General features: G+C 41.5%; 5 protein-coding genes across 9 annotated transcripts in view; 3 read left to right on the forward strand and 2 right to left on the reverse strand.

Moving 5' to 3' along the window:
• Nucleotides 1-3,211, forward strand: part of uevld (UEV and lactate/malate dehyrogenase domains) — a 4,458-nt gene extending 1,247 nt beyond the window's left edge. Inside the window, exons 4-12 of the mRNA XM_063912788.1 lie at nt 1-130; nt 228-369; nt 448-539; nt 635-740; nt 1,346-1,516; nt 1,620-1,784; nt 1,928-2,015; nt 2,201-2,324; nt 2,490-3,211. The exon at nt 1-130 is cut by the window's left edge and continues 34 nt beyond it. Of these exons, the coding sequence (XP_063768858.1) occupies nt 1-130; nt 228-369; nt 448-539; nt 635-740; nt 1,346-1,516; nt 1,620-1,784; nt 1,928-2,015; nt 2,201-2,324; nt 2,490-2,654 (1,183 nt within the window). The 3' untranslated portion in view covers nt 2,655-3,211. The remainder of the gene's footprint in view (nt 131-227; nt 370-447; nt 540-634; nt 741-1,345; nt 1,517-1,619; nt 1,785-1,927; nt 2,016-2,200; nt 2,325-2,489) is intronic.
• A 40-nt stretch (nt 3,212-3,251) lies between these two features.
• si:dkeyp-19e1.3 (USP6 N-terminal-like protein) lies at nt 3,252-26,280 on the reverse strand. Its single transcript, XM_063912764.1, has 14 exons — nt 26,043-26,280; nt 15,761-15,834; nt 15,399-15,484; nt 15,171-15,210; nt 14,974-15,054; nt 14,542-14,649; nt 14,321-14,430; nt 11,783-11,831; nt 10,062-10,182; nt 9,476-9,570; nt 7,522-7,587; nt 7,257-7,356; nt 6,393-6,545; nt 3,252-6,300 (listed from the first exon to the last, which is right to left on the reverse strand). The coding sequence occupies exons 2-14, from the start codon at nt 15,824-15,826 to the stop codon at nt 4,970-4,972; spliced, it is 2,406 nt and encodes an 801-aa protein (XP_063768834.1). The 5' UTR covers nt 15,827-15,834; nt 26,043-26,280; the 3' UTR covers nt 3,252-4,969.
• A 1,884-nt stretch (nt 26,281-28,164) lies between these two features.
• cpt1ab (carnitine palmitoyltransferase 1Ab (liver)) lies at nt 28,165-50,674 on the forward strand. Of its 3 annotated transcripts, none has more exons than XM_063912149.1 (19): nt 28,165-28,304; nt 32,826-32,990; nt 33,775-33,917; nt 35,243-35,414; nt 35,987-36,088; nt 36,427-36,564; nt 36,708-36,785; nt 37,481-37,588; nt 38,271-38,358; nt 40,494-40,689; nt 41,300-41,488; nt 41,583-41,688; nt 41,951-42,067; nt 45,264-45,428; nt 45,877-46,008; nt 46,138-46,290; nt 48,509-48,622; nt 48,813-48,905; nt 48,991-50,674. In XM_063912149.1, exons 2-19 carry the CDS (start codon nt 32,850-32,852, stop codon nt 49,072-49,074), a joined length of 2,319 nt encoding a protein of 772 aa, XP_063768219.1. In that variant the 5' UTR covers nt 28,165-28,304; nt 32,826-32,849; the 3' UTR covers nt 49,075-50,674. The 3 variants fall into 3 exon arrangements, with proteins under 3 accessions (XP_063768219.1, XP_063768214.1, XP_063768227.1); XM_063912144.1 differs by having other exon boundaries at nt 28,172-28,308; XM_063912157.1 differs by lacking the exon at nt 38,271-38,358 and adding an exon at nt 38,853-38,937 and having other exon boundaries at nt 28,172-28,308.
• A 3,826-nt stretch (nt 50,675-54,500) lies between these two features.
• si:ch211-236l14.4 (SITS-binding protein) lies at nt 54,501-77,247 on the reverse strand. Of its 3 annotated transcripts, none has more exons than XM_063899704.1 (11): nt 77,092-77,247; nt 76,351-77,014; nt 74,744-74,915; nt 64,776-64,983; nt 64,426-64,576; nt 61,374-61,571; nt 60,672-60,940; nt 60,430-60,566; nt 59,499-59,620; nt 56,965-57,144; nt 54,501-56,829 (listed from the first exon to the last, which is right to left on the reverse strand). In XM_063899704.1, exons 2-11 carry the CDS (start codon nt 76,819-76,821, stop codon nt 56,656-56,658), a joined length of 2,082 nt encoding a protein of 693 aa, XP_063755774.1. In that variant the 5' UTR covers nt 76,822-77,014; nt 77,092-77,247; the 3' UTR covers nt 54,501-56,655. The 3 variants fall into 3 exon arrangements, with proteins under 3 accessions (XP_063755774.1, XP_063755781.1, XP_063755767.1); XM_063899711.1 differs by having other exon boundaries at nt 76,351-76,801; nt 77,092-77,246; XM_063899697.1 differs by having other exon boundaries at nt 76,351-77,206.
• A 7,747-nt stretch (nt 77,248-84,994) lies between these two features.
• mrpl23 (mitochondrial ribosomal protein L23) lies at nt 84,995-117,514 on the forward strand. The gene is made up of 5 exons (XM_063903816.1): nt 84,995-85,128; nt 86,106-86,228; nt 96,575-96,657; nt 100,795-100,868; nt 116,523-117,514. The coding sequence occupies exons 1-5, from the start codon at nt 85,109-85,111 to the stop codon at nt 116,685-116,687; spliced, it is 465 nt and encodes a 154-aa protein (XP_063759886.1). The 5' UTR covers nt 84,995-85,108; the 3' UTR covers nt 116,688-117,514.
• The last annotated feature ends 26,665 nt before the right edge of the window (nt 117,515-144,179 follow it).

A 144,179-nucleotide genomic window follows, 5' to 3' on the forward strand; every position in this document is an offset into this window, starting at 1 on the left:
GATGAACTCCTTCCCCTTCACTCCTCCCATATGCCTCCTTAGACCCACCTCTAACATGGTCATCAGAGAGGGCAAGCATGTTGACAAAGAAGGGCGGCTCCACCTGCCGGGCCTGCACAACTGGGATTATGTAAGATTTGATCCTTTCTGGGTCAAGTTTGAAATTTCATAAAGGTTCAACAACCTTTTCATCACTCATGCTGCCTTGTTTTGTTTCTCTGTAACAGCCCAAGTCCACTGTGGTGGCTCTTCTGACTGAGATGATTTCAAAGTTTGAGGAGGATCCTCCCCTGTCCTCAAAGACAACAGCAGACAATAAAGACCCCCATGAGCTCCTGGCGTTTGTTTCTAATCTCAAGATCAATGATGGTACTTCATTTGACATGCATCATACAAAACAACCAGATGATTGTGGGCAAACTTTAGCCTAACTTCTGTCTATTTCAGGTGGGAGAAAACATGATCAACAGAATATCAAAGTCTCTGTTATCGGGGGAGGAGATTTAGGAATGTCATCAGTGATGAGCATTTTATCAAAGGTACACGTCAGAATTGTTACCATGTTGGATTGAAATGTGACGTTCTGAAATTGAAATGCTGACATCATTTTTCTCTTCTTCTAATATTCACCCAGTGTAAAGTGGACAAACTTGTTTTCATTGACGTCGCTGAGAGTTCCACAAAGGGTGGCAGTACAGATCTAGAGATTTTCAGTCTGCCGAAGGTGGAGGTTTCCAAAGGTATGTCACTTTGTGCACTGTCACACTCTAATGGTCAAAGTGTTTTTCTGCTGAGTCATCACTGATGTCAGGTTGTTTTTTGCTTAGAGAAGCTATCCCTGATGACTTGGACACAGTCACTGAACCCCGACCTCTTTGACCTTAGACCTGCCAGAGGGATAACAGAAAACAATGTATCTATATGTGATAAATTGAAAGAAAGCACAGTGTTTGCAACTTAGCTTTTAAGATTTATTTTCAAAGTTTGCTGATAGATGTGTGCACGGGTTCACTAATGATAAGATATACATTTTCTTTGGCAATATGGCTACACACGGCTGCAATTAACTTAAAACAATACATACCAAACAAGGCAGTACAGAGGTGCACCAAAGACAGTAAAACATATTCTAATATTGCAGATGTATGCCTTTCAAGATGTAACATATACATGCATAGAAAAAAACTTCTTGCAATATTTATTTGTATTCAAAATAATACAAAAGGTATGATGATTGTCACTGGATGTGTGTCATACATCATCATCTCTGATCCCTCAGTCTAAAACAAAGAAAAATTGAGTCTCTAAGCCGGCCTAGCACACACTGATGACACTCCTTTTTCAGATTTTTCAGCCTCAGCGGGCTCCAGGGTCATTGTGGTGACCGCCAACTCATGGAGCAGCGAGCAATCGTATGCGAGCGTGGTTCAGACCAATGTGGACATGTTCAGAGGGATCATCCCAAGTCTAGCACAGCTCAGCCCCAACGCAGTAATGATCATCGCCTCACAACCAGGTGAGTGTCAGGGATACAGTCCCTCTTAAAAGAATAACCCTCTGATTTTCATCGACTGGTTTCTAATATGTTCACTTCTGTTGTCTTTCTCATCCAATTCCAGTTGACATCATGACACATGTTGCCTGGAGGCAGAGTTGCCTGCCTCCGACACATGTGATCGGAGCGGGGTGTAACCTGGATTCAGTGCGTCTTAGTCACATCCTGGATATTAACCTGAACACTCACAAACCTGCCTGGGTCATAGGAGAACTTTCAGACAACAAAGGTGAACCAGAAAGGAGCAATTTAACAGTTACCTTAAAGCTATTACAACCTGCTGATCTTAAATGTCCTCCCATTCTTGATGTGTGTAAGGGCCCTTTAATAATCGGAGCACGTGATCGAGCTTGTCAGTGTTTACTTTTGCAGTTGCAGTGATGAGTAAGACTGGGCTGAGCTCCAATGTGCCACCAGAGATCGCAGCAGGATCCAGCTCAACCAAACCATTGTTAGACAGGTACTGGCATGAATCAGTATGACCTCGAGTAAAATATTTGGGGAGTCTCTAGATGAGTCAACATAGTTGGAATTTGTTGATGCAGTTATAGGAAGTTTGAGGGATGTAGAAGTAAAAGGGATTTAAAAAGGGTGCAATAATTTTCCTGGATTTTTTGTTTGAAAAGTAGTATTTCTTGTTTTTAGAGCGTTCGAGATGATGAAGAATCATGGTCAGCGGTCGTGGTCTGTCGGCCTGTCCATTGCTGACATCACTAACACTATCCTGACAAATAAAATGAAGACACACTCTGTCTCCACGCTGGCTCAGGTAAAACACTGTGCATTTCCTATCTATCTTATTTCATGTTCTGTGTCCGTTTTACTACATTTAATTACGTAGTCCAACTTAACATCAGTACAGGAAATTAGTTTAGCTAACATTAAATGAAATCTGCCTTTGACGTGTTAATGCAAATGTGATTGTTCGCTTTAGGGCTGGGGTGGCATAGGTGCAGAGGTGTTTCTCAGCTTGCCCTGCATCATGGGAACAAACGGTTCCACGCGCCTGGCCGGGGTGTCTCTGGGACAGGAGGAAGACTCCAAACTGAGGGAAAGTGTCACTTCGCTTTCTAACCTCATGAGCCAGATTAGGATATGAAGGATGTGATCCTAGTCTCAGTTTGGGAGAGAGCTAACCAGTTAGCCACTTACACAAAGGATTTTGAGGTTATTGACAAAACTGCTAAAATATGTATGGGGTGTCGTAATGTCTTTGTATTTTACGGTGGGTTAATATCAATGGACAAATTTAGTATTTAAATTAAACACTCCAGAGGTTACTCATTCTCCCAAAGTCCGCAATAACAAGCTACATGACTGCACTATTACATTTTAGGAAGGCAATGAATTTCTATGTAATTCATTATAAGAATAGTAATGCTTTTATTTTTGTTGTCACGCATTCCTTAAATAATTGCTTCGAAAATCAGGGTGTCGGCAGATAAAATGTGAGGCATGTTTATTACAGTACAGTTCATATTTTAATATCCTTACTATCTGTGTTAGTGCTGTTTCTGTATTTAATACAATGAGCTCAAGTGATGTTATATATTTAAATCTTTGTTCTGTTTCCTTTGTGTTAAACATGTTGAATCTAAAACATGTACAGGAAGACTACTCAATTTTGTGGGTGTGCATTAAATGTCTTAAACCAGATGTGGATTTTCTGTAGAGGAAGAGAAGACCGACAGACAACTAAGGTTTATCTCTTTATAAAACTCAAATAAGAAGTTGCATAAATGTACATAAGCTTTGGTCTGAGCCCTTGCCATCACTGATGTTAACCAGGTCTATAAAAGTAGCAGTGATGTTGCAAACGGTGGTCAGGTGACATGACTGAGAAACGTAGAAGTGAGACCAAAGCTAATGAACAAACTGTAAAACATGTGGTAACAGCACAAGATGGAAATTATTGTTTAGCAGTAACCTGGAACTCCATTATAAATCATCGCAATACTTACAGAGAATTACTACACCTCTTGGTAAAGGTCAGTGCAAAAAAACACAACAGACGACATAGAATATAATATATAACTGCATGAAACTATATAAACATTTTGAATATTAGGTCCTTGTAAAGTATGATATGGCTCAACTTCCATTCCTCAATAACTTTTTCCGTAGAAAACAAATTGACAGCACAGTTTCTACAAATATGGCTCTAAAATATGGCTGTGCAACTGAATGAAATCAGCTTTGAATCATGTGCTTCTTTCCCTGGCCCTTGGCAGAATAGAACAGTGTAAAATGGTCTCTGTCCTTTTGTTCTTAAATCTACCTTACCATGTGCACATTCATAAATAAGCCTTTAGGTAGCACTATGTCATTATCAGAATTAATTTTAAGTCTCTCATCACTTGCAAGGACTTCATTGTAAAGCCAGTTACTGTAACACTTCCGACCACTAGATGGAGCTACTCTTAATAAATATTGTGACATGGATTTTTACTGTTTGTGCTGATAATGATGCATTCATAACATCCTCCCGTTAAGTCTCATATTTCCCTCTTCTTTAGCTTTGCATGTATAATCACATGAAACAGTACATTGTTGCTGTGAAATCAGACGGAGAGATATAGCACTGAAACCACTTCTTTAAATTGGTCATCCTACTATTTTAAAATAAAAAAAGCAGCAGAGAAGCCACTGCATCATGTGTAGGGAAAAAAAAGACCCAATCAGTTTTCTTGAGAATGAAACTAGCTTCTGTATTTACACCAGTGACATATTGCACCTTGTCTTCCCTGTTGCTGGTGGTTACAACTTTATCTTTGATGTAAGAAGTCCTTTTTTATCAAGTATCGAAGCAACTGTAAAGAAACTGGTATTTACAATTACTCATTACAGTTGTGAGCCTGCTCACAGTTGACCAAACAATGCAGTAAAAATGTATAGGATTTGGGTGCTTCAGCAAAGATGACATTACTCTGCAGCCTCAGAAGCCCTTGTGTTAGAGTTGCTCTGCAGTCAGGTTAAGACACTTATGTTGGAACAAAATGAAACTAACTGCAGATGAAGCACCGGTGGTATTTCAAAGCTGGTATAACAGTAGATCCCCTTATATCTGCGTACATTTTTTATAATCACCCATCAAATTGAAGACTGAATCTGGTCTCACACACTGGCAAGAGCAGGCGAGAAAACAGTCGCTTTTTGTGCAGCAAACAGTAACATGGACAGCAGTTTTAAATAGAGGTTTGAAACTCAGCAAAAGTTACCTGCCCTTACAAAAAAAGGTGACAGTATTACATAAATCTGTACAAATCGATGAAAAAAAAGTCCTTTCACACAAACACACACAAATCTTTGACACACTCAATAGTTACTGGCCTTTTAACCGCTTTAAAAACAAATCAAGCATTGACAGACAGTCTGAATCCTATCAGCATGCATCAGAAACACTTAAAGGAGACTTCAAAAGGTCACTGATTTGGGCAGTTGCTGTCCACCTGGAGGCATCCTGCAAAAGTCTGGGCTGGATCGGACCAGGTCCCCCCCTACGGCAGACTGTCCTGAGGCTCTGGAGTGGCCTGGTGGGGACCCTGTGTACAACAGTGGTGCTGGAAAAGCAGAATGGTCCCTGGGGCCCCGAGAGAAAGGCTTAGAGTAACTGGGTGAGGCGGCTCTGTGTGTGTCTGAGCAGCTGGCAGCGCCACACTGGAAGGGAGTGAGCCGGTCAGCAAAACTAGCAGGGGGAGGGGGGATGATGGAGTCCTGCACCCAGCTGTCCTCCCCTTCGTACTCTGGCTCCTGAGGCAAACTGGGGAGGGCGCACAGCGGGGGAGGAACAAGAGAAGGTGAGGGAGGGATGAACGCAGGAGGTGGAGAGTAGAGAGTGGGGTCATAGTCTCTGTTTGTGGTGTGGGGGGGAATGCCTTGACCTTCCTCAGGTGTTGAGCCCAGCAGCCTCTCCAGGTAGCGGTCGTCCTCGTCGGCCTCAGAAAGGTTGTCGTACTGGGAGGTGTTGGAGGGGCGCCGGTCCCCTGCTGGCACCGGGACGTAGAGAGAGACAGGGAACTTGGTTGGCTTTGGGGGAGGTCTGGGAGAGGAAGTGGAGGATGTGGTGAAGGCACGGGTAGTGGAAGGCTTCGAGGGAGGGGGTTTTCTCTGTGTGAGGTCAAGAGAGGTGGGTGGCTTCGGGCATGGTTTTGGCTTCGTCTGAGTGACCAGTGGTGAGCGGGGGGAAGGGCAGCGCCTTGCAGTCTCTGCAACAGCCGGGCAGGGAGATCCACCATCATTCTGCTCGGTGTAGAAGAAAGGTGGAGGTGGCAGGTCTGGGAGGTCCAGGATCTCATCACCAGTCTGCACAGCTTCAAAAGCAGGGGGCTCATAGGGTGGAGGCCAGTCCACAGGCTCCTCCTGGGTCCGGGAGTCTCCAGGCTGGCTCTGAACATTTCCAACATGTTTGGTCTGTCTTACCCCCGGAAGCGTGTCCGGCTCAACCTCAGCACAGTGTTTGTCTGCTTTTGGAGGTAGCGGAGGTTTCCGGCAAGGCCTTATCGGAGAAGGCGTTCGTTGTGTGTGGACTACAACAGGGTCAGGTGAAGGCAGAGGAGTTGTCGTCAAGTCTGCAGGAGACGGGGTCTGCTGGCGGGTGATGCTGTCAATCTGCTGGGCCTCTTTGGTTGGGGGGGTCTGAGGTTGCAGATTTATTTTGACCTCCAGAGGAGAGTCAGGCTGTAGAGGCAGGAGGACGACCGGTCTCTCTTGACCCAGAGGTTTCTTTGGCAGCTCCTCTGATTTGGCTTAAATAAAAAATAAAAAACATAAATAAACAAACCTTAGGATGTTTTAGACAAAGTGTAGCACTGAGAGGGAATAAGAATACAAACTGCACCTGGAGGAGGTTGGTCCAGCTTTTTACTGCGAAGTTCAGACATAGAAGCCTGGAGCTGTTCAATCACAACATCATCAGGCAGGAAGAAGGAAACCTCCAGCTGCTCCTGGATAAACTCCCTCAGGTCCTCCATCGGAAGCTTCTGCAGGCGCTCTGATTGGTCACACAGACACACAATACAGTCAGAAAACAACTCGTAAAAAGGTGACCCTTTTATTTTTTGGCTGCCTTTTATAACTAAAAGAAGAACCATTCATATCTAACACTGTCGCTTGTTATTCTTGTATTTTATACCTGTCTCAGTCTATTTCAGCTTGTATTATTTTGTCTTCTCTTGGCTTTTCTAAGACTTCTTAAACTTTTATAAATGTCATTTCATTGCGTTTTTCTTTTAAATTACTCGCCCTGTCTAAATGCTTTTAATATTTTCTTGTGAAGCACTTTAAATTGCCTGGTTATTGATATTCGCTATATAAATCGACTTGCCTGGCTAATCAGTGAGGTAACTAGTCAGCCTCTGTGAAATAAACCATGCGCAGAAATCCTGCAATGCTTTAACCCAGGCCTAACTTGAAGACAGAGTAAAGAAGTGGTCCATCAAAAGAGCTGCTTTGCAAGAGTTCGACTGTGCTGAGGCTGAGCTTGTGCAGGCGTCCAATGAAAAGTCAGCTTTCCCTTCTTCTCCTCAGCAACCGGCCACTTGCATTATGTAAGCCATCCAGTTAGGAGGCAGCCAAGCGCGAGGCAGCGTGCGACGCTAAACTCATTGGTATAGCAACAGCAGCTGGGGCTGTATCTGGGCATAAAGCTGGTTTGATGCGTTCAGCGCTGCACGGGAGATATTGTTATTTTCTTCTTACTTACTCTTGTGTAACTTGAGGGTTGTGTAACCCATGGCGCTCAGCGTCTTCTCTCCCTCCATTATGTAGATATCCCATAAACGCAGGGTGAGGGTGAACGGGGTCTGTTATGTAAGACACGCAGCAGCGGATTAAAAAAATAATACATAAAAAACACACAGATGGAATGCGCTATGACGTTCTGATTTATGATTTAAAATGCAGAGAATGTCTGGTACTAGGTACAAACAGGGAAGAGCATTTAAGGGGTATTTGTGTCAAATACTCACTCTGTCAATGAAGCACTGCAGAAACCATTTGGTGGTGTAAATCCCTGTTGTCATCTGCTCCTTGTCCTGTTTGGGAGAATTAATGAGGAATATGGGAGCTCACGCCTCATAAACTGTTCAGTAATACAGTGGTATGCAAAAGTTTGGGCACCCCTCTGAGATTTCATGACAATTTGCTTTTCCTTTATAATAGAAGATCACAGCAACAACATTTGTTTTCCTACAAAGATGTAGACGTTTTAGTGTTTTCCAGACCAAAATTCTTAGGGTAGCATTACATAGTTTTATTATAATAAAATAAAATGCAAAAAATGGGATGTGCAAAAGTTTGGGCACCCTTATAAATAGCATTCATTTCAACACCTGTACGGATTTATAGCTGACAGGTTGCTGCACAAAATTGCTTTGATTAGCTCATTAGACCTTCAATTACAAAGACAGGTGGAACCAATCATGAAAAAGGCTATTTAACATAGGTAATAGCTGGCTGTGCCTGGCCTAGGTTCTTTCTTAGGGAGTGGCAAGATGGGGACCTCAAAACAACTCTCCACTGACCTGAAAGCTAAGATAATCCAACATTATAAATTAGGAGAAGGGTACAAAAAATTATCTGACAGGTTTAAACTGTCTGTCTCCACAGTCAGAAACGTAGTTGTGAAATGGAAGGCCACAGGAACAGTCCGTGTGAAGGAAAGATGTGGTAGGCCGACAAAAATAGGGGAAAGGCACAGGCGAAGGATGGTGAAAATGGTCACAGAGAAGCCACAGACCACCTCCAGAGAACTACAACAACATCTGGCTGCTGATGGTGTAGTTGTTCACCGTTCCACAATCCAGCGTACTTTGCACCAGGAAGAGCTCATTGGAAGGGTGATGTGCAAAAAGCCTTTCCTGAGTGTTAATCACAAGAAGAGTCGCATGAGGTATGCAAAAGCACATCTGGACAAGCCAGAAGCATTTTGGAACAAAATACTGTGGTCAGATGAGACCAAGATTGAGTTATTTGGTCATAACATGAACAGGTATGCATGGCGAAAAAAACACACTGCATTCAATGAAAAGAACTTGTTGCCCACTGTAAAATTTGGTGGAGGATCTATCATGTTATGGGGCTGTGTGGCTAGCACAGGTACTGGAAAACTTGTTAAAGTTGAGGGCCACATGAATTCCTTACAGTACCAGGAGATTCTTGACAAGAATGTTCTAGAGTCAGTCACAAAGTTGAAGCTACGCCGGGGTTGGATTTTTCAGCAGGACAATGATCCTAAGCACCGATCAAAATCCACCAAGGAATTCATGCAGAAGCACAGGTACAATGTTCTGGAATGGCCATCCCAGTCCCCAGACCTTAACATCATTGAAAATGTATGGATTTATTTGAAGAAGGCTGTCCATGCACGGAGGCCAAGAAACCTGACTGAACTGGAGACGTTTTGTGTGGAAGAATGGGCCAAAATACCACCTGCCAGGCTTAAGGGACTTGTCTGTGGCTACAGGAGGCGTCTACAGGCCGTTATTGCAGCAAAAGGAGGCAATACTAAATATTAATGGAATTATTTCTTAGGGGTGCCCAAATTTATGCACATGCCTATTTTTGTTTGAATGCACATAAACATGTTTCTGTTTGACCAATAAAAGTTATTTTCACTACTGAGATGTTTCTGTTACCATAAGGTATAACATATGTTAAAATGAAGTTGCTGCTTCAAAAGCTCAGCAAGTGACAAACTGATGCAGTGGTTTTCCTAAGGGGTGCCCAAACTTTTGCATACCACTGTAAATCTAACTTTCAAAATGACTCTTGCACCAACAGTCCTAACATGTGGCCTTTTGCAACATAAACTCATCAGATAATGAGAAATTAACCATACTAATCGACCGCAGACCTTCTTATCTCTATTGTTTCACCTGCATTGTCAGAAAGCAACAGTCATATTTTTTACTTTTTACTTACCAGGTGTTTCTTCAGCTTCGGGAGCATTTTGGAGAGGATCAGCTCATGGTGGGCCTGGAAACGGTGCAGCTTAGGAAATCCCGGGATAAAAAACCCTAGCATGGTGAGAAAAACACAAATCAGTAGGCCATAAGGGTGCAAGTAAATAGTAGATAGTTAATATTTAAAAGCGAAAAAGTAATTCAAGGGCACTGAGAAAACATGACGATAGTATTTAGGTCCTTTGATTATTCGGAAAATGTTGTTGATTTTATTTGACTTGCATTAAAGCTTTGGTTTAAAGAAATACGGTATACTATTCCTATGAGGCTAATATTGTAGCAACATAACATGAACATGTGTGGAGAGTTTAAAAAATCATACCTAGAATAAATAAAGAAATTGAGAGGCTTATAGAAATGGGAAACTTTTTTTTGGCTCCTAAACCTCTAAATCTTCCACTCCTTTATAAGAGACCGTTTACAATACATTGAGTATGGATTGAGTTACTTTTTCAAAACTGACACACACTTTTGTCCTTATCACTAGGTGTTATGACAGTTGATATGTCGCAACATTAATCCGCTCTTCCCTCCCTCTGTCTCACCGTGCATGGCATGCTTGCTGTTGGTGAGGAGCTGCGACAGAGCCCAGAAGGCTTCTTCCTCATTCAGGTACATGAGCAAGATGGCAGCTATCTGACTCATCCCCTGGCAGTAGCTCACTTCCTGGGGGGTGAACACAGCAGAGACAGGTTCAGTTAAACAGAATGGGCCAATTCATAATTTAATAGAGCACACACACACACACACACACACACACACACACACACACACACACACACACACACACACACACACACACACACACACACACACACACACACACACACACACACACACACACACACACACACACACACACACACACACACACACACACACACACACACACACACACACACACACACACACACACACACACACACACACACACACACACACACACACACACACACACACACACACACACACACACACATGCGGTCAGACTGTGGCTGTGTGGTAAAACATTAGATGCTGCATCTACATTATAAACCCTTTACCGAAGATTGTTCAAATATTTACTGTAGCTAGATATACATTCTGAGTAATGGCGTGTCCTTAACTGGGCTTGCTGCCAATTTGACCCCACAATGATCCACTGATTTATGCTAAACATCACCCTTGGCAAGCTCAGATAAACCAGACACACATTTGGTATTTGTCCATATTAAGGCAGATTGATCGTGCAGCCGGAGATGGACTCCGGAGTATCCTCTCAAGGAAATACAGTAAATATAATCAGGGTTACGTTGAGGTTTAACGACACATTCTCCACATTCTTCACTATCATCACATAGGCAAAAGGGCAAACACACTCCCCCCCTCCCTCCCCTTTTCTCTCGCTCACTCTCTCCCACTGACCCAGATTCTTCTGAGCAGTGTGTGAAGAGGGAAAAAGAGAACAGCACATGCTCATTTCCTCTGGCTCACCTCTACTGCACAGTGACAGACTCCAGAGCTGAATCAGAAAAAACTGACTATGACTGTTCGTGTGGGGGGAGATGTGATGTACTGTCTTTGAATGGTAATACCAAACAGACGCAATCTGTGCTTACACGCAAATTAATATATACAGATTAATCCACAAGCGTATGTTGAGATACAGATAGATGCATATTCTGTATTTTAGTAAAGACTTGTTGACACAGAACATTCCTACTTAGTTATGAAAGTCAGAAAGTAAAAGGGGGACATAATCATCATTACGTCTAACCTCAGCATCTGCATTTTAAATGCAATATTATAAAGCAAAAGACTGTTAAGAATAGAAATAATTGTTGTATTAAATCTTAAAACAAAGGATGAAATTGCCTGGTTATGAGAAATAAGTACTTGGTGGAAAACAAACGTGGCATTTTTTGTTGACGAAGTATCTTAAATCAAGGAAAGCGTTTATTTTTTGTTTCCTTAAGCGTTAAACAACACATAATAAAAGAGGAACTGGGTTTAATGATGTAAATGCTCACTATGGGTTCGCTGGTGGTCTGACAGTCACACTGTGTTGCTGAACATCAGGCAGCACCACACTCATAAATAAGAAATCTCACCCTGGGCTCTAAACAACAGAACAGATGGACTTAGAGTGCTTGGACTGCTCTTCGCTGTATGGAAACCAGCACACTGTTGCTCCACTGACGTGCTGCGCAACCCGTGTACAAAAGACTCCTCCGTATAATGTAACGCACACCTTTGAATGCACACATATACACACAAACACACTTACCGTGTTGTAGACAGAGTAGGCTGCTAGTACGTGAAACAGGGCCTGCTGCCTAGAGAAGGAACAGAGAAACCACAAGTTTAAATTAGGATGTGGTTCCTTAGCAACAATCGAGCAAGCTGAAATAATGTTTTGAGTAAATTAGATTTCATTCCATGAAAACTCCCAGAGGCCTCATAGCTGATGATTTCTCAACCGCCTTATCCTCAAATTAACTCCATCCATCAACACGGACAGACTTTAAACAGCTGCGAATATTTCTGTTGAGGCTCACTATTTTACCATACTACTGTTGCATAAATCTGTGTGCGTGTCTGTGTGTGTGCTGACCCTCTACCCAGTGGAAGTACACCTGAGCTTTGCTTTTAGGTATTAATGAAGGGTGTTTATGAAAGGTCGTTCTGAGATCTATTTGTGCTGCAGTGTCAAAATGAACCACATTTTGCCGAATATATGGTTAAATAATTTCCATCAAAGAACTTATATCAAAGTGCCAAGGCTGCAACTATTGATTACTTCCAATTAGGGCTGCACGATTATGGCCAAAATGATAATCACGATTATTTTAATCAATATTGAGATCACGATTAATTATCACGATTATTTGTTAAATTTGAACCAAAACATTTTTTATTGACACATAGGCTCATTATTACTGCTTTCACATCCAGGTGCTACATTCCTGCTAATGTACACATTTGTGCATCAAAATAAAATGGGTCTATATCTCGTCCACACTACTGCGTTTTCGTTTTAATCCGGAGTTTTAAAACGAAAACGTGACCATTCACGCATACTGGGCATGTGCGTGCCGGTTGCAGTTGCAGCATTATAAAATGCAGAATTTACCTGCACAACAACTGCTACCACAGACAACAAGGTAAACAGTGCTTTTACTTCGTTATCCATGTTTACCACTGGTAGTCAAGGCTGATCCGACCCGATACCCAGCTGATCTGACCCGATACCCAGCTGATTTGAATTTTTCCGGGTAAGGAAGGGTCACATGGTAGGAGTGTGAAGAATCAGAGAAGGATACTTGTGATCGATAAGACCCAATCAGAAAGCGCTCATGGGTGCCTACGTTAGCGTTTCCAAAAGTCTGCGTTTCTGCCTGTCCACACTAATCAGCAGCCCCGGGGCCAGCAGCGTTTCCAAAAGCCTCCGTTTTAAAACGAAAACCCAGTATTGTGTATTGTATTGTATACGAGGTTTGTTTTCTCCATCACTCGCTAGAAGCGCTAGATTGGCTTTGGAAAAAAACGTTGATACTGAGCGTTCTATGAACCGAAGGACACATTTAAAATATCGCTCGATCACGCGATTTTGATCGTGGGAAGCCAAAATCGTGATCGTGATTAAAATTCCATTAATTGTGCAGCCCTACTTCCAATATCAAATCAGCAGATTATCTTCTAGATTCATTGTTCAAATCATTTGATCAATAAAATGTCAGAAAAGTGTCAAAAACTCCATCCCAGTTCCAGTAAAGTCTTGTTTGTCTTTAGAAAACAAAGATATTCTGCTGAATTTTTAGAATTTTTCTGCCATCTTTGCATGAAACATCTCTTAACGAAAATCAGAATAGTGGGTGATTATTTTTCTCGATAAATTGACTAATTGTCGCAGCTCTACAAAACATGCAGTTCTATGTCCACAGGGTAGCGTGCTGCTCGGCTGATTACATCTGGAGTCTCTACTGTTTCACACAGAGAACACAAGGTTGCTGTTGTGTGTATGAATGTGTATCCGCATGGAGAAGAGGCATTAACAAATAGAAATGCAGAAGAGAGAGGATGTCTCCCCTCCAGGCCTCCATAGTAAATACATGTCTTATAGACAGAGACAGGAAAAGCAGCTTTAAATAGCTGTCAGTGTCTCAGTGCGAGTGAGACAGCTGTTGAACTGCAGGGAAGGAGTGGGCAGCGAAGCAGGATGGAGCGGTGTTTTGGTCTGTTTGGATTCTATGGCTTTGAGTTAGAGAGGGAAACACGTTACAAAGAGCAGGAGGGGAACACTCAGCCAGAGTTTACACCGACAAACTGTACAGATGTTCAAACTCACAGCTGTTCCACAACTGTGTTCGGATGCTGATTTAAGTAATGTTCAATCTTTCTTTTTTAAATGCTTTTGCGTTCTAAAAGATGTTGGCTTTGACATTCTGCGCACTTGATGTTGGTGCACATTTCTGTATAAATGCCATTTCCTGTGGGGCTTTGCACATTGACAGGAAGGCTAATAAAACGCAGAGAGGAGGAAACCACGACTTCGCTTTTGTGTCTGTGGCTGTGACCGAGTGTGTGTGTGTGTGTGTGTGTGTGCGTGTGTGTGTGCGTGTGAGGGGATGCCTCAAGTCACAGGTCATACTCTGCTTACTTAGCAAGGGCAAACCTGAACATGTGATGACAAAGAAAATAAGAAGAAAAAAAAAAGTTTGAAGACATTTGTTATGACAGTAACAAGTTACTCAGGGTTTCTGATGTGACTAAAAAAATGCAGGACACAGACCCATATTTTTGCTGAGCCAAACTAGGAACTTACTTGACTCCAAAGCGGTCCATGAACATGATGTGGTTCCTGAAGGTTCGGTTGACGTCCAAGTCGATCTGTTTGATCTCAGTGGAGAAGCTACGAGCCTGCAACTTCATTCTCTGGGGAAAAGACACAGAGGAAAATGTAATAGAGGCTAGATGGCTAACAGAATTTGTCCTCTAATTCTATCCTATTTGAAGAGAAACTGTCATCCGTTTTAAGATTCATACCTCATATTTTCCAACATTTTCTTCTTTGACTTTCTCTATGTCAAGAAGCAAGGCCCAGGCCTGGCCTCTCAGCTGCAGAGGGATGCCTTTATACACACGCTTCATCAACTGAAACACATGTGGGCAGACATGAATGGGGTCTCTCTAAACATAAAGAGATGGTCTTCACCACAACAACTTGAAGAGAGACGCAGAGGGTCTCTTATAAATGCTGCTTTATGGGATGTTAGCTCTATTAAATGACAAGAAGTCATCAGAGGCACTTATGCTTTGACTGTCTACACTGTAGAGAAAAAAGAAGTTGTGGCTAAAAGGGGAATGGAAAACAGATTATTAAAAGATACATCAATTCCTCGAAGTAGGAAAAAAAGGGAAGAGAGGGCGAAAATCAGACATCGTGTTGGGTTTGTCCACCACTACTGAGTAACGCACTTTTTCACTGTTCTTGTACTTGTCCCACTTCTTCACCATTTTGAGCCATTTCTCCACTCGCTCTATCTCCTGCTGCTTATGCTGAGGAGAGAATGTAGAAACATATATGTAATCCACTAAATGTGTCAAAGGATGCAGATTAATATATTGAAAAGTCAAAATCTGGATTTTCTACACATGTTAGAAGTGGATAATACCTTCTCTTCAAGCGCACTGGGTGTTGGCAGTTCCTCCTCACTGGAGTAGGAAAAGCAGAACATGTATAAGTAATAGGCACACAGAGGATCATCTAAGTTTAGCACTAATATAAGACACCATAATATGGGGAAGAGAAAAGAAGAAGAGGGAATCTAGACACGAATGAAGGTGTTCTGCTAGAATTCAAACTGCGACAAGGAACCTGTCAGAGCTTTAAGGTAACTTACTGCAGGAAGCCGAAGCGGTCAGTGACCTTGTAGATGCTGTAGTCAGCATCCTCCCAAGGGTCAATGTTGACCCCCTCCTGCCTGCCCTGAAACAATCAAACATACCACAACTCCTATTAGAAAGTATTTGCAAAAACAGTTTAAAAAGTGACTTTTGGTGATGCGTTTGTGGGCTACAATGTGATATGGATGTAAAAAGCACATGAATTGAATATGCTAGTCTAGAAAAAATGTACACTAAACAGATCTTAATGCTTCACTTTAACATATGAGCCATAAACCTCAACTCTGTTATTTGTGTTCATCATAGATGTTCTGAGTATTGAAAGAGTGAGGTGATGGTTTCCTGTTCACACACGTACCTTGTCATATTTAGAGATGATTTCAGCTCGTTCCTCTGCTATCAATGTGTCTATGTCTTTCTTCATGTCAACAGCTGGAAGAAAGCAGACACAAATTGCTTTTCAAAATCAACAACATTAGCATAACTGATTAATGTGGCCTAATATTTGCATTATTACAATATAATGTAGCATGGTGATTTACAGCTGGTTGTTGGTGTAGAATATTCAGAGGGCATGGGGAGATTATAGCATACATTAATCTATTGCTAAGTATAAAAAAGGACGTGTTTTTCTTTATGGTAACACTTGACTGTTAACAGTAGTCAAACCTTTTTTTGGTGGACATTTTCTGACTATAGCTTCAAGCTAGATTGATAAGTTTGTTAACATGTAAATAACATATGACCCATTCAAGTTGAGGTCAGAGTGCAGGTCAACAACAGGACCGTGCTAAGCTGGAAGGAACACAGAACAGCCATCATAGATAATAAAAGATTATAAATTCTTCTCACCATTATTATAAACTTTACTAAACTGATCCATCACCAAAACCCAAAAGGAACAAATTGTACAAATAGTGTTTCTTCAAAAGTAGACGGAGTATGCTGAAGTCTATAAGGAGTGTGTGAAGAGAGAAGGCCATCAGCAACTTCCTGTGGGTGTGCCCATAGCTTCAACAGAAGTCAGCCATGATTGGACAATATTTTGAGGCCAAAGATTCTCAGTGTGACGTTAAATTAGCGGTATACTCAAAATTATAGTCACATAGTCACAGCTCATCAAGGCAAATTGAAATCCAACTAATGTGTCTGATAAGGCCAGCTCAGGTCAGACTGTGAGCGGATCAGAACGGTTAAGACAGAACCGCTTAACCTCTGCAAAATCTGTGCAGTGAAACGGTTCCAAGGAATCCTTCCAAACTTTTTCTCTCCTCAATGTCGGACCAACAAACAATCCAGCGGTGTATTTCCAGACTCAGACAGGTTTCTTTTTCTGTGACCAAGAATCATTTTTAACCTTTAACCACTGGAAAAAGTATATAAAGAGGGAAATAGCATACAGCCACGGAAAAAATTGAGAGACCACTTCAGCATTATCTCTTGTTTTATTATTTATAGGTATGTCATTGAGTTAAATGATTTTTTAAAATGATTATTGTATTCTATAAACTGCTGAAAACATTTTTCTCTGTGTTTGAATTCAACAGACACTGGAATGGCTACCATACATGTAGAGATCAAGATTTAAGAAACATTTGGAGTGGTATATGACACAGAGGGACAGTCATGGACCTTAATGTTGTATAATATGTGTGTACATGATGCCGGAAGTCATTTGCCTCTCTAACTGTGAGCCCACGGCTGCATTGGTGCCCACACTCATGAAGCAAGAAAGCAGGAACAGAGAAGGAGACAACTAAGGCCAGAGCTGCTGTCAAAACCAGTACTCTGATGCTGCTGGAGCCTCACCCCCTCCCTTTTTTCTCACAGTACAACAACTTTTACTGACCCTAGTCTGCCCCTCTTCCCAGGGCTCATGAGCACTGGCAGCCGCTCAGCTGTTTAGCAGTTGTCAGGGCTGAATCATTTGCTTGAGAGAGAACAGCCTCACCTCTCGTTTGCCAGACCAGCATCAGAGTGATGTATGGATTTGAAGAATATTCCAGTTATGCCTAGCAGGCACAGTGAATAATAGGAGATAAAAGAAACCAGACCCAAAACACGGGCCGGGACCACCTACTATCTGGTGTTTACTATAAGCAACAAGGTAGACCAAAAAGCCTTTGTTTAGCGTCATCCACAAATGTTGTCATAGAAAACGTTTAATGTTGGTGGTTGAAAAGACATAGACTCGGAAGATGAGTTACAGCATTTTAAAAGAACACAATTATCAATTGTAACCAAAATGACTCACTTTAGGAGCATTAATTCAGAGTATTTTGCTTGATAAGATCACAAACAATAATAAAAACTCTAAGAGAGAGGCCATTGCAACAAATGCCAGGCCAAAGGAGTACTTTCGCTGACGTTTGACAACATGCGAAGCCAGCTGAGGCCTCAGGCAGTATGTGTCTGTCATGCCGGGCAGCAACAGGTGTGAAGGCACCTGCCCCCCGTCACAAACACGCTTTAACATTTCACTACAGACCCTTGTGCCATGGGACATTTCACTCGTCATCATTTACCTCTCCAGGCCAGAACAGTGGGCACAGACAACATTTAAAGGGGAAGTTCACTGGGCCTCAAATTACAAGACACAGTTTGTACAAAATTCCCAAATGTGATTTCTCTCTCTTTACATATCTTCCTTATCAAAACTGTCTTATCATCAGGTCCCAAACCCTTTAATCATATAAACCTGAACCCCCAAAACCCCAGCAGCATTTAGCCCTCTATCCAAACAACAGCTGAGTCTTGTCTAACAGGTGGGCAGTGAAACCCACTACTGAACAAATGGCTTCTGCTGTTCCGTGCTTTCCTTTTTTAAATTTCCTCTTTTCTCGTCCATCTCAGGTCAAACCATTCCAGGATTTTCCAGGTATCAGCATATTTTTCTGAACCCACTGAGTAAGCAGTCTGTGAGATGGTGCCATTAGCATTACTGTAACCTTGCCTTAAAGAAGCTGAGACGGGCGTATGCGGTATGTTGTTGCCCTGCCAACGGGTGTGAGGTACTAACATGATGTCTCAACTACAGAAACATTTCCAATCAGAATGACCAGAGATGTGAAAAGTTGTGATGAAATCCTATTTAATTTAAATGCTGAAAAGGGGATATAAAAATGTTGAAGTGTCACCTTTTAAACACTGAACTTTGCAAATGGATACCAGGCTAAGTTAATAATGAAGGCTGTGTTAACACAACCATAAGATAAAATATTTTATACATTGTCTCTACAATTTGTCCTTTTACAGATGAATCATTTGACTAAATCTGGACATGGCAACATATGACTGCTTTAGGTTGTGAGACTGGTTTAGATATTCCAAGTGACACATGACTCATTAAACATAACGTTAAGGAAGGGCATTAAAGTGAGTGTGAAGAAATACTGGGATGTTTTTCATTCAAGCTGCACATGGGTAATTGTGAGCTATTTTCAATTCTCTGTGTACTTGGTAAGTTGGTTTAAGCAGCTGGTTATGCTTCATCTTTAGGTTTCAACAGCTCACTTCCTGTGTTGAGTCTCCAGACTGCTGATAGTATTGTGTTGGGGTCAGGAAGAAAAGGAAACTAGTGACCGCCACTCCTACAACAACAGGTTCAATGAGAACTGAAAGAAACACTATGACAACAAAATGGGTTTTACTCCAGCTAAGGAAAACCCTTTTACTGACAGAGCTTCAAATGATCCAGACTTGGTGTTTGGAGTCACTAAAGAGACATGATTAATACCTAAAAGTGGTCAGTTTGAGTTGACCCTGGTGGTATTTTGCTAGTGAGTCACCAACCCAGCTGAGGCCCTCCACAGTGGGCGATATGTCAAAGGCATACCATCTTGCTGTGGGTTCAAAGAAATGTGCTTTAAGTGGCTCCTTTAAAGTGGTGGCTCGAAGGGTGGCTAGTTGTGGTTGGGACCAGACAGATGCAAGTTGGAGAAAAGGGGTGACTAATCAGTAGAAGGTCACTGGGTAAGTAGGGGAGTGCGTCCCATGAGTGTGAACAAATATAGAGAAAGGAGATTTATTCATATGTAGATTATTTTCAGCTTTTAAGTAGATTACAAGTGGAATATTTAAAGTAAAGAGAGGACAGGGGGGTGAGAAACTGGTATGTGGGCTAGTTTAGACAGTGGGCAGACTGTAGGCCAGATTTGCATAGCTAAAATGACTCAATATGCATTGGAAAATAAACTTTTATTGTTTGTCTACATTTTGTTAATCTACATGCATACAGGATACAACATTTCGACTCTGCATGACATCATTTCCTGTTATGACATAGATCTCTAAATCTGGCCTGCCTATATAAATTCCCTCTGTGCTGGTGTGACCACAAACAGCTTGCTCATCTCTCCGAATCACATCCAGCTAATAACATAGTTTCAAGCAGAGAAGCAGCAGTCAAAACCTCCTTTTGCTGATTTATCACCGAAATGTCCCATCTCTTCTTTTATATTTCCCTGATCCATATTCGTGTCTATTTTGGCGTACAATCAATCTTAATCTCAGCAGCAGAGTTTAGGCCGAGGATTAAACAAGAGCAAAATAAGAATGACAGCCTGAGATTACAAGGAGTCTGGCAACAGTCAAAGTGTAGGAGGTGGAAACTCTGAGTGCAGCGAGCCTCACTGGACTGATAGCAAGGGGTGTGTATCTACTGTATGTATGTAAACTATGTGTGTATTAGTGGGCAGATATCTTAAAAACTGCATCCGGGTGCGGGAAGTTTATATTGACAGGATGAAGGACAGCATTAAATCCTGTTTCATCCTACTTACAGAAACGGCTTTGCGGCCCCAAGAGTCAGATTTATCTAATTCTAACATTTGATCACATTTTTTTGAAAGAGCTTCTTAATTGCGGCTGGCACTCAAACCCCGCTCCCCAGACCCCTGATGGCCTAACGTAGGAGAATACGACAGATGTTTGGATCGTTTCACCAATGAATGTTTCGTAAATGCTGCGTGGTCAGCCAAGGGACGCTCTGGCTCTGAGATCAGACGGGGCCTCGGCCATGCACTCATTCAACCCGGGTAACCTCACAGAGCCTACTCCCATACCCTGCCTCTCCTATCATAAAACTGTATCATTTATTACCAGTGTGCATTACTTTCCTGCATACGTTCAGATGAAATTACTACCCACAAAATATCAAAGGAAACTACAAAAATATCATCTCTTTTTTGGTGAAGATCCTTCAAACTTTTGTGGTTGTATTCACATTTTATGGAATATCTAACATTGAACAATCTAAACACCTCCATCAAGGGGTTACTCCTTTTCTAACAGACAACCAACAAGAAGCCTTGTTACATGCCTCATTTGTGAGATTGATTCCTCTTCTTCCTGTATGCAGTATTTAAAAATCACATGACATCCATGTTTCTGAACACTTGGACAATGTTATGATGTATACAAGAGCTTCTGAAGATATCATAACACCCAATTAATGTATTACTTTTGCAACTCCGCTGGCGGCTTATCATGTCAGTAATTACTAGGCTAATAGAATTCACGGAAACAAACTTCAAAGAATGAATTGTAATGCACTGCATGTCATCATCCCTGTCATTACATTAGCTGAATGCTGTAGGCCCGTGGTGATTGCGGAGAACAAGCATATCATTCCAGTTCAGAAAAAGGAAGGAGGCTAACAAGCGACCACATGGCTCTAATTTCCACATGAAGAAGTCTGAAGTCCCAGATGGCTTCAGAGCTCCAGTTTTTAAATGGGTGTGAGATACAATGTGTGTGTGTGTGTGTGTGTGTGTGTGTGTGTGTGTGTGTGTGTGTGTGTGTGTGTGTGTGTGTGTGTGTGTGTGTGTGTGTGTGTGTGTGTGTGTGTGTGTGTGTGTGTGTGTGTGTGTGTGTGTAAACATACACATTCAAAAAGAAGCAGAAAATAGGAGAACAAGAGGGAAACAGGGACTGAGGTGGCATGTGTTTTGCAGGTGCGACGATGCAAGGACAATGGCCAATTGTTCACCCTTACACTAAGAGGTTCCTCTCTGGAATTGTACAGAGTGGTATTGACTCGCAGCACAAGCATGACAAAAAATGTGCTAACTTAATCTACTCTGGACTGGGTTAAGGCAACCACTGAAACCTTTTAAAGTAGAAATGAATTCACTTAGGTACAGAGAGGATAATGATACCAAATTAGGCCAATGAGGGAAAACTCCTGGCACGTAGTCTCCTTAACAAGAGAGTCCTTGTCTTATTTGCTGTCTGAGCCTCTCTTTCCTGCGTCTCCCTCCGATTCCTTTGTACGCTTTAGGGCTTGTGTTTATGCATAGAAAATAGCAGCGACACAGAGACTGTGTGACCCAAAGACGAAACATCTTGAGCACAGGGACTGGGGAAAAAAAGCTCAGAATAGTTTGTTTTTCCCAAGGGGCTTCTCTGTCCTTCTCCGCTCTGTAATACCACTGTCGCTCTGAATTTTCCAAAGCCGAGCACATAGATTCACCAACAACACTCACCAACCCGAACTACCCAACGTTTCCCTGTCTTAAAGGAAATAACAAGTCTGTGTCTGAGGGAGGGGGAGCTCTCTATTGCCTCACACTCCATTACAGAACCATCCTTGGCCTTTGCTTCGGCATCGGCCGTTACCTGGAGGGGGAGGAGGGTGTCTAAATATAACAATGACCACACAAAGTTGTAGATGTTGGAGTTGCAGGCCAGCCAGAGAGGCCTTGTTTCCCAGAGTGGCAGCACTTTTTCAGGGGGTTGAAATGAGGAGGACAGGAATGTCAAGGGAACAGAATTCATAAACATAAACCCACAGGACCCTGCTGAGAAAGCCACATTCTCATAAAGGGATGACATAATACAAGCAGTGAATCCAGAGGGAAACTTTCCAGTTCCATTACATTTAAACCTAGGAATACAACATTTTAAAATATCTGATAAGTCATATTTGAATATGAAGTTGAACATTACATAGTACATGATAAAGCAATTCAAAAGGAAAATACATTGTTAAGGGATCTACAGTAAATGATATCTATTACCTATCCTTTTTCAGAATCATCATGACAAACGTGACCAACGTCATTTTTTTTTACTGTACTTACTGCAAATGCCCACGTGATCAATACTCTCATGACAAAATGAGACCTATAAACCCTAATGTTTGTAAAGCTTACTACTACAAACACTGCGCCACAGCACAGTTTTTTACAATGCCAACCTGATTCAATTATTCAAAAAGGTGAACACGTGTTACCCAAAGAAAAAATCTCAACCAAGGTCCAAAGGCAACTGATCTCTAGTCAAGAGCGAAGCAGAAATGATGCTAGGTTCACTGATGCACACTCCTCTGGTGATTTGGTTATCATAGTTCTCATGTTGTAATTGTGTCTTACAAGCTCTGAAACCGAGGATTATGGTACACAGAAGAGGAGCAGCCATACAGCCTGGAACTGTAATTTCGCCGCAAGGAGGTTAAGCATTTGGAGCAAAAACAAATCTGAAGAGGCATCGAACAAAAAGACACAAACTAGAGACAATAATAGAGGGGGAAATTCCAAGTCAGCCCAATTTAGCCTTTGCCAAATGCCAAAAGACAAACAACTATCTCTGCCATTATCCCAGAGAGCCATCACTCATCTCCTCAGTGGTGTCGCCTGTTTTTGCAGTGACAATCTACAATCTCAACAGCTCTGTGACCTCAATTTTACTAACGATAGTGTGGGGAATAGATTTGGCTAATTTATAGACAAACTAGGCTCATGCTTAATTTTCTCTAGCTCCTGGCAGAGGCAGCGCAAATAAAATGGACCAACAGATGGTGGTGCAGTATGATGGTTTTTTAGCAAAGTATGATTGCACCTATTTATTTGACTCTGTGGTATTTTTTTCTTGCTAAATTACTTAAATAATAAATCAATTATCCAAGTTTTCACAGTTCTAAATTTTCTTTTTATTGGGTAAACAGTAATTCATCTAATCACTATAGCCTGCACGGCAATTACAGACAGCTTTATGGAAACAATACTTATTTATATCCACACACAAACAGAGATAAAGCATTCATACATTATTCTACTATAATGTGTCATGAAATGAAACAAGACTATTTAGGATTTTGGCTTGTGATATAACGAAAACATTGCCTTTATGCCTTAATGATTGTATTTCTGTAATGTGACACAGTTTTCAGTGAGTATTACTCTACCATGGTCAAATTTATGACCGTTATTTGGTCAGAAATATCATGAGCAATGTCATCGGTTCAAATCCAGCAGCTTTGTGTCAGATGTTTCCTCCCACAGTCCACAAACATGCAGGTTTTTGAACTGGAAATAGCGTGTATGTGTGAATGTGAGTGTGACAACCTGTCAAGGTTGTGGCCCTGACTATCGCCCAGTGTGTGCCAAGATAGGCTCCAGAAACTTGTGACCCTGAACAAGAAATGCACGGATATGGCTGTATTTCCAATACATTTTTGATCATTTCATGAGTCACACAGCAGGCCTGAAGCCTCTCTGTCTTCTTTATGGTTGGCTAAAGGCTTCCCTCTCTGGTGCAATTTGTGACACCCAGCATTGGGTCTTTGATGTCTATCACAAAGCCGCCATTGAGGAAGACAAAAAGGCCATTGATGCCTCTCCACTGAAATAATATTATCACAATAGAATACAATCAAGGCTGCTGATTGAAGAAGGTAACAAGAGAACCATAGATTACCATTAAATTAGCTCTGATAGATTTTGTTAACCATATACAGTTAACACATCACTCATCCAAAGAGTGATACGTCAATGCTTTTTGATGCCTCGTGCAGTGAGATAGGGGATGGATTACAGTAGAAAAATGAATAAGACTCTTAATCAGAGAGCACTAAAAAAAGGCAGCTGACTGAGGCCCATTCACGGGCATAACATCAAAATAACGGCTGACATGCTCTGCCTCACACGTGGCTCATATCCTGTTGGTATTCAAGAGGGCAGTCAGATCATTGTTCAAGAGTACATTCAAGTCCCTGAAAGCTTTTTCTACAGAAAGCTTCATCTGGCACCCAAGTCAAACTTTACCAATGGAATAGTTTGTTGAAAGACTTACACTGCCATGCAAAAAGTTATGGTTTGTCTTTGATTTGGCGATGAGGCTGATACATCTAGAAGATTATATTATAAACATATGGGTCAAATAAGAATTTATGGGATCCAATCTTATATAATGTTCAAATCTTATAGTTGTAAATGGGCCTCACAGGTAAAAAGATGATAAGAAATCAAACAATTTGATGCAGAACACAGAGCCAAGGAAGGGACACAATGAACAAGAACATGCTGTGCGATTGGTGGAAGGGGGGCCCTCACATGCTTCTCATCACACAAAAGTACACCAATGGTGCTGTCACCCTTCCGGTGTGGGCTTCCTCTTTAAACCACAAGCATAGTGTCACACAATGTGAAACACTAAAGGCATAACATAGCAACTAGGATACATAAACACTCCATGCTGTAACTGTGCTTGTATACTGATTGCATGTAAAACAAAGTGAAAATACCACATCATGGAGATAATTAGATTATGTGCACCCTTAAGCATACAACTGCAAACACACAACATATTAATCTGTTTCCTTCACAAACAATGATGCACACCAATGAATGACAGGGCATATTTAAATGTGGGAAATAGATTTTTAAAAAATTAAAAAATAACAAGCACTTGCCATTAGCAACATGCACATCTGCTACACTGAAAACAAAAACACAATGAGTGGGGCAGTGACAGTAGCCTACAACAATGACCAGCAGACATCTGGTAGAGGATGAGAGCTAAATCCTGCTGGAGATCTTTCACTCAGACTGTCTGAAACCTCCCCCACTGCATGAACCAGTGAGACTCCAGTCAGCCTTCAGAAGGGGACCACGCATGGCATGACACAGACCTGTAACTGGCCTACTTCTGTAGCTGGGGCATCCGTGTTCTGCTTAGGATAAATTCCTGCTTCTTCAATGACAAGAACCATGTCTATATCTCGATCACTCGTATATTTCCTGATTCATACCTGTTTTTATGCATTAAAATGCGGAATTTAAGGATATCAAGATTAAAACAAAGAGAATTCCCCCCATACCAATATAACTCAACAGTAAACAGATACTGTTTGTTGGAATGGGATCCCATCATAGACATATGTCTTGCCTTCCTAGCATGGGTTTACATGGCATTATAGAGCTGGAAACCCCGTGAAGAGTGACCAAAAATATGAAATTCCCCTAGAGAAGCGCTAGGTCACTGTTCTTACCACAGATATGTTATGTTAAGCAAGCCATCTCCTCTTACAGTAAAAGGTATCTGTTCCCAGAAACAAAACCACCATAAACCTGCATTTATATTCTATCAATCAAGTGCACATGGGAGCACAGTCCAACGCTCCACAGCTGTATGGATACGCCTGAGTATTCGATACAATTAGTGCTTCTTTAACTGGTGTTTAGTGGATATGCAAATCATGGCAAGTTGTAAAAACACAAAAGGACCAGATAAAGATACGCAGGCCAGATGTATTTCATGGCCACCCACGTACGAGCATTTCCAGCGCCAATAATTGTAAAGTGAGTGAGGAGTAAACAGTTAAGGGAGACGCTATCTTAACAGCCGTATTCGCTGCTTACCTTTTGGGTGACTTCCCTTCTTCTACTTCGCGGTGCCTACAAACAATATCCACTGTTCTCATTTCACCCTTCGCTGTCCAAGGGGGCCGTGTCACCTAAATACTGCCACTGTGCTGAATGCTTGTCCCCGACTGTCGACTCGAAATCGATGCTGGTCAAACGGACGCACCCCCTAGCCCTGGTCCACATGCCGCGGCGGTCTGCAGCTGTCTGTCTCTCCGCGGCGGACACAGTGACAGCACCGCGCACGCGTACGAGCAGAGGCGGGAGGAGAGTCTCACTGAAGGAAAGTTTGACACAGAGGTATTGACATAACACACGGTAAACGACAATTTAACTGTGTTTTTTGTAATTATACGGTACTAACATTTTAACAAGAGGTAGTTACATCTTTTCCTCCCTATTTTGAATGTCCTGCAGTTTTGCTAGCTGATAAATTCCTCCAACACGAGGATTCATCTTTAGTTGAATGAAGTTAGCTTACGTTACAATGCTCATTGTCACGTAATATGTTATTTGTGCACTTGGTAAATACCTTACTAGTTTTAAACGTTAAAATATGTAGTTGTGAGGAAAAATAAACGGTTAATCGAACACTTTCACAATTGTAGTGACTCTGCGCCCTCTGTTGGACAAACACTAGACACACATGTGAGACTGGGACGTTGCCTGGTGTGATATCTAGATCCAGATATGTTTGGCTTTTAACATTCTTGAAATAAAAGGTTTACTTAGTACCTTCCTCACAAATGTCTTTAATGTGGGCATACATTCATAATATTTAGCTGAAACCATTGCCTCAGAGAGGTCAGTGCAACTGTGAGTTCTATCTTCATCTAGTGGTCTCTGCGATACATCCCATTGAATTCAAATGATGCAGTGGTTTTAGGGTAACAGAGAACAGAAACAACGCTTTGTTTTAAGTGCTATTGCTCTTAATCGCTACAGGATACTGTACATTTCAATACAAATCTAATTCTGTAAGCTGAGCATGGCCTTTGCTTTGTTTGCCCTTCATGTGCAACAGTGCCCCCCTGTGTGGAATGCATTCCTTCTCATGGAAAGACTGAGAACAGCAGTGCTGGGAGTTGGCTGTGGTTACAAAACGTATTTCACGTCCCAAGGGTATAGGTTTCCCGTCCTCAAAGGCACAGTAAAACAGAAACATTAAAAAAAAAAACTTCTTTCAAGCAACTCAGTAGCTCGGGTGCCAATGGGCCACAATTGCAGGTTACTGAGAGAATTCCGGTTCAGGTCCACAAAGCAATATTTCCAGCTATTGTGCATTATCGAGTCATTTTTGGTTGGCAGTGGTACTTGTGACTCGCTCTGTGTAACTCACTAGTGGTTTGAAAAGAAGGGAAGGATGCAAGAAGTCTACTCTGATGGCAGTATCAGAGAAAACACATGAATGTTTATTAGATAGCGCACATGTAAGTTCTCACAATTACAGTAAGTTATTACAAATGCGTCCAACTGAATTGTTGTATATTTTTGATGTAATGTAATTATTAATATTGTTACAAATCTACATCTTACATTTAGGGTTCAAACACAATGTAAAAAAACATTGCCAGACACCAAGAAGATATTTTATTGGTAAGATTATGTCAATATCATAAATAGGAGTACACAACATTTGATATGAACACTGCTTTAATATAATGCTATATATTAAAAGTACCTTGATGTTTTATAGATGTGTTAATCAATTGGCAAGACTGTTTTGTGCCACTGTTTGATGTTTATAAGATTTTTCTGATATTACATCAACCAGAAACCCATTCCTATTTGTTTATGTTATCCATACACTCAATATAAATTCCACAAATGTTACTATCAAACTGAGATTTAACATAGAGGATCTTAAACATGCTGCCCCTCTTATAGGACTGTATTTGATTTTCTAGATATCCTTAATATCGTGCCAATCATACAATTTAACAAACTTGCTACATGGAGTAGCCTACTGGGTACAGTGAAATGACCATGGTTTATGTGACGTCATTCTCAGCATGACGTATTTCCAATGCTCGCCTGCTGCTGTCCTCATACAACCCATACATTGTATCACAATAGGCCTCAAGGGGGCGCTGTTTCAAATGGGACGTGTTCTGTTGGCCACTTGACTAAGAAAGGGGGCAGGCTGTATTCAACTGTGCTCCCATTCATGCAGAGTGTAACGCAGTAACCGCCGACAGCCAGGCCGTGTCACATCCTCGTCAAAACAGAAAGCTCTGCTCTCTCTGACTGACAGAAAGGGTCGGTGAGTAATAATGCTCCCTTTTCTGTATGCCTCTTGACTCTCTCTCTCTCCCTCGACTGTTTTGGAAGTAGCTGTACAAATATGGCTGCTGGGTTTTTAGGGGAAAAAAAGGAATCATGGCAAGCTAGGCAAACGTATTTAAACGCTGTCTTTATCTCTGCGCAGTTAATGTCAGTTTGTTGTATTTCCGTGTCGGCGCAATGCTTTAAAGATGCGCGGTGTTTACAACGGCGTACAGTAGATTTTCTACATTCGCATTGACGTTAACCGGGCGGCGCTGTGCTCATGTTGGCCTGTGGCAGAAATGAAGTTGACAGAATCATCTCTACTTATGAAAGTGGAAACTATATTTCGAGAGTAACTGAGTATTGTTCTCACAGCTATGCAATTGTGTTTTTAACAGCAGAAACATGCTGAAAAGGCCTCAGGAGAATATCTGCATTAAACATTTAGCCGGACTTCGTTACAGTGCTAGCTTACGTTAAACGGTCCCTTAGCACCCCTGTGTTGTTCATAACATAGATGTAGGCAAAAGTCCAAGTAAAGGTCATTCATTGACAGTTACCTGGCTGCTCTATTACACTAAATATGCAGTTGTATTAGTTTAATAATAATACTGTTGGAGTATATCCTGTCTGCAGTTATAAGGTGTGGTAATAGCAAAAGATACGGTTTAAAAAGGTGTGTAAAAGTCACCTGCAAGTGAAGGTCAGTAGAAGCTGATTCGTCATGGTGTCCTTGTAAGAGCATCATAAAAGTACAGATAGTACACTTGGTTTATTAACATGTGACTGAAAACGCTGATTATTTTAATTCATAAATACAATATAGTTTATTGACAACGGGGGGTGCACACTGGTGACCCCCTTTCTCCCAGACCACGTGGAAAAGATACTTAAAATAGGCTAATGAAAGAAATGTATGCATTAGTGTGTGGGGGATTGTTTTGGTGTTACGAAAGTAACATCAACAGGCTTAAGGCTTTATGGAGTTGTTGATGTGGCTTTTTGGTCAGAATCATAATGCAGATAACGTTGACATAACGTCAAGTGCTTCAAGACTTGGGGGGTAGTTCACATAAGTCATTAACGCTAGAAACGGCTTTGTAACTGCTGTATAATACAGACAATGAACAAACGCCTTTTAAACGATATCCAAAACAAACAATCTGTTTATGGGTGGCTTTATTATGACCACAGTGGGATATACCTGCTGGAATGGGAGGATTTGTGAGTACTATGTTGCCAGTTTTACCCGGTTTCTAAGCGGCGCAGCGCTGCGACCTTTCCCCTAGTTTCTGCAGCACAGGGTGGATCATGTGATGTTGGAAAGTAGCTGGGGGAGGGGACTGACGCCTCAAGCTCTGTGGATGGTGCTCCTTCCGCGGACTGAAAACGTAGATACGTGTCCTGCTTTCAGAGTGCTCTGATTGAATAACATCAAAATGGACTGTGTAAAGAAAAAACAAAGCTTTCTAGAAACGAAGAAGAGGCTGCAGGGAAATGCTGCTGCTTACTGAAAAGGAAAACCCAATACAGCAGAACCATTCCATAGGATGCAAAACATTTACCTCACCTCAGTTTGACGATTCATGTAATCAATGGCCAGTTTGAACTTGCCCACTCGTTTTAGTCAGGTACTTGTTTTTGCTTATGTGGCTATTGTTTTTCCTATAGCAACTGAAGGCAGCTGGAAACAGCAGGTCTCTCACAATGCCACAATAATTCAGGTGGTATTTACTTCACACATTCTGCTGGTCTCCTATGCCAACGATGGTCAAATAAAGGCATTGTAATTTGAAGCCAAGACATGGGCTCTGAGTCTATGGTGGCCATATTGTAGGTTTTAAATGTCGGTCATGTATTTAATATAAATATTACTAAGTAAAGCATCACTTCTATCAGTTAACATTTTATTTCACACGAAAGCAAAACATGCTTCCTAACATTATTCAAACATCTTATAGTTTAATTGAGGTTTGCAAATTTTAAATAAAATGAGCTTCAGGGTTCTAATAGCTCTCTCCTAGTAAAAGAAGAGAAGCTACACCTGTCTAACCGGTTCAGTGATGAGTACCAGTAACACAACACAGTCACCTTCCAGTGCATCTCCTCTGGTGTCAGCTTGCAGGGTCCAGTTCAGATGATAGAGTAGCCAAATACAAAAACATGCACATCAAACTGATTTTATGAAAGACATAGCTGTGTTCCCAATACATCACTTCCTCATAAAGGATGCCACTTTGCCATTTAATGCTAATGAACAATAATCACTGGTTTTGAAGCATTTTGTTGCAGTTAAAGAGCACCAATAATCCAGTACCAAGTATCTGATGTTTTTATAAATGCCCTTAAGTTCCCTTGCTTTCTCACATGACAAACTTTAGGAAGCACACATGGTGTTATGTCTGGGGCACAATAAAACGATAAAACCCAAATGCACGACTCGACACAAAAAGAGTTCACATCAGAACAGGAACAGGCGAAACTTGAGTCAACTGGACAGGTGAGACCGGAGTCAAGAGGAAAGGCGAGGCTGGTGTCGGCATGGCCGGAGAGGCCGGAGCCGACAGGACAGCAGGGGCTGGAGCGACACTGGGTAGAGAGGAGGGCATAATATACAAGGTGAACACAGGTGTAAACAATAAGGGCGGGGAAGTTAATCAGGTGAAGGGGAGGGACAACCAAGGAGGGGAAATCAAGCTACCGAGACACAACAGTACCCCCCCCTCTAGGTACGGATTCCAGACGTCCCAACAAAGTCTCAAAAAATCCAACAGGGTGGGTGGAGGGGGTCTGGAGGAGGGACGCATGACCAAGGCCAAAAGGGTGGGCGGAGGGGGTCCGGAGGCGGGATTTGGGCGGACGACCCGGGGGCACGGCAGAGATCGAGAAGGGTGTCTCGGGCCGACGGCCCACGGGCAAGGCAGAGCACGAGACAAAGCACGGACAGGCCTTGTGGCAAGGGAACTCTGGAGGACGACCTGGAGGACAGTGGAATAGCTCCGGAGGGCGGCGAGAAACTTCCGGAGGACGGCCTGGAAGGCGGCGAGACAGCTGTGGAGGACGGTCTGGAAGGCGACGAGACAGCTCCGGGGGACAGCGAGACGCCTCTGGACGACGGGCTGTAGGACGGCGAGATGCCTCTGGAGGAACAGGTGACGGCAGGACCCCCATCGGAACAGGTGACGGCAGGACCCCCAACGGAGCAGGTGTTGGCGGGACCCCCATCAGAACAGGTGACGACGGGACCCCCATCAGAACAGGAACAGGCGAAACTTGAGTCAACTGGACAGGTGAGACCGGAGTCAAGAGGAAAGGTGAGGCTGGTGTCGGCATGGCCGGAGAGGCCGGAGTCGACAGGACAGGCCAGGCCGGAGTCGGCTGGGCCGCCGACAGGACAGCAGGGGCTGGAGCGACACTGGGTAGAGAGGAGGGCATACTCTCCAAACGTGTGAGCACACGTTGGACCCGTTCGGCAAGGAGGTTGATCTGTGACGAAAAAGCTTCCCGGAGCTCCCTCTGGCTTTCAGTCAAGGCCTTCACTCCCTGGTGTATGGCCGTCATACTCTCCTCATGCTGCCGCAGGCGTGTCCCTTGAGAGCAGAGCGCTGCTCTCAAGCTTTCTGAGTCGGCTGGGTTCATTTCTGGCCATATCGTGATGTTACGTCTGGGGCACAATAAAACGATAAAACCCAAATGCACGACTCGACACAAAAAGAGTTTCCAAAAAAGGTTTTTTACTAGAGGTAATATTCCATAGTCACAAAAGTCAAAGCATAACGCACACTAGCGTGGTGGCAACTCAAAACGATCTGGCACTGCGCACAGAGACAAACACAGCTTATTTCAGTTGTGTTTGTCTATTTATACAAGGTGAACACAGGTGTAAACAATAAGGGCGGGGCAGTTAATCAGGTCAAGGGGAGGGACAACCAAGGAGGGGAAATCAAGCTACCGAGACACAACACATGGTCCAAATGAATCTTCTTAAAAAAAGCTTCCCGCAGAATCAAAACCAGATAAAGTTGCAGGCAAGACCAATATCATACTGCAGATATTTAAATAAAAAGTGGTCTCAAGAATACACTATTGTCTCTATAACTCGAGACTTCATGGACACTGAACAGTTTTGCCTCTAAACCCTTTCCTGCTTCTTAGTAACCTTGCAGTTATCCTATCGCTCAGTGGTCTACTGGCCAGTTCTCTACAAAGAGCCTAAACTGAATAAACCTTGGAAATGAGGCAACCTGCAGTGCCTTCGAGGAATAACAACCACTGATTTCAGAGAACTGAGACAGTCAGGAGCATCTGAATAGCAGAGTTGTTCCGATATTGTCCTGAATACAGTTATGCACAGCCTTATTCCAGCTTGTGGTGGTTTTACATTGTTAGGATCTCCTCATTGTTGTTGTTATTATGCATATTTATTATGTGATTTACCTTTTATGATTGCTATAAACCTTTGTGAAACTGCCTCTTAACTTACTTTATTGTCTGCTCTTCTTTTGCCCTCAGTGACCCTGTGCAGTAAAAGCCACCATGGCAGAAGCTCACCAGGCGGTGGCCTTCCAGTTCAGCGTTTCTCCGGATGGCATCGACGTACAGCTGTGCCACGAGGCTCTGCGCCAGATCTACCTCTCTGGCCTCCACTCCTGGAAGAAAAGATTCATTCGCTTCAAGGTGAGTGGTGTTAGACATATGAGAAAATAAAGTCTAGAAGATTTCTGTACAATATGTGTTGATGATCTTTGACTTTGACATTCCATTTTATTTGTGTTAATCACCTGATCAAGAAGGGAACTTTGGAGTGCCTTAAGATACAGATATGTTTTGGAATATGTTGTTCAATGCTTGATATATATATATATATATGTACAAACATACCATCACTTTGAGTGTTTTCAGCATATATATATATATATATATATTATCTGTATTATACTGGTTTACTAAAATTGTTAAAGGTTAAAGTATTTGGTTATATAGAACTTATTTATGTCCTTAGAAAATAAAACCGTTTTATACTTATTTTTACCAAATGTTTATTATAACATATGCTTTTAATTTTAAATGGCTTCACATTTGTGTGGGGGCAATAAACATCATCTGAGGGCCGCAGTAATGCTTACAGTAATTGATCGATTTTCACTGGAAAGTCACTCCCTCACACACAAACAGCTAGCAGTGACGGTAACCTTCCTGTGTATTCTCAGTGTCACAGCCTTTGGCCTAGTTGTGTGTTTACACCATAGACTGTGTAAGTTTACACAGTCACACAGGGCCGCTCTAACCCAAACACTTCCAGGCATTTTCACACATTCCTTTTTGTTAGCTTTGATTTATGATATCTCACATAGGTCAGCAGGATCCAAAACATGGTGATATGAAAGCACTAGTTGTATTAACAACATCCTTGTAGAGGATTTGCCCTCTGTAACCTTCCCTTTGGTTTACCTCTCCACAGAATGGGGTAATGACTGGTGTGTACCCGGGCAGCCCTGGTGGGTTCATGGTGGTGGTTGGGTCCTACATGTCCTATAATAAATATCATCAGCTTGATCCCTCTCTGGGCTTGATTGGCAAGCTGGGTCAACACATACCCATCAGGTAAGACCTGCCTCATATGACATGGTGTTTTTTCTATACAAGTAGAAAAAAAAAGACACAAAGTTTCATTATACACACCAAACCAACATCAGAGAAGTAGTTGCGATTCAGCCAACTATTGTGTCGCCGCATGTTGCGTATGTTCTGTCTAAAAATTCTAACTTAACCACACCACAAAGACTACAGCCAACTCTCCAGCACCTTCTGGATCTTTGTGAGAGAAAATAACTCTGCATAACAGCAGGGGTCTGGAAACCGGAAAACACAGGACTGTAAATAAACACGTAGATATCCGTGTATTGATCAGAATAGCTTAAGATAAAAAATGAAAAGTTACACTGTGTGTGGCCTCTGGACTTTAGTTTTGGTTTGTTTCCATCCGTTTATCTTCCCGTGCGCTAATTCCCATAAGCTTAACAGCCAATCAGAGTGATTCAATTTGCTGACACCCTCCGCGGACGGTGAAAGACATACCGCGGAAACTAGGCCAACAGACGTTCACCCACAGCCCCGACATGACTGTCTGCCGAATAATAGGCTTGCTGTTCGGGTCTTAAACAATAAGGATCACCAAGGAGATTTATTCAGGTCTAGACATTACCACCATGCTAGTTTGTTCACAATTTGGCTCAGCGTTCAAGAGGAAGTCCATACACAAATAAAGTGATTATTCTGTAGTAGGAATTGAGCTTGAAAAAATGATGGGCGTGAAGGAAGTTATGATTTATGATTAAAAATCCAACATGTGCAAATGAATCATGTGCACTTGCATAGCGATGGAATGCGTCTTTAAGCTTTTATCACATTTATGCAGATGGAAACATGCCTGTGGTATTTACCAGGTGTAGTTGCAGATCGTAAAATACATCGTAAAAAACACTGAATTACATACAAGCCATGCCTCTCTATTTATGTTTATAAAATATATTATCATGTCACTGGCTACACTAAGTAGTACTGTTAAGGACTTGACCATTGACAGTTAATCAAACATAATGTGTAAGATTTTTAATCCTGTCCAAGATAAATGTAATACTTTGTTTCCCATGATTTAATGTGACTTTAAACTCAAGTCTGTACGCTTCTATGAGTCGTTATTGTATAATCTGTCCGTTGAGTTGTGGTCGTGGACACTCATGTATTTATAAGTAAATGAAATGGCCTGTGTTATGTCCTTGAATGACATATCAGTACATTATCCTTGTTTTTGCTTTAGTCAGTTTTTGTAATATTTCCTATTAAAAACAATTTCCCATACCTTGAAAAAGTGTTGCTTTGCCACTCTCATATTGACCCCCTCTGTGTCTCCCCTTCTCCGCCCACAGTCAATACATTTCCGAAGACAACCAGAAGATAGTCGGCGGGGTTCTGGTGGGCACGGGCCTGTGGGTCAGCATAATCATGGTTATGAGGAATGTCCTGAAGAGCCTGTTGTCGTGGCACGGCTGGATGCACGCTCGCCACGGTGCCGTGTCCTGGTCTACTCGTCTGTGGATGGTGAGACAATCAATGTCCTCCTCTGTTCAATTCCCTGTAGAGCAAACACAAACAGGAATGTCTGCTGCGATTATTTATAACAAAGAAGGACATATTTGCTCCGGTCACAACTTTTGAGAGACGAGAGTAGACACATTTATTTAATTCCTGCTATCAAGGGTGAACTGTTCTTGACTTTATTGGATATTATGAACCAGTTTAAACTGTACAGTGTTTAACAACTCATTACTTTAAAATGTGTGCTCTTTTTTCACTTGTTAATCTAATTTGATGTAAATTAATTGGAGCCCACTATGCATTGCTGTAGGAGTTATGTCTTTAAAGATCACACAAGAGTTAAGACTGTTAGGTCCTAGTGACTATACTGAGAGACACACTTTGTTTTTGGCTGATAGGACTGAGTTATTGTGTAAAGTGCATGTCAGAGACCATGTGCTATTTCAGTCTTTGTTATATTAACCCACTTGTTACGTTGTTGGACTTTGCTCCAGACCCCAGCGTATCCCAGGTGAAACACAAAGTGTAACCTTCACTCCTCTTTGTCCTCTCCCTTATCTCTTGTTCTTGTCCAGTTATTAGTGAAGGTGTTCTCTGGCAGGAAGCCAATGCTCTACAGTTTCCAGAACTCCCTGCCCCGGCTTCCTGTGCCCAGTGTCAAGGACACCTGCAGACGGGTAATTTCCACCTGCCGTGTGACTTTCTGTGCAGTGTGCACATTCCTTCATCAAAATAACGATCCTAGCTAATGGACCAGAACCCATTTTTAAGTTATAAGAACATTTGAGAAGGCTCAGCATTCATAAATGTTTTACTTGAAAGAAATGATTTAATACTGCTGAACTGCATGTGAATCCTTTATCCTTTTCCATCATGTAGCATAGATTAGTCTCACATCTTTCGGGGGAGAAAGGGGAGATGACCCATTTCTTTCTGGCTCATCTGCTCTCTCCTTGTTTGAATAGTGATTCCACTTTGCATCCCTCTTTATGACTTCCCTGTTTTATCTCAATAGTACCTGGACTCAGTGCGCCCGCTGATGGAGGATGAGCAGTATGAGCGCATGGAGGGCTTGGCTAATGACTTTGAGAAGAACCTGGGACCCCGATTGCAGTGGTACCTCAAACTCAAGTCCTGGTGGGCCTCCAACTATGTGAGTTAAAAATAAATTCTTCTCTTAATCTCGTCTTCAGCCTTTTCTCACTGTTTCGGAGACCATCCCAGGTCAGATTCACCTTCTAACTTTTAAAGAAAAGCAGCCTGTCTAATGATGTCTCCCTCTCTTTGTGTTGTCAGGTCAGTGACTGGTGGGAGGAGTATATTTACCTGAGAGGCCGTGGGCCCATCATGGTCAACAGTAACTATTATGCAATGGTAAGACATCTCTAACTGAGTATATGTTAGCAACAATGGCTTAGCCTTTTTCTTCTCAGATTAAACAGGAAACGTATCCATATATGTTGTGATTTATTCTCTGAACATGTGTTTGTTGTTTTTTTCAATTCATTCAAAAATTATACATTACATTATATATATATATATAATACTTTCAGTATTTTGTTGTGCATTTTGCAGCTCTGTGACCTTACACATCACTGTTTTTAGAGCAGCAACTGAGATTTGATTGATGTACTCTATATACAATAATACCTTTAGATAAGAGCCTGACAGCAATGCTGCAGGCCAGAACAAAGGGTCTATAACAGTGAGTCAAAGGGCTGTTCCTGCCTTAAAGAGTGAGAGAGTAGACTTGTTAGTGTCTCTTCATGCCAAAACAATTGAAATGTCAACAAAAATGCGATCTCTCATGCTTTCTAAGGAGGTAGGTATAGATCAGTGGAACAAGACTCGGCATGCTTCACATAGCCGGTCATGATAGCTACTGTATGTGCACATACAGTCCTTGACCAAAATAACAACAAAGACTATATCGCTGCTTTGCACAGTGATATTGTTCACAGTGCTCGTCGTGGTCACTTCTTATGCCCTTGTCTTTTCAGGACATTGTGACATGTTAGAGATAATGTAGGCAATTATTAATGGATAACTAATAACCTCCTTTTTCCCAGGACTTCCTGTATGTGTTCCCCACCTCCATCCAGGCTGCCAGGGCAGGTAACGCCATCCACGCTATCATGCTGTACCGGAGGAAGCTGGACCGAGCCCAGATCAAACCTGTGAGTGTAGAGCTGCTGTGTTTCCTCACCGTTACATTCCTTACATGGTTTTGTTATGCTCTGGTAATCCACAGACATTGTGAAAGCTGAGATATAAATAGCATTAGCACATGTTTGAGCATATCAACCCAATGTAAATGTTTAACTCCTGCCTTTATTGATTAACAGCTGTTATCTCAGTTTGTCTTTTAAGTTTACAATGAGAGCGGCTTATCTATCAGTCTTCTTGTGTATTTTATCAGCAACGATTATGTAAATATTTGATATTATCCTCAGCTCACTGTAACTCTAGCTCTGACTTGAGAAAGAGCCTTTTACTGGGCTTGTTGTTTGTCTGGACGCAAGAAAAGCTGTGATTAACACCGAAAGCGAAATCACACGCATCATCTGAAGCCTTAAGTCTTGATGGATGCGGTGCGATTTTACCGACACATCAGTGTCTTCTTTCCCCGCTCCTGTGTCAGTCTTTTTCCTTTAGAAACCTGCATGACGCTTGAGTGCAAACTCTTTATTTTCATTCACACAATCCTGACACACATTGAACAACATGTTGCAGAAATACAGACTGATCCCCGTTAAAAGACATTTATACAAACTAATGCATGAGCTTGCTGTGTCACACACTCACATTCAGTCTCTGTTTTACTGTTTTGTCCCTTCGCTGTGTCGGACGCTGCGTTAGATTTACTTGCTGGCAAACAAGGTTCCTCTGTGTTCGGCTCAGTGGGAGGCGATGTTTAACACCACACGCGTCCCAGGTTTGGAGACAGGTAAGAGGAGGGCACATATCCGCCCGTGCCCTCTACATCTCTTCCCTGTGACCTTAGCTATTCCTGCCGCACCAGCCGTTGGAAACCCTTACTGCCAAACTCATTCTCAACAGCGCAGCCCTGAAACAATCCCATTTCTTACTGGCTTTTATTAGTTTTTCTTTGAGGAATCTGTTTGGGTTGTATTTCAATGTATAAAATGTAAACCCAACTATATTTTAGTACAAATCTTACTGCAAATACCAGAGCTATGTTGTTGAGAATAAGTTAGCGGACAACTGGTTTCTGGACCCTGCTCATGTCTTTTCCCTGGCAGTCTTCTCAGGTCCCTATTCCTCCTTAAGGCTGCTTATCAAACCAATCCTCATCACTCCCTCTCCACCTCATCCATGCTCCTGTCCCTGTAGGTGTTTGTCCGCTGCTGCTCTCGGGGGATTTTAGTGAAATAGTCTGTCATCTCTGTGTGTTTGACTCTCCCCTTTTGCTTTTTTCAGCTCATGCTCCTACAAACTATTCCCATGTGCTCAGCCCAATACGAGCTCATGTTCAACAGCAGTCGTGTCCCAGGTGTAGACACAGGTAGAGTCCTTAGCAGTGCCGCCTCTTCCACTCTACTCCTACTGTACTGTCCGTGTGTTTGAACTACAAGTAATCTGACCACCATGAATAAATAACGCATGTGTGAAGTTCTATGCACATCCAAGGACTAATGTGCATGTATGAAGTTTGAGCAGGCTAAACAGCGATAGTGTTAAGGTAAGACCTGGAAATGTCAGACACTGCTACACAGGGCTGAAAACACATCAACGTTCAAAGAGAGAGAGAAAGATATGCAACATCGTAGTATCATATTAGCACCTGCGTGGTGCTCATAGTTACTTTAGTGTTGCTTTATTATTGTCTCAAATGAATCAATCTGGAGGTGTTCGAAGCAATTCTACTTCAAGGATGTCATGCATTTTATAGCAACTTAAATGAGAAACTGTTCTTTTCCACTCATAGAAGAACTATAAATGATATATAACGTATGATCAGTGTAGAGAGGACCTCCAATGCGTGATATAACCGAGATGAAGACCAGTTAAGTATGGTAGCCAATAGCAAGAAACCTCAGGACTAAAACTTTGAGCTGTCATCTTAATGCATGAGAAAACATAAACATACATTAGAAATTAAACATTTAAGGCCCTGAAAGACTCATTTATCTCTCTGGCTGTAAAGAATAGATTATGGATAAACGATTAGGTCTAAAATAATTTAAATGTGAAAGAAAAATGGGAGATTCAGCATTGAAAAATATTACTGCTTTTGAATCAAAAATGTGAAACGTTTACAGATTTTTATAAAATAAAATGTACGTTCCCTTGTCAAGCTGTTATAGGTAAGTGAAGAAACATAAATATATACATTACTAATCCTATGGATATCGATGTTATTTTTGTTTTGTAAGCCAGGCTCACAGTATTAACATTGCTTGAGGTGCAGGCCAGTTCAACCTGGGTGTGAGGTTGTTAATGGGGTTTGTTCCTAGCTTATGTATCCCCTCTCTTGTCTTGCCTATAATAAGGGCAATGTTTGTTTGAACACCATGAGCGTGACCATAACAATATAATAACTGAATCAAAGATGCAGCTGGTGTTTTTCAATTGGTTTCTCTGTAGGAGGCACAGTGCTGTTCAAACAAACTTTGCCCCAATTCGTTGTATTCCAAACCACCACCCTGTTCCCAAATTACTTTCCCTCTTCATCTCACTTCCCCCACTTCTCATTTCAAGCTGCTTTAGTTTTTGAACTGGATAGCAGTCCTTCCCATCATGTAGTTTCATTCTCAGTTCAGTTCATTTCCACCCTATCAAATTTGTCTGCATGTTTACAAAAATGTAAAGGTCAAGCCCTCGAAAAGTATTTTGCCCTCCACAGAAATATGTGGATGTTGTGGATGTCACACCGTTGATTCTGTGGGACCAGGATCTGGTTGCCAACAATTCCACTGTTCCCAGGATGGAACTGTGTGACATCCACACTCCATCTACACTGCTGCCTTCCTTTTTGAGATGTAATCCCCCCCCCCCAACACTCCACTTGTCTCTGTTTTCCCTTTTTTTTTCGACTCACCGTTGGTCCCTCTCTCCCAGACATCCTTCAGCACATGAACGACAGCAAACACATAGCTGTGTACCATAAGGGCCGTTTCTTCAAGGTGTGGATGTTTTATGACGGGCGGCTGTTGTTGCCGCGGGAGATAGAGCAGCAGATGGAAAGGATCTTGGCCGACACATCTGAGCCGCTGCCAGGAGAGGAGCAGCTCGCCGCGCTGACCGCAGGGGACAGGTGGGTGCATTACAGAGGCAGCTGCAGCCAGTATTGATAAAGCCAAACACTATGCGTTGTACTACGACAGGAAGTAAAGAAATATAGTGCGGAAATGAACTTTTATTGCAGTGAGAAGTTACAAGGTTGATTAAGCTCTGTAATCATTTGCATCCTGTAGTTATACTGTTTTATTAGACTAAATAAATACAGTCATAGATCAAATTAATTGGAACAGAGCAATATTTGCTTGAAAAAAAATATGGATAACAATGTCGCCTGGTCCTTTTTTTCATTTAAGTTTTACCGGAATTCGACAACTTGATATGAAAGCCGAACATTTTGCTAAAATGAACTCAAACAGCAATGTATATGTACTGATGTCTAATAACACAAAAATCTGCTCCTACTATTGCCCAGAGGATGTTCTGTCTTAATATATGAAGGTAGGGAAATATATGTGCCCACAAAAATGCAAGAAAAGTACCTCCAACCCAAAAATGGCAGTTTCTTTCACTGAGGAGAAACTTGTATTGAATAGTTAAAAGAACAGAAGGTGTGACCTCTAAGGTGTTGCCTGAGATCTACCTGGAGAAACATTTTTTATTATTTGTTATTTGACCTTCTGCAGGACCCCGTGGGCCAAGGCTCGTGAAACCTACTTCGGTCGTGGTAAGAACAAGCAATCTCTGGATGTCATCGAGAAGGCAGCTTTCTTCGTAACCCTCGATGACACCGAGCAGCGCTACGATGAAGCCAACCCCGTCAAGTCTCTGGACAGCTACGCCAAGTCCCTGCTCCACGGGAAGTGCTACGACAGGTGGGACCAATAACTTGCTATGTTTCAGTTTTAGATTATTGAAAAGTTTGCAGGGTTCTATTAATAAACTGAAAATGTTTTTGTTGTCATTCAGGTGGTTTGATAAATCCTTCAACCTGATAGTTTACAAGAACGGCACCATGGGACTGAACGCAGAGCACTCCTGGGCTGATGCTCCCATCATCGGCCATCTGTGGGAGGTACATCCGTGAAGTTTTTATCTAATGACTTTAATGTTTGCATTGTGTCGCGAAGAATAAAAAATGTGTCCATTAGTTTTGAGTCCTGACAAAAAACTCCTATTGAACATATTGAACTAGCTCAACAAGCTGAACTAGAACAAAGTTCTGAAGGGGAAAATGTTGGCATGATGGTTACTAGTCTAAGCTTTTAAGACAGAAATGTAAACAAAACATGCATGTCCTCCATTTAGCCATGTTAAAACATGCCTCTGCTTTGCAGCATGTTCTCTCCATGGACCCTGTGAAGCTGGGATATACTGAGGAGGGTCACTGCTGCGGGGAGCCCCACCCCAACCTGCCAGGTCCTCTGAGGCTGTCATGGGACATCCCTGCTGAGGTAAGGGTCTGGTTATGCTAAAGAACCAACAACATGTTGTCAGACCACATTGGAGGCTTTAATGTTTAAAACAGCTGTTCCCAATGTCCACATTTGAGGATTGGGAGAAAATCTACTGACGATAAAGAGGAGGGAACACCTCAATAGGATGCGCAATGACGCGTTGAAATGTGTGAATAACTGCGCAGACTCTCAGAAAGTCTCCTGGAAGACAATTATAGTGACGCACATCAAAAGTGACAGATATGGTTGTGTAAATTATGAAAAGCAAAGTGAATTGTTTAAGCAAAGCTAGTAGATGTTGCCCCCAAATTCAGTTGCTGCAAATGTGTGGTTAGAGGGTGTTAAATAAAGCTCATCGACCATCTGAGGAGCACTTTAAATGAAGCATACTAAAAGCTTAACACCTCATGGTCTAATACAGCGGTCCCCAACCACCGGGTTGCGACCCGGTACCGGGCCGCACAAAACATTTGAATTTTTCTTTTTTTTATTGATTATCAGTCTAAATATGTTTTATTTTGAAAAGTGACTTCTGGCGGAATGGCGCTTGCGTCTGTGCCTCTTGACAGGTCTCGGTCACGTGATACGTCACCAGCCGTTACCGCGAAAATTAAACCGACAAGATAGCAACAATTAGTAAAAAACAAACATCTTTGGCGAGCTTCTTTGGAAAGGGGAAAAGGCCCAATGAAGAGACAGCAGAAGAGCCTACGACTTCCAAGAAAAGTAAATCTGCATTTAAAAGACAATATCAGGAGTCTTAAAATACGGGTTTATCCCTACAGGTGATTCTCATGCGCCGAGCCCGCTCTGTGTAATATGTGGCGACAAGCTGGCAAATGAGTCAATGAAGCCTTCAAAACTGCTTCGGCACCTGGAGACCAAGCACCCTGCATTAAACGACAAGCCTTTGGAGTTTTTTGAAAGAAAAAAACGTGAACAAGAAGGGCAGAAGCAATTACGGATGGCCACCACATCAACAAATGTGAGTGCACTGAGAGCATCATACTTAGTGGCTAATCGTATTGCTAAGGCGAAGAAACCTTTTACTATTGGTGAAGAATTGATCCTGCCCACCGCTAAAGACATTTGCCGTGAACTTCTAGGAGAGGCTGCAGTTAAAAAGATAGCACAGGTTCCTCTTTCAGCCAGTACCGTCACTAGTCGAATTGAGAATATCGCAGAGGATATTGAGGAGCAGTTGTTGGAGAGGATTAATAAGTCACCTTGGTACGCAATCCAGGTTGACGAGTCAACTGATGTTGATAACAAGGCGACACTACTTGTTTATGTGCGATATATATATATCAGGAGGATATGTTATGTGCACTATTGTTGCCAACCAACACCACAGCCGCAGAACTATTCAAGTCTCTGGATGATTACATATCAGGAAAACTAAATTGGTCCTTTTGTGTGGGCACATGCACGGACGGAGCTGCTGCTATGACCGGACAGCTTTCTGGTTTAACTTCTCCGGTAAAGGAGGTTGCACCTGAATGTCATTCACAGGGAAATGCTGGCTAGCCGAAAAATGTCACCTGAACTCAACAGCGTGTTGAATGATGTCATTAAAATGATTAACCACATCAAAGCGCATGCCCTTAACTCGCGTCTGTTTGAGCAACTTTGTGAGGAGATGGACGCGGAGTACAAACGCCTTCTCTTACACACTGAAGTAAGGTGGCTATCTAAAGGCAGATCATTGGTAAGAGTGTTTGAATTACGAGAGCCGCTGCAGAGGTTTTTTTCAGAAAAAAAGTCACCACTGGCAGCACATTTCAGTGACAAGGAATGGGTCACAAAACTCGCTTATTTGTGCGACATATTCAATCTGCTCAATGAACTTAATCTGTCACTTCAGGGGGAAATGACAACTGTCTTCAAGTTGGCAGATGAAGTAGCTGCATTCAAAGGCAAACTGGATTTGTGGGGACGGTGAGTGAACCGAGGGATATTTGACATGTTTCAAACATTGTGGGGGATTTTGGAAGAGACTGAGCCTGATCGATCATTCTCCCAGCTGGTGCACGATCACCTGTCTTTGCTTTTGAAAGAGTTTGAGCAGTACTTCCCGACCACAAAAGACCCACGGACTGCGAAAGAATGGATCCGCGACCCATTTGTGAACAAACCTGGTGAATCGAGCCTGTCCGTGCAAGAAGAAGATCAACTGCTGGACATTGCAAATGACGGTGGCCTTAAAAGTACGTTTCAGACCACAACTGTGCCGGAGTTCTGGATTAAAGTCAAGGCAGAATATCCAGAGATAGCCCAAAAGGCATTGAAAACCCTGCTTCCATTCCCAACCTCCTATCTTTGTGAAGTGGGATTTTCTGCAGTGACGGCAACGAAAACAAGACTACGCAGCAGACTGGATGTACGGAACAGACTTCGGGTGTCATTGTCTCCCATTACCCCAAGATGGGACCGGCTCGTTGCAGAGAAACAAGCTCAGGGCTCCCACTAATTGTCATTATTATTATTATTATTATTTTATTGACTTGTTCACCTTGTTATATAGAAGTTATTAGTAGGCCTATTTCTCCTACGTTGAATGCACTGATAAGTCGCTGTATTTCTAAATAAAGCTCATCAGCGCAGTCACTTGAATCGAGTTTTTATTATAATTATTTCTTATTAGAAAGGATTTTCGTTGTAAAATAAATAATTTCGTTCACAGAGATGTTGTTGATTATTAATTTATTAACAAAAAGGTTGTTTATTGTCTGTTGATGTTTGCATTTGACATAAAACCACTGCGGATGATTTATTATTAGACTACAGCCGTCCTGGCGATGCGTCATTAACGATTATCGAGCAAATGTAGGCCGGAGAAAATGAAGGTCGGTCTGTGAAATTATTGTCTTAGATGAAACCGGTCCATGGCGCAAAAAAGTTTGGGGACCGCTGGTCTAATACACCTGGCTGATATTTGACTGTCAAATGCATTGGGGTCCCTCTACTGGTAGCTTGAAATATGTGCACCACCAGGGTCGGTATTGAAAGACTCAAAGATATAGAGAATGGGCTTCTGGGTATTGTTTATTTTAAATTCCACATTTTCTATACTCATGTTATGCCTAAGAAGTGTCATTGCCACTGATAAAGCCTGTTTTATTGTTTAGTACATGTTGCCAGCTATGCTATGCTGCATCTGCTCAGTCTAACGTATGGCTGTGTGTTCCTGCAGTGCCAGGAGGTGGTGCAGAGCTCTCTGGCGGTCGCCAGGACTCTGGCTGACGATGTGGACTCTCACATTTTCCCCTTCAACAACTTTGGGAAGGGTCTGATTAAGAAGTGCCGCACCAGCCCTGATGCCTTCATCCAGATCGCTCTACAGCTGGCCCATTTCAGGGTAAGTACAAACGTCTCACAGGTTTCTACAAAGTAAAATGTAACATAATTACAGTTGTATGCATTCATCTATTTGTCTTTTAGAATTATCCTTATAATAAGTGACTCAGTTTGGGGAAATTCCTCTTTAATCCAGCAGAGGGCAGTCTCAACATATCATTGAAGGCTGCCAAACATTGTCATGCAGTGATTGAATTTAAACTTAGTTGAGCTTTAGTCTGAGGCTGTATTTCGCTGTTTGTTTGGAAGTTTTTGAAAATGCAAACCGTAGCAAAGGCACATATCAAGGGGTCAATAATCTTTGTAAAGTTTACTTTTATTGCTAATGAGGATTTAGCTTCAGAAAATGACCTTGGATATCAGCCTTTGTAATGTAATGGTGAAGTATTCCTCTTATTTATTCCAGAAAGGATTAATGTCACACTCTCATCCATACTCTCTCTCAACAGGACAAGAAGAAGTTCTGCCTGACATACGAAGCCTCCATGACCCGTTTGTTCCGTGAGGGCCGAACAGAAACGGTGCGCTCCTGCACCATGGAAACTTGTGCCTTTGTTCGTGCCATGGTCAGAGATGAGACGGTGAGGCTTAATCGCAGCAACACACCACACCTCTGATTACAGATCTGCTGTCAGCCACTGACTGTTAATACAGCATCCAGAGTGTGTTCTTCATATGTTTGACCTGGATCTCTCTCCTGTCCATTTCAGAGAGAAGAGTGTCTGAATTTGCTTAAACTGGCAGCAGAGAAGCATCAAAACCTGTACCGTCTGGCAATGACAGGAGGGGGAATCGATCGCCACCTGTTCTGTCTCTATGTGGTGTCCAAGTACCTGGGAGAAGAGTCAGCCTTCCTCAAGGAGGTACGATGTGTGAAACAATGGCTGTTGTATATTGCCCCGAGCAATGTGCAAATACAGTATGAATTATGGCAGACCAGGTACTGAGTTCTTACAAATTTAGAACAACAACAAAAAAGTAGCTGGGGTTGAGTGCATCTGCTCAATTATTCTTACTATGAGGACATTTTTTAACTGAGTGACCTCTAGAGCATGCTACAATTTTGCACGTAACAATTTCCAAGATATGGTTCTCAGCCTAGGTCTAGAAATAAGTAGCGTTATTGAAAGAATTCAAGCTGATTTCCTTTCATTTTTTCTAGTTGTGTTAAATTGACTGAAATTGTATTTGAATAAGTCTCAAAGAATTGGTAGCTACTTGAAATAAATATTGCCCAGAACTTCATAAATGAAGAAATAAACAATACACATTTCTAAAGAGAAGACTTAACTATAGTATAGTTATCATTTTAACCTGGCCTTCTACTTAATTTTCTCTGGTAAAAGCAGATTAATTGAACATATACAGTGGGGCAAAAAAGTATTTAGTCAGCCACCAATTGTGCAAGTTCTCCCATTTAAAAAGATGAGAGAGGCCTGTAATTTTTATCATAGGTATACCTCAACTATGAGAGACAGAATGAGAAAAAGAAATCCAGGAAATTACATTGTAGGATTTTTAATGAATTAATTGGTAAATTCCTCGGTAAAATAAGTATTTGGTCACCTACAAACAAGCAAGGTTTCTGGCTCTCACAGACCTGTAACTTCTTCTTTAAGAGGCTCCTCTGTCCTCCACTCGTTATCTGTATTAATGGCACCTTTTTGAAGTCGTTATCAGTATGAAAGACACCTGTCCACAACCTCAAACAGTCATACTCCAAACTCCACTATGGCCAAGATCAAAGAGCTGTCAAAGGAGACCAGAGACAAAATTGTAGACCTGCACCAGGCTGGGAAAACTGAATCTGCAATAGGTAAGCAGCTTGGTGTGAAGAAATCAACTGTGGGAGCAATTATTAGAAAATGGAAGACATACAAGACCACTGCTAATCTCCCTCCATCTGGGGCTCCACGCAAGATCTCACCCCGTGGGGTCTAAATGATCACAAGAACGGTGAGCAAAATCCCAGAACCACACGGGGGCACCTAGTGAATGACCTGCAGAGAGCTGGGACCAAAGTAACAGAGGCTACCATCAGTAACACACTACGCCGCCAGGGACTTAAATCCTGCAGTTCCAGACGTGTCCCCCTGCTTAAGCCAGTACATGTCCAGGCCCGTCTGAAGTTTGCTAGAGGGCATTTGGATGATCCAGAAGAGGATTGGGAGAATGTCATATGGTCAGATGAAACCAAAATAGAACTTTTTGGTAACTCAACTGGTCGTGTTTGGAGGAGAAAGAATGCAGAGTTGCATCCAAAGAACACCATACCTACTGTGAAGCATGGGGGTGGAAACATCATGCTTTGGGGCTGTTTTTCTGCAAAGGGACCAGGACGACTGATCCGTGTAAAGGAAAGAATGAATGGGGCCATGTATCGTGAGATTTTGAGTGAAAACCTCCTTCCATCAGCAAGGGCACTGAAGATGAAGCGTGGCTGGGTCTTTCAGCATGACAATGATCCCAAACACACCGCCAGGGCAACGAAGGAGTGGCTTCGTAAGAAGCATTTCAAGGTCCTGGAGTGGCCTAGCCAGTCTCCAGATCTCAACCCCATAGAAAATCTTTGGAGGGAGTTGAAAGTCCGTGTTGCCCAGCGACAGCCCCAAAATATCACTGCTTTAGAGGAGATCTGCATGGAGGAATGGGCCAAAATACCAGCAACAGTGTGGAAACCTTGTGAAGACTTACAGAAAACGTTTGACCTCTGTCATTGTCAACAAAGGGTATATAACAAAGTATTGAGATGAACTTTTGTTATTGACCAAATACTTATTTTCCACAATCATTTGAAATAAATTCATTAAAAATCCTACAATGTGATTTCCTGGATTTTTTTTCCCATTTTGTCTCTCATAGTTGAAGTATACATATGATGAAAATTACAGGACTCTCTCATCTTTTTAAATGGGAGAACTTGCACAATTGGTGGCTGACTAAATACTTTTTTGCCCCACTGTATCTTATGGAGTAAAAATGCTTCAGCATCAGACTAGAAACCCTGTGGCTTGTCTTGAGAACACAGCGTGAGTTTGGTCTGCCCAGGTTAAATGAAAACTGTGTGTCCTTCCTGTTCAGGTCCTGTCTGAGCCCTGGAGGCTGTCCACCAGTCAGACGCCTCTGCAGCAGCTGGAGCTGTTCGATCTGGTCAGACACCCCGAGTATGTGTCCTCCGGAGGGGGATTCGGTCCAGTAAGTTATCCCATTGTTTTTGGCAGTCATTTTAAAGCCTGTTGAGCTGTCTTCTGCCCTTTATGGATGGATCAATATTTGTTTCATCTTCAATTAAGGGATAGCATGTCACAGTTTCCATCTGCCTGTTTTTTTAAAAGGGGTCTGTATTTCCATCTCAGAAGTTATAACTTATTTTCTCTTCCTAAAGGTGGCTGATGATGGTTATGGTGTGTCCTACATCATCGTTGGTGAGAACCTCATCAACTTCCACATCTCCAGCAAACACTCAAGCCCAGAAACAGTAAGAGTTTTACATTTTTAAGGACAATTTTGATTCTTTCATTTTGATTACTTGAAGAGACATTTCTTCTTCCATCTTATTTCAGGACTCCCACCGTTTCGGCGGCAACATCAAACAGGCCATGCTTGACATTCTGGACCTCTTCCAGCTCGACAAGAAAACCAAGTGATTGTCCTCTCCATGGGTGGAAGTAACATTGTTTAGCAACAAATGTATTCTTCACGAAGATTGTATATAATAAAATATTGGATTTTGGGTTATTTTTAAGTTAATTGATGTTACAGAAATACGGATGATTGAGAGGTATTTGTGGATATGTCTCCGAGGCATTTATGTGTACTGTATGTAAAGGCAAGGTGAGATTGTGGTGATATTTGGTACAGGTAGTGCACAGATCAAAGTTTTTATTCACAGGACTGTTCGCACGGGTGCCTTAGAAACCCACTAATGTAAAAAGGGCAGAAAGGGAGGGGCAAGTTAGAGCTCTAATCTGATTATCACATGAAGACACATTTAAGTTATATGATTGTTCAGGGGCATCATCCAATATTTAAATCTGGTTTTAAGTTGACGGATAGTGCAATAGTTTTTGTTCCAATTTGGAAAATATTTTAATTGTTTTAGTTTTTTTGGCTTCTTCTGATCTTTTCAATCGCAGCACCTGAGTCATGTGTAAACGGCCAAAACTTGACTTTGAAATATCACCAACAAAATGCATGCTGCATGGTGTCCGTTAATTTCACACACCCTAGATTAGAATGTCTGATTTGCTAGGGCGAAAACTATTTTTCGATATTTACGGAGACCAGAAGGAGTTAAACAGTTGATCTATGGTTAGCTTTCATGGGGAGAGTGACTTTCTGATCAATGGATCAACGTTGCCTTTCGGACAATGTGTTTGTCCTTTTCAGCTGCTGTGATTTTATTATGTAGCGCAAAGGCAGATCATATTTGTGTGTGCTTGTTTTGTCATTTTCATTCTCAGGTTTTTCTAACTTGGCCTAGCGTTCTTGGGTGCTGGCTGCATCATTGGATGACTCTTTTATTATGTGCAACACTAGAAGAAATTGAGATTTAGTAACATTGTCATGTGAGCCAGAGGATCTGGTGTTTTAACGTGAAGGTTAAGCAGGATGATGACTGATGGGCTCTGTGTGTGGCCGACATTTATATTTTCTGTTGCTCGTGTTTAAAAAAGAGCGGGTTGACTGTACTTTTCACTCTGCACTTCATGACTGGTCCTATTATCAGCAAAAAAAGTTGTCCATTACAGCATAGTGGTATTTCAACCATCAATAGGAGGCTTAGATTTGCTCAACAGAATGTGTCTCCTGTGCAGTAGAACATCTTTATTTTAAGTAATTGTTAGAAAATGCCGATGTAAATGGGTTGTCTCATAGAAATGCTTTTCTGTTATTATGTATATGTTGTCAGTTTGTCACATTATTTATTTTTTTCCCTGTTTTAACCCATTTATTCACAATACAAACATGAATATTTGCCAGGTGTATGTGGCAAACGGTGAGCACTAAGTTAAAGCTTTTCTGATTTAGGAAGTGGAAAAGACACACTGCTTCACATGACTCTTTGCCAGTATGTTGTAGTTGTATGAATTTATATCTCAGTAGACCTCATGTTTACACTGCTGCATGGTTTTTGAAGAAGAAGCTGTATATGTTTGCCTTTTAATGAGATATGGCGTAAAAAACAAGCAGCTGATATACCAAAACAAGTTTTAACAATAAAGTGAATGTCAGACAGCTGCATCACCTCAGAGTATGTTGTCTGTTCATTACATCTGTTGTTTACGGAAGCCCCGAGAGGCAAGTGTTGTGCAAAAAAGGGGATCCTTTTCCTAAGTCTGATGTTACTTGTTTATCTCTTGTGTTTTTAATATTAAGAACAGGTGAAAAAAGCTTTTGACATGATTTTTCGTCTGTGAAAGAAGAAGAAGAACACTTTTTGCCAGGGCAATTGTTTTGTCAGGAATCCTTCTTGTTGTGTTTGCAGGTGTTTGTAGTTGTAATAACGTTCCATACCTTAACCTTACTCACGAACAACATGTGTACTCTTTAGGAATGCATGGAGAAAGTATAGCAAAATGGGGTAGTGGTGCACAGCCTCTTGGAGCCCAAATTAGTTTTAAACCAACAAACAAGCAAAAAATACAAACCTTTTTCAAACAAACTGTAAGAGATTATCCTGGCAAAAAGTTTCCTTTTCACCTAAAGTTATAAACACAGAAAATGAGTTGGATTACTTGCCTCACAAGTAACTTTTCCTTTTTATCTGTTTAAATGATTAGGGGAAAACACTGCATGGGCCTCCATTAAAACAACATTCTATTGCTCATCATTGTCAGTTCCATTGCTCCCAGGAGACGTGAATATACTTTATGGCACTAAGTTGAATTTAAGGGTTTTATGGTTTTTTCTAGTCATTTCCTCTGTAGGCTTTGCTTGCACCACATAGGGACTGGAGCTCATAGCAGTTTCATTGCATCTGCCATATAGTGCAAACATTTAACTGAAAACCAAATATGGTACACTCATGGTCACACAAAAGGAAAGGTCTCAAATCTCCCTCTCGGAAACATGAATGTCTGTGCAAAATTTCATAGCAATCCCTGTTAGCGGCCATGTCACTATGTCGCTTCTCCCTCCTTGAGAACTAGTAACTCTTCAGGTGAGTTGAAATGGCCTCTCAAGCTCAAAGTGCCAGCACTTTGCACCATGACGGTGGTTTAGCCCTTGTTTATTTTAGATGTGAAACCTCATTGGCATCAGAGGGTTGGCTCGTGGTCATGTGTTAATCAGTTTTTCTTAGCTCGACAATTTGTAAACCTCCTGAAACTGGTCTAGTGTGAAAATGAGATCTTTCCTTACTTAGCTCAGTGTTTACTTAATTTAAGAGTAGCTGTGGCAGGCCATCTGGCGAGGTGGCTGAGCTCAAGTGGACGGCACCAACAACCAGTTCCATCACTGAAGATATTAATAAGTCCTGTACTGAGACTGCTCAGCGTATTCTGCTATTAACGTGAATTAAACGGAAGACGTTTAAGGGCATTGCGAGGTGACAGATTTCAAAGGAGGGTGTAGGCAGGAAGTGATTACATGTGACAGTTTCCCTCTAGCTCCCGTTCACCACTTGCACACAGTCTCTTTTTCTCACACGTCTCCACAATGGTACACCCACACACACATCACTCTGCCCTGGGCTTCCGATAGCATGCTAACATTTCATGACTGCATTCCTGAGGTCTGCTTACTCCTCATCTACTCTGGGAACCTGCAGTTTGGCTACTTGTGCTTTTTAATCAAAAGCATGACGTGTGTCCTGTCTTTCTCTGCATTTAGCAAGTTTTTATTCATATTAACTCAAAGGAGAAAGGCATCTCTTCTTTATTTAAGACCCGTGGCGTGCAGGTTACCTATGACAAATCAATACAGCATAATCAACAGACTACAAGCGTCTGGCCTTCGGACAACAAGCTTTTAAATTGTACACCTAATTGGCAAGATGGAAAACCCATTCACTGAAGAGCACACAGTGAAACCTAAAACCTTGACTTGCACTTTCTAAAAGTAGACTTTGGGAGAGATCTGTGGCCTCTGCTTGTCACCAGTTTAATTCATGAGCTACTTGCTCCACAACACCCTCAAAGACAAGAGGGAAGCCAATATTACTGCTCCTGTTTTATAAGCTTATCGTTCATGCAGGAGCTTGGATGATCCCAGTTTGTATGGTGGTAATCACTGGTAGCTGTGAAAAGTGGAGAATTGCATTGTTTTCTTTGCAGCTACTGTTTGTAGATAATTCCAGTCATTCTTGTTTCGGGTTGTCCTGACAGGACAACTTTCCTGCTGTTTATTGTTTTTGTAAGGTGAATGTCTTTCACTGCACAATTTCTGGAAGTAATTGTGTTATTGTGCTGTGTTCTGACATTAAAATGGACCTTACAGAACATGGGTTCACTGTTGAGAATAAAGAACCAATACCATTAAATGCAAATCTTCAAATTCAAATGAAATTCAACATTTTTATTGTCATATGCACAGTCACTACAGTGTAGACATGGCAATGAAAAACTCCCAGGCTCCTCCAACAATACAACATGAATATATATAGAACATAAAACAAATAAAACCAATAAAAATAGTGAAAGAAATAACAGAATAGAAATATATTTTTCAACACTTCAGGACCTTAACCTGCTCAGAGGTCATCCTTAACAAAATGTTATTTTAGAAGCAATGAAATTCATTGGACTGGCATTATTGTAGTTTTAAAAGTGTTTCAGAGAACTAAGGATCTTGGAATAATGTAAAAATGTGAAAGGTCCTCTCTAGAGCTTGTGTTTGTCATGATTTATCCATGTATTGGTCTATTCTGCCCTACTGTTGTAACATGGCAGTGCAACTTTGCGGGCTCAGTGAATATGAACCAACCCTAATTAGGGCTGGGCGATATAAAGACATTCCTGAAGGATCATATTTTTGACAAAATACCTCAATATTGATGTTGTGACAGTATTGTAGGGTTGACTTTCAATCTTTTATTAAGTACTTAACCCATAAGAACCCTGCTCATTTATCCCCCTATATGCTACACACTGAACCTTTAATCTTAACCAAAAAGTAATTTACAACACAAAAGGTTTTACTCACAAAGTTACCCAGCTCAAGCTCTCTAACCTCTGCTGTCCTCTGAAGCAGATTCCCCCCTAAGCCTCCAACACCGTAACTTCATCACCTCACAAACCATGGTGCCACACGAGTATGTCTTGTGAATTAATCTGGCTGAGAACCGGGCGTCCAGTTTTTCAAAAAAGTGCCATATGAATCTAAGTGATTAAGATGAGGGTGTAAACGGAGAGGGTGAGCTTGGTGCCTGGCGTGAAGGGACCGTGCATGTCTGCGGCCAGCTGCACCTGTCTAACTGCCCTAAAGGAGCAGTGCCTGGGGCCCTGAGGTGGAGCCCAGCCAAAGGGGCAGCAGGAGAGGAAGGTAAGGAGGAGAAGCTTAGTGGGAGGTTGAGCTGAATGTGATTCCCCTGAGAATCTCTCTCACTGCGTGCTCACCAAATCTATGAATAACTTTTATTGTGGTAAAGTGGAATTAGTGGAAATATTATTCGTCAGCATGTTCACAGATATATAAAAACTCTGACATGAGGGATTTTCTGACGAGAAGGCGGAAGAGCAAGAGGTGTTGATTATGAGAGCCACGTACACTGACACATATAGGCCTACACTCACACAGGGGCATGTGTGCCAGCTGATATAGATGCAACAAATACCACAAGTAAAGCAATTCATTTCCAAGATCCTCATTTATTAATTTCCCATACTTGCATGTATATCTTAAGGGTCATTCTGGTTGTTGAAGCCTATCCCAGCATCTTTTTGTTGCAGGTAGACCAGTTGCCAGACAGTAAAACACACAGAGGCACAGACCTCAGGCCAGATGTTATCTGATATAAAAAACCTTGTCTTATCCACTTTCTCTCCCTCTTTATTTGTCCACTGTGCTCCCCCTTTGTGTTCACTGCTAACACATGAAGATGTCTTGAAATAATCATGGACTGAATTCAAAGTGAAGTAAGAAAATGTAAACTTTATTGCAACTTTGTCATTCTAATTTCTCTGATTTACAGAACAGAAAAAACACTTGTAATGGCACAGTCATCGTAATATGTACATTGCTGATACTGCAATAATCCAGACACTGGTGTCGTCGAGATTTAAGAGTAGCATATTAAGGCCCAATGATACACACAGTCTGTAGAGAGAAGGAATAAACACATCAAAGCTTTTTCCTGCAACTTAAACATGAACATACCACGGCATTCCATAAATGCATTAGAACGGGAACTAGAAAAGCTCTCGCACAAAGGTCTTGGTTGGGGAAATCACAGTTTGTCCATTGTACATTCAGCTCTGGGAGAGATTAAGACGTTGATGTGTTCACAACATACTGAGTTGCACTAAGACATTTGGTGATTTGATAAGCTTCAGTAGACCTGAGTGTTCGAGTTGATACAGTAAACGTTTTGGATCAAAATTACACAATCAGTTTAGTGGTAAAGCATTCACTAAAAGTGATACGTTTTCGGACTCTGTATCGTCACTGCTGGCCAGTTAAGATTGTCTTGTGAAGAACAAATCAATAAAGAATAGCAAAGTAACTAACTGCACATTGAGCAATGCATCATGGTGCAAAAGGCCAGGGCTATTGTTGAATATAGTCCTAAAAGAAAATCAGTTGTCTCATTTACACAGTATTAGCTTAAAGCATATAGTTTGGTTAAACCCCACTTAAAAAAACATTTCACATGAGAAATACTACTAAATTAAGGCAAACAATAGATGTTGATGTGATTACAATGACCAAATGGTAAGATACTCACTCATCAGCTTTTATGTGAAGTGGCCACTGCATGTCTGTGACTTTTTGTATTGGCAAGTGTCTGCCATAGAAAGATGTGTTATGAATGAAAGCATTGTAGCCTATTTATTGGGATCAGAAGAGCTGCTTTCCCCATGTTGCCCAATTAGAGATATAGTTTGACATCTCTGGAAATGCACTTATTTGCTTTCTTGTCGAGTCTTAAATTCAGATTGAGAGCCCTCTCATATTTATATGGTAAAAGGTGCAGGTAGTCAGATTTTGGGGGTGATGAGTATGTACTTGATTTAAACTTACATTGCTAAAAATCGTACAAAAAACAAAGGGTCAATTATGTTTTAAATGCAGTGTGAATGTTAAAACTCTGTCTTCTCATCTAACTCTCAGCACAAAAGCAAACAAGTGTATTTCCTAACATGTTTAACTCTGTTAATATGTCGACCTCTGCACTGCCGTCAACAAGGATTTCTTCAGAAGAGCCTATCAACATAACACAGACTAAAAAAATAGCAGCCCATTTGAAATACCTTACTACAGTAGGTTAGTAAGAAGGCAATATATAAACTAAATTCAAATATAGCCAGAGTTACAATTACAGTGGCTTGGCCTCAAGTTTATCTGGCCTACAGTACTAAGGGACATTTATATATGTCCAACAAAGTGGTATGTTGATAAATTGGGTTGAAATACTGAATAAGTACTAAGGGGTAAGATTGTTGCGTCTAATGACTCTGTAAAGCACTGAAAAACCATAACTTGAGGTACATTCATTAAACATCAGCCCCTTGGACTGAATAGTTCAAGTAAAAGCCTCTTTGATGAGTTAGCAAGACATATGGTACCACGGTGCTTCGGCCTCTGTACGAAACTTTCTGTGAGCTAGTTTCCTCCCAATAAGCCTTTTCCTCTGTCCTTCTCTATCTTCATTTGGTATTCTTGAGAGATTCAGATTCTTTGTTCCTCCTTATCGGGAGAGCCAGCAGTGATTTAAAGACTGTAGAAATGTGATATGTAAACGCACAGATTTCTCCGGAACTTACATACAAAAAAAAGCAGAACAGATCAAAAAGTCCGGAAACAAATCAGCCAAGAGGTAAAACCGATTAACATTTTTCAAAAGTAAGAAAAAGATTGTGACAAATGAAAAAAAATCATTATGAACTGTAAAGTGCAAGTATAAAAAAAATTCTTTCTACATATCATCTCAAGCCCTGAGACAGGGTCAATAGTCTTCAGTGGAAAAGTGCAAGTTAAGAACAGCACGAGTAATAAAAAAAAAAAAAAGATTTGATTCAAAACAGTAACAGGATAAGTCGGGTGACTCGGTGGACCAGTCATGTGACTCAGCTTCTCCGTAAGAAAACAGCCACATCTTCCAAGGGCACAGGGTAATCCTGTAGGAAGGTCCCCCCGTCGAACACCTGCGCATCGCGGATGTCCGTCCACTGGAAGCCCCCATCAGGTAAATAAATATCCCTCTGCACTGCCCCCTTCTCCAGCACTGGTGCCACTAGAACCTGGACACGCAAATTGGTAAAAACAAATTCAGATGTCAGAGAAGATTGTACACTTAATTAGCAAGACGTCAGGTTACATTCATACACCATCGCATGCCAAGTACATCGTAACCCAATCCCATCCCATCAGGTCACCTCGTCTCCGATGAGGAACTGGTCATCGATGGTGAAAGTCATAGGGTCACTTGGACTGAGCCACCACATCGGCCGGTAGATGGGGTTTCCCGTCATCTGCCACTCATCTGCATACTTTTCTATCAGTGGGACCACATCCCTCTGGTGTTTCGCTATGTAGGCCCGTGTGAGGTTTAACACCTATGGGTCAATAGAGAGTAGAGCATAAAGGAGATGAACATTGGAGTAAAAAATAATTAGGGGTAGCATAGTGCGGTATAAATATATGTCACATTTATACTGGTTATTTTTATACCAGTCTCTGTTGTTTTTACCTTTGCCACCATTTTGTTTTAAAGTCCCTTATGAGAAGATACTATCCCCATATTAGAAATTCACATCAATCAATTTGTCCTACGTTTTTTATCGCAATCCCCAATTAAATCCTACATCAACTCTTCCCTACTTAAAAGTTTAACATTTAATTTATTATTTTGTATGATAATGTTTTTCCATATTGAGTAGAGTCTCAAAGTATGTGCCCACCAATGAGATGACATTTCTGAAGATTTAAATGTAATCATTGTCAGCCAATATGTGGGTCTCTTTTAGCATACCAAGCCACTTGGCACTGAGAAACTGAAACCAATTATGAAAAATCTTCAAGAAGAAATCCTTTTATTCAAAAACATGTGGAGAGATTCCAAAAATTTCAGGAAAAGTTTTCTCTTATTTTTCTCATCCATTTATATAACATTTGAAAATCAACTGATCAGATCTTGTGGGTTGTGCAACCATTAACCAATAACCAACCAAGCTAACACCCACCCAACCAAACACTTCACAAAGGGGCGTGGCAATCAGCAGTCCATTTGCATTTAAAGCTACAGATACAAAATCAGCACTTTTGAAACAGAGGGGTTTATGATTGCTACAATCCCTGATCTTTTTGGTATTTTGAGCCAAAACTTCAGAGACATGTTTTGTATATATCTGAAACCTGTAATAAATTGTTGAAAAATAGTATAATAGGGGACCTTTAAATAAATCATTGGACTTAAGGATTTCAGGACATGAATAATATTAATATTATATATAATATTATATAACAATGAGCTCTGCGAAATCCATTTGTGCCATCTCTATATCCAGACATGCAGAGAAAACTTAAGAGCTGCTAAATGTTGACTTAGTGATTTTAACACTGTCCACGTCTCCCTCTGTCCAAACTACTTCAGCATTCCTGGAAGGGTCACATCCTCTTCAGTGTCCCATGACAAAAACCGCATCTATAAAAAATGTCTTTTTATGAGTTGGGATTGGGAACATTTGTAGGAATGAGCTTGAAGTCACAGGAGCTTGAAGTCACTGGATGTTTCTCTAAATGAGAAGCCAGGCATGTGTGTGGGTTTGAGGTTTTATTGCTATTTGATTCCAATGTGGCCGCTGCTGTGACCTGTCTACGACTGAACAATCCCCTATTCTTGAAATAAAAGTGTTCCAGTTTAAACTTAAAAAGACAAATTAATCATGTGCATGCAGCAGTCAGGTCTCCTCCAAAGTTTCTTCTTAGTCTCACTTCATCCGAGTTTATAAGTTGAAGGCCACGCATGAGACCAAAATGGAAAACATTGCTGCTGTCAAACGTCTAGCTGTCCAAAAGGCCTATTTTTATCTTTGTCACGCAACACAAGTCACAACCAATATATTTTGCTGCCTCAGTCCTCTCCTAGTGGAAAAAAAATAAGTTGATCACTCCCACTCTGTCACACTTGTCAATTACTCATGGAAATCTTAATTGCCACAATAAAGTATTTTTCCAAGACTTGTCCTCAAATTCATTATCATTCCTGCTGAAGTGGCTCTTGAGAGTGAGAGTGAGCCATAAATCTAGAGAAGGGATTGTAATTCAGAACAGATGTACTCCTAACCACAGGTGATGTCGGGAGGGGGCCAGGCCGTTCGCTCTCATTGAGGGAAGGACAAGGGAGGGGGTAAAAAAATAGACCTAACCCTCCTGATGGAAACCTGAGCCATGAAAAGTATCTATGTCTGTCACCGTACTCTCTGAGTAAGTAGGCTTTGTTTTCCTGCCGAGCAAGGTGAACTGTACACTCCTGATTTCCAGCGGAGAGGGACATGGTTTAGTCCTGAATCTGACGTTTGGATAGGCCAGGTTTCAGCAGACCCTCATGCCTCCTGCAAGCACACCGGTGGGAACTTCTCAGTCCTGACCCTCAAAACTGAGCAGAGGCTGCTGGGTTAATAAACTTGTCCTCTCTTGCCTTTAATTCGTCAAGGAAATATCAACTTGCTTGATAACAAATCCTTTAAAAAAACACAAACCTGCTTTTTTGATGCTATTGTAATCTTTTTTAATGTCAATGAGGAGAATGTAAAGACTACTCTTTAGCCTGGCTCTGCGGTGGGGTTCAAAGTTCATTGTGTAGGAGAGAATGCCAGGGTTAGAGTGTGTTAGGGTGACTACTTGAGATGCTCTGCTTTGTAATCTATTTTTGGTTGTGTTTTTACAAAACAATATTCTAGATGTTTACCCGGTCCTCTCCGCAGACCCAGGGTGGCGTGTGGAAGCTGATAACAGGAAGGAAAGCTGTGATCTCCAGCCAACGGATGAACAACTCTTCATCTGTAACCAAGTCCCCAGACAGAGAACCACCTGCAAGGAGAGAGAGAGAAAAATAGCAAACATTGAGATTGGTAGATTCAAAAATATCCCAGAGGAAACATGTACGCTAGGTGATTTTGGAGATGTGGTCAAGTTGTCTTTTTAGCTGGACATTAGCTACTGAAGCACGGGACAAACATAGAGGGAGTTGGAAGTGAGTGAACCTTTAAACATAGCTAATATCAGGTAAAGCTCCCTCAGCCGATACAGAAGAGATGTCATTGGTTGTTAATGTCAGTCATTTATATCAAAAATGTTTATAAGCCAGGGTCCTCTGGTAAAGACCCTGCCAAGTTTGGTCTTTGTGGTGTTTGAAATGTAAATATCGCATTCTAGATATATGAATGGTATTTTGTAAGCCCACATGATAAAGTGTATGGCTTAAATTACATGAGTATAAAATAATAAATTCAATAATTGATTGATAGGAGGAAATAGTGATTTAAGGAAATTATAAAGTCGCATTATCCCTGCACAATTTTCACGCCTACCAAAACTGACATATGGGGCATGTGAGCATGCCATGTTTTACGAAGGTCAGAGAGCAATTACAGTATATCAGGTCATCTATTCTGTCTGTAGCACTGACACTTCTGTCTATCTTCCTGATAGCCATCAGCTGTTTGACTGGCTATTGCAGGAATTTGCAATAAACCTACTTTATGTCCAAAACCAGAACATCTGAGATCTATTTTGTGTCTGTTTCTTTGTGAAATAGTAAAAAAATTTGCTATATTTAGGACATATGACGTACTGACCTATTAGAGGTGAGAAAATTGACCAATAGGCTGTGGTATTACCTACTGCATCAGGAATGAGGAAGTTGTATCCCAGCAGAGTGTGGTGCAGCAGGGAGGGAATGATGCCCTTCAGGCCCATTGGGCTCCAGTCGGACTGCAAGGGGGTCATCCTCACAAACAGAGGCCTGTGGCTTGACCTGAGACACAAATAGCATTATAAGAAGTAGAAGAAGCAATCTCAACATGTAAAACATCTCTTTCTATAAACAGTGGCAGTTGGTACTGATGCTTGAGGGAGTTACCGTGTGCCCGCAGTCACTATGGTGGAGTCTCCTATCCGTGTGGCCATGTCGGCCAGCAGGCTGATGTACTTGTCTCCTCCGAGAGCCTGCGGAGGCCGCAGAGCTTGCTCCTCAAACAGATTTCCCTCGGCCCCCTCCAGCACGACATATTCCATTCCTAGGTGTGCCTGCAGGGATCCCACCCTGTCAAGAAACCAGCTCACCGCTCCAGGGTTGGTGATGTTTAGCTTTACACAGAACTTTCCTCGCCACTGACTCATCACAGGGATCTAAAAGGGAAATTTAGAGTTTACACAATGATAATTTTCTATTTTTGAAATTAATAACTAACTGCAGCTCTGCTGCTAATGCAGTGATAGATTTACTGTTTTAGGCCATGCTCAAACTGCTCTGCTTTTTATTAATCGGCAACTTGTGAGAAGAAACGGGTTGCAAGGCAGTTGGAAATTGTTTACTTTGGAAAGAGGTGCTGTGTCTGGTTTCATTTTTTAATAAAGAGAAAGAGAAAATTAGTGTTCTCATAAATTGAGGAAAATTCTACACTTTAGACATGGATTATGTTTTCTGTGAATGGACTGATCACAAGGTGACTCTTTACTGCATCAACAACTAGAATGAAATTAGAGAAACCTCGGGTAAAAGTTAACATGCAGACGGGTCAAGTGCTTCTCAGGATGATGATGAAGTCCACTCAGGTCTCACCAGCTGTCCCTGAGGGGCTGAGGGGAGACTGAGCCAGAAGGCCTCGGTGCCGTCCATGAGGGAGGTGTGGAACTGCGTGGTGTCCACGCCCAGGAAAGGGGACAGGGTGATGGAAATGTTAAGAAGCTTGACAAGTGGGAGGTCCCTGGTCAGTCTCTTGGACATCCCCCTTTTCCTGCTGTTGAGGTAGTCATGGTCCTGCAGAGAGACAGAGGCATGGTCATGATTATAAGGTTTTGTTAATTGTTTTATTTTTAAATGTCTCTTCCTCGTTGTGTCTTGTCTGGTCTTACCTCCTGTGTTTTCCCTCCTGTGTCTGATTGTGTCATTGTGATCACCTGTTCCCTTGTGTTTCTCCTCCCCTCCCCAGCTGTGTCTTGTACTGTAATTACCCTTCTTTGTATTTAGTCTTGTCTTCCATTTTTCTCCATGTTCTTTTGTCATCGCTTTTCCAATGAGTTGGTCCTGTGTCATGTCTTAGATGTCCCTTGTCTGCCCTCCCTTGTCCTCCTGGTTTGATCTAGTTTGTTTTCTCTATTTTTTTTGGCATTTTTGTAACAGCTTTTTGTGAATAAAAGCCTTTTATTCATTTTTTTGTTGAGATCTTACTGCACTTGGGTCCTATTTTTCCCTAACCTTGACAGGCATTCACTGTCATATCTGCATCAATAGTCGCAAGGCGTCAACATTCTACCCTAGGAAGGAAACCTTACATTTTGATAAGTTCGATATGATTTAATGATACTTTATCAGCATGTAAAATCTGACATTTTTACATCACAGCAGCTCCATTTCCAACATCAACAAGGACAAGAAATAAGGGAGCAGACATTTAACGTAACATTGCAATCGCTAAAGTCAATATTTTCAAGACCCCTTGCTGGCATTTGATTTGGGATTTATTTCTGTTGTTAATGTTTAGGATAGACTGGTCCACAAAAGAATGCTTTAGTCTCACCTTATTAAATTGTGGGACCCTATATCTCTGGGCATTGCAGTCAGAGACAATGTTAACATGTTATTATTATGGTAGGTTGATTCATGGAGTTTCACAAAGGGTTGTCCTACAATATGAACTTTGCCCTTTCACGTAATATCATAATCCTTTGGTATTCACATGGCAAAGTCAAAACAGAGATGTCAGGTTACATAACACGGGAATGACACCTTTTAAGAATACAACGATTGACCTCAGGAGTTGAACCAGCTGTGGGAAGAAAGAGTGGATTAGCACGTGATGTAATTTTCTTAGAACTTTTCCTGATGCTCTGTTTTGTCCTGCTTCTTCCCTGAATTTGAGTTCCACATATTTGACAAAATAACAAAAATGACCCAAACATAGCTGGCCTTTTTTCTTTTTACAGTATGTTTGTGAAACGCTGCATTATTTAGTGTCTGAGTAATCATTTGCGAAACATGACAGCCTTTTTATAACTTTAATTTTCCAATGCTTGTACTTCCACACTAATATGGAAACTCGGAAAGAAGTGTGACTGATAATTTACGAACACTTGTAAAGAGCTTTAAAGAGAAGCCTAGTTTTATTAACATTTCTTACAGAGGATCATTGTTGCCTTTTACACCTCGGTAGAACCTCACACTTCAAGGACAAACCCAGGCAGCACTCTACACATGGCTTATTCTTTATGGCAATTATGGAGGGGAACCGGATAACAACAAACTGTGTTTTATACCTTTGATGTACCAGAAAACTTCACAAAGGAAACTTGTTTTCACCAAAAAGGTTATTTCTCCCCCTGTTCTTAATCCTTTCACACCTTCTGAACTGGAAAAGGAAACATACTGTAGGGTTTGTGTATGTATATAATAAACTCTGCCTCCTCTTTTATTGCATATTCAGGTCAGATCACCGCATCAAGTGTGTCTTGGCTGACATCCCTTCTTTTCTCAACACACACTATCTTTCACCATCCCACGGTTACCACTCTGAGAGCAACCTGAGATCAGTTTGGAGAGTCTCTGTTGGTCTTCTCTCGGCTATATCTGTTTTGTAATGGAAGATATTGAGTATTGACTTAGATCCACTTGACAGTGGTCCTGTTTCTAGGCAGTTCTCATCAACTCTCAAGGACCAATGATAACATCACCTGCATTTTAGAACCAAATAATGAAATCCCAAACACCGGAAGCCTAGTTTGCTATCATGATCACGTTTACAAATGATGAGACATATTTTGAAAGTGGACAGTATGCTGGGGTCTGCATTCAGACTTATTATTCAACATAAGGGCATGCAGTACTACATTGTGACATTTCTGTGAACCTGTCCTCCCTCCTTCCCTCCTCGCCAGTCCTGGCAGATCTACTTAAGAAAAGTCTTTCATCTCTAAGCTTGACCAGTTTGAGCCTCTGACCGATGAACCCTCACCAGCTTCACAGCCCAGATGGTTAAGGAGGAGGATTACAGGAGTCTACAACTACACGGTGCAAGAATAAAGGATGAATAAAAGGTCATTTGTACCAATAGAGATATGCTTTGAGAACTACATGTAAGGTTGCCAGAGTATAACAGAAAATAAAACTTTGATAACATTGGCTACAATCATTTTCGTGAAACAGCTTGTCTTTTGGTACAAATGTACTTTTAAATGATAAGAAGCAAGGAAACTAGGGTTATTTATCACTTACATTATCGATTTATCTGTCAATTATTTTTACGATTAATCGTTGATCCTCAGAAAATATAGAGACATGTCCAACCAAGTTTCTCAAATTCCAAGGTGATGTGTCTTTCAACATCTTGCTTGGTCTGGTCAAAACCCACAGATATACAGTTTTATATGATTTATAACAAGGCTTAGTTGAATACTAGATTCTGATTGGTCAATTTGGACATTCCAGAGGTTGTTAGTTTTTGCTAACAGATCACTTCTAAGAGAACTGACCGTTACAAAGGAGGAACAAGGAACTACTGCAGGTGCGTCAATCTGCAGACCTAATTTTATCTTTTAATGAGTGCCAGTCTACTAACGATTCTAAAGCTGCGTATAGAGACAGTATGGCGGGCAGTGAGGGTGTGAGGAGCACGTACCATGTCGGAGAGGAGGGTGGTGGAATGTTCATTGATGCTGATAACTCCCTCCCCAAGCTGGTGTCTCCTCAGACGATTAGAGAAAGTCCTCAGCTCCCTCTCCACCTTCGGCCCCGAATCCATGTTAGTGAGCAGCTTCCAGAACGGCAGCCTGTAGTACACACAGAGGGAGAATAGAGAATCTGCTGCTCTAAGAAACCGGATAAAGGTCAGTTTATCTCTCCCTAAATACCCAGAAAGTTAACTGGAACCACAGATACAACACAGCTTGATTTATTGATAATATGAATCAACAAAGTTCCACTTCTGAAAAGGAAACCACCACTAATCATCCTCTTCACTGAACTTACCACAGTGCGTTCATGTTGGGCAGCTCCCTGCTGTGCTGGTACATTTGCTGCACTGCTTCCTGGTGAGCAGCTTTCACATTGTTGGCCACACAAACAGTGTACTGCAGAGGCGCTCGTTCCATACTGGGCAGCGACTGCAGGCAGAATTGCTGTCTGCTGTCCACCCCCAGCTGCAGTGGAATATCAGGAGAAACAAGCACTGCCACACCTGCAACGTGAAAGAGACGGCAGAGGGCCCAGGGTGTTTAACACATTGAACTTGCCAGACAGTCATACTTGATGCTTCAGAGAATCAAATGATAAGGACGGCCACAAATACATCTTTGTTCAGCAAACATTTCTAAACAAAATACAAAATATGGGTATGCAAAAATGTATTTTTGAGTTTTAAGTTTATAGTCGGATCAGTCAATTTCCACATCATAGATTTCAGGTGGAAAGACGAAATATCTTTGAGCTGGAAGCCTACATTCTGAAAAACATCTCCAACTTTACAAGCAAAAAATTGAACGAGTGCAAAGGATTGCACAATCACAGCAGAATATGATACAGTATAAAATAGTAGAAGTTAAGGAGATGCCCCGCACCCTTCCACTTAATATTGACAACAAACTAGAAAAAATATAATCCTATGTAACACTGTAGTGGAAGGGCACACAAATAAATATGGTAGACTAGTAGAAGAGGCTGTACATATGTTTTCTATAGTTTAAAACTGGATAAGAAATTGTCTTATTTCAACGTAAAATGGTAAAAAGGCATTTATTATTTCAACCACAACCAGTATGACTTCCTAAAATATTTTTAAATAAATGACATGTTATGTTTTACGTCCTGCCAAATGCTAAAAAAATTATTAAATACACATTTTGAATAATATGATATAATATAATTGAATACCATCCCTCTCAGATAATACACTGCCAGGCCAAAAAAAAGCTCACACACTCTAATATTCGTTGGACCGCCTTTAGCTTTGATTACGGCACGCATTCGCTGTGGCATCGTTTCCACAAGCTTCTGCAATGTCACAACATTTCTGACTTGCATTAATTTTTCACCAAGATCTTGCATTGATGACGGGAGATTCGGACCACTGCGCAAAGTCTTCTCCCGCACATCCAAAAGATTCTCAATCAGGTTCAGGTCTGGACTCTGTGGTGGCCAATCCATGTGTGAAAATGATGTCTCATGCTCCCTGAACCACTCTTTCACAATTTGAGCCCGATGGATCCTGGCATTGTCCTCTTGGAACATGCCCGTGCCATCAGGGAAGAAAAAACCCATTGATGGAATAACCTGGTCATTCAGTATATTCAGGTAGTCAGCTGACCTCATTCTTTGGGCTCATAAAGTTGCTGAACCTAGACCAGACCAACTGCAGCAACCCCAGATCAAAGCACTGCCCCCACAGGCTTGTGACCTTTTTTTTTGTCTTGGCAGTGTATGTCCCTCTTCAAAAAAGATATAATGCAATCTTTATGTAAAGCAATGAAAAGCAGTGGAAGTATGAGACGATCCATCGCAGATTCCTCTGATATGACATAGTGCGCGAGTGATACTGAGACGAGGATGAGCGTGACGGATGGAGTGTTGTGGGAGGTAGAGTGTGGGCTGTGTCAGCTGATATTGCTCCGCTCAGATGTGAGAAAAACACCCCTGCGTATGAGATATCACAGTATGTGGTTAGATGAGTTTACACTGGCACTGCTGGCAACTTCTCAGTAGGTAGGTTACACTGCACAGCAATGGGAGAAGTCTGGGATACATATCCAAAGTCACATTGAAGATGATTAGTTTTTCATTCTTTATTATCTCCTAATATTGGGGGTGAGGTACAAAGAACAACAGCTAGGTCCTCAGAAAATGTCTTGTTTTCTCTTCTACTGTACGTATCCGCAGCCTTTCAGAGGCCGTTCCAATGATAAGATTATGCAAAGCGGATAATTGTGTCCGCAGATGTAGCTGCCCTGCAAGGAATGCCTCGTCCCTCTCAGGTTACCCCTACCCCATATCCTCACCACTTCTCACCCGTCCTGGCTCCCACCTTTTCCCTCCCAGCTTTAATTGCCTTCCTTTCCTCTCTGCTGCCCCATCTCAGGTCAGCAGAACCCTGCCAGTATTGATCAGAACCCCCAACTCAGCTTTCGCTTGCCTTTTGCACAATCTACTCAAAGTAGCCAAACTGGAATTTGGGAGCTGATAGATAAACATATTAAGATTGGAGACCAAAGCCGGTTAACCATTTGAGAACCTGGGCTGGAAGCTTGGCTCACTTCCGCCACCCTCTCTAGTTTCAATGGGCTTACTGTTCCCATGCAGGCAGGGACCAGGAGCCCACAGGATATGGGTCTATAATCAGATTAATAGTTTCAAAGATCAGTCTTCAAGTGCTGCATGAAGCCTATTGAAGAGCCTTCAACAACCGGCTAACGTGTTTGCAACGGATAATGTCAAAGAGATACTGGTAACTCCTCAGCTGCCCCTCACAAGGTATTAGGTCACCTCCCGAATGCTTGTTATAGATTCATAATGCCAGATAAATGCAGGTTTTTGCTTGAAACTGCATTATATATTTAAACTTAAGAGTGATAAAATTGCTACAGTTTTTTTATGATAACAGGGGTGCCATGAAACTGCACAATAATGAACATACAGAGTGGTGTAGAAATCAGGGCAGCAGGAAAAAATGTTATGGCTTTATGGAAGGATGGAAGAGGAATGCAGGCAGTGGAAATAGAGGCGACCGGAGTACACCAGACACCGAGCAGCCTCGTAGAATGATGTGCAGATACAGCAGGCTGTGTTTTACCAAAGTGCGCACGGGGTGGAAAGTGGAGTTTGCAAGCATGATTTCTGGAGTCATATCTAATTTTTTATGGGAAATTGCACGGCAGGACATCAGAGAAATTGAACAATCTGCTCCAAAACAGCTGTACCTTTTATTCTAGCTTTAAAAACATGCTGATTTGAATGTTAAATCTACTAAATCTGCTCTGGGGGTTAAAGAGATGTATTCAAAGCACTTTGCATGTACCAAATTCAGTTTCAGTATAGGGGGGACTTCTGATTCTAAATGAACTTCTAAACTCTACTTATATAAGATGTAGGCTCTTTAAGACATAGACACACATCTCTGGATGTGCTAGATTGGAACAGGAATCAATAAGTGTTATTTAAAGAAAGTGAAGCAGGTTTGAGGCCTTGAGTTACAGCCAAAGTGGGGTGCACAGGAGTTAAAGGGAAAGCAAGGGGGAATGAGACCCTATTTTTAGAACAATTCCTTAAACACTTCAAGCTTCCCCCGAAATATTTTCCACTAGCTCTTAAAAGCTAAATTATATGCCTGACAGAGTGTATCCGCTCACCTTTAAAGCAGCAGATAGGCAAACGTAAAAATGATTTAAGTTTATTGGGTCAATTTGAATGATTCGACACACATTTGCCTCATTTTTTACCACTATTGAGGGGGCACTCAAATCAAGATTACTTCTTCATACACATCGTGCATTCACACACACTTCCTTTAATGGGAAACTGTAGACATTCAAGAAAAACAGAGCAGAACTTATAGGGTCGTAAAGATTCGGCACTTCCTCTCGCTCAGTCTGACCCCACGCACCTTCTGATGGGTCAGAAAGGATTTAATGTGGCGTCTAGGCCCTCAGAGACAGGCTGGTCTGGGCAAAAACAAAGTTGAAGGACTCCCTGCTGCTGTGGGCCAGATGGGCTACACTCTTTTACCTGTCATATTTATACTGTTATTTATGACACCTGTGCACATTTACAGACCTGAGTGAGGTTATAAAAGGTGCATTCAAATGCTCACTGTGTGTGTGTGTGTGTGTGTGTGTGTGTGTGTGTGTGTGTGTGTGTGTGTGTGTGTGTGTGTGTGTGTGTGTGTGTGTGTGTGTGTGTGTGTGTGTGTGTGTGTGTGTGTGTGTTGAGGAAGAATTTCCTTAACAATGGAAACTTAGTTTCTTTGCCCAACCTCAAGAAATTGATGGCCACAAAACTGGGATCTTGCCCTGGTAGTAAATTTCCAATTCCACTTATTGAAGAAAAATAATGAAACACTAAAACGACTTTTTCTTTGCTCCATTCCTGTCATCAATCAGCTTTATTGTTTCAAGTGTGAGATTCTGTGTTCCGTAGAAACATCACAAATGTAAAAATAATTGAAGTGATATAAAAGTATTTTTCATTACCGGATATTGGTTTAAGAAATACTTGAAACAAAGATTGTTTTCAAATCAATTATAGAAAAGATCATTATTTAGAAAAGAAACAGCTGAGATGAAGGACCACAGACTCATCATGTGTTGTGTTATTGTGGACAGTTGGTACATACTGTAATATAAATGGACTAACGCTGCTGGATAAACCCTCCATTTAAAAATGTCTTTCTCTTGCTTGTTGTCCTTGATGGAAAGTATTAGGTAGGACATGGACTGTGGAAAATCTTGCGGGATGATGTTCATATTGTAGTAGCCCTTTTATACAGGAGATGACAGCTCTCTTTTAACAAAGCTTCAGTTGGCCAAGTGAGTCATTGTTAAAGTGTTTCACCTCTTACTTGTCCTGCAGAGTCGAGGTTTCAGGGCAGCTGCCCAGGCACCGGTGACCCGTTGCGTAACAGAGGGGCAGCTTGTTTTCCTTCTACATCCGAGCTGAATATTTTAAGCATTTAATTCTGTTTTTGTGTGACTCAGAGATCTGGGGTTGGAATAAAGACAAAGGAAATGCTGAGGATATACTTAACCAGGAGCTATTTAGAACAAGAAAACAAGCTTTTACTCAGCCTTTGTTTTCTGGTGTTATTCCTACTAAACATCTTACTTAAGGCTTAAGTAAGTCTTTTGTCAATTAGATGAAAGCATGAAGTATCGGAATATTGTCTTTAACACCTGAACTTTGTGTGTTTGTAAAAAAATGTTTGGGTCTTTAAACTTAAGTTTGTTATAGTAGTAGGTCAATCTATACATTTTCAATACACTTTTTCTTTGAGTGCTTAGTAATAATAATAATAACATTTGGCTAATTCCTTCTAAGAGACCAAACAACAAATGAGGAGAAGCAACAAAGTGTCATTTCTTTGAATCCCAAACGGAAAGATTGAGTCCGGGGCAGAAATAAAGTGAAAGGGTTAGCGACGTTGTTGCCAAAGGAGACAAAATGTCGCTAAATCAATGATGATGGTGCTCTCTAATGATGATAGAGAGCACCATCCATACTATGTAGAGGTGGTCAAATATCTTAAAGAGATTCTGTCAAGACTTATAAATCTGGTGGAAATTAAATGTGATTGTAATCTCGTTGCTCACTTCAATGAGGGTATCTTGGAAAACGGCAGATATGAAGGGAGAGTAGATTCATTACGTTTATTGGATCCCGAGCTAGATGTTATCAAAGTAAGAGATACCACACACTCAACAACAGGCTTTCTCCAGGTCCTTATTTGTAGTGACAAGTCGAGGAGACATTAATGAGAGCCGTGATTTATCTGATTCATACAGTATCTGTACACTGAACAAAGTGAAATGTTGACTTTAATAAAATGTATTATGTCAAAAGATGTCACATAACTGTATTAGGTTAGTTGAAAGCAATAATATTAAGTTTAAATAAAAAATTCAACAAGGTTAAACGTAATATTATTGCTTTTAACTAACCTAATACAGTTATGTTACATTTTTATATGAAATACATTTAATTAAAGTCAATGTTTCAGTTTTTTCAGTGTACATGCACATGAAAGAGGCCCTCTGAGTATAAATAATGCTCATATGGATAAGCTTTTTGTACTCAACATTTTAAACAAAGGTATATTTCAGGGTATTTAAAAGTAAGGCAAGAAAATGTGTGTACAGTAAATGCATGGGTAAATCACGTACAAATACCAATAAATGATATGTGTTCCTTATTTATTACTTGATCCTTTTACTAACAAATAACCATTCACTATTTAGTTATTCATAGTCCCTGTTATATATGTTTGTACAATACAAAACAATACTTATAAAATACCTCAAATTAATGCTTAAATTAATAATGCAAATAAATTAATACAAATTATATATTTTTTATTTAACAAAAAATAAATAGACCAATCACAAAGAGCACCAGCTGTGTGTTAGGAAGTGAAGAAGTCCGTTGTGAATAGAGTGAGTGATTGAGAAATAATTTCAAATGCCTATCCATGTTGGAAATTGAATTATTTTAATATCTTTATCATTTTTTTTATCGACACCATAGGCTGCAAATAAAAGAGGGCTATCACTTATTGTAATGGTCCTCCAGTATTGTGTCAAGCAAACAGGCAGCACTGGATTACTGTCATGTGTTTTGACCATGTAAGATAAGATAAGATAAGATGTATCTTTATTAATCCCCACATGGATAATAAAATAAAAATGATATATAGTGCACTCATTACTCTCCAAAGTGTAGGTACCTACACTATCCCTGCTTACATTTACTCACTGTAACTCTGCATAGACTGTATCCGTAAGACTTCCAGTTAAGTCAATATAAGAATAAGCTGCTAATGCTGTGGGACAACTTGTCCCTTCTTATGTCTTTAATGCAGGATGTAGCTTCAGTGATATCTAATCTGTTCTTGGTAGCCCAGTTGTTTTTGTATGGATAAAGACAGGTGGGGCTATGACAAGTTCGTCCAGTTGGCAACACTCTCAAATGTCACTCTACTGCACAGATGCATATTTCTTCTCTCCTGCCTCTCTGCTTTGCTTTATTACTTCTTCTTTACCTTGCTACACTTTGCTCTCTCTTCCCAACTCTGGTTAATATCGACACAGTACAGTCATTCTGTTGCTCTTTTGTTTCAGTCCATATGTCTTGCTCTTTAACCATCCCCAGGAGTCCTCTTAGCTTACTAATGTCACTCAAAGGTCCCATATATACAGTCCCTGGGCTTAGACAGCTGTGAAGCCGTATTACACTGTTTACTAAACTGTAAGTACAATTCAACAAAATGATCTAAACATGCGGTGACCCTTCTTTATTAGAAACTGGAGCGATGCCTTTCAGGAACCAGTTTGGAGCAAAACAAACATACTCTTTTTCACCCGTTGGACGCTGAAGAAGCACACCCGCAACTAATTTAGAAATGAGGCGGAAATCATAATCATAAATAGGTAAAAGCATAATGTCAACGCAGCATTTCCTGAAAGGATATTAATTGATAAATGGCAGCATTTCAAATATTATTTTACATAAAATATTGTAATTAAATTCACTCTAAAACAACAACAACAACAACAATAATGAGACAAATAAAAGGGTTATAAATTACATTTGGTCTATAGAAAATAGATAGGTTAAATATGTTGTCTTTATTTTAAGTGCTGTTAGTAATTTCTAGCTCTGCATTCAATTCGATTTTAGTCAGTCTACATGCATAAATAATAACAATTTACTACCAAAACTACGATCAAACTGATAATCTGATTAACCCGCACACGGTTGCATAAACTCACAGTTTCCAAGAAGCATCCTGTTTACTATCCTCACATATGATATCTTCATTAAAGCTGCATCAATTGTTTCCTAACATATAACAACAACGCAGTTATGACTTTGTCAGAGCTGATGGAAAGAAGAGAAATGCTGCAGTGACTGTCTGATATTCTGATATTTTACTAAGTTATTTCTTAGCTGTGGTACATCTTTCCAACACATCTTCAAATCAGGTCAATAGTTTTCATGCTGACAAACAGGCAACTACAAAACAACCCAAAAAATATAACCTTCTTGGTGTAAGTAATTATGACGGTCAACCCATCTGACGTGCACATCATGGGTACACATTATTTTATAGGAGGAATCATTTGAATAAGGACTTCACAAGATTTATGCAAGGTAACCATTGGATTTCATGTGCCCATCACACAAAAAAAATGCACAACAAATACAAGCAATACCTAACCCTGAAATAAGGGAATCAACCGATCCTCATACAGGATGCAAACAGTTGTGTATACCAGTAACAATCAGACACTAGTAATTTCTTTCCCATAATGCTTTATTGCCTTGATTTAATTGAAACTATATTATTGTGTTAAAAACATACAGTGTATAAAATGCCAGAGCACGGCAAAGTACATTTTGGTGTCTGTTTTAAAGAGAACACCAAAGTACGGTGCGTCGCTGAATTGCACGTTTGACACTGTAATTGTGCCTATTCTCCTATAAGGGCTCATGATGAATTGGCACCAAAATACCAAGTTTGTGTTGAAGGGAAAAAAACCTCTACAGTTCATGAAAATAGCACCTTTCTACCCCACAAATCTGATGGCTAAACCATTTGTTAGTGGTGATGAAATACTCCAAACAAATTTACCAAATCTGAAGCATGACAGCTTATATTGTTAGGTCTTTTGTTTTTAACTCATGAGCTGCATGAATAAGCAAACAGTCCCACTTCATTATAATCATTCATCAACAATAATACCAACATATCCTTGATAAAGGAGAGCAGCCAAGTACAAATTGCAATACCTACATTTTCTCTGAGGAACATTATACTGTTAGAGCCAAACGAAAACATCCCTGAACTTTAAAGCAAGATATCATGTTAAATATACCTTAAACGCTCCATTAGGCATTGCTGTCATTGCTGAGCATCAGTTTGCTATGTTTGGGGCTATGTACACTGTGTGTCTGCAAGTCGTTTCTTGGCAACGTTCAAACAGTTGTTCTCACAGGGATCTCATCTCATCTCTGTTTTTTTTTCTCTGTGCAGAGCTAAACGGAGAAACAAAGGGTTACAGGGTCCTGATAATTACGGCCGTCCTTTCACAAGGTGGAAAAGGGATTTAAGTCATGTGACTCTCTTGTTAAGCCTGCCACTGTGTTACATAATATACAAAAATGTGTGTGTGCATGCATTTGTTTCTGTCGGTATGTGAATTAATGTATGTGAGACTGCTGATAAAAAACGCAAAGCCATTATCGATAATTGTTTGTGTGTCTTATTGGCTTTTATTCTAACATCAGCCTTTTGATTGATAACTTATAGGTATTTAATATACACATTCATACACACACTAGGATACCCAATCACAGTGAAAATTCTTGGTAAATATATAAAAAAGAGCAATTTGCAATGTTCATTGGTGTAACATGGAATTTTTAAATGTCTGGTTGTAAATCAGAGCATCTTATTCATGTTTCAAGATAGGGTTATTAGTTTATTCAACTCCACAAAAACACCCTTTGATAGCAACACATGTAGACACACATACACACACATTTCTCATCAGACACATTAACCATTCACATCCGCCACTGGTCCTTGCCTCCCCCACTTTTGCCCCCGGGATAAAAAATCTAACACCCCTAAAATAACCTGGTGAGTTATAAGAGTCAGCAGGGCCCTCATCCAACCTGCCCTTTTAATAGAAACAAAAGGCAATTACCCCAGTATCCCTAAGAGTTAATTTAAGATGCTATAGGTGGTTTGCTTCCCTTTGTAGTTTAATCTCTAAATTAATACACAAAGATGCCACAGACAGTATCGTGTTACACTCTATTACTGGGATGGTCGTCCTATCCAGTCACTGGTTGTGTTTAGTGGGGGGATGCTGGTTTTGGAGGCAGTCAGACTATTTTCCCCAGCTCAAACACAAACAAACACATTCGTGAGGGGGGTGAAGAAAAAACACAACAACATCCACAGGGCTTCCCTCACGCCCTGGGATTCACGCCACACATCGTATACCAGCTGATATGGGGTCAAATTTCCCAAGCCAACACTGCACCAATGGCAAGTGTGGAAAAACAGCTGACAATGTGTCATATGATAGATTTGGAGATGTCTTTCTTATTGTGACAGACCAAGGTGTGAAGAAGAACTGTAACTCCACTTTTGCTAATTACTTCACAGTCTACACTAACAGTAAATCTCAATTGATGCAAAATGATTGATTCCAACAAGGTCCTCTCACCTGATGATCCCAGGAAGTAGCGCTCCAAAGCAGAGCCGAAGCCAAATGGATTGTTCTTAAGATCACTCACAACAAAAGGCTGCATGGTGGCATTCTGATCGTTGATGGGCCAAGTCTGACCACGGACACTAGCACCACCGTACCAGGACACGTTGGTCATGGAGAAGCAGTCCTGAAAGGATGCACACATGCACAACATTTTTTTTTAGAGAGAAAGACCCATAAAGAAATGAAAAAGTCAACACAGTTGTTATGTTACAACATGTGAAATTGATGCTGACTGGGAAAAAGGAAAAATTCTTTAAACGTTTATTGATAAAAATGTGAAGGCGAATTAGAAGACAGTAGATGGTTTTAGAAAAACATTCGCTAGTTGCTTCAAATTACTCAAATACTTTGGGCTGACTCAAAAGTAAATGATGGATATAAATACAATGCATGAGTTTGTGTAAGGACTGTAGAGTTCATGTTTTCAGATGTATCACATTATATTCCTGATCAGTTAGAGAATTGATGAATCTAATCTTTGACAGAGCAATTGCAAGTTACATTTACTTTACTGGAGAAATGCAGGGCACAGTGCGGTATGTTATGGCTGGCACATGAGACTGTCTCAGAAAGCATCGCACGCAGGAGGGATTGAATGACAGAGGGTTTTCTAAGAGAAAGTCTGTCCTACCTCAAAGCGTCTTTATGCGTGGGGGACAAATGTGCAGACTAGCAGCTTGTTTATTTCACGTCAGCAAATCCGGGCTCTGCTAAGGAGTTTGGAAACAGGTGCCAAATGGTCACCTGAGAGGCTTCAGGGAAAGTTTTGGAAAATAATAAAATAAAGGCAACTTTTGTTTGGAAAGATTTTCTATGAGCAGTCACATCACATGACAGGGAGTTATGGTGAGGAATGTTCCATTGGGGACAGATTAACCTCCACAAACATCCCAATAGTTCAATGCCTTTGATAATTAAGCTGGTGGGGAAAGTACAGTAAATACTGTGAATGACATAAAGCATAACAACTGTGACAAAGCAAATTTAATTTAGTTAAATCGAGGGCAGAGGCAGTCATGCAAACTTTCTTTGTGGTCTATTACATAATTTTAAATTATTATTTAAATCAAAATATTGTTGGATTAGTTGGTCTCAGAAATGTGTATTTAAAAGTAGCAATAAAAAACATAAATTGAAATTAAAATTAAACATAAATAGCAATATTTTTTCTACCTGAATCATATGAGCCAAGTTATTTATGTGATTGGATTGTAAACCTGGTTGCAAACATAAAGTGTTTTTGGGACACATTTAATTAATCTTTTTAATTCAGCCTTAGAGGTGGAAATCAGGTCATTTCAGGAAGACATGTATAAAACAGACAATTAACTCAATGAGAAAAAATAAGCTTGTTATCATGTTTTCAGTTTTTAGTTTTACAGTGTGCACCAAAATCACACACAGCCATACTCAATCACATTCAATAAGCATTGAAGTAAATGCTAATTAAGGCAACATCAATGTGCAAAACTGCCCTTTGCACATGACATAGTGCGTAAATTGGCATCTTGATTGTGTTTAGAACAATTTTTTTTTGCACACTGATAGGGTAACCTTACCTTCAGCTCCACATGACAGTGCACCGGCACCCAAGTCATACTGTAGCACTCCGTCTCCGTCTCCTCATTCACCTCAAGCGAAATCTTCACCTCGGCCACCGAGTCCCACGTATAGCAGAATTCTGTTTTATTCAGCCAGCACAGGTTCCTCACAAAGGGAACCTCGATGTCGGGGTTCCCCACGTTGCCAACGTCTATCTCCACATAGGTCTTATCCTCCGCCAGGGTCTGTATGACAAGCGAGTGGGTTCTTCTCTCCCAGATCAGTCCGCTTAAAGTCCCCCTGAGGATCCAGTTCTTGTTAGGCTGGTCCACCACTTGCCAATAAATTATCCCGATAGTCATGACAAAAAAGACGGCCACCCCGAGACAGGCTATAGCTCCTTTCCAGGTCTCGTTCATCTCCTTCAATCCCGTGTCCCATGTTACCTCTGGGATGGGGCTGGGGTTCCTATTTCGAGCGTGGGGCATGTTGTCTTTGAGATAAGCAAAGAATCACACACAAAAAAAGCTGCAGAAATCTCTGTGCGACAAGTATCTCAGTTGCTTCATCATGTCATGGTGTTTTCAGGGAGGCTACAGGGTAAACCAGCCTACTCTTTATCTTTACACCGTTTACAATGTTTCTGTTGCTTTTTTGCGCAATTGTGCCAGCAACAGAGACCTGTCATGTGAAGAAAGCTGTGAGAGAAAAAAATCCCAGCGCGTCAATAAAACAGTATGAATGATTAAGTGACTTACCACATACTGCTGCTGTTTCACAAGGGTTGCATTTGTTAATTGCATTGACTGCAGTGAGCTCGTGAGCCGGGTTCGGCAGCAATGCCTACGAATAGCTCCTAAGACGCTGTCTTGCTTGCCCTGCACTTTCTGACGTAACGCCGGGTTGTTTCTTCAGAGGAAAGGTAGAGAGAGGGAAATGGGGGATCGGGAGGGTTTGGCTGAGTCTTGGAACTGCCCTCCCGGGCGAAGAGGCCACGGACAGCATGGAAGGGAGGGATCCCCATGCGTGCTTTAAAACTCATCGTGCGCCCTCCGTGCGTAAAGACTGTGGAGACTTGTCATCTGGTGGTTTGATAGACGGTCAGGGGCGTCAATTGCCATTCCTTATCCAAATTTGATATTGTGGGTGTTTCATATTTTTATTAGAGAGCAAAGAGTGATGATTCGGTTTGAAATCACAAGCACAATGATCTTTGCAGTGGAATAGGACTGTCTTCATTACATGTGCGTGTTTAATTTGTTACATCTAATGTACTTATTCATCAAACTGACCAAGAGGTCACTAAAACATTTTCGCCTTATAATAATTATTCCTGAGGGGATTTGATTATTAGTTGGTTCGAAAGATTGGGGTTTAGATATACAGCCCCGGAAAAAATTAAGAGACCGCTTCAGCATTATCAGTTTCTCTTGTTTTATTTTTTATAGGTACGTCTTTTGAGTTAAATGTTTTGTTTTTTTCCTATTGTATTCTATAAGCTAGTGGCAATTTTTCCTCTGTGTTGGAATTCAACAGACACTGGAATGGCTGCCATACTACATGTAGAGATAAAGATTTTTCCGCGGCTGTAGCTTGATTTGCCAGTTTTGCCAAGTGCACAAAGTGACATGGAGAACCCATCCCGGTCACCCAGCAAACATTCCTGCTCAAGCTCAAGGGAGTTCTACTGCACTAATATCATTTTTAATTACTGTTTGGCCACTGCACACTACATATTACAAAATAAAGTTATTTGGAATCCATGTTCTATTTTATATGAACTTTCTATCTGTTTCATTTGTATGCATGCCCCTAAAATATAGTGACACTGGTTTCATAGTGAGTTCATACTGACAACACAATGTCACAACATTGGAAGAAATGTCTTGCTAAACCTGAAAAGGTGTTTAAGTAGGTAAAATAAATATATTTTGCAGTGTCGACAGAATAGTAGGAAGCGTTTTCTCTTTGGCCTAAACTAAAATATTAAAAATCTGTAACCTGTATGTGTCTGAAAGTGTTATGTTTTGCATTAGGTCGCTTTGAATGTCGATATGTCTTGATAAACTTAACCTTTTTTTCTTAGTCAAGGCAAATTGAATTATGTGTCAGGAATCAACTTTTGTCTTTATTAAGTGAGACAGAGTAGCCATATGATGCATTTCTAGTTTAATCAAAATCCTAACCATAATGAAGAATACAACATTTTGCATGTACTGTAGGCCTAATTGTTTTTGCTTTAGAAGAATCAGATACAGGGGACATCTGAGTCACAGATTTATTTGTAGTGGAAATGTAAAGCAATAAAGAAATCTGTGATAGATTCAGGTTGTGATCAATATGTATATGCGTGGTTCATATCAAGTGTGGAAGACATTTCAGGAAAAGAATGTTGTTTATGAGTACCTCAAGGGTAGAAGGTGGCATTTGGACTGTCAACATCCATTGTGTCTAGAGTTATAATCAAAGCATATATAGATGTCCACCGTTTGACTATAAATTGAGTCAATATCCATGTGAGCAAAATTGTGTGCAATTCTCAACTCTTAGCTCTCACAGAAAAATATCCGTTGTCATAACTTTGTATAACCTAAACTGCATATGGATCATGTTGAGTCATTTCAATCCGGTGTCACTATAAATTCATTTCAACACAGTTCTTACTGTTACATGGTCATGGCTCTATCGGTATCCAACAACAACTTTATCAAACCCAAAAATAAGACAAGAGCCATGAACAATGTTGTTATGTTTGTAGGTTAAGGTCTCTTCCGCGGTGCTGTGCACAAGATATCCAAAGAGTGCGGGCTGACATACCTTGAAGATCAGTTGCCTCTGTCCCCGTTTATGCATGTCAACCCCCCGCCCTCCAATCCATCACATAACTCTGGCAGGGGCAGAGACACTGGATCAGGATGTGGGAACCTGTGTGAGCACTCTACCCAATCACCCTACTCTAACTGCATTTCAAAATCATTTAAAGATCAGTGGGTGATCGTGTACAACTTTATGGATTTAATTGCAAAGCAGGACAGAACAAGGCAGATGATTCATTTGTTCCTTTTTTTTTTTTTTTTTTGCACACTGACAAGTTTGAGAATTAACGACAAAGAAGCTCCAGAGCCAGTTAGTTTGTCAGAAGTTTTCATGTGATAGTTTATCTTGGGTAAAAAATGTACAGAACACTGAGCACTTTGGTGACATATTTATACAGCTCCTTTTTAAAGACTGTTTCCAATTTTACATTTAAATAGTGCATTTGTGCATATTTCCTGTACATTAATAAGTGTTTGCACATGTGTGTTCGTGAACGCTTGCATATGGACCCCTTGAATTCAAGTTCAACATGGGCCTTGTGGCAGCCAGGCTCCTGGGTCAGAGGTCAGCCTCATGACATCAACGGAACATCCAGGGGGGAGGGTCTAAATTTACACACCATCCAGATTGCCCCCGACTCCATCCCTCACGGCTATTAATAGTCAGAGGACTGCTGCGTGGTATGCACCCGCTCCCTTAGAGAGTGTGAACATGGCACATGAAAAAACAGAGGAATCTGACCTGAATTGGCCACTTCCTCTGACCACTTATTTAGTGTTGATGGCAAGGGGGCAGGGGTTTAATTAGTTGTGGGGTTGAGCAGCAAATGGTTTAGGCTCTGTGTCAAGTGGGCTGCCTCAAGCTACACAAAGTTCAAAGTAGCAGTATTCAAAACTGCATTTAAAAATTAGTTTAGCCTATCTAGTTTGTCCTGACTAGTCTTGTTTAGTTTTGCGGGTACTACATCATAACCACAGACATTAAACAATAAAACTAGAATTTTTAAAGCATATTTGGTCGTCACCATCTCGTTTTTCTGGAACCAGAAATTACATGACGAGTAAGGCAAGGCAAGGCAAGGCAAGTTTATTTATATAGCACCTTTCAACACAAGGCAATTGAAAGTGCTTTACAAAAATGAAAGACATTAAGAGCTTTAACAAATAGTGCAGCAGAAACACATTATAAAATGGCATTTACTGTAAAAACAGGCATTAAAAAGCAAAGATAATACAATAAACCCAACAGGTATAATATACATGAATAAAAGTTACAATGCAATGTGAGATAAGAATCTATATTATACCCAATTCCAACATTTCCACTTCATCTTCTCAGTTTACATTGGTATTGTCATAGCCGAATTCTGTCATCTCCAGATAAAACAACCTCTCCTGGTTAACTGCTTGTCTTTTTGTAGTAGAACTTATTTCAACAGAAGTTGACACTTTAGGCAACGAATATATGACAGTTTACCTTTCTTAACAGAAAACACTGTGAAAGCATTTAACTTTGAAATTGAGTAAACACAAACAGCATTCCAAAAAGTCAACCCATTGGTAGCGACCTGTCGACCCCCAGTTGGTCTGGCCCTGAAGCATACAACCTTTTAAAAATAATGCCATATTTAAGGGTAGCAAAAGAAGTGATTGAGACCATAAAGGCATTAGGAAAAGGTGTATTAACATGGTGAATCAAGTAAGGAGTAGGGTAGTTCTCTAAGACTTCTATACAATTGGACTTATTTTTGTCATTAGTGTTGCCTCTTGTTGGCCATTAGTAAGAAAGATGTCAAAGCACATCAGGTTCACTTTTTAGACCAGGAGGCTGCTACTTGATCCTAATCAAAAGACCTGTACAAATGTTGTGCCTACCATTGAGTAGATGCTCATCTTTGAGCAACTAATGGCGCTCGATGAACAAAAACAACAGGCATCACCACAATCATAGGACTCATCCTCTAGGCTTACGTATGTCCAGAAATCATGTCAATTCATCACATCTTTGTTAATATTTGTTTTAATCCAAACCAAAGCGGGGCAATCCCTCGTAGAGCCATAATGTACCATAAGTGTACCTAAAAATGTAGGAATAGATGGACTGACTAGTTCAGTGAACCCTTATAGATAACAACCCACTGAGGATTTGTGAGTCTTTGAAACATCTGTTGCAGATTGTCAATGGAGGATGAGAATGGTTTTATAAAGAACTCCTGCCAAAAATGATAATTGGCTCCCCTGACACAGTTTTGCCTTATCCCTGCCTGTGCTACATAACATACATAACATGCTGTAGCACAATCGTACTGTATAAGCCTTGCATGGGACCACAGAAATTAACAGGCCAACGCTGATTCGAATGTGGACTCTCAATGCTCTTAGTGTCTTTGATAAAGTTCTACCTGTTCTTCATCTGCTACTGCGGCTGTTGTTGCAGTCATTGGATTATTTGTTTTGTATTATATGAAAACTCATTATCATTAGCTATTATTTTAGCTGGGTAACTCATTAAGGAAATGATTTAAGGCATCTGTATGGTCCAGGATGAAGTGGCTTTACAGGGAAACATTCAAGTAGTCCCATTACATGGAAAACTACTTGTTGAACTGACAAACTTTTCCATCTTCACGTCTGGATCTTCAATTTACGTTTTCCCTTTTTTCTTCTCTAGGATATTCAATACCGACAACTTCTCCTGCCTGAGAATCGGAGGGGGAAAGTTTCCATGCGGCCCCAACGCCCGCTCTTGGCGGGACAATAACGCTGTAGACTGTTTCCCTCTATCCACCTCTGCAGTAGAGCACTCCTTCCTCCTTCCTCACTTTCTCACTTTTTTTTTTTGACTGTGACAAAAACAGCCACTTTCCACTGCCCCAGACCTGAACTTTTATTACAAACCTCTCTCTCTCTCTTTCTCTTTCTCTTTCTCTTTCTCTGTCTCTCTCTCTCTTTTTCTCTTTCTCTCTCTCTCTCTCTCTCTCTCTCTCTCTCTCTCTCTCTCTCTCTCTCTCTCTCTCTTGCATTCACACAATGAATTATAGGTGATTGCTAACAGAAATTGTACGTGTCCGGCTGAGCATAGGTTTAAGAAATGTATATGCATGTATTTACATACGTGTGTGAGAATCTGTTTGTTTGCTTTTGTATGATTACGTGACACAAACACTAAGTACTTTAACTATAAAGGCAGGGAGTTAAGTGGCCAAGCCATTAACCAGAATATGACTTCTGCCAAACTCAGCTATAACAAAAAAAAAGACAATTCACAAGGAGCAAATTGAAAAAGTAATGAGGGCAGCAGACTTCTCACAGGCTTTTGCCTCGGCCATTGAAAAAGCAATAAAATCACATTAATCAGCATTGCATTCTTATGGAAACCAGCATAATTAGATAATGTAGTTCATTTTTATTTTCCATCAAAGAGTCAAACTGTGTGCATTAACAAACAGGCTTGAATCACATCTATAAATGGCAAAGGTGGATAACTGTGTGAGACTGGACTTTTGGCTTAAGGTTCCATCGGTTCATGTTGCGCGCCCCCTCCCCTTAGACCTGGCCTGGTCTGCACTGGCTGCTAAACACTGAAGGAGGTTCTAAGTGCAGCTACTGCTACTGCGTCTGCAACAAGAAAATCGGGGCCCAAAGTAAAAACAATGGTCATAAGAACTTGGATATTAAACGTATACACATAACACAGACACATAAGAACATAAAATAAATTACATTCATTATATCAACAGATTTCACATAACTGAATTAGGTTAGTTGAAAGCAATAATATTACATTTCAATAAAAAATATTAAGTTCAACGTAATATTATTGCTTTCAACCTACCTAATACAGTTATGTGAAATGTTATGCTATGTCAAAAAAGTTTCCCAGTTTGGGATAAATAAAGTATTTCTGATTCTGATTCAGTTTTAATTTTTTTCAGTGTAATTAACAACCTTCAAGACTTCCAGGGGACCCTGTTGTCCCTCAAATTAGTTTGTTTTAAAGTTGAATAAATGAAAATATAAGACATTTACTATCAACTTGATAATTAAAGCCATTCAAAAATAGATTTACACATTGAGCCTATCTACAACACAGCGGCAATGCATAACACTGTCTCTCAGCCCAACAGCCCAACACTTCAGCTTAAAAATACATTCAGGATTGTTGCTTGTTATTCCCTTAGTCTCTCAACATTTCTTGTCATGTCTGAGTTGTAATTTTGTCCTTTTTGTTTCATATTATTAACATTGATCAGCAATAAAAAAAAATCTAGATATCTATCCCTAAACAGTGAGATTTGGGCCGGCCACTTCAGGAAGTTGCTCTTTTTTTCCAGCTCATAATCCACCATTGTAGCAAATTCATGGTTTAAGAAAAAGAGGCAAAAGTTATCTCTGAGTGATCAAGGGATTTGCAAAAGCAATAAATCCCTGTTCTAACGCCATGCATAAATGATAACACTGTATTACTGGAACAGCTTTTACCATCATTACGGTCTGTACTTTAATATACACTATTCATAAATGATGATACATTGATTGAAAGTGAATAGAATTTAAGAGAAATTAACTATTTATCTTATGAAACAATTATAAAGTTCGAATGCTTAAGTTGTTTGCATTATATTACTTTAGTTCTGAAAAAAACATTCTCAGCTTTATCAGCTTTCCAGTGAACCAGTTCCAGAGCAGCAAACAAGTAAACAACCAATGAAATGCTGGCAGGGAACAGTTATTTTTCTTCAAAGCTAAAACCTCAATTAGACAATGGTAGGCATGACAGGACACTGAGAGTGTAAAAAATACCTGGGTAAACTGGTAAACATTACAACAACTGCATAGTAATCAAATGCCTTACTGCCCTCCACTGTCCACACACACTCCATGGCATCATATGGATGGAAACTTCCCTCCCTGGCATAGTGTGGGCCATCAGTGTGGTCCACTTCCTGCCAGGTCTGAGGCCTGAGCCAAGGAGTCATGTTTCCCTCAGGGGTCCTTCAATCACACTTACCCCTGTTGCAAGCATATCGTAGAGGCTGTGAGGTCAGACACTGGGGCAAAGGGTCTGAATGAAACTGGGACAAGGTCTCCCTCTGCTGCTGTCTCATTATATGTGCCCTGAATACTTGTCGAGCAGTTACATCGCCGAAATAGAAAGAGATCCTTAAAATTACAATATTTACTGTAGTGTTATCCAAGGAGGTAATTAAAGTGGTTGGTTGTGACAATAAAATAAAATAAATAAAACATGTTTAACAGGTGATTATAATATAGCACTACTTTTATTATGATGATGATGATGATGATTATTATTATTATTATACCGATTTTTTTCAAGTTTTACATGATACTGATTAATTTATAGGTTAGTCTAACGTTAAGCAAATGTGCCTGATTGGTATTAGGACTTGTCTATATTTATTAAGTGTTCTGAGTTTGAATCAAATGCTGTTCTTATTAAAAAACAATTGGTAGCAGATATTTAAAGGTAGCTTATAAATGTGCAATGAAACAATGATAATAACCTCAACTCCTGGTATTTCTTGTCCCATATTTCCAGTCATTTGAGTGCTGCTCAATATTACTACTATATCTTGCCCTTGTATTTCAGTGCTCTCAGATTTTTAAGACTAATTTGCTCAATATAGGCCCAATCACAAAATATCTTCTGAACACATTAAGAACTCTTTGAAGTCCAGTGACATAACTTCAGTCCAAACAAGTCTAAGTTAGGCTACTTCCAGTGCACCTTCAATTAGTCTTTTAAATGTGTAGATCAGGAATAATCCTAAATTCATGCTACAAGGGTGATTTTTTTACAAGGGCATTGACTACCTCCAGTGCGCATGCGCTGTTTCAGTGTAACCGGAAGTAGAACCATGCTCGTGTAGCATTTGACAACCTTGAAAAGACTACAACACAACTACCTGGCAGCTTGCGTGGTAAAACGGATCCAGTGATGCCAGTGTCACGGCTACTGTAAGTGTTCTTCCTATTTATAGGCATAAATACGCTCAACGTAGGGATTACATCTGTGTTTGTATGGTAGTTTGGTAAACAAGCAGACCCAGCTAACATTAGCATATCAGCCTTCTTGCGGCTGCCCTTCTTGATGCAGCTTTTCGCACACGTTGTTATTCATTTTACACATTTGCAGTGCGCTTGAATCTATTTTCTATTAATGTGCTCAGTGTGAATCTTAAATGATGTTACGCCTCAAGAACGTTTCAAGCATTCGCAAGCTATGCTAAAAACAAACTTTTGCTAACATGCAGCTACAGCACTTACTGTTACTATGTAGGTAACCATGACACCCAGGTCGTTGCAATGGTTTTTAGAAAGTGGAGTTGCTCAACTGTGTCTATACTTACGGGCTTAATCGGGTCAAAAGTGTGAATTAATTCAGTCATGTTTGACCTCAACATTGTCTGATATAATCGTAGACTTTAAATAATGTGATATTACTGTTGGAGTTACAGGAAACCGTTTACAAACAGGCTCTCCCATGACTACAACCAGAAAAGTATGCCAGTTTGTGCATCTACTGTATGAACTAGATTTGTGCCTAAAGAGATGTTAAAAAGTTCCAGCTGATTTTGGTGAAAACTGCTAAACCGTTACACATACAGCTGGTGAAAATTCATTTAGCAGCTTAAAAGCCAAATATTTCCATATGTCATTACCTACAACCTATCAAGGCGAAGCGTGTGGTTTGTGTGATTTGGATGGCAAACCACAAACAGTGATCTCATCCTCTGGTTTTTCATTACGCCACTCTCTTTTGAAAGTTTTGCTCTCATCATCTTTTTGACAATAATTAGTTACAGCTAATGAAACAAAAATTGCACCACACAATGCAATTTGTTGATTACCCAGTTGTTAGTGTGATTGTAGGAAATACTACAGGATGTATGGGAATGATACTGTGGATGATAAGAATCTGGCTTTCTCCTCAGATACCCTCTGTACCAGCTGGGAAACCCTCAGCTGAGGATCTTTCGACCAAACTGGTTCCTGACTCTTGTGAGACCTGGAACAGAGCAGCCTCCTGACACTGTCCAGTTTCGCATCCCAATGGAGTAAGTATTTGCTTCCAGATCTTTCATTATATTTTGAAGAGCTGCATTAAAGGAAGTACAAAGAATCTGTATTCTACCATTATGAAATTCCATAGTGTGTAGTTATGCAATGAAAAGGAAAAAAACTAAAACAGTGATTGTCCTCTGCTTAAATGTGACTCATTTGTGTCTGTGAATAATTAAATGGTTGGCTGTTTTGACACTATTTATTGTTCAGCAATTTCTTGCACAAAGGTTCATGGATGTTTATTTATTATTACAGAGAAAACCTTGATAAAAAGTGTGTACTGTTTGCAAACAATAGTGATTTATACCATTTAAAAAAACTATATGATGAGTTTACTGTAGCTGAAAAATGTTTTTCTTCTCAAATGTTGCTGCTTTTTTGTCCCACAGCAAATCCACAGTGGTGTATTGCACATGTTGATATTCTAAACTACTACTACTCCTGTAATAAAGGGGAAGAGACAGGAAAAAATGTCCTCCCTCCTAATTTAATCTTCTTTACTTAAATGTTTGTCATACTTTAACATAGGAATTCACAAATCACCACTATCTAATAACCTCTGTCTGTTTTAAATGTATGGTTTTATGTGTTTTTATGTGTATGGAAAATTACATTTGTATTATCTTTCTCCAGTCTCTATAGAGCCATACAATACATAACAAAGAACATCTGTTCTTCTAAAACAGCTTCTGCTCACAATTATAGCTGCTGATAGTTTGAAACTTGCACCATGTGTTTTTCTGAAGACTGGATGATAATTATCACAGGGACCCTGGACCCTATATATATACCTTTAGGATGTAATGACTATAACAACTCTTAAAGCAACGTTTACAGTGCTTCTTACGAATACAAATATAACAAGCTTACACCCTGTATAAATTGTACTATTAAGAGAATATAAAATCAGCTATTTTATTTGGCAAACAATAGTTTTAGGTTATTTAGTTTGTAATACTATAGTATTAATTAAGTTGCAGTCAGAACTATTATATAATGGACATATGTTTCACGTTTTAGGCTACAATCATTTGTTTTTACTGGCACTGAAACAGCCTTGCTGGACCAGTATGCAATGTTATGGAGTTGGTTACAATCACCACCAGGTGGCGTAACAGCCCCAAGAACAGAAATATGTTGCCCAGTCTTAACAGTGAAGACATCTACTACCACATTCTGGCTGTCTTTAATGAACTCAGTTTCAAGGATGACTTGCAAAAGTGTGACGTGGGGCGGGAGGCAAGGTCAAAAGTGCTTTTTTTTCCCGCTATAATGGTCCATGTTGTAGACAGCTTTATGTGAACAAAGAGGAGACAATATTAATATCTACACACAGAATAAAAGTGATCTGTTCTTGATCATGCTCCAAGTTCATGTCCAATGGGGTTTATTATTTGTTCAACTACTTTACGGTTCCTTTTTTGCACATGAATGCTCCTTTGCTAAAAAAATCATGCACAAGTCTGGCCATTCACCTCTGACCTCTAGCATCAAAAAAGCCCGGAACTGGAAACCAAGAATTGTCGATAAATTATAGAAATGTTGTGCGTTAAAATTCCTGTAGAAAAGAATTCTCTGAAATACTAAAAACCCGCCTCTCTGGCACCTACAACCATTCTTCAACCGCGTTTAAAGGTGCTCAATTCACATTTCTTTCACATTTTGACGCTTGGTTTGAACTTCAGTAAATCATCTTAAGCCTTTCTACATTCCTTTAATGCATTGAACTGCTGCCACGTGATTGGCTGATTAGATATTCGCATGGTAGTACATATATTAATAGAGTTGGTTTAATGAGGTTTACTTGTGGTTATTTTTAACGAAATGAACTGGTTTGAGAAACAGGTATTACGTCATATAACAACATATAAGCAACAGGAGGTCCACCCTACTCAGCACTTAGTAGTGATGATCTGATTTTGAGTACCTCTGCGAGCCAAGGTCACTGAGGTTAGCAGTGCTCCTCAGGCGATGAGAGGACCGGAGCCCACACTGGGGAGAGAAATTGAAGTTTGAGGCAGATCATCCATGTGTCTCTGGTGGGGTTTAGACCATAATCTCTTCATCCAGGTGCCTGGCCTCCCACTCTGATTCTTGCCTCTTCTCTGCCAAACTCCTAGGGTGCTTATGTAATTGTGTGTGTGTGTCTGTGTGCACGCTTGTCAGTGTGATTTAGTCAGTTTGTAAAAATGGTGTGTGTCTTTGTGTATATATGCACAAAAGTGGGTAAGTGCAGGGTGCCTGTGTGTTTATAAGGGTGTGTAAGGGTTTTTTCCTTGCAGTCTTTGATGCCTGGGAGAGGTGCACGGCTGATTGATATGCTGCTGGGGCCTCAGTGTGTGTGCTTGGAGCACTGTTATTTTGTTACTTTTCATACTCAAAATGTAGTAAATCGCCAAACGAAGAGACAGTGACACAAACCTTAAATCATTTACACCTCTAGCTTATTGATGGGTTTCAGCCAATACTACAGTGAAAGCTGCTGTAGTTATGACGCTCAAGGGTAGTTGCTGTTGGCCTGGATATCTTGTAGTGCCGAGCAGCTGTTAATAAGAAGTGGTAATGTTGACGTTCTCAGGGCAATAACACAAGGTAGCCTTTATTTTTATCTACGTAGTTTCTTGCTTGTTTCCACTACTATTCACTTTCTATCATCTGCGCATGTCTTTCTCTGTCCCACCCTGAGCTCTGCTGTTTATTGTGCTTTTCTTAAACCCTTTGCACCGAGTCCAAAACCAATCCCTCTTTGGCACTTTTTGTTTGAGACACCTGGACTGAGCTCTCTTATAATTCTTTTTCTACCTGCTGGAGGGACATGTTTGTTTGTCTTTTTGATTGTTCTCAAACCTTTTGTGCTATGTTAGTATTTCTTCCCTGCTCTAGAAGGAACATCATCAAATTTCTGGGTTTACACCCACACACACACCTCTTGTGCCTCACCTGGCATGGATAGAGGCCAGCACTGACACTTACACACACATCACACACACGCACAAGCACATACAAAGAGAAGGAACACAAAGCTGAACTTTGTGTTCGGTCTACTACTCAGTCACATTTCATGCTACTATGCTGTCTAATAACTATGAAACCAGACCGTGCTGAGGTTTCTCACTGTAATCAGGCATGAGCAAACTGACCCAGCTACACAGCAGCTCACATTGTCCTTCCACTCAACAGTGTTCAGCACCTGTTGGATCCAACAATGTTATGAGTGCAATGACAGTCACAGATTCTGTTTGACCGTTCCACTTTATTAACACGTAGCTCAAGTTGGAAACTAGCGTATTTTTCAGGCTAATTAACCTCAGTTTATGTCATAGGAAGTCATTTAGTGAGCTGGTAGTGGAGTGTAACTAACTGTCCACCCGTCTCTCTGTGAAGAGTTTACTGACACCTATTGACCTGTTCTTTGATCTATTTCTGTTCTATTGTCAAGACAAAAACACAAACAATAAATCTAATCCTTCACACGCTGCTCTCATACTCTCAACTTCTCAGCTGTCTGTTCTCTCCCTAAGTCTCCGGTTCCTCAATGGCTTTCTCCCTAAACAAAGTCTGCTTTTATGATCTTGATACTTAGTGTTGAGCAACTTCTGTGCGTCTATTGTCTCTGTAGATGGGAGGGTTAAAGTAGTGAGTGTGCATATCTCGACCCAAACCTGACAATGGGGCAGGCTGACAATGAGGAGCGGCTTTCTTTTGCCTTTCATCTGCGCAGAAAACAACTCTCCTGTTTCATTCTCACCACTAAGCCTCTCTGACACAATGTACTTTGATGTTGTGTGTGTGTGTGGACTCTTTAGTGTACCTAAGACTTGACCTTACTGAACGATGTGTTGATAAGTGTTACACATTAAATCATTTCTGAGATTCTTATTTGATCACAAACATCAACACGTCAGAGGGATCATTCAGCTGATAAAAACAAAAGGGTTATTGTCTTTTGAAACCACAGTTTAAAGTTGTAATGTCATTTCTTTCTGCCAGTAATTGTAATGACTAACCCTAACGTATTATGGTCCTCAATGCTAATCCATTTCTTGTGTTGGCTGATACAAGAATGCCTCGTCACTTTTATCCGGCTCCCTAGTAACATTTTTTAGAATTTTAAATTTTACCATATTGCTTTTGGTTTTTCCCTTGAACCAGAACCCTGTTTGTCAACTCTCCATAATATGGCTAATATAGCAGGTCCTCTGTCGGACTGTATTGACTACATATTACATACATTTTTGTGAGTGTGGACTCTGATATGCGAAAAATGAACTTAAAGGGTGTTATAAAATAAAAATAAAAACAACAGTAGAGGCAATGGGATAGTAATGTTATTGGTGTATGCCCAAATGCTGTTTATTACCGCCTACCGTTGCCAGCCTAATAACTACCTCATTTGACCACACTTCAAAACGATCCCTTTTTACACAGTTTTGAAAGTCATAATTTTTTATTAATGTTACTTCAGGACAACAAAAAGATACTTGCGTACAAGAAATAGAAGCCAAATAGTTAAGTTATATGTTAAGGGCTTGAGGTTCCGATGTGTCGAGTCATCCTTTTCTTTTCCATTCCCTTCAATTGTTAAAGCTGATCTGCCAACCAAAAAGGCCCCATAAAAAGACCAAATGTAGATGCAGTCCAGTTTCTATCAAGCAGGGAACCACATTTAAAGTTTTCCAGTGGTTTGCCAAGTCAAGTTGCTAAAACAAGCAACCTTTCCAATGAGGATTCATGAGAGCCACAAAAAAGCATGATGGTCACTGAATCATTGCTATGCAAAGTATTGCTCATGCAGCAACAAGGACATGACAACAGCAACACCCCCATTCTTTGGACCACATGTTGTTATATCAAATCATTTATAAGGACTGTGGCATGGCATTCTGTTTATACAGTCAACTACACACGCACCATATTTAAAACATGACTCACCGTGATGACCACTAATCCACCCTAAAGATGAAAATGATCTACCAGATTGACATAGCTTTTCATCTAACAGTTATTCAGTTACGCACGTTCCCACTGCTAAACCAAGAGTTTGTTGTTATCCTGATAAAAATGTCTATTAGTATGTCGTCCCATTTTCAACTATCGGTCATTATGGGTCAAACATGAAGGTGACGGAAATATGAGTACAGCGAGAGTGCTATGTGTTGATACAAACAACTTTGTTTATGTCATCAAATACAAGATTACCGGTGCCTCCGGAGTTCCCTGTTGACCGAAACATTAAGCAAAACATACCTTTGCTATTTTTGTTATTTTAAAAATCTATAGTTCAGTACTTTAATATTATGTGTGTTGTAGCTATATAATGCTTTATATTATTTAAGTTAATCATTTATTTACTTGCTGTTTTTTTTTTTTTTTTTTGTGAATTTCATATTATTGTTTAGTGTTGTTATTTAGGTGAGGTAAAGTAGTTTCTATGCTTTTATTTTGAAGGCACGTTTGGGCACTGGGTGATTAGGGCACCTGATGTAATTGTATATATTTGAAACAGTTTGGTTGTGGGAGTAGAGCACTAGTAGGCACATGGTTTTTTACCAGGGTGATACAGGCCACAAGAAAAGCAACAGGAAAGGCTAAAGGAAACAAATGAATAGGAAACTGTGTTGAATGTATTTTGGATCATGGAAATAAATACGGAGATTCTTGTCTGGAATTGAATCCTTGCCCTCTGTACGATTCACTAACTGGTGCCTAGTTAGTTATCTGTTTATTTTTATATGAATTTTGCCGCTACAACATGTTTACACTTTCTTAAAGAGGTACAATTCATGGACCCCACTATTGTTTTTTATATTTGTCAACCTGTTAAGGTCTAAATGATTCACAATTTAGATTTGTACCTTTTTTTTAATCTCATGATGTTCAGTAGTAAAATTGATGAGTGTCATTATACACTTCCAGGTACAACAGTAATGAAACATTTTTAAAATTATTTTGTTATTCACAATCGCTTCCCACACCCAATGTGTTTCCCTTTGTAAAGTATGACCAATGAGTTTGAGAGGCTGCCAAATACGTTTCTGAGTCGTTTGCGTATATAGATATAATGTAGAAGCTTTGATTTCTCCTTTTAACTGATCCATCTTTTTGAAAGCTGTGCCCTCTTGTTTATACTTTCCCAGAGTATATCTTTGGACACATAGCTGAAAAACATGTACAATAGAGTGACATACTTTATATGCAAGCTTAAAGTATACTTTATAATTATATTTCTCAAAGCAGAATCAGTTTATAAAAAATATATTTTTCGATAAATTGAAGAATGGTTTAATCCTATTGTCAAACGTAGGGTTTCACAGTGAGTCTTCAGTTAATATTGTGTATAGTTTGTGGTTGAAGATAATTGTAAGTGGGTAGCTGTATAGGGTATCCTTTATGTACAAAAGAGGCACCACCCTTTCACCTGGCAGATGTTCTTTTAGCACCAACACATTAATAGACAAGGGGCAGCAGTAGTCTCTGAACTTTTAGAATACATTCACTATCCTCATTGTCAAAGACTGTCAAAGCTGCCTCTGTCCTGTCTCGCACTTTTCCAAATGTGCCCTTTCACCTACTTTTCTCATATGCTTGCGGGTCACAGGTGTAAATGGTTGCCTTAAAGTACTGGAACTGATACTCCCAATCTCCTGGGTTTACTGCGAGTTAGCCCATACTGTGAATAGGAAATATCCAGGAGCATAATGTAAGGATTCATTTGCAGAGGAAGGATTACATTAGAGAGAAGCTGATGGGTGAGGTGAGGTGTGTGTTTCAATCTGCAGATGGACAAAGCTGCTGCACCATCACAAACATCTAGAAGAGGGGTGTCCAAACATTTTTCACTGAAGTGAGCAAAATCAATCAAATATAGGTCAACTTTGCTTGTTAATTGAATATACTTTAAGAAAAAATCTGCCTACATCGCAGCTTTCCATAGGGTTTTCATTTATTTAGTTACAAAAGGTGTTGGCAGCTCATCTCATAATGCAGAAGCCTCAGATTGCTTATATTAAGGGGAAATATGAAGGGTATATTTCAAGCTTGTTATGCAAATAACATACTGGGCTTTTTTTTATAAACTAAGATTTGTTAGAAAAAGTTTTCAGCTTTAATTGACTGAATTTATTTGAAAACTGGGCTTCCAAACACGTGAATACTGTTATATATATTTACATACATAATTACAAACTACAATACAAGAGAAACAGAAGTTTAATGTGTGGGAAATATTCAATTATAGTTTTAGAATTTGCTGCAAGCCAATTAAAAATGGACCCAGGCAGCAGTTTGGACAACCCCTATTCTGGACTCATGGCACAGCAAGGGGAAACAAGGGCATCAGATTTAATCCATGTCTGCATCCCTTGAGGAACCTGTTTGTGTTAGCACTACTGGATAACAGATGAATGCCTTTCATCTCACATCATGCACCTCTCTCAAACAATTCAGAACTATATAACTTTTTGAATTGTTTTCTGACAATAGTGCCAGTGTGCCTGTTTTAAACCTGCTCGGCAACAACGGAGCATAATTGAGCCTAATCCGTCGTCTGCGTCATCTGAAGCCTTTCTAGGTTTTGTGTTTGGAGTTCTTTCATCATCTTGGGCGAGGAATCTTTGTAGCATGTGTGTTTGTGTATAAATATATACCAGTTGCTGAGGAACGATGCCTTTCGCCCTTGCAGTTGCTGGAGGCAAGTTTTCATTCTTCCTGTGAGACATAGGTGTGAAAGGTTAGCTTGTGGAGTCAGATGGGTGTTTATACTGGGATGATGATCAGATGCTGCCTGCATCACCATTGAAGACACCACGCCTTTGTCTAAGTTTAGCCTTGTTTATGTACACTTAGCTTGACATTTTCTCCTCAGCTTTCAGCCCAAGGCCTCATCTCAGACTTGATTCCAGGTTTTGCTGAACTGGGCGAGTCATTTATTGACTCAGGTCAGAGAAAAACAGCCTTTTAATAACCCCTGTAGATCCAGTGTCTATTATTGGTGTGTGTTTATACATGAATTAATAGCGATGTATGCGAAAATATAGACATTTTTGGAGTACATTATCCATTTATATCACGACTGGTTTGATTACTGATATAGATAAATAATGATGTATATCATTACTTTTATGCAAGTTACTGGTTTTCATTTTCTCATTTTTTATTTGATCTGTGACACCCACTTGTGTTTATTTCAGCCGTAGATATGTAATTTAAACTTATTTATATATTCAAGTTCGCCATAACCTTTTTAAAGACTATGACGATACAAACACAACAGTGACAGTTTATTCATGCAGTATTTCTGGCTCAAAATAGACATTTTAAAGTGTAGTTTAAAAAATAAAAACATCACCATAGTTTTTCAATCACACATAAGAGGAGACAAAATATAATAGACTGCTTTTTGTATTTCTTCAATGCAGCAGTTCTACCAGGATTACGGCCGGCAGAATAAATAGGGAACACAGTAAGGAGAATTGCAGAAACGTACTCACTTACATGTAAGTCAACAATGAAAAAAACAGGGCTAGGGAGGAAAGACAAAGTTATATTTTGGCTAGACTAGATTGACTAAATTATTATATTCTGATGACTAAAATGACCGAAATGACAGCAGTTTCCATTGACTATACTAACATAGTTTGGAAACACTGAAATACCTTAATTGAACTAAAACTTGATAAAAAGACTAAATATATGACAATATATATTAGATACAGGACCTAAACTAAGACAAAAACAAAACAACTTAGCTGACAAAATAAACATTAGGGCAGAGTATCAGACATGACCATGCTTGTGCACGTTTCTTATATGCTGTCTCTATGCCTGTGGTGACTGGATAATTTGAGTGGTAAAGGCAGAAGGATTTAGATTCCCATTAATCAGGATCAGTGTCCGTCTGCTAAATGATCCGGGGGAGACCTCGCAGTCCCCGAGCCACTTTCCTTATTTCCAGCTCCCCGCCCCTGCTTTCTAGGAAAACCGGTCTCTCAGCACTATCACTCTCTCTTTCTATGTCTCTTGATCTCAAGTACCCCCAGTCAGTCCGCTCTGCTTCACTGCCCTCCAGAACACACACTGTGAGATGGGGGTTATGGGGGAGATGGGTGGAAATGGAGCAGAAAGATGCATCTGCATGTCACATGAGAAACACATTTCGCCTGGGTAAAGGGAGAACAATTGGCCCAAAAGGGCCTTAAAATGTCTTTTGTACATCTTTCTTTGCATACTGATGCAGAAACTCCTTCACACTAACAATCCCAGTGCTCATGGACCAGTATTGGGTCTGAGAGCATGAACTCAGGTAGTGGTTACTTTTCTGTTTTCTCAAAGGTAGCTTCCTGAAATTTGTGTTTGATAGAAAGTCCTAATAGTCACCACATCAAACCATCCTAATTCTGTAACGGATGATCCAAATGTGGGAATAGTAACTGAAGTGTTGTAAACAGGCTTACCTTGCTGGATAAACACAATTGAGCATGTCAAATTGAAGGATGCTGGCTACTTCAGTGTCAGCTTTGCCAAAATGTAGCGTATTATAAAGGAAAAGGCATTTGTTTGTACCGCATGGAAACATATATTACATCATTCTTATGTACAAAGAGTCTTTGTGTTCACAGATGGGATTTTCTCATGCAATTGTTTGCCTAGCTAATATTGTAACAGCATCACAAGGTATTGTGTTGTTTTCTCTGAAAATAGGGAATATTATATTATCCGGCGCTATCAAAGAAACATATGAGGTGATAGAATATGCCATATCCGAGGCACTCATGTCAGACCACAGCGTCGCTATTAAGCACTTTGTCAGACGCATTTGGGAAGTGCTCTCTACCAGGCTAATCCAATTGGCCAGATTGATTAGCAGTTAAAAGCCTTTCTTCCTCTGGTCAGTGCAATCCGTTCCAAATGCTGCCCAGTGGGCTATCTTCGGCTGAGCTGGCCCACCGGATCAGTTGGTGCCAGGCTCGCTTCCTGTGTAGGGTTTCACCGGGCGCGATCAATACATGCAGACATCTAATTGGATGAACACTGACACTCACATTTCTCTTCTCTCCACTTTATGGGCCAGGGAATAAAAGCTGAATATGGGTTTAGACGGGAGTGTCCTGTCAGTTACAGTAGACAGTATAACAGCAGAGTTTATGGGAATGCAGTGTGGAAATAAGCTGTATTGTTTCTTTGTCTGTGTCAATTAAGTGAACGTAATGTTATATGATGGACACTGATTGCATGTAACCCTGCAAGTGCTTGACTGTGACCTCTGATGTTGAAAGCTTTGTTTAACACCCTGTTCTCCCCCCTTTCTCCCATTTTCCTTCTTTCTTTCTCTTTGCGACAGAATGACCAAGTGTGACATAAAGAACTACCTGGAAAACATCTATAATGTCCCTGTTGGAGCCGTTCGCACCAGGATACAGATGGGTATGTGTGTTTACTGCTTCGCACAAGAACATACACAGAGCTGTATTATTTACACAACTTGGGAGTTATTGACACCACCTCGTGAGATATTTTCTAATAGACCAAATGATAGAATGGATCAAAGTTGACTTGCTCTTGCGTCATTATCACAGGAGATTTTTTTTCCCCAAAGTGATGTGGCTTGCAGGATAGATTACGTATTGCTCCTTTTTCTGACAGCCACTGCTCCGTAGTTGTGGGAGCTTCATGCTGCTGCTAGGGTTGGTGTTTTCTTTCAGTTTGGGTGTGCCCGGGTCAAATGCATTCTAGGTCGGGTCTAATTATCCTTGCGTCTTTTCAAATTGGCTTTGACTGTCCCCAGGTTGGTTTCAGATTAAGTTCATAACTTCTAGCTCACATAACATTTAGATAATATATTCATGAGTGACAGTTACCAAGGCATATTTCCAGATTATTGTAGACTGTTTTCTCTGTAAAATATAGATACACACACAGAAATAAGTTAGTTCAGTTCCTTACAAATCCGCAATTCAATACCATATTATTCCAGTAAGAGCATTTGCATGCAGCATTATAGTTTTGGTTCTCTCAGGCCCAGTATAGGTCTGTGGTATGTTATGGATTTAGTTTTATTATTGTTTCCAGTATGGAACTCATTTTATTTACTGGACTGAGTACGAGGAGCCGTGGAGAATAGAAAGAAACCCACAATGCAGAGTTTATACCCACAGGCACTAACCTTATGACGCAAAAAGCTAGTGATTGAAGAACATAACACATAGCATGACTGCACATCTATGTGAAGACATGGAGTCCCTCCAACTGTAAGGAGAGAGTGTTAAGGCGGTGATGAAAACACTTGATTCATGGAATGCAATACCAAGCCACAATCATTTCCTCTGAATTAAAATCCTGAAGTTGTACCACAGCTGTTGTGAGTGATCAACAAATGGTACACACACACACACACACACACACACACACACACACACACACACACACACACACACACACACACACACACACACACACACACACACACACACACACTCTGCCTCTTCGCTGAATATATATATATATATATATATATATATATATATATACAGTATATATAAGTAATTTAAAAACGTGATTTCATGCAATGGGGTTAGGGTTAGTAAGTATTTATTCTCCAATATATTCACATATTCATCATACTGTGATATGAATGATTTTTTTAACAATACAGTGATATACAAGTCTACTCACTAGAGCACAACAGTACAAATAGGCTTTTAAATAATAGCCAATTCAGCAATATTTACTGCTCCATCTCCACTTATAATGTTGGCGGGAAAGATGGCTTTGTGAAGTAGCTAGAATTCCTGTTATAATGGCTTCCAGTGATACAAACTTTTCACAGCAAAGCAATTGTCAACATTTAAAACATTTTTATTAATGGTTTGTAAATGTTGTGGAAAACATTCAAGCTTCAGGATATTTTTTTTTTCTGATGAAACTAAATGAATCAAATTATTTTGCTGTGATCATTGGGGTTATGTCCATCCCATTTCTTTAATCAGTTGACAAGCTTGTAAATGAAATGTTGGTTATCGAGCTCACAGAAAGGTAATTCTTTCTTGGAAATCATAAAGTCTTATTAATTCTGTCTTTGAGACTTTAATCGGCGGTTAGCCAGGATTAGCTATTCTAGATCGCGATGTAGACATCTTCCCGTTGACATGCAGCAGCGGGAGTGTTTTCCAGCGGCTAGTTGCGGTAGTGGTTAGCGTGCCTGGCTCTCCTTTCCCCCTAACACACACAGCTGCTTATCTGACAATCTGCTGCTGCAGCATTCCAGCCTCCAGCTGTCCCAGGACACCCCACGCTCCCTCCGCACAAACACATACTATTCACTTACAAACTTGAAGCTTCAGGGCCTTAAGTGCCCCATGTTCTCCACAGTCATCCCAGCCCCTTGTCAAGGATGGTCATAGAGCCCACAGTGTTGTATCAGTGACTTAATAATCCTCTTGACTCTTTATTAGGGGAGGACACTGGTTGAGTTTACATGGACTGATTTGGGGGCTCCCTACACCTCTAGGAATTTGCAAGTTCATGGAACAACATAAGTAGAGGACATATGGGGGGGTTAAAGTTGCAGGGACACTGATGGATGTGCTGAAAAAAGGAGGCACGCGCTCTCTCTATGCCGGCCTTAAGGGCCACGAGGAGCCCCCTCTACCTCTGGAGGAGAGATTGGGAAGGAGAAGAGGGGAGAGGCGCCTAGCTTAGCCTAGCCTACAGTTTGGAGGACCCATTAAGACTGTTTATTAGGGTTGTGTCATTAAAAGCTAGAGGAAAAGGAAAGCCCCTCGGGAGGGTGGGTGGAAGGAAAGCAGTGAACTGTGGGGGGACAGAGAAGAAAGGGGAGCTCAGGGCCCCCGTTGATCCCGAGGTGCGTCAGAGAAGGTATCCCTGTCTGCGTCAGGAGTTCCACTCCATTGGCAGCGTAAAGACGGCAACAGGCTGAGGAAAGCGAGGGGCGCAAACGACCCTTTCTTTCCTCCATGGGCGGCAGGGGTATTTTGGAACGAGTTGCCATGGTTACTTCTCTGGCCTGGGATTTGTAACGTGATAGCTGACTGCCAAACCGCAATCTCAAAGTGGGAGAAATTGTGCTTACGTTTGCGAGTGTTGCATGAAAGCTCTGTCTGTGTGTCTGTGTGTGTTAGGAAAGGGCTACGAGAATTAAGAGGAACACTTTGCACCTTTTTCAAGGTGTGTGTGTGTGTGTGTGTGTGTGTGTGTGTGTGTGTGTGTGTGTGTGTGTGTGTGTGTGTGTGTGTGTGTGTGTGTGTGTGTGTGTGTGTGTGTGTGTGTGTGTGTGTGTGTGTGTGTGTGTGTGTGTGTGTGTGTGTGTGTGTGTGTGTGTGTGTGTGTGTGTGTGAGAGAGAGACTCGTGTGTTTTTTGTTCATTGGGGACAGGTCAGTGTCTTAGCCTTTTATCTTTCAAAGGTTGCAGCATTTTGCTGCGGATTTCCTCAGCAATCACACAAAAACAAAGACACACAGAGGCAAACAGTCTTCGTTACCTCTGTCTCCCACCCACACAGGGGCCTCCAGTTAGCCAGGGGGGCGTGGAGGGGGGTGTTTTACAACCCTGCTCAGGGCTTTCCCTTAGCAGTGGGCTGCATGGCTAGTGATTACTAGCTACACATACAACGCACACAGATGGAAGCACACACACACACACACACACACACACACAACTGACTCATTACAGCGGAATGTTTCCCTTGTTTTTCATGTCATAAACCGTTCCCATGGCAATGGCAGTTACTCAGAGGGCCTGTTGACTTGACCACCAGGGTCTCATTGAGATTAGAGCTCAAGGCAGAGATGAAAGGTGATGCTGTGGTTATTATCCATCATTCATACTACAGTTTTTGTCTTAGCGTTAAGATTGATTGAGATACCATTGTGAAGCGCCTGTAGATTTAGTAAAAGACTGCAAACACACACACGAACACACACTGAGCAGCTTCTAGTCACCTGTCTTCCAGGCTTGGAGAAGTCGGGCAGCAGAGAGGTTGATGTCATCATCATCATCCTCAGATGGGGAATCTGACCTCCAATGTCAACTTGTTGAAGCTCTGCTTTACTACATACGCACAGATTATTTGGTATTCAGATTAGGATTAAACATAAAATTGCTTTGCAGGTTAATATATGTAAGGCGTGCTTTAGTCATTTTGCTCACTGTCACCTAGGGGCGGACTCAAATCCGACAATCATTTTAGTAATTCAGATTTTTCATTCTTATCCAATCATTATCTTTAGCCATCATACATTTGGTCTTAAAGTCCTTGATGATGCCATTTAAATGTCAACTGTTCAGTCTTGCTCATCTATTTGCTACATTGCCCACCAAGACCCTTTTAATACAGGCTACCTCATAGACCGCAATGCAAAGTTTCTCCAAGACAAAACACTTCCATGGGCTTAACGGCATATCATTACGTTGCCTAACTTTACTCCCACCATATGCATAAATGTCACCACCCTCACTATGTCTGCTGTCTCACAACCACACTCTCACACTTAGTCATGCCTGTTTACCAACAAGTACCATAACTGCTGTTCTTTGTTTATCAGGCTCCAACAAGAAGAGGAATCATCGAAACCAGAAGATCAAGCAGCCTGACTACAAAGTGGCCTACGTTCAGCTGGTGAGAACACACACACACACACACACACACACACACACACACACACACACACACACACACACACACACACTCTTCCTCCCACTCTGACTGTTTTCTGCCTAGTGTGTTGTTTGAGTAGCATTAGCTCATTGACTCCTGTCCCTCACACTGTGAAAGAAAAAGAAAGAAAGAAAGTTATTGTGGGAAGGTCTTCACGTCCCTTGTTTTCTTTCTATCTCTCTCTCTCTCTCTCTCTCTCTCTCTCTCTCTTTCTCTCTTTCTCTCTTTCTCTCTTTCTCTGTTTCAGCCAGACCTCTTGTGTTTTTTGTTATTGTGGGGGCTGCATTACTAAACACAACACCCAGGGGGGAAAGGGCATTTTGGGGCCTTGAGCCTTCAGCTTTTGTGTCATGGGCTAGTTTTGAAAGGGAGACTTGCCGGGTGAGAGAGGTCAGATGGGTTAGTCGATGTTCCCCCGTAGAGCCCTGAGGGGCTGGCACTCTTTGAAGGTGAGCTCTCAAAGTAACTTGCACACAGGTATGAAAAGATAACATTTTATTTGCTCAAATGCCATCTCAAGAGTTCTCATGAAAAGTAGATGCTCACAAAGCATGAAGCCTTACCTCGCATCTCTCTCCTCCTGTGGGGTTCACACACTCTGACTGCTCTCTTGAAAAAGCTGCAGTCTGGGTTTCTGAGGGGCCTGAGGCTAAGAGGTTGTCTTTGGTTACATGACAGACTTATTACAGGAAATATTAAGATATGTTTATCATCTGGTGTAGCTCTCCTTTCTGTGAGCAATCATATACACTTGGTGTGTGTGTTTGATAAGACACTCCCAATGGTGTCAGCCCAGATTTCCTTGTTGCATCACAGCCGTTGGCCTCACACTTGTGTTTGAGGTAAGCTTTGGGTCAGGAAGGCCCATTCGCAGCACCTCTTGCCAATGTTTGAAGTCTGTTGCTCTTTGAAATCAAACAAACCTTCCTCTAAAATGTCCCAAAAAAAGGGCTGTTTTAACGTGCCTTTGATGCAGGCGTATAAAGCAAGGGCCCTTTGTTTTGTGCCTGTCGTTTTGATCTTGCCCAGATAAATCAACGGCGGTGTAGACGCTTGTTTATGCCGCGCCGCCCACCCGACTGGGAGCCATCAATCTTGAAACGGATGAATAATGAAAATTGTCTAAACACGACAATTTGAAAGAGGATACATAATTGAAGCAGCCATGAATCTTTAAAAGGGGAGACTTCCTCTTGTCTGACACCAAGGAAGTGGCCTGTGATTTTGTGTGCGTCTGGAATTCCTTGCGGAGTCAATAGTGATGCTTCTGTCTCAACAAATGCACACGACGATGATAGGTGTGAGGATGCAGAACAGCGCACACACACATCTGTGACATGTGTGTGTCATTCATGCATGCACAGCCCCAGAAGGGCTGATGTTTTTCCTTGAGTGTCATTCGCTCTGTAGTCACAATCACGTTGTGGTTTCCTGAACGTCGCGGTTTTCTGAAGTCATGCTCATTTGACGGGGAACAGCGGGCAGATGCTGGCTCTTTGTGCTTAAAATGGCTTGATATAAAACCGAATATCCGGCCTATTTCTCTGGCAGGTTTTTGGAAAAAACATTCTCTTGACTCCTTTTCCTACCTCACTCTCCCTCTCTTGTGCTCTCTCACACACACACACACACACACACACACACACACACACACACACACACACACACACACACACACACACACACACACACACACACACACACACACACACACACACACACAGCCCCAGAAAACCCTCCTTGCTTTTGCAGTGGTGGGTAGAAAACAAGATTGTTCCTAATTGACTCCACATGTGGGAGAGTGTTCTGTGGGTCGATGCTCACACCACGGTCCCCCCATTCTCCCCTCATCCTTCCCTCTCCCCATTCTCTCCCCCTGCTCCCTCCATCAGCTAACATTGCAACAGTACTACGTTTGCTCCCTCTCTCTCTCTCATTCCTCAGTCTTGGTTTGTGGTTGAGGGGAGGCCTCCCGTTAGCGGGGTTCCGTGACGGCCATTTTCCTCAGGCTTAGGGGGGACCCCAGTAACAGGGGAAGAGATAGCGTCTGCATGTGTGAAATGTGCACTGTGTGTGGGAAAGTGTGTATATGTGTGTGAGGGGCTCACACAGGGGAGGCGACTAAGGGCATGATGGAGTCATGCCAGAGCAGGGAGGTCCAGAGCTGGGGCAAAGGCATCAGGGGGAGGGGAAGTGTGTGTGTGTGTGTGTGTGTGTGTGTGTGTGTGTGTGTGTGTGTGTGTGTGTGTGTGTGTGTGTGTGTGTGTGTGTGTGTGTGTGTCTGTGTCTGTGTCTGTGTCTGTGTCTGTGTGTGTGTGTGTGTGTGTGTGTGTGTGTGTGTGTGTGTGTGTGTGAGAGATCAGAAAATCTTTAGTCTATCTGTCTGCTTTTAAATCTGGCTGCACATCAATGGCTTTGGTGTGTGTATAGAATCTGACTGCTTTCATGCGCCGCTAGGACTAGCTGAGTCTAAGAGGGCTAACTCCAACCTCTATGCTCAGGATAACACTTGTTTCCCATGTTCACAGTCACCTCATACTGTTCAATTAATGTGATGCTGTAAAGGCTGTTGCTGGAATATCTAAATTTGCATTGCACTCTTTCACCTCTGTTGTAGACATTACTTCACGTACAGTAGGAGTAATTAGATTTACTTGTCTGACTCACATTGCCTTTTGAATAATTATATTTTTGTTTTTAGGAATATTGTACTATTTAAAAAGCAAGTTACATCACTTTTCATTATCATTTTTGCAGAAAATCCTCTTGCAAACTTGACTGAAAAGAGGCATTTTTGCATGGTCATAATGCATGTCAGACCCTGTAGTTTACCCTCATGAAATGCTTCTGCCCATCCCATGGCTATAGAGAGCCATGACACCATTTTAATTTGTAAACCAACATGAAAAAAGGGAAAACAATCAACCTTCGAAATTATTTTAATTTATTATGAGTTAACTCATTGTTCATCAACATTATTGTCAGTCAAACATTTGCCATTAATTCATCCCTGCATGGCATGTAAATAAAAGGGCCGCAGTGGGTTTGATCAGAGGAGGGCTTATTTTTTCTCTTTGGAGTGGCAGCTAGTTTGCAAGAGAGCTCTGGTGGCTGGTGCCAGCTGCAGCACTTGAGCGGGCTGAGTGCTCAGAGTGCATGTTGAAAGCTCCCGGAGGGTGACGCTGTGAATATATGAATGGGATGCCTGACCAGTGTCAGCTTTTCTGAATGATCCAGTTTAGTGCCACATTGTGCTGTAAATGTCAAATGCATGCTATAAAAGTTACGAGCTCTAATCAGCCGATTGTTTGCAGCTGGCGAGTTTATCCTTCCAACAACATGTTGTGTTTTAACATCACAAGATTTTCTAAGACATCTTTGATACTCCTTTTAATTCCAAGTTATGTGGTTGAATTTCCATTCCATTTAAAAGAGATAAATTAAATGTGGAACTTTATTTTCTGATGTAGTTTGTTAGATGGTGAGTAAATCTTCTCCATCATTTTGATTGATGCTTTCCGTGTAAAGAAAAGCATGCGAGACATTTCCCTTGACGTTCTCAGATGAGTTTAAAAGGGAGGAGCATCAGTTTGTGTTTTTTCTGCGTGTTGAGCACCGCATGGCACGTCCAGGCACCTGCTGGATGCTTTCAACCATTTAGTAGAATAATCAACACTGGAGAACTGTTGTTTGACAGTCTGTATACACCTCGCTGGGAATCTGTGAGCATCGTCGTCACTCCGTGCTTTTGTGGGGTGTGGTAGCACAAATCCCACACAAGCTCCATTCCACAGAGTTTATCTGTAGACAAAAGCTCACTTCATACAGTCAACTGAGAGTCTGCGTAAGGGCGAAAGCAGTGAAAGTAGATGATGAGTGGTAAACTTTGCAGCAGATGGAGAGCAGTTGCACAGATGGTCCAGGGTGTTGTCACGATGCCGACCTTTACTTTTCATGAAGTGAGCAGCTAGTTCTGTTTACACATGAACCAATGATGTCATCATTTTGATAGTAGTCACGATCTAGTGCTAAGAACTGCCTGGATCCATTTATACTCAACCTTAACCCTTTATCTTAATAAAAAATGTTATTACGATTTGATATTGGGTTTGGTGAGGTTTCAAGAATGTTTTTGTCCTATATATGTATTTGTGTATTTGTTTTAATTGGTTGTATTTACTTCCTCGCAGTGAAAGCAGAGCGCTTTCACACAAATACGGCATTTATCCACTAGAGGCTTGTTATTGTTGGTTGTATGCCCGGTAGGCAAGTTTGCAAAAGTAGTAAATAAGGTGTCAAGATATTCCTCCAGTGCCCTGGCCCCAGATGGCAGTGCAGTGTACCAGTTGCACCAGTCATAAGGCTCGGTTCCCCATGGCAATGTCCCGACCTGACGACCACAGAACAAAACAAATACGGGGTTGGACCAACAGTTGTAGAATAAGTGGTAGCTTCATTCAAATTGCTCATTTCCCGTGTTTCTTTCTGTCGCTTTCTCCACCCCCGCTCCATCCACGGGGAAGGCATCCCTTGAAGTGAAAGGGAACGGGAAGAGAGAGAGCGAGAGAGACAAACAAACAGAGGGAGAGCAAACATGGAGGAGTTGTGACACAGCTGAAAAGAAGGGGGGGGGGGGGGCGCAACAGCTGCATTGAGAGGGAAGCTGTGGCCAAGTCTGGCTCTCCTCTGTTTGACTGACACTAGATGGCAACGTTTTGCTGCACAGCTTCTCTCTCGAGCCTCCCTTATCTCCTATCTGTTATTGACTCCTTGTTGCTCAACAATAGGCACTCTTGGGTTGTGTGTGTGATTGTACGCCTATCTGGCTGGGCTGAGGGCTGGAGGAGGAGAGGGGTGCAGGATAGTATCCCCATGACCCCCCCCCACCCTCCGTGTTCATGTTCCCCGCTCTGAGCAAAGCCCCGGCTCTCTAAAGCTGAAGGTGCTGATTCAGGGGGTTGGGCCAAGGGGGAAATCTTGCTTATCGGTGTGGAATTTTATTATTTTCAACTATTTGGATCATGATGTCTCCCGCTCTTCTTCCCTCCCTCTTCCTCCTTTCCACCTTGTCACGCAAACACAGGCTCTCCTCACACAGCCTTGTCTTTCTGCCTGCCTCTCTGTTTCCTTCACTTCCCTTTGCTGCCTCACCCTTGCTTATCACGCCAATTAACATTTTTAACTTCTGCCATTTCTCCCCCTGTGCCTTTTTACTCTTCTGTTTCTCTCACTTGTCTCTATTACATAGGGCTGGACGATTCATCATATCAACATTTCTATTTCAATTCATACCAATATTAATTTTTACATGCTAATGCTATTCTATATGCCGAACTGCTGTTCAGTAGCAGCAGAATACAGAAACAAGGTGCTGAGATAGAGTAACACGGCGAATATCGCTCATATATATATATATATATATATATATATATAGAGAGAGAGATTTTTTTTTTGTTTTTGAAGACCTTAGTTAAGGCGGCCGCCTAAGCTGTAAAGTGCTGCGGGAAACCCTGATGTTCTTTATTCAATTTTTTTGGGAGAGAAGCTGTAGAATCAGTTTGTAGGGAAATCCTGATTCTCATTTTATCAAAGAGTCATGAAGCCCGACTTTTACTGTAATGTATCCGTCAGCATTCTAGGCGTATAAATTGTCGGAAGGAAGGAGTGGGTTGATACACTAATTATCGTGTGTACAATATACAGTATATATGTGTGTGCACACATGTGCTCGTATGCTGGTGGTGAGCCTAATAAAAGGCGAAGCTTTTTCCTGGCAATCAAGCTTCACTGAAAGGCCCCCCATCCCCCTATGTGTCTCCTGATTTGGAAAACTCACTCCCAAGTAAAATTGTGTGTGTGAGGGTTTGTAGATTTCATAAGAGCTCAGTGGAGAAAGAACATGAATTATAGAGAACAGAGCAGGGTCTTAACCATCCGGTTTGGAACCTCACATTCAAAGCTTTTTTTGAATGGCCTCAGTTGAAGCTCTCTGGTTTTTTTCTCAGACTTCCGACCCAGATCAATTGAGTTTGGATGATACAAGCTCTAATGTCAGGACTGTGCCACAGATGTATTGCCTCAGCAAATGCTTATTAGATATGTCAAGGAAAACAAAAGAGATGAAAGCAGGACCGATGTCTAAAAAGCAGAACAGTAGAGTGAAATGTATCATCTAATCAAAATCACACTGCAGCTGTATGATTGTGGTTTTCGATTCTTACTTTATCTATCTCTGCTGCATCTTCTCTCATCACCCTCATTTCCTCCCACATTCCCACTGTATTAAGATAGGCATAGCACCACACACGCACACAAACACAAACACACACACACACACACACCCCACAGTGCACGTTCACATGCTCATAACCTTTCTTGATTACCCCTGACCTCCTGACCTGTAATGACACAGCTGCCACTTTGATCAGCCAATCACCATGCGGCGCCACCCAAGTTCTCAGCAGGGCTGCCACTGGCCTGATAAAGCCCTCTGATAGGCCCCTGCTGATGCATTTCCTGTTTTGGTGTGCTTCTTCATTTTTTATTTTCTCCACCAGCTGGTCCCCACATTCCTCAGAGTCGGGGAGGGGGCTGTGTGTGTGTGTGTGTGTGTGTGTGTGTGTGTGTGTGTGTGTGTGTGTGTGTGTGTGTGTGTGTGTGTGTGTGTGTGTGTGTGTGTGTGTGTGTGTGTGTGTGTGTGTGTGTGTGTGTGTGTGTGTGTGTGTGTGTGTGTGTGTGTGTGTGTGTGTGTGTGTGTGGTAGCCTAGATAGTATTTTGGGGGGCTGAGAGGGGGCAGGGTAGGTTGAGAAGATGTTGGAAATTGGGGGGGAGGGTATGTTAGGGTTGTTTACATGTGTTGGCGAGAGAGAAATGGGGTACTTCGTGGGGGTTGGGGGGATGAATGACATAGATGGAGAGGATAATGATAGTGAACAGCTGTTTATGTGTGTAATGGGGGGTGGGGGGTTCAGACAGACAGGCAAGGTTTAGGTGTGATTTGACTTTAAGGTACAGAGGTTGGGTCAGTGCCTATGGCTGAAGCCGATAGGATTCACCGTTTCTTATTATTGCTAATATGGACGGATTCGGTTGTGTTATTTTTGGCTGTGGCTGTTATTATTGTTGTTGTTGTTGTTGTTGTTGTTGTTGTTGTTGTTATCTTTATGGGTGGCTGGGTGTGTATTTTAGATGGTGATGATTTTTTCCTGAGAGCTCTGTTACCAGGGTCTAATGTCTCCAGTAGCAGGCTTGCAGCAGACATGCCCAGACATGAAAACTACCACATAAACACATGCACACACAAACACACTTTCCTTACTCACACCCTCTGTTTGTCTCCGGGCAGAAGTATTTGCTTATGTATCACTGGCTGCCCTGTACTGGTATGTCAGAGGGTCCCTGCTAAAGAGGGCGACACCAGAGCTAGTGGGCGCCCACCTGCCTCTCTAATGCTCCTGCTCTTTGTCCCGCAGAGCACGTACTTACTTTCTCACAGTGCTGATCACATATACACAACAGCCTAAAGTTCATCATAACAAAATCAGATGGACTGGAAATAATGGAGTATTAAAGCACTCACTGATGAACCAATCCAAATGTCTATGACTGCCAATATCCAATCTAACACAAACATGGTACTTCGATAAAGTATTGGCAAACTCAAAATGCCGATCTTGTTTATTTTTTTATTTTAAGCAGATGCCTCACTGCTTGGGACTGTTCTTATGTGTAAGGGTATAACTAAACATCACATCGTTTCTTAAAATGGATAGATGAGTTCATCCAGTCACATTATAATATTTGATGTTATTATATATGTCTGGCACGGTGGAAAATGACAATAACATGATTTTTAAAAAAGTAAAATTCTCTATATTTTCAAGCCAAAATCTGAATTCAAAACAAAAAACAGTTTATTTGTAACAGTACAACTTAATTTACAGAGTGATGGTTTTGTCAATAGACACACACACACCAATTCACATAAAATATACTCATGGCACTAAATAAAAGCCTAAAATAAGCTGACAGTTATATATGAGAAACTGATTATTTAATCCCCACATTTCGATGGAGAGGTTTTTTGCATCCTTGCTGAATTAAGCATCACTCTGAGATCTATTTATTTCCCCATGTGTACACATATATCTATGCACACGAAAAATCTGCAAACTTTGTTCAACGTTTTTTCTCTGTCTCCCTTATGTGCACCATAAGCCATTAATATGAATGACATGGAGACACACACAAACATATGCTGCTGCAAGCCAGAGCCGACCAAGTAATTTGGTTGTTGCCAAACTGTGGAGGAGATGTCATTGTAATTGGAGGGAGGGTCGGGGTCATGACCCTGAATGAACCCACAGCAGGATGCTGTTGGTTAGTGGTCGACTCTCACTGCCACTTATCTTTCTTTAACCGAATGAAGTTATTTTGCTTTGCTCTTTCTCTCAGATTTTATTTAGCGAAATTAATTTTAAGATCTAGAGTCATCTTAACAGTTTCACTTTTTTACCTGACTTTAAAATGACCTTTTGATAGTATTCTCTCACATTTCCCTATGAAATTATTCTCAATTGACTGTGTTTCCTACGTGAACAACGAAAGTCCAGATTTATCTATGTTGGTTTGGACTTTCCTCACCATTTCACCCTCCCTTCTCCTTACTCTGTCCATCTCTGACTCAATTGTTAGTTCCTGGCATGGTTTGTACTATGAAGACTGGACAGAGGTTCAACCAGGCAGGTGTGTGTGTGTGTGTGTGTGTGTTTGTGTGTGTGTGTGTGTGTGTGTGTGTGTGTGTGTGTGTGTGTGTGTGTGTGTGTGTGTGTGTGTGTGTGTGTGTGTGTGTGTGTGTGTGTGTGTGTGTGTGTGTGTGTGTGTGTGTGTGTGTGTGTGTGTGTGTGTGTGTGTGTGTGTGTGTGTGTGTGTGTGTGTGTGTGTGTGTGTGTGTGTGTGTGTGTGTGTGTGTGTGTGTGTGTGTGTGTCAATGAGTAAAGTGAGAGTGAATATGTGGCCCACCCAAGGGCCTGGCAACAGGAGCTGTTTACAGTTATCAGACTAGTCATCATCTTTTCTCCTCTTCTGCCTTTTTCCATTTTCATCTCCTTCCTCTCCCAGTTTTCTTCGACACTTTATTCAGTTTGCAGATTAAAAAGCACCCATACAATCTGCAAGACTAGGCTGAGTAATTATAGAGACAAACAATATTAGAGCACTATCTCGTTGTGGGTATCTAACCTAAGATCAGAGAGCAGTTGGACTGTGTCAGAGCAGACTGATGTCAGTTGACCTCCCAAGATTTTTTAGGTCGTTTGCAGATTTGATCTTCCGACTACTTGAGAAATAAGCTGGGTTTGTTATTATGTAAGACCACTTTATAAGACCGCCCTGAGTGTGAGCTTTCACAAGTCACCAAACATATCTAACTCTTCATCTTTCATACAAGGGTAGACCTCTTTGACTTGCACCCTTCCAACTTTTAGTTGGTTTGTGCAGGTAAATATGGTACAATTCAAAGCAAACCTATTGTTCTCCAAGTTAAATGAGGTAAAGATTGTTAGAACAGGGCATGTAATATGAAGTACAAAAAACAGTCCTAAAGAACATTGTCCTGAACATGTTGTTCATTGCGTGGTAATTGTTTCATATGATTTTATGGGTACAAGGAGACGGATGTTGACGTCGGATAGCCAGCAGTTACTCATGCTTGGAAAGGCAAGCATAACAAAATGAAGCAAGGGCAAACCACAGCCTGTACTGATCACTGTAGTCAGCTGGTATGAAGACCAAAGATGTCAAAAAGCAGTCCAAAATTCGTACCTAAAGGAACTGGAATCAAATTTGTACCCCCCCCCCCCCCCCCCCCCTCCTTGCTCCTTGGCTGCCAAAATCTGTAATCTTGTAGGATGACAGGTTGCCAAAACCTTGTCCAATAAACAAGCTACTTGTGAGTCCATCTTACTTTCGTTTACAAGCCCCGGTTCACTTGTAATTGGGCAGTGTGAACTTAAATGAACCAAAGAGAAGAATGCTACAGCGTTTTCATCTGTGGTTGAGACCAAAGAAAACAGACTCGCAAAGGTGTGATCACACCTTTATAATCCACAGTCTGGCTGCTAAATCCCGGTTGGAAAGAGTGTAGTAAATGCTCCTCCCTCAAGTTGAGTAGCCCTTGAGTAAGGCCTGTTACATACTACAACTCGTCAAGTGGAATGGTTATTGGCCAACGGTAGGAAAATGATAGCTGTTTTTTTAATAAGCAACTTCAGGTGTCGATGCGTACAACTGCACGAGTTCCTGCAAAAGAGCATGCTGCAGTCAACATTTCCCTCGTTAAATAGGGTTTATATGGACTGACACACACCCACAAACACACATACACACATATATCCCACATACCCAGCAGGGGGTTGCCCTTAGCTCTAATCCTGGTAACCTCATCACTGAGGTCTCTCCTTCTGTACTCTGCCAGGCTCTCCTACTGTGTGGCCAAAATAGGGTTCTACCTCTTGTGCTTTTTTCACTACCACACACTACTATTCATGATGTCTTTGAGCTTTGCCACGGTTTACCCCACCGCACCACCGCATCCACACGACCCACAGCCTCATGATATTTTAACCGCGTTGTCAACACCTCTCTGTTTCAGCGCGCGGTCCAGATTTGGCCGTACTCTAATGGCAACTGCCAACATCTGGTTGATTTTTATTGACTAGTTTGTGAATGACTCTATCTTCTGATGCCTTCTGAGTGGTCGGTCATTAACAAAAGGGATATGTAGTGTGTCTGACAGTCTCTTACGGTTGTGTGGGGATGAATGACTCAGTTTCCACTTAAAGGCTTTTCAGTCACTGTGACCACATTGAGAGTTGCTTGTTCTTTAATTCGGTCAAGTGTGGTCATCCAAGAAGTCAGTATTCTTGGCCCCCAACCCTCAGTCACATCTTATTTAGCTCCACAATAACGCTAGGTGCTCAAGAGTGTGCAAAAAAAGAGCTGTTCTCAGGTCATAAAAGAGAAGTTAGGACAGTATCCTGATGGATTCAAAATTTAAGTTGTATAGATTATCCGAATGGAAGTCACCATTTGACCTTTCGAGTCATTTTACAGCTGTTAAATAGTCTTCAAAGTAGTTAAATGTTGCTCCAAAATGACTTTCTTCCAGAGGACATAAAAGCTGATACGATGGAGGCTGTTCAGTGGATTGAGGATATTGGAACATGAAATAAAACCTACTACAATGGAGTTGAGTAATCATCTTTAAAAAACAAATTTTAAAGTTTTTTATGCCCCAATTTGCCCCATAGTTGTGATTTTGCTTATTGTGCAGCCCATTAAGAGGCATTTAAATCCAGATATATATTTCATCTGTCACATGGGGAGGTCTGGTTCTGGTCCAGTCCAGCCCGGTCATGTCCCGTATGTTTTACCTCTCAGAGCAGCAGGTTGAATCAGCCTTTTGTGTCCCGAGCTGCCATAATGTTCTACTCAGCTCCAGGTCGGAAAAGCACTGTGCACTGGCACCTTCCTGTTTTCATCAAAGACATTTTAACACATCAAGCCAGAACAACTAAGGCTTTCACATTTCATACTTAACTCTAATCTAATGAATAATAAAATAGTCACCCCTTTCACTTTTCCTGCTGTATTGATTTCACATGCATTCCAAGGTTCCAGGACACACATTTGTCCATTCTTTCAAAATTCTTCCTTTTTTTCCCCTTCTCTTACTAGGAAACTGTTACAAACACAAACGCACACCAGGACTTCCCCCACCCCCAACCCTACGGCTGTTTTTGAGTTACGACTGCATGCTTAGTTTGTTACAAATCAGAAGCAAAGGTCAATCAGATAGAATACAGTTGTCCTTTGTGTGTCTCTTTCCATCTGTCACTTGGTCTTCTCTATTTTCACTCTCCTCTTTACCCCCTTTCCCTCTGGGGCTGCAAACAGGATTACTTAGGGTTTGTGTATGACTGTTGTATCAACATGAGCGCATACAAACTAACACAAAACCAGGTTTGATTTAGAGTAATTTTACTGAAGTACAGTTGTACCCTTGAGGTTTCCACAAGCTATAAGCAAACAGTAGATACCATCAAAGAGCCAAACAATTTTCTGAATGGAACTGCTTTTAAAACAATAAAGGGACACTGATTGTTGTCCCTAATTTGACAGATGTCCCGAATCAACTGGTTAAAAGTCTGACAGTGGTCCCAAAATGACACAGCGCAGACCGACACCATAAATACACATTTCCTGGAACAGAGCGAGACATTAAATTAGAGCTTAATAAGGAAACATAGACACGCAGATGGGGAAAGTGAAACGTGTTGGTCGAGAGTCAATGACAACATTTGCCTTTCCCTCTGAACCCCCCAGAGTTTCTCCTTCTTTTCCCATTGAGAGGGGAAACTGTGGGTGTAATGGGTTGTTCGTGTGCGTAAGAGGAGTATGTTTACATCACTAACAGCGTGGGGCCTCGTCCCAATATTCCTGGATGGCAGCTTGAGTCAATTGGAAGCATAGTGAAGATGATTGCAGAGTGAGGGAAAATATCCATTCCTACAATTTGTCTTCTAGGCGGCATAGTGGATAATAGAAAGAAAACCTGTTGAGGCACACTACGCCTGACTGTCTTTCTCCACATTTGTCCTTATTGGTGAGGTCAGTCTTCTTGTTAAATCACTCATTTTGCAGTCATACACACACTCCCCCTCTCTCCCTCACACAAATACACAGTTGGAAAACGGCAGACAGACACACAGGAAGATCGTTTGGCTCGAAGCACATGATGACTGAGGGGACACGGGCTTTGCCTCGTTTGTGTTGCGATGTAAATATTTCAAACTGAAATCAGAGCGCAGTCTGCCAGCACTTTTTCTAACTACGGAAATGTGTCCAGCAGACGCTTGACACACACGTACACACACGGGGTGCAGCCTGCTGCCAACAATAAGACTTGTTTAACGAGTCTCGGCGCTTTGTTGATTTCAATCTCAGGGCTTTGTTGTTTTTGTGAATCGCACTCTCTGAGGCCGGTATTAATCTTCGCCATGTGTATACATGAGGTGTCCAGCACTTCGCCGTATAACTGGGAATTGTCATGCGACAACGTTTGGTTCAAGTTTGGTGAGTTCTTGTTTGGCTCACCGCTTCATTGTTTCCCCCAGTTGCCAGGTCCTGTGTTTACAGTGCTGTGGTAGACCCTTTTCTCCATCACCCCTACTTCCCTCTTCCTCCTCCACAGTTACGTCCTCACATCAACTTCCCTCATCTTTCTCCCTGCTACATCCTTTCTCCTCCTCTTACTCCTGCAGTAATCTTCCCTTGACCTAATGCAGTGTTTGTGTTCTGGATTATGCGTTCCTCGATGGCAGAATGTGCAGAGAGACACCGAAGGCCTTGGCGGGGCGATTGGTAACCAGGTGCTCCTCTGGTGTTCTGCAGCTCTCTCTGTGTGCCTCACTAAACCCTCTCCTCCTCACAAGTACTGCACTCTGGTCTCTCTTCCTGCATTACCGCACTCACTAGAAAATCTCCTGTAGTTTGCACAGGAACAGGGTGTTTTTTCTTCTGATTGAAGGTTGCGCTTGTTTTGCTTTAGCTGCTCATTAAAGCTGGTATCAAAGAGTTTAGACTGAAATGGATTCAAGTGTGTACCAAAACATTATTATACCAAAACATAATTTTCCATAATAGGTGTGTTTTGGATGGTTGGATATAGTTCGAAACAGGATCATGCCAGTATTGTCAGACTGGACATGTCAGGGTGGATTTTAGTTCTCACACCTAAAGACTGAGTCTAGTTAATATCTTAATGCAGTGACTTTTGGATCTGTGTAGGCTTAGACCCAGCCAGTCTCTCCCACCGGGGTGTCTTGTTTTCCACTCAAAACCTCTAATAAGGATTACTCCGTAACTAAGAAAAGTAAGATGGTCTGTGTTCTCTCCAACAAACACAATGAAGAAAGACCGTGGCTTATTGGGGCTCAATGTTTTTGACTTTTATAAAAGCATTAGGAAATAATTGGCGTTCATTTCAAAACAAACAGGTGACTGTATATGAACAGAGATAGATATTGGAATATAAACTGCCTCTTGCAGCATGAGCATTGAGTAGTTAACTGTTGTTTTTAATTGACTTTAAGCTTCTCTGGTGCATGCTCATTTCATTTTCAATTATTTCCATTTCACGTGTTTCCTTTGCATTAACCCGTGTAAATACTTCACATTGTTATTTGCATGGGAAAGAAAACTAAAGCAAAAAATTATTTTAACCCAGTCTACTGAAAAAAAACTATTTTTTCATTACTTATGTGCTATGTAGTTTACCAGCATGAATCCAGTCCTTATTTATCTTGTCAGTTATTTAGTTTTATATGAAGGTTATTATTCTCTTACCTGGTCACATGCAAACACAAACCTGCGCAAACACATGTGTACTTGCACAAATGTACACATACAATACTAACTCCCAGGACTCCTGCTGTAGGTTGTCCGAGCCGAGCAGGTTCTGCAAAGATGAGGCCAGCTTCATTCTGTATCTCTGTCTGAGTGAGCTTCATGTTGTCTCCCCCATTGGGAATCAAACCATGCTATGTGGTAATTACATGCATGTTTCTCTCGGTATTTTGGGGGTTGGAGACACAAAGCAACATTCACATCAGAGCCAGACCATTCCTTAACGCCTACACACTGACCCCAAACAAAATAGTTCAAATATTTAAAAAGATTGACAATTCTGTTCATGGAAGCAATTCATTTCACAAGGCAGGCCCCTTAAATTAATCTGGAATTGTACGAGTCCCATAATGACATTTGACTATTTCTCATTATAGAGTGGAGGCTGTTTTTGGGTGTGAACTACAATGTTAGTGGTCATAAATCACTGTGGGAATATGTGAGGATTAGCAGTTTGCTCACCATCCAAACAGTCAGTGATTAAAAATGACACATGGAAGTGCAAGTTCATCATCAAAAGTTATAATACTGCTTTACATCAAGTTGAGTAATTTAAGGACTGCAATGATTTGGTTCCAGTTGGAACTCATAACAGTGAATTCTTGTTGCCAGGTGTCTATGGGAGAGGCTGAGAGGGATAGGCTATGGATATGTGTGCATGCATGCACCCACTGACCTGTTATTTTTTGTGTGTGGGTGTGCAGGCTTGCATGTGTGTGTACTGTACTGTACTGTACTCTATGGCGGCCTGACACAGACTATGGTTGGGCCAGTGATGCATTAGACATGGCCAGAGATGGGCTGGTATGGAATAAATAATGGATACCATCCTTTCCCTCTGAATAAATCAAGACCAGAGAAACGGAGTGAGATGAGAGATTACATGTGAGAGAGAGTTGGATATATTGAATGCCAGAAAGAACGAGCAGTGTAACTGGAGGAGGAATATAGAAGGAGAAACGGTGTCCTGAATTCCAAATGAGTATCTCACTTTACGTTTTCCAAAGAAAAGTGAAAATGCAGTTTCATGTTTTTTTGTTGGTTGTGTGAAATTATTGAAACTAAAAAAACAAATTCCTCTTATTCCTAGGAAGGATCATGATGTTTTTCTTTGCTCATTATGCTTTCTTTTTGCCTTTGCATTACAGGCCCAGGGCCAAACATTCAACTTCCCGGACATCTTCCCAGAAAAAGATAAGACGCCAGAGGAGGGCTCCATGGAAGACATGGAGCAGAAGTTCATGGAGGACGAGAGGCAGAGGCAGAAACTTGACCCCAGGAGAGGAGGGGTCACGGAGTGGTTCGGACTCTGAGTCAACCCTCTGACCGGGAACTCTGTGCTCATATGGCGTGGCGTGGGTGTTTGATTGGGAGCGCAATGCATTGGCTTACAACGCCACAGTTGTGATGTCACTTCTATTTCTGTAAGAAATACTCACAAGTGTGTAGCAAAGAAGAATGAGCATGTGTGTGGGAGACTGGAGACATGTGTTTGGTGTGTTTGTGTGTGTGAGTGTGAGTTAGTATTTGCAAGGCTTCGGTCCAGTAACCTGAGCCAGACACGAATCACAGGAGGAGGAGAGTGGCCCTTGTCCATCTTTCATGAAACCAGCCCACTGTACAGAACCTCACCTCAGATGACCTCCTATTCTCCCATCCTGTTCCACCTCCTCTTCTCTGTTTTACATCAATACCTCTGCACCTCTTCTTCCTTTGTCCCTCCTCTTTCCTCAGGAGTTTCCTTTCCTTCTCGGCCTGTCTCCTCTGCTGACCCTTTGTCTCCTCGTCCCTGTCCTACGCTGGGGAGAGTATACTGTGGCATCCCTAGTAGCCCTGACTCTGAGCCAGTTGGACCAGACTACCTGGACAACCCACATCCTTTCCTCTTTTATGAGTTTGCTTTGGATTAATTGACCACTTTAGGTAAACAACAATCGAGATGTTGTTTGAGCAAAGCAACAACACAGAATTTGCTGGAGTGGTTTATTATTCTGTGGTAGCACCTCTTGCCATAACTCCGAGAGAAGATTGTGCCCAGTGTTTGTGTGTGTTTGCTTAGGTTGCGGGACTTGCCAGTGAATCTGTCTAATTGTAAGTGCTGTTGGAATAAGAACTAATAAATGGCTGCCTGTCCAAAAGGGCTGTGCTCACTTTTTTCTTGTGTTTTCCTCGCCTCATCTCCCACGGCTGCTGCGCTCAACAACTGGCACTTCAAGACGCTGTCCGCCACACAAGCTGGCCTTCCCTGTGCCAACGTGGTCTGGTAGCTGTTTTGACAAAGTAATGATCTGTGTGAAGCGGGCCACAGGAGGACTGAGCTTTCTTACGGTAATAAGACCCATAAAGGGGAGGGACCTCTCCTGGGCTCGCTCAGACCCTCCATTATGCTGAGAGGCCAAGGTTACAGTAAGTGTCCCCCAGCCGTGACCACTAATGCTGGCCGGCTAATACAAAGGTCCAGTTCCTGACCTCACCCAGACAACTCGGCTATCACTAAGGAGAATGTCAATATTGATCCTGTTGGCCCATTGTCTACTGCCTGGAACCGCTCACCCCCTGCGTCGCTATAAAACAATCTGATTTGGAACAAAACAAGCCTCCTGTTACACAGCCACTCAATTTTCTTTTCTGTCTGCCTCACACTCACTTTTTTATGTTCTTCTTTCTCCTGCTCATTCTCTCTCTGTTGCCCATTCCGGACCTCCAGAGAAACAGCTGCTTAACTAACAGAGAGAGAACAAATTCCTTTTCCCGGCCTGAGAAGACCCCACATGAACGTTGGGAAATCAAGTTCTGGTATTTGCCAAGTAATAATCTGTCTCTGTTTCTTATCACGGGGATACCCTGTGCCACCTAAAGTCAGATACACTTACTTTTGGATGTAAACTGGCATTGATGTGATTATATTATTACTTTGTTGACATGTTATGCTTTGGCCCTTTTGGATACTCCTCGTACGCAGACACTGACACACGCACAGTCAATGAGCTCGTCTATTGCTCATCTATTAACTCTTTATGAACAACAAGTAAATGGGAACAACCATTAAAAAGAAAAACATTCAGAGGCAGAAAAAGTAAAACAATAAATGAAGTCATAGACAATCAGGTCATCAAATGTAACATATTTATTTGTAACAAGTGATTCAACTTTTTATAGAAGAAATGTGTTTTCTCAAAATCATTAATATTCTACTTTAAATAAAAACATTTATTTTTTACCCATGATCATTTTGCTGACAAGATTATCTAGCACATAATTCTAATCATTAAGGATGTTACATGCTAAATGTGTGGAGGACCAGCCAAAGTTGCGTAGTGTTTGGACCTGAATTAAATAGACGGGTGTAGCTCTTGCCAGAAAAGACATTATGTTACTTGTTGGATTCTTTACATATACTCAATACTGTGGGCAATCCTCACAGGAGCAATTTGGGTTGAAGTGTCTTGCCCAAGGACACAACGACATGCAGTGGGGATAGAACCAGTGCGACCCTGACCCGAAGAGCAGCGCACTTTCCCACTTAGCCATAGCCCACCGTAAATCCATGGATTGTCCTCAAACTTCTGCATTTACATCGGAAACGGAGACAGAATACATGTAAAATTGAATTCCTAAATATCCTGATATTAGCAGTTTATCTCCTCATGCTGTGGTTTCTGTTAGTATTATTTTTTTATTGAGTAGAAGCTGTGTGTCCCTATGTAACTGCATACAACAGCAGGGACCTCATTTTTTAAGTAGATAAGGTAAGGTTCTACTTTTACTCAAGTACAAGATCGGAGTACTTCCTCTACCTCTGGGTGCATCGTCCTGGCTATGGAACATGAACACAACTCAAGGACCATCAGCGCTTTGACATTGTGATCTTTTTCAAAGAGAGATGTGAGTACTCTGCGATTGGTCGTCCTAATGAGAAAAATGACAGATTCAATATTGATTTAACACATTTGCCGATGCAATAAAATCTTTTTTTGTATTTTCTTTCTGGCATTTCTGACGGAGAGGTGATAACAAAATTAGGTTAGAAAAATGGAGGCAGAATAAAATTCAAAAAGGTCCCTAGCCAAACTTAAAATTGGTGACATCGCAACTACATTGTCACTGTATATTTATAGACCAGGACACACAAGCAATAGTTTTTTATATAATTCTGAATAAAAATGATCTTTTAATGTATAAATATGTTTACTGATTGAGGACTATGTTAAGCTTTTAAGACACGCATTATTGATGTTGGTAATGGTTTGTCAAAGGAGACGCTATAGTTTATGTAAGCAGGTGTTTGGAGATTCTGTAAGAGCAGATCAGACCAGTTCTTGCTGGCAGAGGCCAGTCAGTTTCCTTCAGAGGGCTCAAACCTAAAGTCACAAATCCAAGCGCAGGCTCTTCAGTTTTTCTAAAATGTTCACTCATGGAATTCATTTTTTCTTCTTCAGTGAGCCAAACCTGTCAAATTTGTAAATATTCAGCATCAAACTCCACTGCTGTAAAAAATAATGACTACTTCAAAGGAAAAGTGTTTTGTGCCTGAGCTACATACACTCCTTCTCTCCTTGCCCTCCACTCTTCCATGTTCTCCCCATGCTTCTCCCTTCTCTTCATACCTAATAAAAAGCTGTAAGCACAATGTGTCCCCCCCTGTCCAGCCCTATCCATGCAGCTGGCAGCCATTTCCCTGTTAGTTAACACAGTGTTCTCCCTGATTTTCAGATGATGCAACTCTGCTGGAGTATGAAAGAACGGGAGGATGTAGAGGTATACATGGAAATGAGCGAGCCCCACACCTCCTGTACAAGTTGAACCCGGGATGACTGCAGGTCACTCCAGATTTATAGGGATCGATGTGTGCTGGATAAGAGGCATCGTATATTGTAATGCACCACACGTTGTGTAAGTGCAGAGAGGGGGAGATGTGAACATGTGCGTGCGAGACCCAGAAAGTCCAGGAAGGATGGAGTGAGAGAGCAGATGGAGGTGAGGCAGAAAGTGAGAGTGAAAAAGAGATGACATCACTGAGAAACTGCTGAGCTGGATTCAAGGGCTACTGGATGAAAGAGGTCCACTTCCACAGTGCACCATCTTTCTCTCCCTCTTTTTTTTTCTCTCTCTCTCATGAGATGTACAGTGCAGGTCGTGTTCCCATCCCTACACGTTAGTTAATGGAAGGGGGGTTGAATATTTTAAACAGCTCTTCATCTCCTCCTTTTCCCCTCCTTACTCCTCTCTCCCTTTACTTTTTTTCATGTTCGGGTGTGCATTAGACAAGTGCACACATGACCCTGTTTCTGCTGCTGCAGTCCACGCTTGGAGTCTGCATGACATCATGCTGTATTTTTGGGATTAGTGGGATGAGTGGCACTATAGCGAGCGTCCGCCCTCGATCTCTATATCCTCCCTAGGGGGCAGATATCCTCTTTACTGCGGACTCGCAAGGAAACTCTTCACCTCCAGATGCTCCATTGCATCGTGTAGCTGCTGAGGAATTTAGATATAGTAAGGCTGCAGATAAGGCAATGCTGTGTTTCGTCCTATTCCCACCCTTTGGCCGTGCTTGACGAAGAGAGAGCTTTGCATAGGTTGTGGTGTGTTTTAACTCATAAAAAAATGTTTAATTGACGTTGCATAAATTCACACAATTCGCAAGAATCTGTGGGTAAAATTAGACACACTTGTAAAGTTAAACAATTACTACCCCTACCAGCTTCTAGTGCAGGCCCACACACTCACACTCGTTTTCACTAAGACAACCGGGGTTGCCTGCTGAGGATTCTGACGGCCTTTCTTGGACAAGCGCCATACACATTCCTCCTTCCCCAGGTTGCCATTGGTTCATCTGAGCTCAGCCAGTGCACTCTGTCACCCCGTAAGTGTGTATACGTACATGTGTGTGTCTGTTTCAGTGTGAGTCCATGTACCGTATGCACCCTTACATAAAAAAAAAGTTCACATCTTCCGTTTTTCTGAGAATTTACGACACGCGCACAAAGAGACTCACATGCACACACCATGCTCGTGTTCATGCCTCACTGTGAACCACTCACACATACATAAAGTGTACCCTGATGTGGCCCCTCGGTGTGTGCACACGCGGTCATACTGTACTCACATCTATACAGTTGCTGGCTCAGAGCCAGGAGCAACAACTGAAGCAGGACGCTGTAAAAAACATGTGGACCGGCTGTTTATCGCTGCTCAAATTACAAAGAGTCAGTATGCTTTACTATCAAACAAATCTTTTATAATATTAAAAACGTGGGACAGTATTTCTTAATGTTGTGTGTATTTAAAGCACACACTGATTTCTGTCCATCATTAATAGATAAAAGATGTATAATTAGATTTTGTTGATTGACTAATAGTTATTAATATTGATGCATCTAAAGATAATTTTAACTACATTTTAAAACATTCCACACGCAATGTAAAGTTGTGTTAAAAAACAGTGCATTGTGTTTTATATGATCTGCTTGGGTTAAAGATCTGAATGTTCTTTCACTGTTTGTAGGATTTGTCAACATGTTGTCCTGGTCTGGTTTGCATGAAATATCTTATTGCCTCCAACTCATTCACACAAAGGATCAATCAGTTAAACCAGCCTCGTCTTATTCTTTTTTCTTCAGCTTTGCTCAGGCTTAATAAAAGCTGAATGCTGTTTTCCCACTTTGTGCTCCTCCTGAGATCCCCCGCTCTTTGCCTGTCACAACATCAATTAGGATCAATTAGAAGCCCTGACAATAGAAGATGGCACATGCCAGCTTTCATTACTAAAGGAACTGTGTCAGGGGCTTTGATCTGTGTTTGCGCTGACATTTGTTTGTGCTGACCATGGGGGGGAGGGGGAGGAGCCACCAGGCATTGTTGTTTTGTGCCACAGTGTTTATGAGGCTTACCCACAGACGACTGTCTTAAAGAGGGGAAGAATTTCTCCTGACACTCCATTTCAGCTTATCTGCTATCAACACAATACTCCTCTGCTGATTGGGTGGTCCCTGTCCCTTCCAGCTGTTCAACACATTCATTTGCAATTTATACGATGTAATAAAAGTGATACAAATGTAAGAGAAGCAAAGAGATGGAGTAGGTTTGGTGCAGTCAGCATGCATGTGTTTCAGGGAGAGACAGAGAAGAATACGATGGTTCAAATGACTTCAATTTTCATAATAAAGAAACAGAAATCAACTGGGGCCTGGCCACCCATCTGGACTACAGAGCTCCACACACATACACATATGTGCACTGGTGCTGTCAGCAAACCCCTCGCTGGTGGAATCGTACTGTCTGAAGGCTCTGCCAAGTCAATAACACACACTGATCCCTGATGCTGAACTTCCTGGAAGTCCCAGCCGGTCTCAGCGCTTCATGTACCTGCTCAGCGTCCCAGCTGCCGCCTGGCTGCACGGTGGGCTGGATGGGGATCAACAGGACTATCACTGCTTTGCGCCTGCCTGCAGGTCACTCTGACTTGGAACACGGTTCAGAGGAGAACAGAGGAGGCGCGAGACCATGGGAACAATGAGCCTCTGAGATTGGGTGAATTCATTTCCTTGAAGCAATGAGATCTTCTGTACTTTAACACAAGTCTCTTCTCATCACGCACAATCAAATCAGGGTCACTAATCTCTTTATATCACCCAGGGAGCAAAAACTTGAGGTTAATTGTCTGACATCCCAATGGAGACAGAGCGTAACGTGGTGGGCGTGGTGGCTGTGTGTATAGGGTTTACCCAGTACATGCTAATAAGAGATCCCAAAAGAGAGATTCTTTAAGGTCTGAGAATGCTGTGGTTTACAGTATTACACAAATCTGAGGCCCCGCCTTAGCTCACATTGTCAAGCAGACACTGGTGGAGGAGCTGCCAAAAATGCTGCCCAGGTTTTAGTGCCCCTATTGTTTACACACAAACACATTCTCGGCCTTGAATGCCTTCTTCACATTTACATGTATAATGTTCAAGTGAGGTGTGAGAGAAGTGTGAAAGTGCAGTAAAGCAGGGAGCAATAACAAGGAGTTGTTGATGAAGGTGAACTGGTGAGAGACAGATGGACAGAGAGAAAATAGAGTGAGACCCAGAAGCTATATCTCTTAGTTTTGAAGATTAGGAGGGAGGGATGGATGGCACAAGACAACTCACCAAACTCATCTCTGTTCTAAATGGCTGGCTCTTTCTCAAAGCCTTTTCTGGCTTCTGTTCAAGGGTCATGGCCGGACTTTAGTGGCCTTAATTCACCCGATAAGGAGTGACTTTCCTGGCCCAGGTTTGGACATCAGCGCTTGATTAAAATGGCCTGGGTTGAGTAGGCGCTGATCTTGAAACCCTCTTTATTTGTCACATACATGCACACAGCAGAGCTGTGCAGAGCACACACAGTGAAATTGGTCCTATGCATTTAACCCATCCTAGTACTAGGAGCAGTGGGCAGCTACCGCGCAGCGCCCGGGTAGCAATGGGGAGGGGGGATTGGAGGTGTCCGGTGCCTTGCTCAAGGTGAACTGGGACCTCTCCAAGTAGCAGTCCACTTTCCATATTTCAAGTCTGTTTGGGGACTTGAACTGGTGACCCTATGATTCCCAGTCCAAGCCCCTACTGACTGAGCCACTGCTGGACTGCTGATCTTGAAGAGTATGTCCTCACTGGCTCTGTTTCAACAAAGGGTACTCAACTAGTGCGACCTGGATTTGACTGTCTGGCTGCCACTAATGTGGCCTGGGTTCAGTAGACAGAGCTTGACTTGTATGGCCTGAGTTCATCAGATGGAGTCCCACTTCTCTGGCCTAAGCTTGTCAGATGGGACTCAACTAGTGTGGCCTTGGCGGATACAGGGCCTGGGTGATTAAGGATGTGTTTGTTTCCCAGGCAGCAAGCAGGCAAGGTGGCGGCATTGCTCCTGCTCAGCCAAGGACTTTCGTGTGGGGGTGAGGGAGCCAAAACAAACTACTGTGATTGCCTCCCATATGCCCTCCTGACCTCTGCTTTCAATTGCCAGGCAAAGAGGAGGAAAAGAGGTGAGGGGAGAGGAGAAAGGGGAAGAGGTGGCTTAGAGAAGCGAGGACAGAGTGGGTAGGGGTACGTTGTGGTGGAGGTTTGAGATGTGGGTGGCGGTGGTGATGGTTGGTAACAGGAGAGGTCACTGGAGTACTTCAACTGAGAGGCCTGGCTCAAGTCCCCCTTAACCTGATTAAATGATCTATCCATCTATCCATCTATCCATCCATCCATCCATCCATCCATCCATCCATCCATCCATCCATCCATCCATCCATCCATCCATCCATCCATCCATCCATCCATCCATCCATCCATCCATCCATCCATCCATCCATCCATCCATCCATCTATCTATCAACATGATATTGCTTGTATTTTTTATTGATGATGAAATGAATGAGAGAGAGGGAGATGCAAAGAACAACAACAAAGAAAAAAAGGAAGAAGAAGAAGAAGAAAAAGAGGAGGAGGAGGAGGAGGAGGAGAAGGAGAAGGAGAAGGAGAAGGAGAAGGAGAAGAAGAAGAAGAAGAAGAAGAAGAAGAAGAAGAAGAAGAAGAAGAAGAAGAAGAAGAAGAAGAAGAAGAAGAAGAAGAAGAAGAAGAAGAAGACGAAGAAGACGAAGAAAGGAATAAAGAGTGAAATGGACAGCGAGAGAGAAAAGGAGTCTTGTCGTCTGAGAGGTGGTGTGGTTCGGGTTAGGTTGTGGTTGAAGCCTTGAGAGAGCGGGAGGGGAGAGAGGGGGAGGCGCAGGGGCGAGCAAGGCAGCGCATACCCGCAGCATTCAAATGGAGCTCCCATTGGGAGGTTTTACGCTTCAAAATGGTTTCCTGTGACGTGGATTGTGTGTTTGATTTGAGCTTTGAGGGGTTTGTGTTATTCTCAGGAGGGGAGAATCTAGCACGCTCTCATTTCCGCACTACCAACAGCCAGAAGAAAGTTGGCAAGCTGAAACAGGGGGATTGTAAAGACAGATTTTTCTCTCCCTCCTCGTAAGAACCACATTTTTTTGGGCTTTCACTTTTTTTGCCATGTTTTTCTGCTGAGCCTGCTCCAGGACTTGCTCTGCATATTGATGGATTGTTCCTCATAATTGGGCCTGCTCAGACCCGTGTCCTTCCATGGGTTTCCCAGGCTGCTTGATTTTCTGCCGATCATTTAATGCCCCCAAAAATGTGTTTATGCCCAGATGTGTACACACATTTGCACCCTGACAAATGTTTGCATGCTTACAAAAACGTACAAGCAAGTTTGCACGTATACGAATACGCTTGCTGTCAAACACGTGCCTTGAACTAATTGCAAACAATGGATGCCAGCTGGGCAGTAGGTGTTGCCGGCAGCACAACTGGGACCAGGTTGATTGTTTTTTCAACTGGGAGAAAGCGAGGAAATGGCCAAACACAGAGAGAGTGTAGGTAGAAGAGAGGTGAGGGTCATCACAGAGGGAGGTAACGGGCATACGCTGAGGCAGCGGGGAGCCACCTCTATGACAGCCAGTCATACAAACCATCATAGAGCTTACTGTTCTGCCAACTACTGTACTTCACAGAGCCAAGAAAATGACAAAAATCAACATGGATGTGTTTGTGTTGGGGGAATATCCGTGGAACCCCACTTTCTTTCCTGATCAGCAGTTTTCTCCATCTCTACATCTTTCCTTTTTCCTCTCTTACCCTTTTTCCTCTCTCCATCTCACCTTCCCTGCCGTCTTTATTTTCAAACTGTAAATATTGTACTGTGTATGCCCTCTGCTCGTGTAAGAGGACAATTATTGTAACAGCGTCTCTACTGTGTGGCGCACATGGAAAAGCTAACTCGTATGGGCCAATTTTCTCCATGGAGTTATGTAAATAGTTTGGATGGAATGAGTAGGCTTTCCCCAGTATGTCGGGGCACAGTGGGGTCTGAGGGGTTCCACTGACGTCCCCATTCTACAACATCAGTAACGCCTTTGTTACCAGAAAGCTTGCACTTTTTATAGTAATCCCTAGTGTAATGTATTTGCATAATAACACGTTGCCATAGGCCACAAATGAAACAGTTGGACTGTTACAGTGTTTGAGAGTCGGTTGATACCTTGGCATTTGTTTGGGACAGTTTGAAAGGTGTATGTCTACCGAAGCATTCAGTATAGGGCTTAAACTGTAGTATGTCCTATGAAATTAGCAATGACAGTCAACGTCATGGATTGTCAACTAGTCAGACACTGAAGTGCAACACACACCATCTGCATGAACATAAAAGCAATGCCATCGTTTTTGCAATTTAAATAGAACAGGAAATGTGCAGAGCAAGTGTTGTAGTATTTCATGTGATTGTTATTGATTTAAGAAATGAAAAACAAGGATAAAAACTCTGAATTTAGGTGCATGCTGGTTGACCTCTGGAGTATTGTCATCCTGGTGTAATATTTTGATTAGCACTGTATGTTAATCAAATTTCCCCAGATAACAGCTTTTTAGATTAATGTCAATGTGTTACCTGGATCCTTTCAATACAATATCAGCTCTTTAATAATGTATAACCAGTATACTCTTAGAGATACTATTAATATAATAAACCCACTGTTTAGTTATTTGTGTTGTTAAAGGGCTTATAACAGATTGATGAAAAGCTGTTTTTTTAAATCATTCAATAATAGCTGCTAATAACTGCGTTAAAAAACATGATCTTGTCCAGAAATAAATTGACACTAAATAAAAATCATGTACTGCTAACCTACTTTAAATAAAACACTTTCATATCTTTAATCTGAATACCCCATCATCTATTATGAATGCTTTTTACATTTCAATCTTCTTCAGAGAAATAGGAACAAATCATAAATAAAATAAAGTAAATCAAATGTGTTTTTTCATAATGTAGGACTTGAATACAGATGATCTGAACCTAAAATGTTGTTCAATTTGTCTGGATCAAGCTGGTCCTTGACCTCCTCTTTGTTCCCCTTCCCTGTAACGGTAGACTTGGTAGGGCGGTCTTTACCAAGGATTAATAGGGCCAGGTCCTGAAACAATCTTCTGCTGTTGTTCTTTGTTTGAGGCGTTACCGTGAGACATAAGCTGAAAAGTTGCCTTGGAACGTTTTTAAAAACAATAACCATGTGGAAAAGAACAGGAATCTGAATCCATTTTTAAGTATATTCTAAACACAATATAAGTGTAATTCTAATGTTTTTTTTAAGGTCAACAAATCATATTTATAAGTATGTAAAATATTTTCAGTATATTAAAGTTAAACTATTTTTTAGTATTAAGTGTACAAGGGGAATACACACACAAAAAAAAGAAGTTAAATTGACCTTGAATTAGGCACAAAGATTGTCCTTGAAATAACTTTTGGAAACGTATATTATATTTCTGACACACTAAAGTATATACGTGTTTGACCTAATCCTTATACCTCTTGTTCCTGTTGATGTACAATGAGTTTGCCATATGAAACCCCCACCCCCTGTATTGTGTATTTGGTGCATTCCATGTGTGTCAGCTTGGTCTATCTGTTTTCCCCTGCACACGTTTTTATGTTTAGGACTGAAATAGTCCTTAATGATGTTGCGTGGATGTATGATTGCCTTTTAACATCTGTGTGGCCTTTTGTGGAGGCCAATGACACCCAAAATGAAGAGATAGTGACAAAGACTCAGCGCACGTGTAAAGACAAAGGAAAAGAACAGTCTTTGGCCGGTCTCCCACTCCCCCCACTCAGCAAATTGGTTTTGATTGTCCACAGACATCGTGGCTGGTGCTCCCCAGTATTAATAAAGCTGGGGAGCAACAGAGCAGTGGCCCCCAGGTCTTGTTATTGTAACAGGAGTACATTTTGGCTGGGACTCCTGTTCTCAGCACGAAAAACAACAATAACAACATCAGCCCACAGCCCTCTGAGCTGGACCCGAGTGAGAGGCAGTCCAAGGTAAGGGGGGGTTGAATGCCCTGTTAATGTTGCACACCGCAGTACCAGTCTGACACTTCATCTGTGGTTCTGAAGTGAGTGGAACTGTTATTGGCGCCTTACTCAACGCTTAAGTCTTGTGTTAGTGTAACACCCTGGCAAGTCTTGCCACTCAAAAAGGGCAGCTGAGGATGCATCTGCACAAGCAATGACCTACGTTCCCTCTCCCTCTTTCTCTCCTTCCTGTATACAAAGCGCTGAATCGCAGAGAGAGATTCCTGGGTCTCCTGAAGACAAACAAAAGGGAAGGAATCCACGCAAGTCTCAAAACAAAATATTGAGGGAGTTTACACAGAGACCACACAACAACATCATAGTGGTCTGATCTATTTGTAATTAAAAAGTTTGCTCTGCGATGCCCTCATCCAGACAACAACAGATCCATCTTTCCTTGGCCTTATTATGATCGTGGCCTGTTTTTTTTCCGCCTTTTCCCCTTCTGTTCTCAGTTGTTGTTCCTGTAACATAATATCTGTTTGTGTGTGTGTGAAAGATCCCTCTGTTGTGTTGATGACATATTGAGAAGGCAGCCCATGTCCTACTAAATGACTCATAAAAGAGGGACTCTATTGTATTTCTTTGGCTTTTTTCTCACGATCTCTAAATCTGTAAACCGCTCAACATATAACAACACTATCTAGGCAAAGTTGCTTGTATTTCAATGTATTTATCCACTGTATATATTTCTGGCCCTTTTATGTAATTGTGGCATAGTGTGTAAAAGCAGATTCTCCTGTGGTTTACATTAAGGACCTTTAACACTAAGTACATTTACAATGTCAAATGCCCCCCCCCCCCCCCCCCTTTGTTGGCTTTCTTTACTTTGTGGTTACCTCCAAAGGCAGAGAGGAGAGATGGAGACAAAGAAGGATGAAAAAGAAAGAAAGAACAAGAGAGCCAGAGGGCAGAGGCGGGCTCAGGTGACTCAGCTTTCCCCCTGGAAGCAGATTGAAGGGAGCTGTGGGTTTGAGCCCCCTAAAGTTTTACTAGAACACAGGCTTTTTAACAGGAGGGAAAAACAATGTTATAGCTGCTTCCTGCACCAGCGAGTGTTCCCCACCAGTAAATATAACAGGGATTGGGTCATAATGTTATGGTCTGGCATCAGGTGAATACAGTTGTTTTTTCTCTCCCCTCTTTCTCCCCCCCCCCTTTTTTCTGCTTTTCCATGTGGAGGAATAGACTCCTGTGTTAAATAAATATCAGTCATCAGCGTTGTTATTGCGCACTCACTTGCTCCATCTGCAACACTGGCGCTCAAACACACTCTTTGTATGAGTGGACACGGTGGCTGCTCATTCTCTCCCTTTCTTTTCCCCCCTATTTTAATTTTGTGCCTGTTAAATGCCGCTTATTATTCCCCAACAAGGAGGACTGGAGGAAACTCTGATGTAAAGAAACCAGCTTACCTTCTTACTGTCAGGAGTGTGTGTTTGCGTGTGTGTTTGAGAAGACTAATTTCCATAAGTTCATGTAAAGGTGTTTATTTGTGTGCGCACATGTGTCTGTGTGTGAAGTATATACGACGCACAGTTTGTGTGCCAGTTTTATGATACAAAGGAGCTCTGTCAGGTTCGGCAATATGAATCAGGTTGCAGGGCAGCTGAATTTGACAGTAGCAGTAAAAACAAACAGAAATTCTCCACTCTGGAAAAATCTAACACTATGAAAATGGCAACTATGGCAATGATGGGAACTGATCCATGTTGAGTTTCCAAACTGTGTTACGTTTGGCCGAAGGGGAAAATGGCAAAGGGGTAAAATAACATGGATATATCTGTAATGGGATACTTGCATATGTAGGGTTTGTACAGAATGAGCCGATTTAGGAACCCAGGTGCTTCTGTGTAGTCAACCAGTATATACTGTATCAATAACTTGAAATGCATGTACATCTCTTATTGAGTCCGTGTACATGTGTGTGTATGTGTGGTGTGCGGACGCATGAGGAGCCTTCTGATGTGAACTGCAATTTCTGATATTTCAAGATTTACATTTCTTTACATTCAGGTCCTGCATTGCATTATTTACCAATTTAACTTCTGGTTACGTGTCATTTATATCAAACCGGGGTGTTTCCCTGGCCCCAATTCATCCAGTAATCTTCATTGGATCCACTTTCACATCCCTTTCACGTTTTGAAATCCTCCAACCATGCATATACAAATCTATCCGGGGCAGAAATTTAACATTACACATTCTGTGCCGCACCATTACCCTTCAGATGTATGCCTTGTTGTGTAGGCGGACGACAGGATATAGTTCCGTGATTAATCATAGATAAACAGCTAAGTAAATGAATGTATGGCGTGTGTACATTTCCTCTCGACCATATGCAACAGATCATCAGCATGCCGCCTCATGTGATTGTTTGCTATAAGTTGAAACATGCCATGGAGCTCTGGGGTGTTTGTGTACTGCTGTGTTTGTGTCAGATCTGTGTGTGAGAAAGTGTGTATCTACCATGGAGCAAGTTACAGCACTCAGCCCAAGGGGTCGGTTTCCATCGGTCAGACAGAAAGTCATCATTGGATCCACGTTATCTCATGTCTGGAGCTTCCAGATGAGAGTTGAGCAGGCAGCAAACACATTCTGCTCGCCTGAGTCATTCTGTGTATGTGTGTGTGTGTGTGTGTGTGTGTGTGTGTGTGTGTGTGTGTGTGTGTGTGTGTGTGTGTGTGTGTGTGTGTGTGTGTGTGTGTGTGTGTGTGTGTGTGTGTGTGTGTGTGTGTGTGTGTGTGTGTGTGTGGGTGTGGGTGGGTGGGTGTGGGTGGGTGTGTGTGTGTGTGTGTGTGTGTGTGTGTGTGTGTGTGTGTGTGTGTGTGTGTGTGTGTGTGTGTGTGTGTGCGTGCGTGCGTGCGTGCTTTATGTGTGTACACACTGTTACTGTCTGTGGAAGTGTGTGTTTGTGCGTGTGCATGTAGGAGTGAATTTCAGTTACTAAAATACCCAGCACATCGCTTACCTTAAACGCGCTGACCTCATCCATGGAGGGATCTCATAAATTCACTGCAGGTGATGAGTGCAGAACAGCGCACTGAAAAACAACTTAACCATATTGTTTCATTGCATAGGTATGTAGTTAAGACTGCTGGATTAACTGGTGGATATTTTTTTATATTAAAGATAATCTCCCACTGAGAATCTCTGTATGGTTCAAACCCTAATCATTTTTAAACAAAAACAGCCGCTCCTACAATGAAGCAAATGTAAATGCGTGATGCTATCTGGGGTTAGCAAAATCAGCGAAATACTGTCCGTCTCCTGACGTGGACCTAAGAGCTGCATGCGGGGACAGAGGTGTGAACATTTAGGAATTTTAGGAACAGCAGGCTCCTGTCACGCTCCTGTAAATCCAAAGAAGAGCACAGCCTTCCCACAGACTTCTAAGCAAGTGATCTCATCCCGGTCTATCTTTGTTTGTAAGGACAGATTTTCTTATTAATAGTGATGTGGCTAGCACGTACTGCATTACAAGATGGGCAGTATAATAGTGAAAGCGAGGGAGCTGTGTTACAGGGCCCCATTATTGTAAGGACACACACACAGCATAAGCCACACAGAAAGACCGTCCAAACGCTTGTCCTTTTTCTTTTCTTTTTTCAAGACTTGGCTCCTATGAGTGGCTCTTTGGTGGCTGGTGAGAGGAACTGACTGTCATGACCCACATTGATCAGCCCAGCATCACACACCTCATGTATTCCCTGAGGTTGTATAGAAAAAAGATCGGAAGAAAAACAACAGCAAGTTGAGAAGGTATTAAAGGCAAGATGGTCTGTGCTCTTGTCCACTGCTAGTCTTGAGTGCCAGTTCCCCATTTATTGCATTTCACAAAGACTTCAAGGGGGCAAGTCTAAAACAACAAACTATAGGTAAAAAAAATGGTTGACAACATCCAGAAATCTGGTTATAACTGCAGTGACCAAATATTTGGTCAAGTGTTATGTCATTAAAGGCCCTCAAGAGAGAAGAGCACACTGGCATGATACGGGGTTTTGAGTTCAAGTACAGCGTTACTCGTTATTATACTCAAAAAATAAATAAGCTCTACGGTAAATACATTTCGTAACATGGTAGATAGAAGTTTTTTTTATTTTAATTACTTTGTGTTTGACCTACAACAATAACTCTCATAATAAGGTTGAGATACAAAAAGACCTTTAGGCAATAAAAGTGATTAAATCAAATCGCAAAAAATGATCAACATTTATCACCCTTACGAGGCACTAAAGGTTTTCTATCAAGTCTTATCAAAGTCGGCAGGCAGCCAGGATTAGTATCAAGAGGCTGACAACTGGTAACACTACATGAAAAAATTATCCCCAAAGCTCCAATGGCTCTCATTTGGAATTCTCCAGCATAGTTTTGAAGAAGAGTTTTGTCAAGTTCGTAGTACTGAACGATCTCAGCAGCATTGCATACAGCTACAGTATGGTAAAACCCAGCCTGTTCAGTTACAACCGGCACAAGCTGCACTTTGTCACACAGTAGCATACTGACTGAGTATGGTAACACAGTAAGTCTGGAATAACTCCCTTCATACAGTATTTCTGGAAATAAGTTTGGTAACAGAAAAACCGAGTTACAGGAGAATGCAAGGGCTTTTGTCAGTTTGGGAGCATAGGGCTGTTTCCTGGAGGCAGAACATACAAGTACAGACCCTATATGAATTAAACAGGAAAAAGCACTTCCCGCCAGCAATATACTAACTTGAGTTTTACAAGTCTTTTACATCGGATTGTAAAGACAATAGATTGTTCATAAAACGGGAACGTAGCCACTGTGACGTCACCCATTGGTTTGTGTTATATGGTTTTGGAAGCCTTGAGTTTGGAATTTCGGCTATTGCCATCTTGATCTTTTAAAACCTGAAGGGAAACTGGACCTGTATGCATCCTAGGTTGGGGGAAATCTATTAGCCAAAAAAGAGTATGCAAATGAACATTTTAATTTGAACCCATATTGATAGTGTAGCTTCAGAAGAGAAACTGAATTTAAAATACTCCGGACTTTGGATACAGTAGAGGAAATAATGATAACAAAAGTCAATTTAAATAACTTCTCGCCCTGGGCAGCACACAATCAGACCGACCACTATTAATAGACTGACGTCTGGGCTCCTTCAGGCCTCCTACACTATGGCAGCCAGGTTGTATTCTATTTGCGTGTGTGTATGTGTGTGTGTGTGTTTGTATCACAGAGTGTGTTCGTGCGGTTGTGGGGAGCCCTGGCAGAGGGAACTGAGTGTTTGGGAAGTTGCCATTAAGACACAAAGCAGAGACGTCCGAGGTGGGCTAATGACCTTACATGGATCTGTGTTTGGCAGAACTTTCCTAAATGTGGGGTGGGACACACACATATACACACACAACTCTTCAAACAGATCTTTGACAGGGTTTATAGTGGAGTTGGGGGACTCTTTGGGGTTGCAGTGTTTGGTTTTGGGCCTTGGACACTCTGTGTCCTCTTCTTACCTCGGCTGAAGTATGGACCACCGCTCAGTGGGCTTTCATTTATCAAGTAAAATACTAACAGATTTGTACAGAGAGCTTTTTAATGTATCCAGTGAAACATATTTCAACTTCAAGGTTGCTTTGAATCAAGAGGTTGATAAAAAAAAAAAAATCACATGCTTCATTTGTGAAATTTGTTTTTTGGGCTTTGATCTGCTTAATGGTGTTGTGTTTTACACATAGTGTATCCTTGATTTATGTGGGGAGAGGAGTGGGATTATTAGCCCTTGTGTATGTTTTAATATACAGTATGAGGGTGAATGTGTTTGCGTGATTTAGAGCAAATGGATAGCACGTGGATAAGGAGAGCATCAGTTGTGTGGATACAAGCATCTGGGTAAAAGTTCAACATGGATTAGTATCCTGGGTAAACGCCTGTCCGCCCGACACATCTGCTGTGTCTGTGGTTTCTTGCTGTATACCTTGCTGACTGTCAGACTCCATCAGTCCTGCCTAGGTTTTTCCTTTATTGTTTCATCGTTGGGAGGATGAGCATGTGTCCCTCAAACCTGACTTTTATTACAGAAAAAAGCTTGTAGAATTGCCGGGATTGATTTCTGATGCACTGAATGCTCCTTCCTACCAAAACAGAGGCTATATGTGGGGTTCAGCATTAGTGACTGTGAAAAAAATAGAGCATCTCACGACTATGCTCATCTGTTGAGCTGCTGCAGATTGGTGGATCATGGAATTTTGGAATGAAGCAGAACTTTTTTTCCAACAAAATATTGGTATCTTAATGAAATATGCAATAGCCTAAAACCTTTCTTATACTCCGATCAGGGTTGAACAACTCTTAAAATGTGTCACAGTAGTTTTTTCTTCTGCCTCAATGCCTTTAAGATGAATAGAACTTTAGCAAAATGATCACACTACATCTATAATACAACAGACTACATTTTCATGATTTTAGCACTTGCATGTTTCTAGTTTAAATGATGCAGGACACAGTCTAAGACTCTTGGGGGATCCAGGCACTGATTGTTGTATACGTTATCGCTGTGTACATGACAGTTACAGGTAGCAAGTGGATTGTTCTAAATAGGTGTTCAGCTGTCATATGACAGGTTTAGCATTAAAGGTTTGACTGCAATATGATGCCAACCGTCTAGGGCCCTTTTTTCCAATTATTTTTTGGTGCCCCCAATGTTTGCCTCTCGTGACGGTGCAAAACTAATGATGTAACATCAATCTGCTGACAGACCATGAGAGCAGGATCTCTCCCTCTGCAGCAGCAACCCAGCTATGGAAATACAATGTTCTCATTGAAATGAATGTTGTGCAGTTGCTGCAGTTCTATTTCAGTCTGAAACGGTTATTCTGCCTGGGCTGTCTTTTTTTCCCTCAGACAGTCTGATTTCCAGTTGTTATTTAAGAGGATTTCCGCTTTGCATACATCTCTTTGGTGAAGGGTGGCCCAGGGGTCAGAGGCCCACCTTGGACCCAGATGCGTCCGTTCTAACCCTCTCCCTCCCTGGGCATGCTCTCCAGGATGCCAACCCTGACACCTGCCTGCCTGTTATTCCTTTTGTACTTTTATCAGCTGCCTGTCAGTAATGTTTAAATATGAGACAGGATGTGTTTTTGTCCCTTTTTTTTAATAGCCTGATGTGTTTTTCAGAAGCGTTCTTTTCTCCAGGATTGTTTTTGTTCCAAATCTATTGTAAGGAGATGTGTTGAGTTTTACAAAAGGATATGTTTACTAGTTCATGGCTCTGGATTTGCACATGCTTATAGAAATGGCAGCTGGGAAATGAAACATAACTGCCAACACTAAGTATGAAATGTATTTTTGTGTTCCCTGTTCAGAGCAGGGTCATAGGTTGAATGGAAATAAGTGTTGCTGAGTTCATGTTGCTTCTATTGAGCACTTAGCTTTCGTTTCCTCGCAGCGACCGGGCCACCTTTCCCCGGCCTTGACCAATTCTCCTTCGGGATTCTCAAATATTTGGAATCAACTTCAAAATATATTGAGGACTTTAGAGTCACACGCAATAATCCTCCTCTCTGAAACGGAGATTACAAACACCAGTCCGTTGACTTCTGCACACATTCAGATCACATTTCATTTAACAGCTTGTCTAAAGAGTACTCTCATTCAAATATAGATCAAAAACAGAATTACACGCAGAAAAACATTGAAAATGTGACAATAACACAAATCAATATTTAATATAATTATTACTGATTATCATTTTCATGTTGAACATAAAAGTGTGAAACGTTGTTTTTCATACTACACTAATTAAAAGTCAAGCTGTTTTTATTACCCTTATATCATTTATATATATGAAGTCTATGCTTTCTTTATGCCTCACAATACATTAACTTGGGTAATGTCGGGCTATTGAGTAATACCTTAAAACAGCAGTAGATTTTGTCAAAATATTTTCTTGTAGCTTGTTAGACTTTGAGTGAAAAGGCTGAAGTTGTATAATTCTGTTACAATCACTGTGAGATCCTTGCTTTATTAGAACATCAGCTAAAAAACAAAAAAATGAAATTGTTTATTGAGTTATGATCCTGGTGGGTCTGTTAGCTGAGAGTCCCTGAAGGACCTTTGTTGCATGCGATTCCCCTCACTTCCAGTCATCCCCATCTTTCCGTTAAGGATCTAGAACAAAAGGAAAAATGCCTGAAAAAAAAATCAAAACCATAATGTAAATGTTTAGACTTTTCCATTTAATTACTAAGTTGGACGAGACTGGCACACAACTTGTCTGAGAAACATTCCCGCTCAGTCTCATCTAAATCAATACCAGTTGCAGTGTTGTGGTGTGGACCTTGACACTAAAATAATGAACAGCCCCTGTCTTGCTTGTGCACACACTCAAACACACGCATACATCATACCCATGGGGGACTCCTTCAGGAAAAAACATATATCTCGCTCCCTGACGATTGGGCAGGGTGACTGGATAGTGGCAGGGGTTCATGAGTGGGGGGGGGGGGTGTTTTTACAGGAACCACATGTTTCGGGGATGACTGGTGACTGCTGAGTATCTGTTAACGTCCGTTCTGACAGCGACCTCCAGTTGCCACATCAGGACCCAGTGACTTGTTCTGTCGCTGATAAAGTCCTGCTTGTTTTTGCCGGGAAGCTCGCGGAATCCAGGCTGTCCCCCCCCACAGCAAGCTAAGCTAAGACCAAAGTCGTACCTCTCTCTCTCCTTCATATAAGTTCCAAATAACTCGTAAATACTTGCATGGGACCACATAAGCCACGCATTACCAGAAGATCTTATACAAAAATGTAAGCATGTGTATGGCCTTGGTTGAGGCCTCTGTTTCTCTACTCTACTTTAATTTAAAAATGTTGTTGAAACGTTCTCTATAATTTTATATAAAGAAACTCACCTTAAAATACCACATTCACTTTTTTGGGGCGAAAAATGTTAAAGCCAATGTTATTTGATTCTATCAAAACTTTCATCTTTTACAAATGAAGCGACATTATTTATGAGCACAATAGACATATAATGTATCCCCTTCACATGTAATTCATGTCGTAACAAATGCTTGCAAATAATACTGGCTATTTATCTTCTCCAAGGTGGTTCTGTTTTGGGTTTGATTTGTTTTTTTGTTTGTATGCAGGATTACGGGAAAACTACTGGCCCTGGTTTCATTAAACTTGGTTAAACAGTGTAGCATGAGCCAGGAAGGAACCAGCCAGGGAAGAACCCTTCATATTTTGGAGTGGATCTGACTGCAGGGTGGACACACATTTGTGTTAATTTTTGTTAACACTGCTGTCCCATTTGTCTTTTTTGTTGTACTGGACGGCCAGTGTGTTTCTCCTCCCATGCGTCTCCGGATAGAGCTGCTGTGGTTATCAGGTAGGAGGGCTTATGACCTCCCCTCCAACTCAGCCGTATCACCCCGTACCCAGCAGGCCTTCCCAAGAGGCCCTCCCCCAGCTTCCCACCTTCCCCAGGGGCTCTACGCTCAGCACTGGCTGACTACTGTTGGTGGAAACAGTATCTATGGATGGCAGGCCCTCGAAAACATGTCTGAGTGAGACAGATGGGGAGAGGATGATGAGAGAGGGAGAAAAATAAGAAAGGAAAGAGAAATAGAAAGATTTAGGATTTAAGTGAAACAGAGAGGGAAAGAAAAGAGTGGGGAAAATCACAGGAGGGAGAGAGAAAATAGGGAGGCTCATTCAGGGGAAGATAAAGTTCTCCCTTTTTTCCCTCTTGTTTTTGACGGGCCAGTTGATGTTTTTTCTTTCTCTTCCCTTCTTTTTTTGACAGTCGAGACTGGATCACCCGAGTGAAACCACCTGGTGTGTCGCCTTCCCTTCCCACCCCCTTTTCCTCTTATATATGCACTCAGTGACCATCTCTGTCCCTGGCTGCACGCCAAGTCACCTTGGCAACCTCGCCCCATTAGAATGTGAGAGGTAATATTTTGCCCATTTTTATTATCTCTTTATTTGCTGCTGACGCTGAGCTTTTTAATAATGTCTCTGAGTGTGCATGTGTGTGTGCGTACGTGTGTGTATTTTTCTAAACTCTCCTTGTATCCCTTTTTCGAGGCAGGAGCATTAACATACCGTGTATTCCTCTTCTCAGCACAGCGCGGGAGAGCAGACAGAATGTGCAGCTTGCTTTAAGTGGAACTTTAAGAGTCACACAACATGCAGCTGGTCTTTATTACTTCCCCTTTGGTTCATTGAAGCATAATTACATTCTGACTTCATCCCAACCTTAGTATGACCTCTGCTCTCCTGTCAGACACACTGGCAGCCCTGCACACACACACGCTCACATATATGCCCGCCACTGTGGTTATCACACATGCACATTTTGCATGCATGCATGCACACATACACATAACTGCAGGCACACACACACACACACACACACACACACACACACACACACACACACACACACACACACACACACACACACACACACACACACACACACACACAGAAACCCAAATCCCACCTACAAACAGACAGACACAGACATTTAGCCTCAGTCTGAGCTGAGATCATACTGGACCGATATAATAGTGTAAGTGAGCCCAAACACAAATTGGGCTCCTGCGGAAAATTCTGCTCCATGCAAGTTCTTGTTTATGTGTGTGTGTGTGTGTGTGTGTGTGTGTGTGTGTGTGTGTGTGTGTGTGTGTGTGTGTGTGTGTGTGTGTGTGTGTGTGTGTGTGTGTGTGTGTGTGTGTGTGTGTGTGTGTGTGTGTGTGTGCGTGCGTGTGTGTGTTTGAGGCTTGCTGGGTGGAAATGAACCCCACCGATCCCGACTCTCCTTCTCCCTGTTGTTCCTGTCCTCTGCTGTTCTAATTGGAAACGGTTGCTAATCAGTCACAAATTATGACTTTTTACTGTCACTTTTCCATCCTCCGCTCTGCTCTTTCTCTGTGTGTCCGCTTTCTCTTTTTTGTCACTTTTGGAGTGGTGATGTTATGGGTTTTCCAGTCAGTCATTGCTCTTCCTTGGTAATTATCAAACAGGGCTTCCCCACATCAAAACAGCTGATCCATGGCCTTAACCTTAACACAACATGAAGGAACGGCCCGGTTAAGTGGGTGTTTGGTTCTATTGTACTGCAAAGTAGTTGGACAGTGGACTAAGGGTATATCAGGGTTGTTTATGGGGTGCTGCTGGACTGGGTGGGCTTGTTAAACATCATTAGGGCCTCCTGACGTCACCGGCCTGATGTTTGGGAAACACAAAATGTCCCTGTGATGTGCCGATGCCATGCTACTCAACTCACAGCAAATATTTACCAGCACAAAAGCCGCACCGCTGGCAAGGCCAAGACGATATAGAGCCAAGTAATCTGCTTGATTACTCTTGGTTTATTCCATGACAGCCATTGCAAAGATGTTCCTTGCTTCATCATATAGATTGAGAAAAAACATCCATGATCTCAACATCTATAAGGCACTGTGCAGTACAGTACGACGTATGTCATGAGATTAGCGGAATCATTGGCACTAAAAAGGAGCCATGGAGTCATACATTGACATCATGTGGCATCCCTCTTTGCCAAGTCTTTGTTAAATCATATCACTCAATGTTGTGAGATTATTATCATGCATGACAGAGACGTTGGGTGCACTGCCACTGTTTTGTGTTCCAAAGTATCCATCAGGGTTTCCCTCAATTTAGAAATGAGATCATTTTCATATGGCAACGTGATTCTAACTTTAAACCAGGTTTGGTCCACTGTTTCCCACTCCACCCTTCAACCACACCAGGAATATCTCGCCCTGTCTGAAAACACTTACTGTGTGCACATGTTTGTGTGATTGCACATTATGGTCTAAAAGAGTGACCGTGTGGATGTAAAATAGAACGCAAAGCTATCACACTCTCCAAATAAAACAGCACTCAGATTGTGAGATGGAAAAGCCTTGGTGAGTGATGTCAGAAAGATGCAGCTGTACGGTCACTGCTTCAGTCATTGAACAGAGCTAAACACACTAAGAGCCCAAAACCTTTATAGTGGCTCTCCTACCCTTCTCATATTGCTATCGCCACAAAAGTAACAGCTGAGCATTGACTAAATCTACATTTTCACCTCATTTTTTCACCTAACATATGACTGTTTTTTTTGTGCTCCATAATGGGATTATGATAATGAATATTCATAATGTTTGCTGCACATGTCTTCTACCTGAAGTCTCTGTGAAGATGGTTCTCACTGTGTCAGTGGCTACCACACGCATGTCCAAATTTAGCCACCTGCTACGGATGGCTGATAATTTTTGATGGTGCGTTGCTCCAGCTGGCAAGTTATTATCAGAGTGAAGCAGAGCTACCTTCAGCTGGTAAATGCATCTGCAACTGTGTGCCTTTCTCCTCCTCTTCTTGTTTCCTTTCTTCCTTATTCTATTTAAAGCATCTTACCACAGCCTGGGTCCACTTCTGGGAGAGAAACTGGATGAGTGTAAATTACGGATTCATGGGTCTGTGACAGGGCGTTACAGAAGCTACATGTGAAGTCCTGCTAGAGCTGATATAGCACACCTAGCTACTGTACATAAAGAGAGCAAAAAAAAAAAGCCATGTGGAAACCCCAAAATGTATGTTCGGGCTGCTTTTCGCAGAGATTTTTACTAGTTTCTGTAGAGTTGTTTATTGTGATTATGAAGCAAGGTAAACAAGGGTTTAGTAATCTCAGTTTATTTGATAAATGTACACATTATTCAGCGTTGTAATTTTCATGCCTTGATTGTCACACTCAAAGAGTCCATGGCTTAGTCTGTTTTTCGGTGGCGAGACTGAAATGTTGTTATGATTCACAGGAATTTCCAGAGCAAACCAACTTTTGCTCTCTATCATGGGGCACGATGGGCATGGTTTCCACATCAAATGCCACTCGTGACAACCTCAATCCATGGCTGTTTGCGGCATGTAAGCAAACTGACATGTGTAGCAACAGCTTTATAAACAACCCAGACTAATAAACACATATTTCACGTGGCCTGACCAAAGTGGTAAAGGTACTGCCTCTATAAAATGACTTAACTAGAGTTTACCACTACATCTCCATAACATTGTTCCCTGCACTTGACAGCCAGTGAACACACAACTGCGAATTAAATGCACCTGAGAATGGCGTGCTACAGAATTTAGCAAAATCCTTAGCTAACTATAAATCAATTCTTAACCAAGAGCTTCAATATGCCTGTGACTGTGGGTATGTGTGGGAGTGAAGCGCAGACTGCCGCTTTGAAGAAGTGACATCATGCAATGTGAGAACATGATCTAAAATATAACTCTCACATATTTCTTCCACTGCAGTCGTCACCACGGCTAAATTACGTGTTGGTGTATGCTGCCTCGGCTTAGTTCAGCAACATGAGTCTACTGTAAGTCACATGATCCATGATGTTGATCATGCTGACGACATAACATAATATATGCATGTCAACAAATATGGGTTAATTTAGGGTATGTGCTCGTGATCATTACTGAATGAATTTGTGTTATAAGCCACAAACTTCAGCTTGTATTTAATATTTTATTAACTTTGTAATTACTTGGTTAATTTCTTTTTCGTCCATTTCATCAAAGGGAAATTGTTTCAAACTGCACTGTAAATCTAAATGTTTTCACTTTATTTGTGAGAAAGTGTAATGTGAGCGAGCATATGGGCGTTTGTCCTGTGGTCTGCAGGTCCAGGGGCCTTAAAGGGAGCTGCAGTTCAATCCAAATGAATGGAGGCATTATGTAAGTGCTTACAACATCGAGAAATTATGTGAATGGATTCGTTGCTATACAACAATGATCATCCTGTGAAAACATAAACAACATTGTACAAATGGCCAAATGTTCACAATGTTGAATTTGAATGAAATCCGCTCCAGTGTGCTTTACATTATTAAACTGTATGTACACACATACAGAAAGATTGGGTGAGTTCCCAAAAGGCTCCTCTCTGGAAATGTGGGAATCACCGTCCATTTCCATGAACTTCAGTGAAATGAAATATTTGGCCGGCACCCACAGACTTCCAACGAACACGTTAAAACGAATTCTGTGTTTTGAAAATAATACCGGACTCATGTAGTTTTTAAGTGTTAAAAGACTTGATATAGGATTATTTATAGCTGTTGTACTTAACTCATCCCTAATGCTTCATGTGACATGGGGAGGTCCAGCTGTGAGACATCATTAAACACAGTGCTGTCCCACCTCATGCACCCTTTATGCGTCACTCACTGTTTGAACTTCCCTGACTGTTTTTATTTGGTTATGCATCTAAATCATCAGGGGTCAAGTAAACAGCTCTGTTGGAGGTAAACAGCCTGAGGGATAAGCTTTCCTCTGGGGCCTTTAGCAACTCAACTTCACACAAGTGCACACACATGCTTACATACAAAAATCTAGGTGCAGATCAGACTTATCGCACTTATCATTGCGGTTTCATCTCTGTGCTTTTCTCGGCACAGAGAGATCCCGCCGGTGGCTGTTGCAGTCGGCCAGATGATGTTTCCAAGTATTCACGATGAACTCTGCTTCTCATCGCACAGACACACACAACCACCTCCTCACCAGCTCAGGCTAAGCAAGAGAGAAAGAGGGGCAGAGAAGAGAGAGAGGATCAAAGCCAGTGAGTGGGATGGATTCTCTGAAATGAATAGTGCTGGGGGATATTGCTTTAACCTTTGTCCAAAGCGCTGTGCTCAGGGACCTCCCTGTTTGTTTTAACAGCTCCGAGTTAGCAAGGGTCTCTCTAGCCGCAGAAGGAATCTATGCTAACAAGATGTATTCACTAGATTTTAGGTGGTGTTTCATGTCACGAGAGGTTGTTCATCTACAGACTGTCCTGTCTGCTTTTTCCACTATAGATAACATAAGATCCTGAAACTGGCAAGGCATTTTTTGTGGTCAGCATGATATTCTTGGCATTTAGTCAACATCAGGGGGGTTTGATCATTCGCTGAAGCAGATATACAGTAGTGTTTTATTTCAAGGGTAGATCAAAAGTCTTCTCATGCTGTGTCTAACCACAACTAAGATTATATTAGGATTTATTTGTTTTGGGCCTATCCACTTCACACTGAGGCCAAGCCATCAACAACTCTCTGCCACTCCTTGTTTTGATCAAAATCTCACAAGACTGCAGATGAATCTGGATGAACAGAGAAATGCTCATGTCTATTATGCACTTATCACCATGGGTGCAGCTATCCTGTCCTTTTGGCGCTGAAAGGTCCCTTGGTGCCGTATTGGAGCCAACTGCTGGCTGGATGATGTTTGGGAGTTGTGGTGAGACACCTCCTTTCCTCTCATCACTGCCTGTGTCATCGCCCCCCACCCCCCCCCCACCCCCCCGTCCTTAAAGGAACCGATAGAGGCATGTTTTGAAGACACACATACACACACACAAACACAAACACACACACACATACAAACACACACACACACACACACACACACACACACACACACACACACACACACACACACACACACACACACACACACACACACACACACACACACACACACACACACACACACACACACACATTACAGAGACCAGGGAGGAGAGTGCCTGGTGGACCAGAAGCTACGCCACTGAATTTGTGTGTGGTACAAGCATGTTGAGTATTTGCATGTCTTGAATGAGTCATTGAGTGAGAGTTTGCAATATTTCAGCTGTCTTTGACTACTTCAATACCTTGAGCCTTGAAGGATCGTCTGCTTGCATGCTATACCAATCATCATAAAAACATGAAGGTCTTATTAAACATTTCCCCACATGTGCGGCTTCCAGTGAAGTACTGTGTTTAAATCACAAACATTTTTCTAGAAAAATAACCTCCTGGTTTCATGACCTGCAAAGCAGCTGACCAGCTTGG

Source organism: Eleginops maclovinus, chromosome 2, assembly GCF_036324505.1.
Source record: "Eleginops maclovinus isolate JMC-PN-2008 ecotype Puerto Natales chromosome 2, JC_Emac_rtc_rv5, whole genome shotgun sequence".
Taxonomy (NCBI): Eukaryota; Metazoa; Chordata; class Actinopteri; order Perciformes; family Eleginopidae; genus Eleginops; species Eleginops maclovinus.

Bases quoted from the DNA above. Each gene is read 5' to 3' on its own strand.
- si:dkeyp-19e1.3 (XM_063912764.1), bottom strand. From the start codon at position 15,826: ATGAAGAAAGACATAGACACATTGATAGCAGAGGAACGAGCTGAAATC. The intron at 15,485-15,760 runs GTACGTGTGTGA...TGATTGTTTCAG, and splicing joins TCATCTCTAAATATGACAAG to GGCAGGCAGGAGGGGGTCAA. The intron at 15,211-15,398 runs GTAAGTTACCTT...TTCCTACTCCAG, and splicing joins GACCGCTTCGGCTTCCTGCA to TGAGGAGGAACTGCCAACAC.
- cpt1ab (XM_063912149.1), top strand. From the start codon at position 32,850: ATGGCAGAAGCTCACCAGGCGGTGGCCTTCCAGTTCAGCGTTTCTCCG. The intron at 36,565-36,707 runs GTGAGTTAAAAA...TTGTGTTGTCAG, and splicing joins CCTGGTGGGCCTCCAACTAT to GTCAGTGACTGGTGGGAGGA. The intron at 37,589-38,270 runs GTGAGTGTAGAG...ACGCTGCGTTAG, and splicing joins ACCGAGCCCAGATCAAACCT to ATTTACTTGCTGGCAAACAA.
- si:ch211-236l14.4 (XM_063899704.1), bottom strand. From the start codon at position 76,821: ATGCCCCACGCTCGAAATAGGAACCCCAGCCCCATCCCAGAGGTAACA. The intron at 60,941-61,373 runs GTGAGACCTGAG...TTTCCCTTTTAG, and splicing joins CAGCCCCTCAGGGACAGCTG to ATCCCTGTGATGAGTCAGTG. The intron at 56,830-56,964 runs GTGACCTGATGG...TTGCGTGTCCAG, and splicing joins AGTTCCTCATCGGAGACGAG to GTTCTAGTGGCACCAGTGCT.
- mrpl23 (XM_063903816.1), top strand. From the start codon at position 85,109: ATGCCAGTGTCACGGCTACT. The intron at 85,129-86,105 runs GTAAGTGTTCTT...CTTTCTCCTCAG, and splicing joins ATGCCAGTGTCACGGCTACT to ATACCCTCTGTACCAGCTGG. The intron at 100,869-116,522 runs GTGAGAACACAC...TTTGCATTACAG, and splicing joins AAGTGGCCTACGTTCAGCTG to GCCCAGGGCCAAACATTCAA.